The sequence below is a fragment of the Heterodontus francisci genome, chromosome 14 (genome assembly GCF_036365525.1).
Source record: "Heterodontus francisci isolate sHetFra1 chromosome 14, sHetFra1.hap1, whole genome shotgun sequence".
In the NCBI taxonomy this organism is placed as follows: Eukaryota; Metazoa; Chordata; class Chondrichthyes; order Heterodontiformes; family Heterodontidae; genus Heterodontus; species Heterodontus francisci.
Window position 1 is genome coordinate 68,511,950 of NC_090384.1, and position 144,179 is coordinate 68,656,128.

Below are 144,179 nucleotides of genomic sequence, written 5' to 3' on the forward strand. Positions count from 1 at the left end.
GCTGTTCAGGTGGCTGTGCTCCATCCTCCTCATCCTCAGCTGTTTCACCATCCTCATGTGAGGATGCCTCATGCTGACCAATGTCCTCATCATCCAGGGCCTCCCCCCTCTGCAGCGCCAGGTTATGTAAGGCACAGCAGACGACAACAATGCAAGATAACCTTGCTGGCGAGTACTGTAGGGCACCACCTGAGCGATCAAGACACCTAAATATCATTTTCAAAAGACCTATGGTCTGCTCAGTGGTGACTCTGGTGGTCACATGGCTCACATTGCACCGTTCCTTGCTTCATTCCGTGGGTTCCTCACTGGTGTCATCAGCCATGTCTTCAGCGGGTAACCCCTGTCGCCGAGTATCCATCCTTGCAGGCATTCAGGAGGGCTGATTAGTACTGGCACCTGGGAGTTCCTGAGAATGAATGCGTCATGACTGCTTCCTGGATAACAAGCATATACCTGCAATATACCCTTATAGTGGTCACAGACAACTTGCACACTCATTGAGTGAAACCCCTTTCAATTAATGAAGGCCCCTAACAGACCTAAAGGTGCTCTAATGGCCACATGTTTGCAGTCAATTACGCCTTGGACCATGGGGAACCCAGCGATGGCGCTGAATCCTCTGGCTTTCTTGGCCTGACTTGCGGGGTCCATCTGGAACTTGATGAACTGGTTGGCACACCTGAATATGGCATCAGTTACTACCTTGATGCAGTGATGTGCAAATGACATCGAGACTCTGCATATGTCTCCTGATGAAGCCTGGAAGGAGCCTGATGCATAGAAGTTCAGAGAGACTGTTAGCTTCAGAGTGATCAGCATTGGATGGCCACCCACACAGTTGGAGGCGACCTCCGCTGCCAGCATCTCACATAGAGATGTGACAGTCTCACGGGGCAGGCTCAGTCTTCTTCGTCACTGGCGCTCTGACGTTTGCAGAAAGCTCGACCACGGGCAGTAGACCCTGCCTGCTGGGTAGGCTCGTCTCCTCACAGGTCGTTGCTCCCGGCCCACTCTGTGACCTTCTGCCCCTCCCCCATGACCAGGCTGCACTTGGCCAGCAGGTTACTGATTTCCCTGGCCACTTGTCCTCCTGTCTCCCCTTGTGGCGTAGTCTTCCTCAGTAGATGACACCTCCAGAGTGGACAATACCCATGGCTGTAGTGTCCCAAAGATGTTATGAGGACGGCTATTTGCTGCCTGCTGCAAGGACAGGCACTCACAACCCCCTCCCCTAATAAATCACTGCTGCTGTGGCTCTACCAGGAGTTTCAAACACTTGGGTGAACCCTGGTGAACCATCAAAAACAGTCCCAAACTTCAAAACAGTGCATGAATCTAAAAGGGAGTAATGAAAAATCCAGTACCTCCAACTCCTTCCACTAAAGTTAAATAGCAACAATGTCAAGGTAAACACTTTCATTACAGCAAAGAAACTAGGTATTTGTTCTAAAGTTTGCAGTCCCTACTTGCTCCGAAGCAGAGCTTTGTGAATAACAATTAGTCCAGGAGTCCTTTAACTCATAACACTGGTTGCTGCTCTTTTAAAGCTGCTGGGTTCCCGACTCCCCCTTTGACTCATTTGACGGAGGCAAAATGGCTGTCAATGGATTGTAGACTACCTCAACTGGCCTTTAATTGCTGCAAGGTGGAGGGCAAATGGTGCCTGGAACTTGTCCGCCATCTGACCTACGTAAAATGGGGATTGAGTGTCATGACATTGATGACCCGACCCGGCCTGACGTCACGCCTGCTTTTTTTCGCCTCGGCCACCTCGGAGGACATCCATTTTGTGCAGGTAAAATTCCGGCCCATTTAAAAACTTATTGACCCAGATTTTGCACTGAGAATAAAGGTGAGGCTAACAGCACTCACCCTTATTATAAAGTAAATCGAACAGCAACTTCCAGACTACACGCATGAACAGTTAAATGCAGAAATCTGAAAGTTGTGGTCCAATTAACTTGGCTCCTCCAGAGGCTGCACTCACTACCTCACCAATAGACTCAGCATTGAAATCCATGTAAGATGTGAGGTTGCAGTACTTACCCACTAGTTACCCACTAAACACAACAGAAAAATTTAGGACTGGAACTTGAGGTGCAAGTGAATTTTTAGTAGTGTGATATGTCATAATTACTGCCAAACAAACTCTCTGGCACTGAAAATTTTATTTTACAAGTGTGCTGTCTCATTCCTTCAGAATTTAATTAGTGTTGGAGATTTTTTAAAAATATTTTTAATTTTTTGTCTCTTTTATTTCTGTCTCTCTTAATCCCATCTTTCATTCCCTCTCTTTATTCACTTTCTGTACATAAGTTAAATCTAATTTATACCTCCTGGTTTAGACTTTGCATGGCTCAGTGAGGATTCTTTGGAATTTTGGAACAGCTTCACTGTTTTTTGCCCTACTCACACACCCCACAGATGCCCTGTTTAGGACACTGCACTGGAGCTGATGTCTGATGACAGCAAGTCTACACTCAAAAGCCTGCAAAATCTCTATTGGTAGCTGTCAGGATAGTGAATGTCGAGTGCCATTCCTTCACTGCTGACTGCAAAATCAGGCTTAATATAGCAAATTTAATTAAATATTTTACATTATATCTGTACTTACAATGTCCAGAACAATATTGTTGTGTCACAGAACGTTGGCATGTGAGTTTATGCTTCCACTTTTGCACAAGTTCACTCTGCGTGTTATGCCAGCAATAGAAAGCACTGAGCAGAGACTAGGCAGTTCAGAAGTAGGGAGAGAAGTTTGGCGGCAAGTCTTTTTGCACCTTCGAGCGTCTGATAAGAGTCTGATATTACCAACAGTCCACAACCAGGCACCCTGCTCCAGGGAGAACCAGAAGAGAAAGGAAAATGTAGCTGAATAAAAGGTTTTGGTGTTTGGTTTGTTGATTAAATTTATTTGGAACCCTATTAGCCTTAATAACTGTTACCTTTACGACAAGACACAATAAGAAGTGACAATAGGCTCGATAAACAGCTCTTATATGTGGTTGCAGCCAGACCAAAGGCTAAAGTAGAGCAAATTTTAAAAACATTTTTCTTATTGGGGGCTTATATATTTTGCTGCCTACCCACAGCACATTCATCATCAAATTTGCTCCTTCTCTTAAGTAATGTTTCCATCAGGACACCTGGCTGTTCAGCTGCATCTTCTATAATTGTACAGACTTCACCACCACAGCTATCGCAGGAACTGGTTCTTCCATCGCCATCTGCTTGTTGGTACCACTGCTTGGATGGGATGGGTGGCATGGCATTACAATTCTTGGTTGTCCTGTATGTCATGAGGGATTATGCATATACAGTGGAATTCACCTGCACTGCTATTTATGTTCAAGTGAATATAGCACTCAACTTTTAATATCAAAACAACATTCCATTAAAAGCTTTAGGAACATAAGAATATAGGAGCAGGAGTAGGCCATTCAGCCCATCGAGCCTGCCCCACCATTCAATACGATCATGGCTGATCATCCACTTCAATGCCTTTTTTCCACACTATCTTCATATCCTTTTATGTCATTGGTATTTAGAAATCTGTCAATATCTGCTTTAAACATGCTCAATGACTGAGCTTCCACAGCCCTCTGGAGTAGAGAATTCCAAAGATTCACAACCCTCTGAGTAAAGAAATTTCTCCTCATCTCTGTCCTAAGTGGCTTCCCCCTTATTTTGAAATTGTGTCCCCTGGTTCTATACTCCCCAGCCAGGGGACACATCTTAGCTGCATCTACCCTGTCTATCCCTTTAAGTATTTTGTAGGTTTCAATGAGATCACCTCTCATTCTTCGAAACTCTAGAGAATACAGGCCCAGTTTCCCCAATCTCTCTTCATAGGACAGTCGTCCTGGGAACAAGTCTGGTGAACCATTGTTGCACTTCCTCCATGGCAATAATATCCTTCCTAAGGTAAGGGGACCAAAACTGCATACAGTATCCAGGTGCAGTCTAACCAAGGTTCTATACAACTGAAGTAAGACATCACCACTCCTGCACTCAAATCCTCTTACAATAAAGGCTAACATACCATTAGCCTTCTTAATTGCTTGCTGCACCTGCATGTTAGCTTTCAGTGACTTATTGACAAGGACACCCTTACTTGTACACTTGCTTATGGTGCTTTTTACAAGTCAGTTGTAATGCTTAAAACACATTGTACTTTATTCACTTAGTTTTCTTTATAATAGATATTTTGCTTTGCGCTTTCACTGCCTTTTGGGAGCTTACTAACTTCTTCAGTGTTGTTGTCTTTTTGCAGCAGAAAAATTCTTAGAGTTTGATATGATACTGTTTTGCAGCATCTTCCTTTGTTTAATTATCTATGTTTAGTAATCTATAGAGTTGGAGGGCTCATCCCTTTTCCATATACTGAGACAGTCACAGCTTCTGCAGCAACTATCCCCAACAACACTGGACACCTTCCTACCTGCATCGGTGTTCCTTTTGAATGCAGAATGACATTGACTCTATTTCAACCTGAGTACCAACCTCTTCAGCACAGATATGCTTTCAGTTGTAATGGGGTCTGACAGCAAATTCTCCCCAAAACCATCCGCGAACTCCTTTCAGAGACTGCTCTCTCTCTCTCAAATTAGATGCCCAATTGTAGCGCTTAGCCAGATATGGTGCTCACTTTAACTATTTGCTAAATCAAGCACTGTTTCAAGATTGTGCTCCAATTACATTTTGACTTTTATTAGTCTAATTAGGAAGGATTATATCACTTTAAGATGGTGATTCTTAGTAATTCATGATATATATTTTTGCAATTTTCTAATTTTAGCAAAAAGTGGGCACAAATACTCAAAATGTTTACTTTATTGACTTGTATAAGATACATTAAGACAGTTGACTCATCACCAGAAGTGCCTCTATCCATGTGACATCCATGCAGTTGTTTGCTTATCAATTGCATGGCTCACCCCTCTTCCTTACTAGAACATTAGGAACTGAATAGATACTTATTTTTCCAACAAGTATAGGATGTCACATCACCTTTGTAGTGGTGAGTGACTACTAATAGATCCTATATAAACCAATGTAACAGTCATTTTAATTCAGGTTTCTTACTGTAAATTAAATTCTTGTATGAGAATCTTCTCCAGATTATTAAGAATTTTTGTAATTTTGTGTTCCATAATGCATATTACAGTTCAGAGTTTGGATTTTGTTGTTTTGAGACTACCTTTTTTTAATTTTGTAAATCTGTCCTATAAAGGGACACCAATTTTCACACACCCTTTCCCTTCCTTGGTCTCTCCAGGTCTTACACTTTTTTGCACCAAGGGAGCAGACAGGCAGCCTGCTCTACTGCATCTAATAGCGTAGTGTAGCATATTGGTTATGTTATTTGACGAGTAATCCAGAGGCCTGGACTAATAGTCCAGAGAATGTAAGTTTAAATCACACAATGGCAGTTTGCAATTTTTGATGGAAGTAAAAAGCTGTTGTCAGCAAAAGTGGCTGCAAAACTATTGGATTGTTGTAAAACCCAAGTGGTTCCTATGTCCTTTTGGGAAGGAATCCTCCTGTTACCCAGTATGGACTATATGAGACTGCAGTCCCTCACCGACATGATTACTTAACTGCCCTCAGAGCTGGTAGCACAGTGGTATAAAGTCAGGGGAGAGTAGCCCTGAGAGCCCTTAACATCGACTACAGACACCATAAAATCTCATGGTTTCAGGTAAAGACTCCTGCACTGATTATCACCTACTTCCCTCCCTCAGCTGATGAGCAGTACTCCTCCATGTTGAACACCACTTAAAGGAAGGAATGAGGATACCAAGCATGCAGAATGTACTGTGGGTGAGGGACTTAAATGTCCATCGCCAAAACTGGCTCAGTAGTACCAACACTGATTGAGCTGGTCGAGTCCTGATAAAAATTGCTACTGGACTGTGAGAGAACCAACACAAACAAATAACTTGCTCCTCCTCACCAATCTTCCTCTGAATACGTGTCTGTCCATGACAGCAGCAGTAGGACTGATCACCGCATGGTCTTTCTGGAGGCAAGTCTTATGTAGCACTATCACTGTGCTAAGTGGGATAGATTAAGAACAGATCTAGCATCTTAAAACTTGACATTCAAGAAAAGCTGTGGGTCATCATTAGCAGCAGAATTCTATACCACTGCACTCTGTAACCTCATGGCCTGGCAGGTCCCTCATTCCTCCATTAACATCAAGACAGATGACTAACCCTGGTTCAATGAATAGTGTAAAAGATCATGGTGGGAGCAGCACCAGGGGTATGAGAAAATGAGGTGAAGCAATAATATAGGACTACAGACAGACTAAAGAACAAAAGCAGTATACAATAGAGAGAGCTAAGCAATTCCACACACTACAGATCAGGTCAAAGCTCTGCAACCCTGTCATGAATGGTGGTGAACAATTAAGCAATGTGAATATCCTTATCCTCAGTGACGGTGGACCCAACATGTGTGTGCAAAAGACAAGGCTGAAGTGTTTTCAACCATCTTAAGAAGTGCCTAGTGAATGATCCTGCACAACCTCTTCCTGAGGTCCCCACCATCACAGATACAAGTTTTCAGCTAATTCAGTTCACTCCACAGGCCTCGACAACATCTGGTATGCTATGGTTGCAGAGTGTACTGTATACAGAAAGCACTGCAGCAATTGGCAGCAACTCCCAAACTCGTGACCTCAACCATCCCGAGGAACAAGGACAGCAGGGAACACCATCATCTCTAAGCCTCCTTCCAGGTACACACCCTCTGACCTGCACATATATCACTATTTTTTCATTGTTGCTGTGTCAAAATCCTGGAACTTCATATCTAACAGTATTGAGGCAACAGCTTCAAATCACAGAGGTTCAAGAAGGCAGGCCACTGCTACCTTCTCAAGGGTAACTAGAGATGGGCAATAAATGCTGACCAAATCTAAGAATGAATTAAAAAAATGAATCTTAACTCCAAGAAGGCAATCAACCTGCTGGAAACATCCCATCTGACTAACCTTCCTCCTGTGGTGTGGCAACTAGCTCCACTCAACCAAATGCGAATTCCTAATAACATACTGAGATAAATCAGAAAATTAACTTAAGAAAATAGCACTTGCAAGAAAGATACAATTGCTCTGTGATGTGTTACAAAAGTAGTTCCATTTTTTGTTAAGTTTTGAGGACTTGTGCTTTAAAATTGAAAAAAGGATTCCATAGATGCTAGACTTTGTGTTTTTTTAAAAAAAGGTCAGTGTAAGCTCTTTTAGACTTGGTTTGTAAACAAGACGTACTGGAAGTCACCTGTCTTCAGATAATTACCTAACAGGGGCTTTTTGACATGGGGGAGATGTTTACAGAGAAGTGACAGGTCAAGATTTATAGAGGTCAGGAGGCTTAACTCTTGAGATATTATTTTGGTTTTGTTTTGGATTGTCAGCTGGAGTTTTAAAAATCAACCTGAAGGACAAACCCCAGCTCAGCCTATTCCATCTCTTTTAAAAACCTGCCAGTTTTTCTATCTCTTTGAGAAGTTCTTAGAAGCGAATGCAAGAAATAGAGAAATTGATGCTACATGCATCCAGAATGGCCTGCTCGAAACCCCTGTTACTGCATTTCTCCTGAGACGCTTGGAAAACCTGCTGGATATATCGTCGACGCCACCTGAATGAATTGCTCCAGAGAAAGATCCCAGTGACAGCTGTCTATGCGTATTTGGGATGCCAAACCAAAAAAGGGACAACTGACATCTTTCCATATCTTCTCTTTTTCCTTCAAGAATTAGCAAGTATTTGGCCAAAGTATTATTTTTGTCTATTTTTGATACAGAGCTCCAAAAAGAAAATCTCTACTTTTTTGTTGTGTGTGAGGGGCTCAGGTAAAAAGGGAACTTTCATATTTCAATCTGTGCAATAATGCTTTGCTTCATTACTGGTTATGTCTTGTTTTATAATAAACTGATAATTTTGTTGTTTATTAAAGAATCATGGTTGGTGTATTTTATTCTGGGATATAAACAGAGTCTATGATTGACGGCATCGGTAACTGGGTAAACATGTTGTGGCCTGTGCAGAAGTGGAGCTAGAAAAAACAGTGCACTCCTCCAGTCTCGGTCATAACAGATGAAAATATCTCCTCCCTTTGGCTCTCCTCCTATCCTTATCCTTGCTGAGATATGTCCAATCTCCATGTACAGACTTAGACAGTGAGTTCTTGATTATGGAGCATATCAAAGATAAGCCCAAATTTGTCATTACCTGACCTCCATACTGCATTTTTTAGCAGGCCCATCGGATAACGATTAATAGCAGAAACTTTCCCGTTGCATATCAACTGCTACCCTGGTTGGGATCAGCTATGTTAAACCTGGGGTCTTCCTGTTCATTATGACGCATTATTATACAGGATAATGCATTTATCCACAATTGAAGGAATTTTAGGAAACTTCTTCAGTAATAAACCAAAGATAATTGAGACATAAATCCGCTACAAGAATTCATTCAACAAAAATTGAATGTCGCAACTGATCTTGCAGTGCAGCAAGCCTTTTAGAAATTGAGTTTGTAAAGCAGTTCTGATTTTAAGTTAGTCATCAAGAAACAGACCCTGAAGGGATATTTGTGCTAGTGAATGGGTCATTGGGCTCTAATTCTATGACTTGACTATGTTTATATGCCTTTAATGGAGATTCTATTAGTTTTTAAAAGCCAGTTCAACTCATCCCTGTTTATGGAGTTTCCAGCAATATTTGATGGACATTTCAAACTCCTTCTAGATCTTAAACAGAATAAATAGATGAGTACACTCTATATCATGTGAAAATGTCATAACATTGCTGTAGAAATGAAGGTAGAATGGAACTGGTAGATTTGGGAAGGATGATGAACCCAATGGCGCCAACGCATTCATTTCCTTTACGCCTTCTCAGGTTGATCCTTTTTCTAATCTCCACTGTTACCATGTGAAATTATTGAGTTAGCACCAGAATTAGTTTTTGTAACAGACCACACCCTCACTTTTTTTTTTACTTGGGACCAAATCTTTGTAAAATAAAAAAGATGGGATTTGAATAATTTTCTAATATAAAATAAAAAATTGAAGTTTTTATTTTTATTAACGATTAACAAAGAGCCTGTCAGTTCTTTGTCAATTTTATGGGAACAAGCAAATTTTTATTTAAACTAACAGTGAGAGGCAGCATTATCAGTTCTGCCCTAAAAAGAAAATGATAGGTGAAATAGGTGAATTATTGCCAAAAATATGCATTACTGAGGTCAAATCTACAACAAAAAAAATTGTCACAATGATTGCAGGTACTTTGAAAGTAGAAAACTAAGTTTAATGGACTATTATTAGTTCAGGCAGAATGCTCACATGACAGAACTATGGAGACAGAACAGGTGAGTCATTGCCTCAAAGATTTCGAAAAATAGAAGCACACTCATTCTGTGCAGCTAATGAGAAATAATTTTATAGAATGTCTTGAAATAAAAAAGGATAGGGGAGCCGAAAATCCTTGGCCATTCCTGTGCCTTTGTGCCATAACTTTGGCAGGAGTAGAGCAGAATGGACAGAATGACCGGAATTTTACGCCGCCCCAGCGGGTTGGATGGTGGCGTGGGGGCCACATGAAATTGAGCGGCAGGCTCCGGGAGGCCTACCCACCCCGCTTCTGCCTCCGGACAAGTTTAAGGCATCGGGCGGGGGTGGGAAACGGCCCGCCCGGCCGAGGCCAATCAAGGCCTTTAAGTGGCCACTTAACGGCCACTTAAGGGCCTTCGCCCGCCTCCACAGTTATTTTATCCATGGCAAGGGGGCATGCTGGGGATGTGAAAGGCCGCCCAGCAATAGCTGCCAACCTTTCCGCGCCCCGGTGGTGGGGCATGGCAGTTGGGCACAGGGTGCCCGATTGAGGGCTACCCCTGCCTCCCAACCCACCCCTGGGACGCAAGACACCTCCCTCCCCCAAAACGACTACTCCAGACTCACCAGGGAAGGACCGATTCCCCTGGTGAGGCATGCCCCTACTTACCTTCCCTCCTCGATCCATGGCGTCGGCTGGGCTGCAGTCCCAACACTGGCCACCGCTTCCGGTGGCGCTGCTGGGACTAAGAGCTGCCGGCCCGCTGATTGGCCAGCAGCTCACTGAGGCAGGACAACCTCCCTCAAGTAGGTGGAAGTCCCGCCTCGGGACAATTCAAGCCCAGGGACCGATAAAATATGGGACAGATTCCTGGGCTAGGCGGAAGTGGGTTCGCCACCGACTTTCACGTGAGAGTCCGGCTCCCGTCCATCCACCGTAAAATTCTGGCCAATATAGGCCAGAACCCGGATAAGCTAGGTCTCGGCCTCATATTCCTGTGTCCTTTGGCATGAAGCTTCTAACCGACCCAAACAAGGCGACTACTGTGGAAGATGTGGGGCTGGTACCAGAGACAGGGACTCCCAATGCCTCTCAGTACATCTTTGAAGTTAGTACATTGAGAAGAAAGAGTTGTAAAGGCCTGTTCCATGATTATTTTGCAGCTCACCTTGTAGGCCCAGGCCGAGGACTGGAATTGGAAATACTTTTTTTGAAAGTTGTAACATGCAGCCCCCTTACAAAGGGGATTATTGGAGGCACAATTAATTTGGTTTCGAATGGGGCTACATTTTCTGGCCTTTACTGACAGGTTGATGCCTGAGATGTGTCACTAGTGTCACACGTACCAGCTGGTGGTATTTAGCTGAAGTGACATCCTACCGAGCAGATATATTGCAGAGGCAACAACAACAATGGGTTATTAGCGATTCAATCCTAGTGTAATTGCCGAGCCCAAGGAATTTTATGGCCTAAATCTTACAAAACTTCTTCCTCTAGTATAGGGTAATTGTTAGTTCATCAATTACATGAAAACTGGAGGTTTATATGGGTTTTTTATGGATCTGAAGAGTTTGTAATTACCATTTGTCTTGTTATTTTTTGGTATGTTAGAGGAAGAGGTCATGTCCAATATTTCCACTGGAAGGTACCACGCAGGACTTGTTCCGTCTTAAATAGTGTTCCGATGTAACTGCACAGAAAAAAATTTAAAGTACCACACATTGAAGAAACTGGCAATGTACAACAACAAAATTTTACAGGGAGCATTGGTAGTGTCTAAAGCAATAATATGTGTAGTTCCAAAAATAATATTTGATGGAATACAGCAGTTAGAGTCCTATTTTACTTCTCAACATTGATTATAAAATATTGGTAAAATAGTGGCTAATTGCTGAGAGTGTATTTTCCCAGAGGTCATATATCTGTATGAAATGGAATTTATAGGCAACATTTTCAGCACATGTTATTTGCAGCCTATAGGCTCTTTAACTTGATTATAAAATCCCACTGGATACCGAGAGGTCTCTCTGTTAGACTAGGCGGCTATATTTATGGGTACTTGAAGCAGTTTGGTCTTCGAAGAAGCTTTATAGTAGAGTCTACTTTTGTATCATAGACCTGTAGCACTAGTCAATGTGAATGGTTTATTACCTGAAACTCCAAGGGGCAAACGCGGTACTAGACTTGGCTATTCCTAATTATCATTACTTATTTTGTTAATTCTGAAACTTCCTTTAGTAGGCATTCATAGGGAACAAGGTATTCAAGGCAATACTGGAGATAAATGCAAGGGCCTATTTTCACTTATTGAATCTGATTTAGATGTATGAGCATTGTCCGGTTAGAAAGCTGAATGGCATGAATTGGAAGTGCTTCCTTTCTGACAAACACCTCTTGAAATTTTGAGTGTGCGCATGTCTATGGCACAGGCTATGCTGTTCTGATGAAGGGTCACTGACCTGAAACGTTAACTCGGTTTCTCTCTCCACAGATGCTGCCAGACCTTCTGAATATTTCCAGCATTTCTTGTTTTTATTTCAGATTTCCAGCATCTGCAGTATTTTGCTTTTATTATATGCTGTATATCTGCTGTCTTCTATTTTGATTAGCTGACAGGCAAAGAGAAAGCTTACAAAAAAGAATTTGGCTTGCAATACACTTTGCTGATGGAAAACCTGGTGCAGGAGCAACTCTTAAATGGTTGAATCTAGCAATAAAAGTGAAGTTCTGATGGTGACAGGAAAGTTGCCTAATTGTCCACAAAGACATAGAGACCTGTAGCACTAGTACCAGAAACTCCAAGGGGCAAAAGGTACTACTAGATTTGGCTATTCCTAATTTTCATTACTTATTTTGTTAATGGAGACCTATAGGCAACATTGTTCTCTTTGATGCTGAAGATTTGGAAGTACTACTGCAGGAAGTGCCCTAAAGGAGGCTTTGGGCCTAAAGACCACCACCCAATAAAAGTATAGGTGCCAGCTGAAAAGAGAGAGGTCACTGAGGGAGGTCATTACTGACTTAGTGTAGTCATATAGATTCCTCTTGCCTGACTGCAAATGAGGAAGAAACACACTGCTATGAGAAGTAAGTTGAAAGTAATCTGTACTCTTCTATTTTACTCACATTTCTTGTCAAGCCTATCACTATTGCAGAAACCTGAAATGGGAACTACCAGACGTATCATGTCAAGCATTGCACACAACCATTTCTTTTTCAACCATCCTTTTTCGTTGTGCCCAAGTTGCGTAGTATGCTTTCAATGTAGATGAAGGTGGTATTTAAAGATCAGAAAACAGATTCTGAGCTAGACATGCTGAGGTATCCCCAATGCCATTAGGGGCTCTCTCAGTGGGCTTGATAGGCATGGATATAGAGGATAGCTTTAGTCTTCTGAAACAAATCAACCCCAAGTTGCTTCAAATAATACAGATACCATGCACAGCTGCACAAGGAAGGCATCATAGCTGCTTCATGGATAACAAATTATGTTTCTGTGGTCAGATACTACCTGAACGTTACTTCAGTGCAAGCCCTTTCCTTTGATTAAGGCTTTGCAGTTTCCTTGAAGAGCCTTGATGCACATATGAGCTTCACATGTGACTTCTTGCACAAGAAGGAACCCTGCTATCCACTGAAAGTTCTGCATCCTGTCCAGCTAATGCCTCCTTTCCAATTAAGTACTGAAATTGTTGCCCCTTGCAGTCACAGCAATTCTCAGCTACCTGATACATATGCATGCTGCAAACTGCCTGGTGTAGCAGATGTCTCCAATGGTGACTTGGAAGGATGCAGTGGCATGAAAGCTTCATGCTGTGCTAACTGTCACTTCTACAGGAAAAACCAAATCAGATCCAGATGATGTGTGCAGATCATTGAGCAGCAAATGGCACAACTCTGACAGCCTGTCTTGTGAAATGGAGGCAGTGAAAACAAGACTCTGGTGACAGATCCTGTTATAAGTCCTGGAGTACTGATTGCCATGGCCAAAATGCCATTGCGGTTTCCTGCACTGCAAGTGTATAAGTCAAAATGCAGCCAAGTAAACATAAAAATGCAAGAAAAAATACCAGAAAAAGTTAATTTCTGCCTGGAAGATGCCTCCTGGAGCTGGCAAGCTCAAGAAAACCCAGTTTTACGAAAGCGAGGATATTTAAACGATAGTGGCAATCAACCTGATACCTAACTTTGGCATCTGAGTTTAAGGAGAGGTTGAAGAGCCTGGAGAATGCTGAGGTGAGATATTATTCAAGTAGTCAAGATTGTTAAGGAAACCCTGATAATATGGTCAAGATTCCTAAAACCATAGAACCAGGGAACACATGCTCAAGCATAGCAAAGGTGCACAGGCAGTTTAAATGTCCCTAATTTGTGTATAGACATGTGTAATGGATTTCTCAGAAGGTACTGGAGCAGACAGGTTGGAAACATTTAAGGGAAAATTGAGCAGATGTTTGACAGAATGGACGATTGAGAAGTTTTAGCTTTTGGGGCTAGCCAGACAGACCAGAGAGTCTTTTCCGGTCCTGCATTTTCCTACGTTTCTATAGAATACAAGCACATCTAGCAATTTGTCTCTATTTTGGAGTAAATATATCGATATAGTAAATATTGTATATTACCTGGAATTCACTTTTTATGTGTGCCTATTCCCATTCGGGTACTAGGGCTTTTTCAGCAAATTGATAGATTACATACAATTTTCTGACAGGGCAAAACAGTAACCTTATAAGCTTGGTTAAACTATGCTGTAGTAAAGAAATGGGAATGGTTAACTTAACTGACCCCACATCTTTGTAGGATCAGCTATCAGATGACAGATTTATGCAGGCAATTTTACTACCGAAACAACCACTGCAGTCACTGCAGACCATGGAGCATTCTGTTGAATTGTTAGCTAGTCTACCAGGAGGAAAAATATAGATATAGATATTGTCATGAAGATCCCCACCTGCCAAGGATGAGGCTTATTAATTTTATCATATGAACATTAATTTTAAACTAAAATAAAAACAAGAAATGCTGGAAATACTCAGCAGGTCTGGCAGCATCTGTGGAGAAAGAAGCAGAATCAACGTTTCAGGTCAGTGACCCATTATCAGAACACTGAGTTCTGATGAAGAAATGACTTGTTTAAAAAGAAATCACCAGACACTTGGCTGGAGGACATTTTCATACTAAGAGAAAGTGCTTTGAGAGACAAAAGAATTGCTCACTAAGTTCAATTAACAGAGATTGGGCTGGGCAATGGTGATCCACATCTAGTCGAGGTAAGAGACAGCACTGCACCACGCCACCCCCACCACCCCCCCACCACTCCCACCGAGAGCTTTGAAATCCGCAAAAGATGCAGGAGAGTTTGGTGAAAAAACTTAGTCACACGACTAACCTGCTGGTCAACTTGGAGGTTTGAATTGTGCTCACAGGACAGTTTTGAACAGAGACTGCAGATTGCAACTGAACCTGGAACAAGACAGCCTCTCTGTTGGCTGGCTTTGAGTTGCTTTCTCACAGGCCTCCGGACCCACTGAAGACACGTAAACCTCAAGAGAGAAAAGACTCCTACAGGGCGGCACAGTGGCACAGTGGTTAGCACCACAGCTTCACAGCTCCAGCGACCCGAGTTCAATTCTGCCTGTGCGGAGTTTGTAAGTTCTCCCTGTGACTGCATGGGTTTTCGGCGGGTGCTCCGGTTTCCTCCCACAGCCAAAGACTTGCAAGTTGATAAGTAAATTGGCCATTATAAATTGCCCCTAGTATAGGTAGGTGGTAGGGGAATTGAGGGAAGGTGGGGATGTGGTAGGAATATAGGATTAGTATAAATGGGTGGTTGATGGTCGGCACAGAAACAGGCCGAAGGGCCTGTTTCAGTGCTGTATCGCTAAATAAAATAAAATCGAAACAAGTTAAAGTGTGCACTGGGTTCCAACAAACAACAAGACTTACTGGCAACCAAAGACTCCACATTGAACTCAAAGGACCCTAAATAACTGCCAGATATTGCCTCAAACTTTTCCCCTTTATTCTTTCTACTTTTTCTGTCTCTATCTGCATGTGTGCTAATCGTATATGCATGCTAGCGTGATCGCGTCGCATATTCGTCATTGTTAACCAAATTAGAGTTTAAGATTAATAAACTTCCACCTTTCTTGTTTAAATCTAAGAAAACCTGTCTGATTTGATTTCTTTGCCTTGCAATTGGAAAGCAGTGAACATGGATTCACTGAGGCGGAGCTAAAAACACGGTGTTTTAAAAAAATTAAACTCAGTTACGGTTAAACCAGGCAAAGGCTTAGAGGGGACCCCTAGACCCCTTCCACCTGGTTGTAACAATATAAATAAAGATAGGTGCAATAAAGTGACATATATGATTCCTAAAATGTAGCATGTTTTAAGTTTGAAGTGAGAAACACATTGATGACTTATGGAAGCTGCTGCAACTTGAAAAATGTTCATATATTAATCATTGAATGTGAACCAATCTATATAACCTTATTCTGTGCCTCTAGTGACTGTAGAGTCTTTTGAAAAATTCTTCGATATTCATCTTCAACTATCTCATTAATTTACTTCATTGAATCAGTTTCTTTTTTTCTTTCGGATTGATATTTTTACTTTCATTATTCATCAATTGCACTACACAAAATCTTTCTCCTGCACTCAAAAGAATCTGCCCAATCATACTGCAGAAAAAATCTGTGCAATCACAATGCACAAAAAACAAGATACATCTGCTTGACAATACCTCACCCGGTCAGTTATCATGTTCTTAATTTTAAAAACAGAAGGAACAGTAAGAATAACAGAGAGAAAACAAAAAATGGAGTAAAGTAACAATAGAAAAGAGAGAGATAGCATGAAACTGCATGGTAGGTGTCTCCAAGATGGAAACATGAGCTGCAACTGTGAAGTCTTCTCCCAACTCCCAGATGTTTATCATTCAGACAGTATGAAGCACTCCAGAAGTAGCACTATGGGAACCAGTTGGACCGCAGCCTGAAGGCCCTGAGTGTCCACACTGGTGGATACATTTTTTGCCCGAAAAACGGACAGTGCGCAATCTAATTTCTAGGCCGGTATCTTTTCTTACGGAGGCTTCAAATACTCCCAGTCTCATCATCAATATTCCTTACCCAACCAGGTATTGTTTGTTCCTCTAGACTTGATGTGCACAGATTTGGTTCTGTTTTCTTTTGTGGTCTCTAGTTTTGTTAATTCCTCTGCATTCTAATGTTTAATTTGAAATATAATTGCAATTTTATCAGCAATGTACTCACTGTCATGTTTTGTTTGGTACAGTGAGGACTGAAGTGTAACCACATATACAACAGTTGGGGAAAATCGGGGAAAATCCAAGATTTGAAATGGAAGGCAAAGGAAAATATAATCCATTCCTAATTATATTGCAGTCATCCCTTTGCTCGGTGACTGCTTGCATAAACAAGAGTAAGGTTTTATTGCTTTCAACGTAGATTTGGTTATGCCTTGGACAAAAATAAAATTTGTGTCCTATGAAACATGTATTTGTGTATCTATCTATAATATATTAAAAAATCTTACATATGCGCACACTTCTTGTATGCACTACTTGTCAATTTTTTCTTATTATCAACTCCTATTTCCACATTTATAATGGGATTCACCAATAATAACTTGTTATGCTGTAATTACTGTCCCCCACCACTGGTATCTGTGCAGGACAAGTTCTTTCTCAGTACCCAGGTCTAACAGAACTGCTGGAGCCGTAGTCCCTGGTCTTGATTCTTAGCTGCTGAGTCCTCAGCTACCTGGTGTTCTCCACTCAATGACCCAAAAATTGGACCTTATGCAGCAAGCCCTACTCTAAGAAAGCCATTTATTGAAAAGTTGTCCATACTTTTGAGCTCTGTGGACTGTGTTTTGGAATTGTTTACATATACCATCACAATTCTGTGCCATAAGTATTTTTAATGGCATATTTCCTGATACTGCTCCCATTCTGCATGCTGCTGGAGCTCTGTGGTAGTCATTTGTTTTTCAAATCAGTGTCAGTATGAAGTGGGTTATAATCCTAGCCCCTTTTTGGGGCTATCCCAGATCAGGCGTACTTCTCAAATAATCACTCAGAATTGTCACAGTGGTGAAGGAGGCCATTCGGCCCATCGTGTCTGCACTGGCTCTCTGAAAGAGCAATTCCCTCAGTTCCATTCCCCTGCCTTTTCCTCATAACCATGCACATTCTTCCTTTTCATATAACAGTCTAATTCCCTTTTGAATGCTTCAATTGAACTTGCCCCCACCATGTTCTCAGGCAGTGCATTCCAGACCTTAACCACTCACTGCATAAAAACGTTTTTCATCGTGCCACTTTTGCTTCTCTTACCAAATGCTTTAAATCTGTGCCCTCTTGTTCTCGATCTTTTCACGAGTGGGAACAGTTTCTCTCTATCTACTCTGTCCAGGCCCCTCATGATTTTGAATACCTCACAGAATCACAGAATCATTACAGTGTAGAAGGAGGCCATTTGGCCCATCGTGTCCGAACCAGCTCTCTGAAGGAGCAACTTCCTCAGTTCCATTCCCTTGCCTTTTCCCCATAACCCTGCACATTCTTCCTTTTCATATAACAGTCTAATTCCCTTTTGAATACTTCAGTTGAACCTGCCTCCACCACGTTCTCAGGCAGCGCATTCCAGAACTTAACCACTTGCTGCGTGAAAAAGTTTATCCTCATGTCACTTTTGCTTCTCTTACCAAATACTTTAAATCTGTGCCCTCTCATTCTCAATCCTTTCACGAATGGGAACAGTTTCTATCTACTCTGTCCAGACCCCTCATGATTTTGAAAACCTCGTCAAATCACCTCTCAGCCTTCTCTTCTCCAAGAAAAACAATCCTAACTTCTCCAATCTATCTTCATAACTGCAATTCCTCATCCCTGGAACCATTCTCATGAATCTTTTCTGTACTCTTTCCAATGCTCTCACGTCTTTCTTAAAGTGCAGCGCCCAGAATTGGACGCAATACTCCAGCTGAGGCCGAACTAGAACCAGCAGAAAGCTGTGAGCAGAGATACTGGTCAATATCCTTAGAGCCAGCAGGATGCTGGAAGTTGCAAATGGTGGTAAACTTCCTAGTCACCCAATTGTGTTTTAAGATTATAACTCAGTTTCCCAAATTCAGTTGACAGGTGATTTAGGTTCATCCATAGAAAATCATGTTATCCATTGTGAAACTGTGGCAACTTGCAATGATTATTTATGAAACTGGTATTATTAGTGCCTTACTGAGGTGATGATGTTCATGACTTTTATGAGTGAGTTCCTGTTTTTCAGAACCTGCCTTTTTTTTTTCATTTATTCATGGGATGTGGGCATCACTGGCTAGGACAGCATTTATTGCACATCCCTAATTGCCCTTGAGAAGGTGGTGGTGAGCTGCCTTCTTGAACTGCTGCAGTCCACGTGGGGTAGGTACACCCACAGTGCTGTTAGGAAGAGAGCTCCAGGATTTTGACCCAGCGACAGTGAAGGAAGGGCGATATAGTTCCAAGTCAGGATGGTGTGTAGTTTAGCGGAGAACTTGCAGTTGGTGGTGTTCCCATGCAACTGCTGCCCTGGTCCTTCTACATGGTAGAGGTCGTGGGTTTGGAAGGTGCTGTCTAAGGAGCCTTGGTGCGTTGCTGCAGTGCATCTTGTTGATGGTACACACTGCTGCCACTGTGCGTCAGTGGTGGAGGGAGTGAATGTTCTTGGATCGGGTGCCAATCATGTGGGCTGCTTTGTCCTGGATGGTGTCGAGCTTCTTGAGTGTTGTTGAAGCTGCACCCATCCGGGCAAGTGGAGAGTATTCCATCACACCCCTGACTTGTGTTCTAGGAAAAGGCAATTATGCTACATCCTTGATCACAGGGGCATGTTCAGGCATGTTTATGAACTTCTTCTACCCTTTCAGGCAGATGGACACTGTTTTTAACATTTAAATCCCTAATTCATAGGAAAATAACTATTTTGACCTTATAACCCCTTATTATGGCCAGATTCCTTCACAAGTACTTAACTTGCTCACTTGATTGGTTCACTTACGGTATGTGATGACCGTGGTGCTGAGTGGCTTTGTGAATGCACTGAGTTTCTCCAACAAGAACTGGGAGTTCTGCACCAGTGGGAAGAAGATCCCGGTTCTACTGTGAGATATGTTAGGAGATACTTCTCTTTATAGAGTTGCTGACCTTTGGAACATGTCACCGTGGTTTCCGGGAGCTTGTTTGATCATCACCATGCGTCAGAGAGGAATTTCCCAGAGAATTTTCCTAAACTGGCCCAAGGTTTCCTCCTTTGGTTTTTCACCTTTCCCATGTTATTATGTAGCTGTTGTGCTGGTAAAGGGAAGGATTGGGATGTTGTTGTTTAGAACTTATACCATGAAACAATAGAGCAGACTTGATGAAGCTGCTTGTCTTTCTTTGTCATTCATTTTTATATGTTCAGTGAAAATTATAAATCAATGCCCTTGCTTATTCTTATTTTTATAAATGAGTACTTTATTTTATATGTATTTAATTGTTATTCCTTACCTTTATGGAGTAAGATTGTATGTAAGAAGTACCAGAATAGAGATATGTGCCTCAACTCATAGGTCTGTGATCTGGGAGGTGTAATTTGAGTTTCTACCAAGTTACCATCCCTTTCTGACATATTGAAAAATTCTGATGGAGGGGAGCAAACACGTCTTTCACCTGAAATAAAAACAGAAAATGCTGTAAACACTCAGCAGGTCAGGCAGCATCTGTGGAGAGAGAAACAGAGTTAATGTTTTAGGTCGATTACTTTTCATCAGAACTGTAAAAAGTTAGAGAATTAACAAGTTTTAAGCAAGCACAGATGCAGAAAAAGGTTAAGAGCTCTTTTCACCTGCCCCTTTTGTGGCATCACTTTTGGAGAAGTGGCTGGATGTCGGGCTCCCCCATAAATCCCATCTTGTATGACCAATGGTGGGTATAACTGCATGAAGCAGGTACAGAAGGGCTATAATTGGACCTAGAAATGCTACATCCAAAAGACAATCAATGTAAGAGAGATCAATTTTCATTTGGATAACGGCAGACTAGCAAGGATCCAAGGATCAACTACAATTTTGTTTTGTTGGATGTAGGCTAGACCAGCCTGCTCCTCTCTGATGGAGTGGAAGGTTCCACTCTGAAATCACAATGGCTGTGGAGGCTTGGTGCCCCAGTAGTGCTGTTAATGATGTGAGCAACTACCCCAAATATTCAACTGACCCTGTTTCCAGGACTTGGCCTAGGCAAAAGGCAAATGGTTAGGTGGAAGTTCCTCCCCGTCGCACTTTATAAGGCACAGCGGAGCTTCCAGCATTCCAATCCCCTATTATATAGTTTTACTGTTCTCCCCAAAATCCTTCTGGCCCTGGGATACTGCTTTACTGTGAGCTGCCTTGTTGAAATGGGATGGACAGGACAAGTTTCAAGTTGACATTGTGCAAGGTGGAGGAAGGAATTTGTGGGAGAAATCTGTATACTGACATGCATCTGCTCTTTTTATCTGTGATCTCCATTCCCCCACTCTGCCTTTCATAGCTATATAAAAAAAAAATTAGAAAAAGGAAGTGGGAGTCAAGAAAGAAATTTGGAAGCTCTTTGAGACTTGAGCCAGTGTAGTCCAATTGATTGCATTCTTACCTCTAAATCAGAAAGCTTTGGGTTCAAATCCAACTGTAGGGCTTGAATACATAATCTACATTGGCACCTCAGTTCAGTACTGAGGGAGTACTGAACTGTTGCAGCTATTGTCCTTCAGGTGAGATGTTATTGTATATAATAGCTGCCATACTTAGAACAACAGTAATCACACAATATAATTTACTTTATGTTTAGAACTTTGGGACATTTCTGAGAGAAATGATAATATACTATATAAGTGGAAAGTTCTTTCCCTCTTTGAGACTAGCAGAAAGATTGAAGTGTCAGAGATTTGAAGCCAGGTGAAGAAATTTTTGCTGGCATAGATCGGGCCATTGCAGAGGTCGGCAACATGTCCATACATGGATGCCAGTGTCCGTGGTAAAAACTTTGAGATCTGTGTAATTTTAAATGTCTCAGAGTCATAGAGTCAAAGAGTTTTACAGCACAGAAACAGGCCCTTCGGCCCAACGTGACTGCGCCGACCATCAAGCACCCGTCCTAACTAATCCCATTTCCCCGCACTTGGCCCATAGCCTTGAATGTTATGGCGTTTCAAGTGCTCATCTATATACCTCTTGAATGTCGTGAGTGTTCCTGCCTACCACCCCTTCAGGCAGTGCGTTCCAGATTCCAACCACCCTCTGGGTGAAAAAATTCTTCCTCAACTCCCCTCTAAACCTCCTGCCCCTTACCTTAAATCTATGCCCCTTGGTTATTGACCTCTCCACTAAGGGAAAAGGTTTCATCCTATCAATGCCCCTCATAATTTTGTATACCTCAATCAGATCCCCCCTCAGCCTTCTCTGCTCCAAGGAAAACAACCCCAGCCTAACCAGTCTGTCTTCATAACTGAAATGCTCAGCACAGGCAACATCCTGGTGAATCTCCTCTGCACCCTCTCCATTGCAATCACATCCTTCCTATAGTGTGCTGACGCAGAACTGCAGACAGTACTCCAGCTGTGGCCTAACCAGCGTTTTATACAGCTCCATCATAACCTCCCTGCTCTTATATTCTATGCCTCGGCTAAGAAAGGCAAGTATCCCATATGCCTTCCTAACCACCTTATCTACCTGTGCTGCTGCCTTCAGTGATCTATAGATAAGCATCCCAAGGTCCCTCTGTACTCCCTAGGGTCCTACCATCCATTGTATATTCCATTGCCTTGTTAGACCTCCCAAAGTGCATCACCTCACTTCTCAGGATTAAATTCCATTTGCCACTGCTCCGCCCATCTTACCAGCCCATCTATATCATCCTGTAGTCTAAGGCTTTCTTCCTCATTATTTACGACACCACCAATTTTCGTATCGTCAGTTAACGTACTGATCATACTTCCTATATTCACATCTAAATCATTAATGTACACTACAAATAGTAAGGGTCCCAGCACCGATCCCTGCGGTACCCCACTGGTCACAAGTCTCCATTCACAAAATCAACCCTCTACCATCACCCTCTGCCTCCTGCCACTAAGCCAATTTTGAATCCAATTTGCCAAATTACCCTGGATCCCATGGGCTTTTACTTTCTTAACCAATCTCCCATGTGGGACCTTATAAAAAGCCTTACTGAAGTCCATGTAGACTACGTCAACTGCTTTGCCCTCATCTACACGTCTAGACACCACCTTGAAAAATTCAATCAAGTTTGTTAGACACGATCTCCCCATGACAAAGCCATGCTGACTATCCCTGATTAATCCCTGCCTCTCCAAGTGGAGATTAATCCTGTCTCTCAGAATTTTTTCCAATAATTTCTCTACCACTGATGTTAGACTCACCAGCCTGTAATTACCTGGTTTATCCATGCTACCCTTCTTGAACAATGGTACCACATGCGCTGTCCTCCAGTCCTCTGGTACCTCTCCTGTGGTCATAGAGGATCTGAAAATTTGTGTCAGAGCCCCTGCTATCTCCTTCCTTGCCTCACATAGCAGCCTGGGATAGATCTCATCTGGGCCTGGGGATTTATCCACCTTTAAGCCCGCTAATACAGCTAATACTTCCTCCTTTTCAATGTTAATTTGATCAAGTATTCCCTTCCCTGATCACTACACCTACATCGTCCCTCTCCATAGTGAACACAGATGAAAAGTGATTGTTCAAAACCTCAGCTATGTCCTCTGTCTCCACCCACAGATTGCCTGTTTGATCCCTAATGGGCCCCACTTTTCCCTGGTTATCCTCTTGCCCCTAACATACTTATAAAATGCCTTGGGATTTTCCTTTATCTCGTCTGCCAGTGATTTTTCATGCCCCCTCTTCACTCTCCTAATTACTTTTTTAAGTACCCCCCTACATTTTCTATACTCCTCTAGGGCCTCCGCTGTTTTCAGCCCCCTGAATCTGCCATAAGCCTCCTTTTTTTTCCTTATCCAATCCTCTATATCCCTTGACATCCAGGATTCCCTTGACCTGTTGATCCCACTCTTCACCTTTACAGGAACATGCTGCACCTGAACCCTCACAATTTCCCTTCTAAATGACTCCCACTGGTCTGATGTATACTTTCCTATAAGAAGCCACTCCCAGTTCACTTTGACCAGATCCTGTTTTATCATATTGAAATCTGCCTTCACCCAATTCAGTACTCTTATTTCCGGTCCCTCTATGTCCTTTTCCATAACAACCTTAAATCTTACAAAGTAATGGTCACTATCCCCAAAATTATCCCCAACTGCCACTTCTACCACTTGTCCGGCTTCATTCCCTAGGATTAAGTCCTTCTCTTGTAGGACTCTCTACATGCTGGCTCAAAAAGCCGAATGCACTTGAAGACTTCTGCCCACTTTAAGCTTTTTGCACAAATACTATCCCCTCTAATAGAGGGGAAGATGAAATCCCCTACTATTATTACCCTATTATTATTTCACCTCTCTGAGATTTGCCTACGTATCTGCTCCTCTACCACTGCCTGGCTGTTTGGAGGCCTGTAGTACACTCCCAGCTAAGTAATAGCCCGCTTTTAGTTTTTAAGTTCTGCCCATATGGCCTCATTTGAGGAATCTTCTAAGATATCATCCCTCCTTACTGCAGTAATTGTCTCTTTAATCAACAGTGCAATGCCACCTCCTCTTTTACCCCCTCCCATATCATGTCTGAAGATTCTATACCCTGGGATATTAAGCTGCCAGTCCTGCCCTTCCCTCAACCATGTCTCAACCATAGCAATAATATCATATTCCCATGTGTTAATCAACGCCCTCAATTCATCTGCCTTACTAGTAAGACTCCTTGCATTAAAATAGATACAATAAAGCCTTGCATTACTTTCCTGAGCCTTAACAGGTCTACATTTACTCTGTCCTCCAGACTGACTTAGCTTCACATTTATATTTGATTGTACATCATCCCCTACCGTGCTTCCACTCTGTATCCCATCCCCCTACCAAATTAGTTTAACCCCCCCCCAACAGCACTAGCAAACCTCCCAGCTAGGACGCTGGTCCCATTCTGGTTCAGATCCCACCTTTGCCAGAAACAGGCCTGGTGATCCAAGAATCTAAAGCCCTCCCTCCAGCACCATCTCTTCAGCCATGCATTAATTTGCTCTAACCTCCTATTCATATACTCACTAGCCCGTGTCACCGGAAGAAACCCAGAGATTACAACCTTTGAGGTCCTACTTTTTAATCTGCTGCCTAGCTCCCTAAATTCTTTTTGCAGGACCTCATCCCTCTTTCTACCTATGTCATTGGTATCAACGTGGACCACGACCTCCAGCTGTACACCCTCACTCTCCAGAATACTTTGTAGCCGCTCAGTGATATCCAAGACCCTTGTACCAGGGAGGCAACATACCATCCTGGAATCATGTCTGCGACCACAGAAATGCCTATCTGTTCCTCTAACCATAGAATCCCCTACTGCTATTGCCCTCTTGTCCATTTTTCTCCATCCCAGCACAGCTGAGTCAGCCATGACATTCCGGTCATGACTCTCGGTGCATTCTCCAGAGGAATCCTCTCTCTCATTGGTGCTCAGAACTGAATATCGGTTAGAAAGTGGGATGTCCTCTGGGGACTCCTGCACTACTTGCCCTGACTTCTTTGTCCGTCCGGCAGTCACCCAGTCATCCCCCGACTGTGCTCACCTAGGCACCGGCTTGAATACCTCCTGAAACGTTCCATCCACGTAGCCCTCCACCTCGCAGATGCATCACAGTGACTCCAGCCGCCGCTCGAGCTCCAAAACCCGAAGCTCAAGCTTCTGCAACTGGAGACACTTTCTGCAGACATGTTCGCCAAGGTCACATGGCACGCCACGACTTCCCACATTGCAAAGGAGATACATTCCGCTTGGCCAAGCTGTCCCGCCATTACTTACTTGCACCAAGCCTTTAAACTTGTGTTTTAAAATAAACTAGCTAGGCTATTTTGAAACACAAATTTAAAGGCTTGGAGCAAGACATTTAAAATTACCAGAAGCGGAAGTAATTAGAAAGGATCGGGATCATCGGGACATCGTGCTGGGTCCTACAGTCCACAGGCCAGAATCCGGCCTGCCAAAGGTTTGTATCCGGCCCGCCAGTCCACCAATCAAAAGCTTGAATAGTTCGTCTGCACGTGGACCTCCATCCAATAGGAGTGTGGGGGAGGCGGGATTGCTGGGAAGATTGGCGCCATCAATCAGGGGGCACTGGCCAATGGGAGTGGTGCAGGGGTTGGTGCTGACAGAGCCGCAGAAGGAGATGATTGTTAGATTAAGTCTCTGATCAGGCGCACCCAGTGGAGAAGAGTGCTTGCAGGGGGACCTGGTTGAGACATCACCAGCCTGGCATGATTTGCTGTCCATGCAGTTAAGTTGATGGGATGGCTGGCACTGGGGCATGTAACTGCCTGGCAAGCGCTACCTGCCCATGTCCAACCTATGGAATCAGCCCTGGAAAACGTTAGTATGAGTAGAGCAGATAGGATGACACACAGGTTAGCAAACTAGAAAGGGAAGACTTCTTTGAGCCAGAGCAAACTGGTTGTTTTTTTGTCAGACTGTCCACATTCTCAGCTCTCCAAAGACCCTGGTTTCTCTCAGAGTACGGGGCCAGTGCCAAGCGGCAATGTGTTTCCACTCCTGGTGCATGGTGGGTGAAGGGAGAGAGAAGCAGGGGACACAGAGGAGGAGGGGGAGAGAGAGACGGGGAGAGAGAGGGACAAAGAGAGGGGAGAGAGAGGGAAGAGAGAGGGGAGAGAAGGGAGAGAGAGGGACACATTGAGGGGAGAGAGGGGGGGAGATAGAGGGACTCAGTGGCAAGAGAGAGGGGGAGAGAGAGATGGGGAGAACGAGGGACTCGGGGAAGAGACAGAGAGGGGAGAGAGATGGACACAGAGAGGTGAGAGGGATGGACACAGAGAGGGGAGAGGGATGGACACAGAGAGGGGAGGGGGCTGGACACAGAGAGGGGAGAGGGCTGGACACAGAGAGGGAGAGACAGGGAAGAGACAGAAAGAGATCAAGATCATTCTTGACAGATGGACATCTATCCGGATTCTCCACATTGTTACAAAAGGTGTGATTGCAGACATTGACTACTTGTGCAAGAAAAAACAATGCCAGGTATCTCACTAAATAGGGAGAAATGTGTTTTAAATAGGATTGTGTTTTGATGGCATTAGGTTGGCTTATGCACTTTTATATACAGATTAATTGCCCCTATGTCTGTAGCCGAGTCAATAATTTTGTCAGATTTCCCTGCTGCAACATGTTGGTACCTATCCCAGGCCATGCATCGAGAATGAGATGTCTGCAGCAAATAGCAGAAGGGAGGAGAATTTTGAAGGTGGACAGTAGGGGTGGGGAATGGCTTGTCTTGTCTTGTTGAGCTCCAATCATTTTAAAACTAGGAAAGCTCATCAGCTATCTCTCAGAATCAGCTGATATTTTCTCAAGCCTTTAACTTGTAAAATAGACAAAACATGCCATACAAAATCTACATGATATGATATATTCTAATGGTCTTCTTTACTCCTTTCCTATAGCATATACATTGAGAATTCTGAGGAAAGTTTATAAGTTACACAGATTTCATGGAATAAGGGAGAGAAAGAGAAGTATACATGGAAACATAGATGTACACTTAAACAGTAGAGCTGTCGAGAACAATACTTAGGTCTGGACAAATTAGCTTCACTTGCATTCTAGTATTACACAAACTGGAAAATTCATATAGAATGAATAGATATGTTATACTGGTTGTATGTATGTTTATGTAAAGATACACAATTTATGCATAATTGTTTACATTCATGTTGGATGTACATTGTTTCAGTTTAGTGGCTGATCTTCTGAACAGGATAGAGACAATTTTTTGATACTTTTATTCAGTTATTTAAACATCTAATAAACTGAACAATTGAATTTTAATTTATTAACATTCTTGGTTTGGGTGTTGCTTGCATGTCAGAAAAAGAGGTAAGATTTGCAAGATGTCCCTTTTGAAATAAAACCAAACATGAAAGTTAGACAAATCCTTAAAACAGGTGGATGCAACAACTTGATTGTGATCGAAACAAAGAACACAGTGGTATCTGTCCGTCTCGTTTGCTATTGATTTTGTGAGGAAAAATACAACTCCCTGTTTTACCTCTCTGTGGGGAAAATACATAGTGACCTTGTATTTTTCCTCAAGATATTTGTCATCATATAATGTAGTAATACTGAGCTGACTTTTTTATTGGTAAGTATGACAGAAGACAAGTCATTTTATACCACAAAACTCATAATATTTTCTGACCTTAGTACCTTAAAGAAGTTGCACAAACCTTTTATTTTTGAGCATTTTAACCCTTTTACACCTAGCAACTTCCTACAGTCTCTTGATCCTTAAATTTATCTCTCCGTGTTATAATTCTAAAGTTTCCAATTTTCGATGTTTATTTGTCCTCATTTTCTATTTCCATTATTGTCTCTGGTAGCTATCAGTACCTTTTTTGTGCAATGGGATAGGATAATCTGCGGTTAATTGGCTACCATTTTTGTAATGTTGAACTGGTTCTAACAGACGTTTGTCTCCCTCAGTTAGATAATCTGCTGCAGTACTCCATCTGGCAGCCTAATTAAGGATAGTTGAGTTCGTATAAGATTGAAGAATAGGGGCGAGATTTTATGCAGGCAGCGGGCATCCCAACACTGGGCCAGAAGGGCGAAGGGAACTCCAACTTGGCCGATCTGGGGACCCCCAGCTATATTTCACGGCGCTCAGACAGTTACCTGCCCGGCACCAGTGTCCCCGTCCCTTTAAGGACGAGTGTCCTACCTCCAAAAACTGCCGGGCAATCAGAGGGTCGACAGCTCAGTAGTCCCAGCAGCATTACCAGGAATGGTGGCCACTGCTGGTACTGCAGTGTGTCCAGGACCAGGAGCAGCACAGGAGCCCTGGAGTGCAGTTACGTTGCTGGGGTGGGGGGCTCACCCGGAACAGTCAGGCGGGCCCTGGCGAGGAGTGGTGGGGGGGGGGGGGTGGTTGTTCAGGGTGGGGGGGGTGGGAGTGTTAGCATAGGAGTGGTCTTTGCCACTGGGGGCACTCCTTGGGCCCTCCATGGGCCATAGAATGCCCAAGCAGGAGGGCAAGAGGACCCCTCACTGAACCCACAGGGAGGAGGCCGCATGGTTCTACTGGGCAGCCTCCCCATGTGGCGGGACTCCCACCAGCCACTGATAAACTACCAGTAGCAGCAGAAAGAGGCCCTTAAGTGGACATTAATTGGCCACTTAAAAGCCTCAATTGACCTTTGGGCAGGAAGGCTAACCTCGACCTTCCCCACTCCTGACAAAATTGAATGGCTTTAGGAAGGTGACGGGCACTCCACCACAACCACAACCCCCTCCCCCCCACCCCAGTTCCCTTGCTATTTTATGGGTCGCTCCGCCAGCCTGCCTATCCTTAGATAAAATTCAGCTTTAGGGTTCCAACTTCACTCCTTTGAATAAGAGCTCCGTCTTCTACTGTTACTGTAGCATTATAACCAGAGCTGCAGTTTATAATGAGGCAAAACTATTGTTTTCAGTAATTCGTCCAAAACAGTCAAATATGCACCACTTTCATTTACATTTCAGCAGGATTCCTGGATCAGTTGAAGATTGAGGAACTGAAGCCTATTATTTTGGTTTCTGTTGAACTAGAAATTGCTGTCGTCATAAACCTTTATGTTGGTAAAAAATGTGCTTACATGCCTACCTTCAAATCTCTGAAAAGCTGATGAACTGTTTTACAAAATCTGATACAGCCCCAAAAAAGCTGACAATGTACAATTGAAACACAGTCCCAAATAAAAGCCTATGACCAAGGCCACTGCTTCAAGGCAACTGAGTAAATTAAATTCCCTTTTATTACATTGAATTTTGATCTTTTATTAATCATTCTATATTTAAATTTGAAGAAAACACAGCTCTGTCTTAGTTTAGCAGCACTGCCTCTGAATGCCTTCTAAATATCAATATGTAAGGTCTGTAAAAAAAAGCCAGTAACAAATATGCTTTTCGAAAAAGTCACCATTTTAAAATTGATTACCCCTTTTAGGTATCTTGTCTGAAGCCTTGGGTCCAATTACACTGCTGGTACATGGTTTTATAAATATTACAATATCAGAATCTGATGTTAAATGATTGAAATAATCTTCTGTCTATAGGCTTCACTGATTTATGCTGCATGGATGAGGAGGATTGGATTTAGGATGGGGAAATAGCGGAGACATTTCGTCCCAGATTCAACATCGAGGCAGGGGTAAGGGGGAGAAGTTTGTCAATTTTCCAAGTCTAGTAATAGCAGTCTAGTGATCCCACAATGGACAGCACTATGGAAAACAGTCAATAAATGGAGTATGGTGGTCTATACCATGGGGAAAAACCCCATCATCTATAAATGCACTGCTTCAGGGTTGTCATATGGATAAGCAGGCATGATTGAATACATACTATGCAAGCTGCAAGGATCAAGTGCACGGTGAACGGACTCTGACAGCCAAGGTAGGAAGCAGTATTTTGCAGAATGAGGAAATCTGAAGCGGATACAGGGGGTGGAATTTTATGCTGGCAGCGGGGGTCTTGAAATCGGGGGAAACCGATGCTAAGATCCCTGCATTGCCTCATGTACAGAAGACCTGCCAAATTTAGTGCCCATCAGTCAGTTAACTTGACAGCGGCGGGCCTTCTGTAGGATTTAGGACCCCATTGCCGGAGGTCCCGGCCTTGCAGAGCTGCCGGACAATCAGAGGCCGGCAGCTGCAGCATCACCACAGAGGTAGTGGCTGCTGCTGTAGCTGCAGTGAGCAGACACCAAGAATTGATGCTGGAACCAGGCTTAAGGTAGGTCAGGGCAGGAGGGGCCTCACGGTGTGTGGGTCATGGGGAGGGGGGTGGGGTAGAGGATCAGCATTAAGGGCAGGGGGGTGGCCCTCAGTGGGGCCCCCCCCCTTCCTGATGCCAGGTCTCTTATTCAGGCACTAAGTGCCTTTGACCGAGGCACCGTCCCCCGCAGCCGGGAAGCAGCTCCTAAGGTTTCTCATCCCGTGCTTTCTGTGCGGCAAAAGGGTCACCCGCCACACGGGTAATTGCAGCTGTGGCAGGAAGAAACCCTTAATTAGGGATTAATTACCCAGTTAATGGCCTCAGTTGGTGGCGGGGAGGGAAGGCCGTTCACAGGCCTTACCGCCTTGGACTAAATTTCAGTGGAGGCGAGATAGTGGCGGGGTCCCCCCACCACCCCGCCCCGTCCACAACCATTCCACCTATCTCTAAACCGCCATCCCCCCCTTGCTGGGGAGAGCATAAAATTTTCCCAGGAATATATGTAAATAACAAATATGATCTATATGACAGGATTGGCAAGTACAGCAAGTGGCTCTGAGGGCACTAAGAAGACCTCAGCACTAGTTTATGGGGGAGGAGAGGGGAAGAATGAAGGTTTAAAGTCATATTATAAACTTAATTTTCCATGCTGATAATTAGGTTTGGGTTTTAACCTAGGAATGTTCTGCTTGGTTCTGGATGCTGAGTGAATTCATTCGAACACAATGGCTGCAGACATGTCTGGAATGATCTCAAGTTAATTTGTCCATTCAGAGAGATTCTAACATCACCCATTGTTGCATCTAATTGTTTCTTAAATACGTTCAGGATTTTTGCCTCCACCATTCTATCTTGAAGCTTATTTTACACATTGATCATGCTTTGTGTGGAGAAGAATTTTCTGCTCCATGTCCTGAAAGTAACCTTATCTGGACCTGTAACCTCTTGTTCTACTCCTGCAGTAATATTTTGGATTAATTTTTTCTCCACCCTTAACAATCTTCTATATCCCTCAGATGCTTACTTGCAGGTTTGAAATCCCATTTCTCTAGTATTTCAGACACTGACACTAGGAATTAACATCATGGACCCTGCACTGGCTCCAGGAATTGAATATCTATCTTGTTTTTGGCAATCAGAACTGGCTGCAGTAGTCAAGGTGCAGTCTCATCAGAGCACTATAAAGAACAAAGAACAAAGATAATTACAGCACAGGAACAGGCCCTTCGGCCCTCCAAGCCTGCGCCGATCCAGATCCTCTCTCTAAACATGTCGCCTATTTTCTAAGGTTCTGTATCTCTTTTCTTCCTGCCCATTCATGTATCTGTCTAGATACATCTTAAAAGACTCCATCGTGCCCGCATCTACCACCTCCGCTGGCAATGCGTTCCAGGTGCCCACCACCCTCTGCGTAAAGAACTTTCCACGCATATCCCCCCTAAACATTTCCCCTTTCACTTTGAACTCGTGTCCTCTAGTAATTGAAACCCCCACTCTGGGAAAAAGCCTCTTGCTATCCACCCTGTCTATACCTCTCATGATTTTGTACACCTCAATCAGGTCCCCCCTCAACCTCCGTCTTTCTAATGAAAATAATCCTAATCTGCTCAACCTCTCTTCATAGCTAGCGCCCTCCATACCAGGCAACATCCTGGTGAACCTCTTCTGCACCCTCTCCAAAGCCTCCACATCCTTTTGATAATGTGGCAACCAGAACTGTACGCAGTATTCCAAATGTGGCCGAACCAAAGTCCTATACAACTGTAACATGACCTGCCAACTCTTGTACTCAATGCCCCGTCCGATGAAGGAAAGCATGCCGTATGCCTTCTTGACCACTCTATAAAGTTTGATCATTACCTTCTCTGACGTATTGTACTGTTTTGGCTGTGTAGTTCAACATCCTATTGGTTTTGTTAATTTAGTTTAGTGTGGTATCATTGGCAAATGTGACAACTCTGCATTGAATTTCTGAATCCAAGTTAATTATGTCAATTAGAAACAGCAATACTCCCAGCACAGAGCCATGAAACTCCCCATTCAGTACTTCCCTTTATGCTGACATAACTCCTCTAATGAATACTCATTGTTTTCTACACTTCAGCTAGCTTCTTATCCATTCGCAGGCCTTACACTAAATCCCCACAGCTATGAGTTTAATTAATAGCCTTTCATCCACAACTTTGTCAAAAGCCTTTTGAAAGTCAAGGTACACCATAGTCCACTTGGCTTTTCGTTTCCTCAAAGAAGTTGAGGATATTTGGCAGACACGATCTTCCCCCTCTGAATACACGCTGACTGCTATTATTAGCCACAGACAGAACCGAAGTACCAATGGAACAAAGCCTATACAACCACCAGAAAACCCATAACATCTTAAAGATGTTCATCAGATGTCTGAATAGATTAGAAGATACAATACAACATAGTCCACACAAGGTCTCCAGGACCTTCAACATCTGCTGCACACTCCACCACTTTGCGGTACTAAGTGCCTGAATCATGGAGGAGGGAGGGGCTATCTGGAATCAGGGACCATGTAGACAGTGACCATGGGTTTTAAGCCCCTGAAACACCAGTGCAACCAAGGTACATTTAACTATATGCCTGAGCTGCACTTTTAAGGATCGCTCCTGTCCACATGTACAAATGCCTCAAAGCATTATCCGCAACATTGTCCTCTGCACTCCTTCAATTACCATTAATGCCTATCCTTTGCTGAGCTGCTACGTTATTCTTCACAATCACAAATAAAATCTCAGCATGAGGTCCAAATTAAGTGCAACCGATTTATTTCAATTTCCTTTTTTGTATGAGGGTTGTTGCTGTGTTTTGCCACAGTGCTTCTTAGTGTTGGTAGATTGTGTGTTACATTTAACCCCCAGCATAATACTTTTAAGTAATTCCCCTGTGAAATAAATAAAGTGTGCCAGCTGGCTGCTGGGTTTCAGTAACAGCTGGTTGGGATGTGGATAGCCTTTTACATCCTTGGGCTGTTTCATGTGATGGCCTTGCAACTGATTTAGCAATCTCCACTGCTGCTGGTTTGTTCTACCAGCTTGTTGGCATGTCTATTGTCACTGTTCCTGAATGGGGTGGATGTAATTTCGCCCCAGAGACAGAAATGTCATCGAATGCCTAGTTCAAGTATGCCACTGCTGGTGGACAGCCCCTCAGACTGATCTGCATGAAAGCAGACCTCCTGGCAGCCCTTTTCAGCTTTCTTTGCAACCGATTGCCAACAAAGAAAATTTGTTAAATTAGTACGAGTTTACATTAAGAAATTTGAGGAATTGTGGGCAATGCATGTCCATGTTTCCAATATGTGTTATAGTGGGCTAAGTTTCCAGGTGGGTGCACGGACTTGTTAAAATTACAACTTACTATAAGCAATTGCTCATTCTCTAGGAACTCTGCAAAGACAAAGTATGCAAAAGATACAACTTCCAAATTGCCAGGGACAAGGTCCATTTATCAGAACTGCTGTTAGAATGTTAAGAGAAAAGAATATGCTGAAAGTTCAAAGCATAACATATACAATGACATAAAAATATACAATGAAAAGAAAAGAGTACTGAATGAGATATGGTACCACAAAATCCACCAGAACAGCCAAAAATGAGGAAGCAGGATGAGAAAATAGGAAAGGGTCTGAGTATTACTAGCTGCATCACAACAACAAAAGGAGAAGGATTTGGAGAGAAAAGCCAAAATAAATATCCATAGCGTATTTACTCATTTTAAGAAGGATTTGCCATGAGCACAGTAAAAGACCATCCCAACATACTACAGAAAATTAACAATACAACAGAACAGAAGGGGCTACAAGAATGTGTTGTGAACTAAGATTGATTTCAGTTGTCTGTAGGATCATTGTTTGTCACCACAAGATCTCTTCATACATCCTTTTGGAATTCTTATAAAAGAAGTAATTAAAATTCACAAAACAGGAATCGCCAACTTGCATTTTACAAATCAATGTGACATGAGTGGAAATGAAAATTGAGAGAGATGTATAATGGGCGGCTGATTGGCTGTTGCCTGCTTTACACAATATACCCCAGTCCCGGCCTAATTTGCTGTTTTTCTGCTACATTCTCACTGAACTGATGTGATAGATAATGTTTACTAAGCAGAGTGATTCAGTGTAACAAGAGTATTGGCTAGAAAACAGCATGGGAACAAATAAAATCACTGCTTATCAAACACAAATATCTCGGGATAGATGAACTGAAATAGGTTAACAACCTCCAATGTCTTGGAGCAGAAATCATCAGTAACAATAACATCTGAGAACAGATCACAATCAGGAAAGCTACAGTTATGAAGCTGCTTAATCAGTTCTGGAGGACTTGGTACGATGTTCGTGTCAGTCAATGCACAAGCTCCGCTTGATGAAGGTGCTCATCATACTAATCAATGCCAGTGGATGAGACCCAGAGAAAGCTATGTGCATTTGAAATATTTATGTGGCAGATACTGAACAATAAGCAGTGAAACAGAACGACTAATGAGTTGCCAAAAACATCCCTCCATCTCCAAAGTGATGTTTGACAAGTTGTCTTACCACAAGTAACATATGGATAGTTACTGAATACCACAGATGTAAAGTAACAAAATGTACATAACTGAAGGAAAATGGCTCAAAGACGTATGGCTTACAGACTGTGAGTTAGTAAAATTTAGAAGACCTGTAAGAGTTTAGAAAATATTTTGATAGTGGAGTGCACCTTATATTCAATGGGATATGATACCACCCTGCCCCTCATTTTAAAATTGTTATCATTGCTCATAAATCCCTCCATAGCCTCAGCACACAACCCCTACCCCACCACCACCACCCCTCCCCCCCACACCCACTCCATCTCTGTAAGCTCTTCCAGCCCCACAACCCTCCGAGATCTCTGTGCTCCTCCAATTCTGGCCTTTGCACATCCCCAATTTTAATCATTGCATCATTGACAGCTGTTCCTTCAGCTGCCTAGGACCTAAGCTCTGGAATTTCCTCTCTAAACCTCATCCCTTCACTACCTCTCTTTCCTCTTTTAAGACACTCCGTAAAACCTACCTCTTTGATCAAGCTTTTGGTCATCTACCCTAATCGCTCCTTATGTGGCTCAAATTGTCAAATTGTGTTTGATAACATTAATGTGAAGCGCTGTGGGACACTTGAGTATGTTAAAGGTGATAGATAAATGCAGGCTGTTGTTGTTGCTTCTGTGTATTTTTTGTTGCTGGTCTGTTCTTTTTTCATAATGCCATTTGAAAACCAAAACACTTCGGAATTCCAGGGCACTGTGGCTTCCAAAAAAAGGAAATACCTTTGATTAATTTTCATGTCTGTTACATCCTGATTTTAAAATGGCTCATAAGGGACTATAAAATTGGGCAGAAATTGGTTCCCCCTGCTTTCTGCTCAGTTTGCACCCTGCTTGATTTTCTGGTCATTCCTGAGGTGGGAGCTACAAGCTCCTATCTCAAACAAGCAGGAGCTTCATTCATTTTTGTAAATGCAGTCAAAGTGGCATCATTAGGATGTTTGCATGATTTCACATCATTAAGGCATCCTCTACTCCTGCCCAGTGGCTGAAGTCAAGTGCTTCTTCTAAATGGGAAACACTGCCAGGCAGTTAAACAGGCCCCTGCCACCTGCAGGAACCTGGAGACTGTCTATAAAATCCCAGTAGGCCACTTGCAATTGGCCTTAAGTAGCCCTTAATTAGTTGCATCGGCTACTCACCAGGTGTGGGCACGTAGTCTTGCTGCCTCCACAAACCCCCACCTGCCCCACCCACCACCACATCCTGTCTCCGGGAAAATGACCTGGGGTCAGGATGGAGCCAGGCAACTGGCAAGCAGATTGACACTGCTATTTTTAGTGTCTGCCCGCCACTGTTTCTGGCTCCAGCGGGGCCTTTGATATCTGAGGAAAGAAAGTATCCATGCCAAAGGAAAATTGGGTTCCAGTCTTACTGTGTAACCAATAGAGGATTAAATATAAGTGCTACACTCTCTTCTCTCCTCAAGAAAGATTTTCTCATGTAAAATACATGCCTAGGTGTTGTTTGTGGAAAATTACATTGTTACACAATCAATTCTAATGAATATAATATGCTGCATGTTCATTTTTTTAATTCATTCGTGGGAGGTGGGGTGTCGCTGGCTAGGCCAGCATTTATTGCCCATCCCTAATTGAGCTTGAGAAGGTGGTGGTGAGCTGCCTTCTTGAACAGCTGCAGTCTATGAGGGGTAGGTACACCCACAGTGCTGTTAGGAAGGGTGTTCCAGGATTTTGACCCAGCGACAGTGAAGGAATGGCGATACAGTTCCAGGTCAGGATGGGGTATGGAACTTGCAGGTGGTGGTGTTCCCATGCATCTGCTGCCCTTGTTCTTCTAGGTGGTAGAGGTCATGGGTTTGGAAGGTGCTGTCTAAGGACCCTTGGTGTGTTGCTGCAGTGCAGCTTGTAGAAGATACCCACAGCTGCATGAGTTAGTTGTTTAATTGTCCACCATCATTCACAACTAGATGTGGCAGGATTGCAGAGCTTTGATCTGATCCATTCGTTGTGGAATTGCTTAGCTCTGTCTATAGCATGCTGCTTATGCTGTTTGGCATGCGAGTAGTCCTGGGTTGTAGCTTCACCAGGTTGACACGTCATTTTGAGGTATGCCTGATGCTGCTCCTGGCATGCCCTTCTGCACTTTTTACTGACCCACGGTTGATCCCCTGGCTTGATGGTAATGGTAGAGTGGGAGATATGCCGGGCCATGAGGTTACAGATTGTGGTTGAGTACAATTCTGCTGCTGTTGATGGCCCACAGTGCCTCATAGATGCCCAGTTTTGCATTGCTATATCTGTTCAAAATCTATCCCATTTAGCACAGTAGTAGTGCCACACAACACGATGGTGGGTATCCTCAATGTGAAGACTGGACTTTATCTCCACAAGAACTGTGCGGTGATCACTCCTACCATTCCTGTTAATGAGAACTTTGCTTCAACATGTAGGCCAGAATTTAACACCCACCCCGCCCCCCCCCCCCCAGGGGGCCATTTTACCAGCAACGGGGACGGTTGAAAATGGCCCACCTGCCCCAGACCAATTGAGGCCCTGAAGTGGCCAATTAATTGCCACTTAAGGGCCTCCACCTGCCACCGCTGGTATTTTACCAACTGCAGCCAGGCAATTCAGCACCTGAGGAAGCTGTCCGGTAAAACCTGGCTGCCTCCTTATGAGCTCGGCGGTCGTGGGGGGGCCCGCCCTCCTGATCGGGCACCCATGTGCCCCACAGAGGGGCCCCCCGTGGCAAAAGCCATCCCCACTGGAGAACCTCCCCCACCCTCCTAATTGACCCTCATCCCTCTCGCTGCGGCCCAGCAATTTACTCCAGCGTGAACTAAAACCCTACTTACCTGCCGGTGCCAGTGTCCCCCTTTCTCCTCTTGCTGGGTCAGTCCCAGCAGTGGCCACCGCTCCCAGTGGCACTGCTAGGACTGAGGAGCTGCTGGCCCTTTGATTGGCTGGCAGCTCTGGAAGGCGGGATTTCGTGCCTCATAGCGGCGGAGCCCGAACAAGACCAAGTAAGAGCCTGGACCATGCAAAATTGCTGTATGGCTTCCAGGCCCGGTGGAGGCTCATTCCTGACTTTTCAGCCAAACAATGTAAAATTCTGGCCATAAATCCTCTTAAGCTGATTCAATTCATTATAATGTGAGTAATTCAGCTAAATTTCTTGATATATTCCTGCCTAGATTCAGAATATTTTACTCATCATAATTTTTGTATTTGTTGAGGAAAGGTTCTAAGTTCATAATGGCCCAGATTTTGCGGCAATAGTAACGGCGAGTTGATTACCAGGTAAATTGTACAGCAACTTCTTGCATCCGCAGTTGTGCAGTTAACTGCGGAAATCCAGATGTTGCTGTCAAAGGTACCCCACTCCACCACAGAATGCACTGTTGCAGTCCTTGCTAATAGACTTGGCATTGAAATGACTGCAGCAGTGTGAACTTGCTGTACTTTCCTCACTAAGAACGGACGAAAAACGTTTGAGCTGGTGCATTCAGGTGTAAGTGAGTTTTTAATGGCGTGATAAGCAATTGTTAATGCTGAACAACTCTCTGTCCCTGACAAAATAATCCTATTTCTTCAGAAGAAAAGTAGTTTTGGAGATTTAAGAAAAGAAAAGTAATGTTTATCTTGCATTTTCTGTTTATTGCCTTTCTTTCTCTCCCTTAATCCCATCTATATTTCCTAAGCTTTATTTACATCATTTAAATCTAATTTACATTTCCTGCTTTATATTTCTTGGTTTGGACTCTGCGTGACTCAGTAAAGATTATTCAATTTGATTGGTTGAAGGATTTTCCTGTTTCTTCCTCTGCTCACCAATGCCACTATACATAGGGCCACCCTGGAACAGACACCTGATGACAGGAAGTTTGTGGTCTAAAGCCCATCAATACTTTATGGGTAGCTATCAGCAAGGTGAACGGCAAGTGCTGTTCCTTCATTAATCCTAGCAAAATCCAGGCCAATGTGTAGAAACATTATGCCAATTGATTTTTATGTTTAACCAAAGAAAGCTGCAGTATTTTAAATAATTAAGAACACATTTCATGATCAGAATTAAACTTAATCCACGTACCAATTTTTCTTTTACAAACATCGAGATATTATGTATGCTATCTACTAACCAAAGTGCTTCTTACGAACCTATGTATGAAGCTAATATATTTGGTCCAAATTTAAGTTTCAAACATATCCCAAATAGTGAAATACTCAACATTGACTCTGGATCCCATGAAATCTCATGGCATCAGGTCAAACATGGGCAAGGAAACCCCCTGCTGATTACCATCTACTGCCCGCCTCAGCTGATGAATCAGTTCTCCTCCATGTTGAACACTACGAGAATGAAGCTCTGAGAGTACTAAGGGCACAGAATGTACTCTGGGTGAGAAACTTCAATGTCCATCATCAAGACTGGCTCGGTAGCACCACTACTGACCGAGCTGGCCGAGTTGTGAAGGACATAGCTGCTAGACTGGGCCTGCAGCAGGTGGTGAGAGAACCAACACGAGGGAAAAACCTAATTGACCTTGTCCCCATCACCCTACCTGTTCCAGATGTATCTATCCATGACAGTATTGGCAGGAGTGAGCACTGCACAGCCCATGTGGAGACGAAGACCCATCTTCACACTGAGGCCACCCTCCATCGTGTTGTGTGGCACTACCACCGTGCTAAATGGGTTAGATTCAGAACAGATCTAGCAGCTCAAAACTGGACATCCATGAGGCACTTTGGGTCATGAGCAGCAGCAGAATTGTATTCAACTACAATCTGTAACTTCATGGCCCGGCATATCCTTCACCCTACCATTGCTATCAAGCCAGGGGACCAATACTATTGCCATGAGCAGTGTTGGAGAGTATGCCAGGAGCAGCATCAAGCATACCTAAAAATGAGGTGCTAACCTGGTGAAGCAACACCACAGGACTACAGTGGAAAAAGTACGCTATAGACAGAGATAAATGATCCCACAACCAACAGATCATGTCAAAGTGCTACAGTCCTGCCTCACCCAGTTGTGAATGGTGGTGGACAAGTAAACAACTAACAGGAGGAAGAGGCTCCATGAGCCTCCCATCCTCAATGATGGTGGAGCCCAGCACTTCAGTGCAAAAGACAAGGCTGAAGTACGTGCAACCAACATCAACCAGAAGTGCCGAATGGATGATCCATCTCGGCCTCCTCCTGGGGTACTCAGCATCACAGATACCAAACTTCAGTCAGTTAGATTCACTCCACGTAATAACGAGAAAAGGCTGAGTGCACTGGATACAGCAAAGGATATGGGTCCAATTGTGGTGCTGAAGATTTCTGCTCCAGAACTAGCTGTCCCCCTAGCCAAGCTGTTCTAGTACAGCTACAACATTGGCATCAACCCGACAATGTAGAAATTGCCCAGGTGTGTCCTGCCCACAAATAGCAGCATAAATCCAATCTGGCCAATTGCCACCCCATCGGTTTTCTCTCATTCATCAGAAAAGTGATGGAAAATGTTGTTGACAGTGCTATCAAGTGACACTTACTCACCAATAACAATGCTCAGGTTGGGTTCCAACAGGACTATTTGGCTCCAGACCTTATTACAGCCTTGGTCCAAACATGGACAAAAGAGTGGAATTCCAAAGGTGAGGCAAGAGTGACTGCCTTGATATCAGGGCAACATTTGACTGCATGTGGCATCAAGAAGCCCTAGTAAAGTTGGGGTCACGGGAATCAGAGAAAAACTCTACACTAGTTGGAGTCATACCTAGCATAAAGGAAGATAGTTGTGGTTGTTGGAGGCCAATCATCTCAGCCATAGAACATCGCTCGCTGCAGAAGTTCCTCAGGGCAGTGTCCTAGGCCAACCATCATCAGCTGCTTCATCATGACCTCCCCTCCATCATAAGGTCAGAGGTACTGATGCTTGCTGATGATTCCAGAGTGTTCAGTACCATTTGCAACTCATCAGATAATGAAGCAGTCCGTGCCACATGCAGCAAGACCTGGAAAACATTCTGGCTTGGGCTGATAAGTGGCAAGTAACACTCGCGCCACACAAGTGCTATCCAATGACCATTCCAGCAAGAGAGAATCTAACCATCTCTCCTTGACATTCAATGGAATTACCAGCACTGAATCCCCCACCATTAACATCCTGGGGCTTACCATGGACCAGAAACTTAACTGGAGCAGCCACATAAATGTTTTGGCTGCAAGAGCAGGTCAGAGGCTGGGAATTCTGTGGCGAGTAACACACCTCCTGCCTCCTCAAAGCCTTTCAACCATCTACAAGGCACAAGTCAGGAGTGTGTTAGAGTACTCTACACTTGCCTGGAGGGGTGCAGCTCCAACAACACTCAAGAAGTTTGATACCATCCAGGACAAAGCAGCCCGCCTGATTGGCACCCCAAACACAACCTTAAATAGTCACTCCCTCCACCACCAGTGCACAGTGGCAGCAGTGTGTACCATAAACAAGATGCACTGCAACAACTCACCAAGGCTCCTTCGAATGCACCTTCCAAAGTCGCACCTATACCACCTAGGTAAGGACAGCAAATGCATGGGAACACCATCACCTGCAAGTTCCCCTCCAAGTCAAAGACCATCAATATATCACTGATGCTGGGACGAAATCCTGGAACTCCCTTCCTAACAGCACTGTGGGTGTACCTGAACCAGATAAACTCATCACCACCTTGAGGGCAATTAGGAATGTACAATAAATGTTGGCCTTGCCAGCAATGCCTACATCCCCTGAAGGAATAAAAAAACTGTTGCGTGGAGTTAATCAATGTGGTTCAATTTTATTATTTTATCAAAAGTCTTGGCCTAGTGGTAGTACTCTTTCCTCTGAATCAGATGGTTGTAAGCTCAAGCCGTACTCCAGCACATAATCTTAGACGACACTCCAGCAGAGTACTGAGTCTGTGCTGCACTCTCTAACAAAGATTTTCTTCTGAGATGTTAAACCAAGGTCTTGTTTGGTTTCTCGATGGATGTGAATGATCCAATAATTCTACTTGAAGAGGAGCTGTGGAGATGTCCTGACTATCATTTAGACCTCAAGTGACACCACTAAAACAGTTTAATTGTTCATTAATCTCATTGCTATTTGTGGGACCTTGCCATGTGCAAATTAGCTGCCACATTTTCATAAATTACAACAGTGACTACACTTCAAGAGTAATTCATTGGCTATGAAGCGCATTGGGACATTGTGACAGATGCTATATAAATGAAAGTTCCTAATGAAGGAAATCATACACAAACGACTAACCACCATGGGACTATTTAACTCATTTTCCCTTATTTTAATAGCCTGGTAACACGCTTTTCATTAAACAATACATTTAATTATGGCTGCATATTACATCAGATTAAAGTGAAAACTTGGGTAGCATTTTTATATTTAAAAAAAAACAGGCAGTAAATACAAGAACTTATTCCAATAGGTGTCCATTTAACAGTTCATAATTCTACAGCTTCCAAAATTATTTTTCTGAAGAGTACAGGTCGTACTGTTCCATTTATGAGAGCTCGTCAAAAATCCAAACTAACTAATCTTTTAAACCAAATGTTTTTCATTTTGTTATTTTGAATAAACATAAGCCTCACAAAATACATGAAAAAAATAAATCTTTACAGATATGTTGATGTAGAGTTACCTTGATTCACTTGCAACCTGAAAATCGTGGCATAGAAATTTGATCACACTCAACAACAGTCGTCGTGCAGGGCTGGAAGAGAAGTCATTGCTGGAGGTTCTGTGGCTATGATCGGATAAATAAAAGTGGAACCAAGTGAGGACAGACCCACTGAGCTGGACAAACAAAGGAAAGGCATTGGAGGAGGCTGGTGTGAGTAACCATGTCAAAGGCTGCAGTAAGTTTGAAGAACACGAGGCGAGATAATGTACTACAGTGTGATTTATAACTTTGGATAGAAATATTTCAGTGCTGTGGCAGAAGTGGAAACCTGATTGAAGAGATTAAAAACAGGGACTTATATGTGAGATGGGATCAGATTTGGGAGGCAACCAGAGGTTGTCTCTCTGCAGTTGTTGTCAGAAATGGAGGTGGCAGGAGGTAGGGGTTTAAGGAGACAGTTGGTAGCGGAGAAAAGAAACAGGTTATGTTAGCTCTCCCAGAAGATTCTGGAATAGCAGGAAGCTTTAACAGAGAGAGTTAGACCCAATAGAACTTGATGTGGTCCAACCAGATCTGATAATGAATGGCAGGTAGTTGTGTATCAGCTACACTCAGTTCTGCACCCCTTGAACTTGAGGATGGGGATTATACAGGAGGAATGACTGTCTTAACAAAAGAGGGGCCTAATGCAGACATTGTAGTTAAGGAGGAGGAGTGTGAAGTATTGGATGTGATAAACAAAGGGAGAGAGGAAGTATTAAGGGGATTAGCATCTTTGAAAGTGGAAATACCACCAGGGCCAGTTGAAATGTGCCCAAAAGGTTAAAAGAAGCCAGGGAGGAAATAGCGGAAGGTCTGATCATCATTTTCCAATCCTTACTGGTGTGGTGCTGGAGAATTGGAGGTCTGCTAACATTGAACCTTTGTTTAAAAAGGGAGCAAGGATTAGACCGAATAATTACAGGCCAGTCAGTCTAACCTCGCTAGTGGACAAATTACTGGAAATCAGTTCTGAGAGATGGGATAAACTGTCACTTAGAAAGGCACGGACTAATCAAGAATAGTCAGCATGGATTTGTTAAGGAAAGGTCGTGCCTGACTAACTTGATTGAATTTTTTGAGAAAGTAGCAAGGAGGATTGATGAGGGTAGTACAGTTGATGTGGTCTACATGGATTTTAGCAAGGCTTTTGACAAGGTCCCACATGGCAGACTGGTTAAGAAAATAAAAGCCCATGGGATCCAGGGGAATGTAGCAAGTTGGATACAAAATTGCCGAGAGGATATAAGAGCAGGGAGGTTAAACTGGAACTGTATAAAACATTAGTTCGGCCACAACTTGAGTACTGTGTGCAGTTCTGATCACCTCATTACAGAAAAGATGTAATTGCACTAGAGAAAGTACTGAGGAGATTTATGAAGATGTTGCCAGGACTGGAAAATTACAGCTATAAGGAAAGATTGGATAGGAAGGAGTTGTTCTCCTTGGAACAGAGAATGCTGAAGGGAGATATGATTGAGATGTACAAAATTGTGAGGGGCCTGGATAGAGTGGATTCTTTAAGGTAAAGCTTCTTTACCTTAGCAGAGAGGTCAGTGACTAGGGGGCATAGATTTAAAGTGATTGGTAGACGGATTAAAGGGGTGATGAAGAACAATCTTTTCACCTAGAGGGTGGTGGGGGTCTGGAACTCACTGCCTGAAAGGATGGTAGAGGCAGAAAATCTCATCTCATTTAAAAGGTGCCTGGATGTGCACCTGAAGTGCTGTAACCCGCAGGGCTATGGACCAAATGCTGGGAAGTGGGATTAGGCTGGGTGGCTCTTTTTTTTCAGCTCGTACGGACACGATGGACCAAGTGGCCTCTTTCTGTGCTATAATCTTTCTATGATTCTTAGGAGACATTGAAGGCTTTGCTGGAGATAAGGATATCAAAGGTAGAGATGAGGGAATAGTTGAACAAAACTGATAGCTGCAGAAAGCTGGATAGTTAGAAGCTTGAAATGCAGTTGTAAATTACTCAGGGGTAGTTTTTCCCAGAGCAGACACAAAGGAAGTAGAGTTGAAAGTGGGTATGGAGTGCAAGGTGGTAAGTGATACAATGACATAGCCAGGGATGATTTTGTCGATGATCGAGACCATGGGGGTGGAGAAGACATATGAAATGAGGGAGTGGCTGTGAAATGGGGAGAAGAGTTTATATGGAGGGAAAAGTTTCGAGAGAAAAGGATGGTGCTGACATCAGAAGAGAGAAGGCATAGGCAGCTGAGGTGAAGATTGAAATCACCAAAGATGAGAAATAACAAAGGACAGGCAAGAAGGGTGATAGAGGGTGAGATGCTCAAAGCAGGGGAAGGTGCCAGCCACATTCCAACCACCGTGGTTCAAGCAGGGCAAGTGGTGGAAGTATAGCCAATTGGGAGGCTTTGGTAAGGGGCAAGATGTTGCCACACTTGATCCAAACTTCATTCAAAGGCAGGATGCCAAAGTAATCATCCACAATAAGATCCATTTAAGACAGAGATGGGAAGGAATTTCTTCTCTTAGGAGGTCATGAATCTTTGGAATTCTCTACCCCAGACAGCAGTGGCGGCTGACTCATTGAATATAATCAAGGCTGAGATAGATAGATTCTTGAATTATAAGGGAGTCAAGGGTTATGGGGAACAGGAAGAAAAGTGGAGTTGAGGCCAAGATCAGATCAGCCATGATCTTATTGAATGGCTCAAGGGGGCCATATGACCTACTGCTGCTCCTATTTCTTACGTTCTTATGTTCTTAGATTGTGGATGGCATGGACCTTGTTTGCATTGGACTGGACATTCTGGAGGAAATGTCGAGAAATGGTGAATGTTAATCCAAGAGTCCAAGAGATCAGTAGTGGGTGTGATGAGGAGGATTTTGGTATGGTTAGCCTCAAATGGGTGTTCTGGGTGGGAAGGTTGGCAAAAGAGGGGGATGGCCTTTTGGATTGACCTCATAAGAAGACATCAATACTTCCTTGATGGACACTTTGGAGAATGCCAAGAAAGACACAAGGGGTAACCAGGTTTATTCATGGTGGATTCAAGCCTGTGGTTGCTTAGAATTCACCTCATATAAGCCCACAACTTAAATATTGGGCTGGGAGTTGGCCAGAGAAATATACAGAGTAGACTAAATGAAACCTAATGTTTGGGATTAAAATTTCTGTTCAAGCTACACAACTTGAACTTTTGTTATCTGTTTCAAATACTAACTCAGGCCCTGAAGGAGCCAAAATTCCTTTTGCAATAAATGTGAGGCAGGCTTGGTTTTCAGCTTTATCAACAAACCTTTACAAAAACATGGGGATCCACAATTTTGGAATGTGCAATTGCTATGAGAAAGCTTTCATTTGCAGAAAACTCAAATATTCGTCTGTGACAAGGATTCTTTAACACTTCCTAAGCAGCTAATGAGCCACTTGACCAGTGTAAATGTCACTAACTTCATTAATCCAGCTGTGCACTGCAGAATTTTTCTGTTAATTGGCACAACAAGTAAGCATAGGTACTGATTTGAGCACACGTGGCACTAATAGACCTAACTATAATTTATATTTCCCTACTGGCACAATTCTAAAGAGGATTAAAAACTGTATTTAGACTGAGATAAATCATTTCATGGGTAGAATCGGCACTATTCCCTCACTGTTTGTTTAATGTGCCCTAAGATGAATGTTGAATGAAATTTCAGTATGCCCCTTCGTTAGGAAAAAGATTCACAGAATGACATATCTATGAAAACCGCAGTTATTAATTCTGACAAATTGAAGGCTGTCCAACTCATTTGTCTTTATCCCAATAATAATCATCTTGTGGGTAATTTTAACCTAACATGCCCGGTGATAACAGGTCATTTTACATCAATCTGACTTTACTCTCCATTGAAGTCAATGTTTTAAATACCTTCAGCAGGCACTAAAAAGTAGATTATGAAGATGGTAATGTCTTAAAAATGTCAGTTAATAATGTGTGTTTTCACCACTCAAACAATTTTACATTCCTTTGAAGTCAACGGAGAGTTTCCTGCCTAGCAGATTAGGTTGTGAATGCTGAAAAAGTACATAGTTAGGTGACATTTTTAAGACAATACTAGTCCTTGTAATCTATTTTTAATGCCCGGCAAATTTATTTACAACATGGCCAATATGTAGATCTAATCCTTTAGCCAAATGGTTACATATGAGCCCCAAAAGTCCATGGGGCTATTAAAACCAATGCTGTGCCCCTGAGCTGGGACTCCAGCACTGACCCTGTTGTAAAGATTGCAGCAGTTAGGCTGAGGTAGCATCAGGTAAGAGGTCGTAATTGACACACAGTTGGCAGGAATTACCTTGGGACTTCTGCTCCACTGCTGTAACTTTGGTGCAAGTTTGGCAGAAACCTCATCTATGTACACATTATATCTATATTGAGGCTTCATCACACCCTCAAAATAATCAATGCTCCATACCCTCCCTAAGAGGGGACCTGCGCTGTATAATGTTTGCAAATTTCCATAGGGAAAGACTGAGTTTGTTTTTGATCTGACAACCGCTCTACATTTCTCTCCACTCTCTCACTTCTTTTGTATGTGCCTGTAACAGATTCCATTCCCATCTTCTCCAATGTGACAGTCCAAAGTTTACCCCTCTTTGTTAAGCACATTAATATCAGGTCTTATCTGGAGTTAAATGATTTTTAAAGAGTTTCTATTGTCAATTAATGTTGTACAAGTTTCCCATAATTGACATTTAACAAGCCCTTAATAAGCATGTAATGGCTTTGTCCCAATTTTTTTTGTTAAAGTTTGTGGTAGGAATCATCAGAGAAGCAAATAGTCTATTTATACTTTCCCCCACTTCCCAACTCCAACACATTTTACAACCTTCTACATTTTTGATAAGTTTAATTGAATGAGGAATTTCAGCCTAGGTGCTCAATATACTGTCAGAACCATCCGTCTGCTGTGTCAGATCCCTCACTGATCAGCTGCTTTGTTAATAGTGTCCTCTGCTAGACTGTTCAAATCCAATCAATCCGGGGATTTAGATTTTTGCTCTTTGCATGTTGGTATTACTGGGAATTGAGATAAGGCTGACTGCAGGCTGGTCTTATTCCTGCTGTTGCAGATAATGTCAGTTCCCTGGACACTTGTTCATATGATTATGGTCTAATACCTTATCTTATCAAAGTTCAGCTGTACAGTTGTCAGGAAGAAGAGCAAGCCAACAACAGCAAAAAAGTTTTTAAGTACTTTACAGAATCACATACACTGCACACACATGTCTCCAGTAAAGCTGGACTGATTGTCTGCTGTCCATTGGTAGTAGGTGGAGAAAATTGTGACCTGAACGTGTAAAGCCCTGTTGACAGGTATTTAGATTGGGAGGTTGGAAGGATTTTACCTTTGGCCATTAGCTAATTTTACAGCATAGCTGTTCACAGGTATTTGATTACTTATTTTGAAAGAGTCATCATGTATTAAAATTTAGCTGTTTACTTTGCTTGATGATCTTGAATATACACAGGGTTCTTGTTCTTGTGTAAGGTAGCTAGATAAAATGACAGAATTATATGATGGTTCCTAGCTAACCAAAAAGAAAATAGTTTACAGTATATTGCTATGGCAGAATTTTAATTGGCTTGTAAGACAAAAATCAATTGGAAATTTGGATGATATAAAATATCAAAATGCCAAAATATTTATTTTTACAAGCAAACTGACACACTTTTAATAAAATGAATAATTACTCACATGCTGTACATCAACAACTGATGTGTATTTGTATTTATTTGTGTCCTCTGATATTCTCTTTAACTTTTCTTTATGAATTCCGTGACCCACGCCAGGGTACAGTTGCAAGGGCACCATCAGCCTTGTAGATCACCCAAGTGGCCATTTGTCTTCTGTGAGTCTCTAGACAGTAAAGCAGATTTACCATAGCAGCATTATGTTAACATCAGTGGGAGCCACTGCAACTTAAATAACACTAATTAGATAAAGTAGGCTTAATTGTTGGCAATATATACAATCATAGAAACCGTTATAATCAATCTCAATCACCTTTATTTGGTATTCCTGCAAAGGCATTAACAGCAGACATTGGGCCGAAAATTGGTGTGCGTCAATTTTCAGTTGTAGGAGTCGCACTTTGCGACCTGCCTGCAATGGCTCCGGTGGAGGTAGGCAGCACATAAATTTGATGCTGCCACCTCATTTACCTGACAGCAGTGTAGGGCCGGGTGTCTGCCACACTGCTGGCTGCCTCTGTGCTCAGCAGGGAGCCACTCAGTGTTTGCTCATCTCATGTAGTGCAGCCAGCCCTCTGTTCTTAAAGGTAGTCTGTCCCTCTTAAAGAGAAGCTGCACTGAATTACAGGATGCTGTTGCTGAATACTATTGCTGTGATACTAAACAAGAAAAATGGAGTAACAGGGCAGGGAGAGAGGGCTTGAGAGTCACAGATGCAGTGCTGAAGGCCTTAGAGAAGGACAGGAGGAGAGATGCCAGGTTCCGTAGGGGTCCAGGAGACCTTCAAGGATGCCCTCAGAAAGGATTGGGCGTAGGTTCTTGAGCAAAAAAATCAAGGCTGACACTTCAATGCAGTACTGGGGTAATACTGCACTTTGGAGGCACCATCTTTCAGATGAGACTTAAACTGAGGCCCCCTCTGCTTGCTCGGGTGGATGTAAAAGACCCATGGCACTATTTCAAAGAAGAGCAGTGGAATTATCCCCGGTGTCCTGACCAATAGTTATCCCTCAGTCAACATCATAAAAGCAGATTATCTGGTCATTATCATGATGCTGTCTGTGGGAGTTTGTTGTGTGCAAGTTGGTTGCATTGTTTCCTATATTACAACAATGAGTACACTTTAAAGTACTTCATTGGCTGTAAAGCACTTTGAGACATGTGGTGGTCATGAAAAGTGCCATATAAATGCAATTATTTCTTTCTTTTCTTCCAGATGGTCAGGGAAGTCAATTTCTGGTGCCTGGACCCAAGGACCTGGCAGGAGTGCCACAAGAAGTCTAATGACCTCATACAAGTGACCAAAGTCAGTGAATGCATCTTCGCATGACATCCCTTGCCCACTGCACCACCAAGCTCTCATGCTACTCAATGCACCACACCCCCATCATTCACCCAGCACCCTGGCACTCAGGATTCATGGATAATATTCAGAAAGTGCACTGCACCCTCACACACATACCAATGCTGTCAGCCTCACACCCTACTCTTGCTGCTTTCACATACCTCCAGCTATTTAGCTATGTCAGGTACATCACCCAAACACAATGCAACACAATCATTGGCCAAGGTGGCACACAATAGAAGGGAGTAGAACAAAGATGGTGGGGAACAAAAACACTTGCATCTCCTGAGTCCTGTGGAGAGATGGTTCTTCGCATCTGTGGCTGACTGCAACAAAGCCCGTGGTATCTGGCATTGCTGAGAACATTGAGGATGACGATAAGTTCCTTCCATATGCCCCTTCTCAACTCCCAGCTCACCCTCCTCCTGCTATCTAGCATGATGAGCAAGCTGCTGATGGTGTGACCATGAACCTCTTGCTGTCCATCCCAATCCAACCTTCCCCTTCTGATTTCCTGCTGTCAGACACCCAAGAACTGCCACAGCAGCTCCAGAAGGAGGAGAGAGAAAGCAGCAGCACAGCACCAACGAAAAGGCCCTGTCGCTTGACCTGACATTCACAGCTACCAGCTCAAATACTGGCACTGCATGTGCCTTAGAGAGTGATGTAGAGTTGGAATCAGTATGTGGTGAGTCACTGAGCATGAGTGGGCTGTAGCCACCCCAGGGGGAAATGATGGTTTTTATGCCAGCTTAGCAGAGGACAAAGTCACAGATGAGTTCTGCCGCAGAGAACTCAGATGGGAACCTTGATGGGGCGGCCTATAGGAGAACGCTGACGAGGATGCTCATCGAGATCCTGGGTGCATTGACTAGCTTCCCAGACATCCTCCTATCACTATCAAGGAGCATGAAGGAGTCTATCTCCAACTTGGAAGAGGGCATCGTGCACACTTTTCCCTCTCCGCAGCCTCTGCTCCATCTCCCTGTGATGCTGCTGACCCAGAGGCACTGTTACTGCTGTCCAAATAACTGTTGCAGCCATTGTGCAGTCATATCAACTTCCCCTCTGCCCTCCCTGTGAGGATGCAGCAACACTCCCTGTTAAATCCAAGAACTCACTACAACACTCCAAAACACTCCAGAGTACTTTCAGACACTTTGCAATAGCAGAGGTTCTTCAAAGTTACCTTACTTGCAAGTTGGGTGCCTGCCCCTATAAATAATGCTACTGCTGGCCCCCATCTTGCAGCTGAACGCTTGATATTTTGTGAGTGACATGCAAATTTGTTGTGTGGTCCAAACTTGGAAAATGGGCATCACATCAGCCAGACGTGCTGTGTGAGTCCCACTATCACTTGCTTCCGGTGCTTGCAGTGAGGGCTCATGCAAGCACCCTTCTCAAGATGGTCTGTTGTGCACACCGTGCCAGAAGTGGCTGGTGGTGCAGCATATAGCCCAGGAGGGTGATCAGCTTCTGTAGCGTCATCTCCAGCAGCACAACGAATTCAAATTTCCCACTCACCTTGTCCTTTCAACAATAGTTCATGGGAATGAGAAACCTCCCCTTAAATATGGGATCTTCCTGATCCATAGGGGTCAATTACAATTGAAAAATTCTGAAGAGCATTTGATAATGAGCTGGAATAGTCCATCTGGTGCTCAATATAACAATGCACTAATTCCGATCCTTGACATGAAATGCTTGGAAGTAGTAAAATACTGATCACCAGCGTGAAAATTCTGTCAATCTGTAGAATAAACAAAGTGTATTTTATGGTTTATCCTTTCAAAAATTGTTGTTGATGTAACAAAATGGCACAGGATCAGTATAGTCAACCAAGTTTAGGTCAGTCTTAATTACGGCTTTACTTTTGGTTTACGACAAACCATAGTAACATTACAAGAAATACAAATTAATGTCTTTGTATATAATACAACAAAACAATACAGATTACCCTTTAAATATTGGGAAAAGTATTTGGTGTAAACAATATTATAGGGACAGAATTATATATTTTCTTTGAAAATGCAGAAACACAGGATGCACTCAACTGTTGTGCATTGGACTACTATATGCTCTATTACATAGTGCAAGTTTAAGGGTGTATATTATGGCTGGTGGAGAGGCATAGTCTGTCGAAATCAGAAAATAAGACAACAGTCACCCAGCCACTCTTGTCAACATGCTCAGGAAATATGCTACAGGATGGTCTTGGCAGATGCCGCCTCGGAGCAGTTCTGCAGCTTTTCTTGTTGGGAAAGTAAGCTCTAAAGCCAAGTGGGAATGTAAGCTGTGAGGAGGATGCAAAGAGGCTGCAAAGAGATACATACAGTTTAAGTGAGTGGGCAAGGAGGTCGCAGACGGAACATAATGTGGGGAAATGTGAAATGATCCACTTTGGTAGGAAGAATAGAAAGCAGAATATTTTTTATATGGTGAGAGACTAGTAAATGTTGATATTGAGAGAGATTTGGATGTCCTTGTATACAAATCACAGAAAGTTAACATGCAGGTACAGTATGCAATTAGGAAAGCAAATGGTATGTTAGCCTTTATTGCGAGGGCGTTGGAGTCAACGTTCCCGCTCAACTGTGCGGGTGGCCATGCAGCAATCAGGAATATGCCCAGCAGGGGATTAACAGGACATGCAAAAGCCATGGTCCCTTTAAGATGCACGCACGTACAGCTGCACAGCAATCTTAAAGGGACCGCGCAGTCTAACAAACTGGGCCATGCACAGCAAAAGGACATTAGAGGGAACATTGGCTGGAGTATAACAGTAAGGAAGTCTTGCTGTAATTAATAGGGTTTTTGTGAGGCTACACCGAGAGCACTGTGTACAGTTTTGGTCTCCTTTCCTACAGAAGGATACACTTGCCTTATAGTGGATTCCAGGGATGAAAGATTTGTCCTATGAGGAGAGATTGAGTAGAATATGTCAATATTCTCTGGGGTTCAGACGAATGAGAGGTGATTTAATTGAAACATATAAAATTCATGTGTTCGACAGAATAAAAATTGAGATGCTGTTTCTCCTGGTTGCAGAGTCTACAACAAGGAGTCATTGTCTCAGGATAAGACCTGAGATGAGGAGAAGTTTCTTCACTCAGTGAGTTGTGAATCTTTGGAATTCTCTACCCCAGAGGGCTATGAATGATCAGTCATTGAGTATTTTCAAAACTGAGACCGATAGATTTTTTGTACTCTAAGGTAGAAGATCAGTCATGATCTTATTGAAAGATAACACAAGCTCAAAGGGCTGTACAGCTTATTCCTGCTCCTATTTCTTATGTTTTTATGTTCTCTAAGTTAGGTCAGATATAGAAATCAAACAGATGTTAGGTTGAAAAGAGTGAATTGCAAGGAAAAGGAGAAAGCTAAAAATGTTCTGCTGAAAGGGCATCAACCTAAAATGTTAACTCTGGGCTGAATTTTTTTTCCGGAGGCTGCAGGTCCCGATGTCGGGACTGGAAGCGGTTGCAGCTTCTGTTGGGGCAATGAGTGGCCGGCCACACCCAATCTAACAGCGGCCAGCCAATTCAGAGTTGGGCTTCGCAGGGGCTGTCCAGTGAGAGGACGGAGGTGGGAGCAGAGGTGGTGTCAGGTGACGCTGCAGCAGCTGCCAGCCCTCCATTCACTGCTGCATTTATCTTTGGAAGGCTCTGGTGAAGGAAGATAATCAGAACTACCATGACCGAAGGAAGACCCCGGGTGGCCCCATGGTTCAGCGATGCCTCCCTCCAGGCTCTGCCCCAGGCTGCAAGGGAAAGGCAGGAGGTCCTGTCCACTAGGGACGGGAGGAGCAGACCAGCCCACCTGACCAAGCAAGCCTGGACGGAGATAAAGGAGGTGGACAGCAACCATGGGGCCACCCCAAGGACATGGATGCAGTGCCAGAAGCGAGTCGATGACTGATCCGATGTGCTAAGATGAGTAATTCATACACTTTTTACCCTTTGGACTTTGCATGTGGCAGAGCGAGAGTGTGCACTTGGTGGAGAGGGAGTGACCACCCAGTCGTGGGTAATGGGGTAAGGCAGCATGAGGCATAGCTGCATCTCAGTGAGAGGTTCCGTCTGTCAATGCATTTCCCCCCAAAGTCCCTTGAGAGTGGCTGCATGCAGGAGGCTTTCATTTGCCCCCAACATGGGCCCCTGGATCACCACCAGCATAGCTGTTGTGTTTGTCTCTGCAGATAGAATAACATTGCGCCTCTTTACGTTTGCAGGAGAGGACAGCACACAACCAAAAAAGTCCTATGTTCCAATGTTCCTAAAAAGAGAGTGCCAAGACACAAGTGGTATGTCTCATTTGATATCCTGAGCTCAATGGAAGAGGAGGCGATGGAATTGGCAGGGCCGCAAGGCAGCCACTCCATAGCAGATGGGGAGACAGGGGTGCCACCCAAGAGAGTGAGTGTGGATGTCCTGGGGCACAAGGGTGCATGTGGCACAAACAAGCCAGGGTGTCATGTGTCTACCACTGGATCCATGGAGCTCCATAAAAGGGTTGGTTGGAATGTCACGATTGGAAACCTATAACTTATAACTAGTGAGTTCAAGGGAGGGAACAGCGATATCCTGGAGCATATCAACATTACAAAGGAGGAGGTGTTGGAGGTTTTGAAGCGCAGTAAGGTGGATAAATCCCCAAGGCCTGACCAGATGTATCCTAGGATGCTACGGGAAGCAAGGGAGGAGATTTCTGGGGCCCTGGCAGAGATTTTTGTATCATCGTTAGCCACAGGTGAGGTACTGGAAGACTGGAGGATAGCTAATGTTGTGCCTTTATTTAAGAAGGGCAGCAGGGGTAAGCCAGGGAACTACAGGTCGGTGAGCCTTACATCAGTGGTGGGAAAGTTATTGGAAGGGATTCTGAGAGACAGGATTTATATGCATTTGGAAAGGCAAGGTCTGATTAGGGATAGTCAGCATGGCTTTGTGCATGGGAAATCATGTCTCACAAATTTGATAGAGTTTTTTGAGGAGGTGACCAAGAGGATTGACAAGGGCAGGCCGATGGACGTTGTCTACATGGACTTTAGCAATGCCTTTGACAAGGAACCGCATGGTAGGCTGGTCCAGAAGGTTCGAACACATGGGATCCAGGGTGAGCTAGCCAATTGGATATAAAATTGGCTTGGTGATAGGAGGCAGAGGGTGGTAGTGGAGAGTTGTTTTTCAGATTGGAGGCGGTGACCAGTGGTGTGCCGCAGGGATTGGTGCTGGGCCCTCTGTTGTTTGTCATATATATTAATGACTTGGATGTGAATGTAGGGGGCATGATTAGTAAGTTTGCAGGTGACACCAAAATTGGTGGTATAGTGGACAGTGAAGAAGGTTGTCTAAGGTTACAAAAGGATATAGATAAACTGGGAAAGTGGGCAAGGGATTGGCAAATGGAATTTAACGCAGACAAGTGCGAAGTGATGCATTTTGGGAAGTTAAACCGGGGCAGGACATATACAGTGAATGGCAGGGCCCTGGGGAGTGTTGTTGAGCAGAGAGACCTTGGGGTGCAAGTACATAGTTCCCTGAAAGTGGCAACACAGGTAGACAGGGTGGTGAAGAAGGCGTATGGCATGCTTGCCTTCATCGGCCGAGGCATTGAGTACAAGAGTTGGGACGTCATGTTACAGTTGTACATAACGTTGGTTAGGCTGTGTGCAGTACTGTGTGCAGTTCTGGTTGCCACACTACAGGAAAGATGTGGTTAAGCTAGAGAGGGTGCAGAAAAGATTCACAAGGATGTTGCCTGGTCTGGAGGGCTTGAGTTATAAAGAGAGATTGGATAGGCTGGGTCTGTTTTCCCTGGAGCGAAGGAGGCTGAGAGGAGACATGATAGAGGTATATAAAATTATGAGAGGCATAGATAGAGTAGATAGCCAGAGGCTGTTTCCCATGGTAGGGGTGACTAAAACTAGAGGGCATAGACTTAAGGTGAGAGGGAGGAGGTTTATAGGGGATCAAAGGGGTAAATTTTTCACACAAAGAATAGTGGGTATCCGGAATGAGCTGCCAGAGGAGGTGGTGGAGGCAGGAACAGTAGCAACATTTAAGAGGCATGTGGACAGGTACTTGAATGAGCAAGGCATAGAGGGATATGGAGTTAATGCAGGCAGGTGGAATTAGTATAGATAGGCATTATGGTCAGCATGGACGTGGTAGGCCGAAGGGCCTGTTTCTATGCTGTACGACTCTATGACTCTCTAACCCTTCAATCTATTTGGTCTCTCCTACAGGTCATGCTCATCAACAAGAACAAAGAGCTGGAGAGACTTGGGGACAGCTGGCAGCCTCTGAGGAGGAGGGAGTCTCAGAGGGTGCACCGTCACATAGTTCCCCCGCACCCTTCACCAGCACAGATACTCTCACATCAGTGGGTATCAGTTCACATTTAAATTCAGGCACACAACCTGGTTAGCACAGCACATATGTGAGCAGCTGACGGAGGCTGTGACAGCCGAGGCCATTGTCAGTCACAGGACTGTTGGAGGCCAGGCCCATGCTGAGCCCCAGGCTGATGACATGCCTCTGGACTCACTGGCAACAGGAGAAATGCTGCAGCTGCAATGGGAGGTGCAGCAACATCTGGCAGAGATGCCAGAGGCTATGTGTGCCCAAGCACAGATGATAAAGGAGTCCATCCAGACCTTGGATGCTGCCATATCTCGAACTGGTGCATGAGTTGCTTCCTCCATTGAGTGATTAGCTACTGTCATAGAAAGCCTGCTCCAGCAGACCACTCAGTGGCTGCCGGAGATGCGTGCTGACCTGCACACCTTGTCCATTAGATTGATGCAGAAGTGACAGGGCGAGAGGTGGCGAGGCACCTGAAGCATCCACCAAATCTACATCCCTCTCAGGTCAGCAGGGAGGTCCAACTGTGCCTTATAAGGGAGCCTCCCGCATCTGGGGGCTCCTCTCAGGGTGCTCCTGGTGCGGGCAGAAGCTCTTCAGCCCCTCTGCCAGTGATGCCAGCAGCTGCATTATCCCCGACAACAATGGAGCTGGGGTGGGGGGGGCCTCCCTGTACCTGTGTAGGAGGCCCTCAGCATGCCGGGGCCCTCCAAGCCTCAGGCAGCCAGAGGACTGCTGCCAAGGTCATCCCAAGCCAGGAGGCAGCAAGGTCAGCAACCTGCCTCCACTTCAGCTGAGAACATAGGGGCAGCACCAATAAAAGATTTAAGAAGAGTACTGAGATGTACTTAGGGGTTCATGTGTGAATGTACATTCCACATGGATAAAGTTGCATTTGGTGTCACGCGGAATAAAGAAATGATGTTATCTCACTTAACCTCCTTCCTATTATTAATGCTAGTTGGGACTTCATTTAAACCCAGCCTTTCCCAAGGAGCTGGAAGCGAGGGATCAAGCTACAAGTGCTCAATGCCAGAGCTTTGCCACTGTGCGATATGTGCCTGGGTGCTGGAGTGCAAAAGGAAGGAGGCAACAACAGGGCTGCTTGAAGGAAAGGCTTTATTGGTGCAGTTCCAGAAGATGTTAAGGGTCATAAGAAACGTAAATGGATCAGGGTGTCTCGAGCCTCCGTTGTGCGTATCTCATATTGGGTTTCCTGCTATATCTGAGGTCTTTCATCTGGCACTGCCTGGGCAGCATCCTCCTCTGCATCCTCATCATGCGAGGAGACATCACGCTGTACAACATCTCACTGGGCAATGCCTCTCCCCTCTGTAACACCAGATTGTGCAGCACACAGCAGACCAGCACAATATGCAAGACCCTCGCTGGGGCATACTGAAGGGATCCACCGTATCGATGCAGGCAACAGAAGCTCATCTTCAGAAAACCAATGGCCTACTTGATGGTCGCTCAGGTTATCTCAAGGCAGGTGTTGTACCTCTCCTCTGCATCCGTGCGTGGGTTTCTCACAGGCTTCAGTAGCAATGTCGGAAGTGGGTTGCCCTTGTCTCCTAGTATCCATCCCTGAAGGTGCGCGGGAGGAAGAAAAACTCTGAAACCTGGGACTACCTTCCCAGGAACCTTGCACACACCTGCAGGATCCGTTTTCAGTAGTTGCTGACCAGTTGTACATTGAGCAAGTGGAAACCATTGCTGTTGGTGAAGGCTGCTGCCTGGTCTCTGGGAACCTTGATGGCCATTTTAAAAAATTCTTTCATGGATTGTGAGCCTCACTGGCAAGGCCAGCATTTGTTGCCCATCCCTAATTGCCCTTGGGACGGGGTAATAGTGAGCTGCCTTCTTGAACCGCTGCAATCCATCTGGTGTAGATACATTCGCAGTGCTGTTAGGAAGGGAGTTCCAGGTTTTTGACCCAGCGACAGTGAGGGAATGGCAATATAGTTCCAAGTCTGGATGACATGTGACTTGGAGGGGATCTTGCATCTGCTGCCTTTGTTCTTCTAGGTGGTAGAGGTTGCGGGTTTGGAAGGTGCTGTGGAAGGAGGTTTGGAAAGTTGCTGCAGTGTATCTTGTATATGGTACACATTGCTGCCACTGTGTGCTGATGGTGGAGGGAGTGAACATTTAAGATGGTGGATGGGGTGCCGATTAATCGTGCCGCTTTGTCCTGGATGATGTCGAGCTTCTTGAGTGTTGTTGGAGCGTCACACTCTTGACTTGTGCCTCGTAGATGATGAACAGGCTTTGGGCAGTCAGGAAGTGAGCACAGAAATATGAGGATAGAGCACTGAACGTGTGGCTGGAGAGATGGTGCAGCAGGTAGGGCTTTAGATTTCTGAGGCACTGGGACCGGTTTTAAGGCAGGTGGGACCTGTACAAGGAGGACAGGTTACACCTTAACAGGACCAGGACCAATATCCTCACAGGGACCTTTGCTAGTGCTGTTGGGAAGGGTTTAAAGTAGCTTGTCAGGGTAATGGGAACCTGAGAGGGGTTTCAGATCAGAGAGAAACAAAGCTGGTAATGGTAGGAAGAAAAGTAGGAAGCAAAATTGGAAGGCAGTGGAAACAAAGCCCAGCATCAAATAGGGTCAAAATACAGAAAAATGTTAAAAAGACAAAAATGCATTCTATCTGAATACCTGCAGCATTCACAACAAGGTAAATGAACTAATGGCACAAATAGAAGTAAACGGGATGGTCTTCACCTGAACCAGAGGGTACCAATATCCTGGGGGGGGAGATTTGCTAGTGCTCTTCGGGGGGGTTTAAACTAATTCAGCAGGGGGATGGTAACCTAAATTGTAGTTCCAGTGTACAGGATGTTGAGAGTAGTGAGGTCAGGGATAAGGTTACAAGGACGCAAGAGGGCACTGGCAAGCACGAACTTGGTTTAAAGTGTGTCTACTTCAACGCCAGGAGCATCCGAAATAAGGTGGGTGAGCTTGCAGCATGGGTTGGTACCTGGGATCTCGATGTTGTGGCCATTTCGGAGACATGGGTAGAGCAGGGACAGGAATGGATGTTGCAGGTTCCAGGATTTAAATCTTTCAGTAAGAACAGAGAAGATTGTAAAAGAGGCGGGGGGGTGGGTGGCATTGTTAATCAAGGAGAGTATTACGGCGGCAGAAAGGACGTTTGAGGACTCGTCTACTGAGGTAGTATGGGCCGAGGTTAGAAACAGGAGAGGAGAGGTCACCCTGTTGGGAGTTTTCTATAGACCTCCGAATAGTTCCAGAGATGTAGAGGAAAGGATAGCGAAGATGATTCTCGACAGGGGCGAAGGTAACAGGGTAGTTGTTATGGGGGACTTTAACTTTCCAAATATTGACTGGAAATACTATATTTCGAGTACTTTAGATGGGTCAGTTTTTGTCCAGTGTGTGCAGGAGGGTTTTCTGACACAGTATGTAGACAGGCCAACCAGGGGCGATGCCACATTGGATTTGGTACTGGGTAATGAACCCGGCCAGGTGTTAGATTTAGATGTAGGTGAGCACTTTGGTGATAGTGATCACAATTCGGTTAGGTTTACCTTAGCGATGGGCAGGGACAGGTATATACAGCAGGGCAAGAATTATAGCTGGGGGAAAGGAAATTATGATGCGATTAGGCAAGATTTAGGATGCGTAGGATGGGGAAGGAAACTGCAGGGGATGGGCACAATCGAAATGTGGAGCTTATTCAAGGAGCAGCTACTGCGTGTCCTTGATAAGTATGTAACTGTCAGGCAGGGAGGAAGTTGTCGAGCGAGGGAGCCGTGGTTTACTAAAGAAGTTGAAGCGCTTGTCAAGAGGAAGAAAAAGGCTTATGTTAGGATGAGACGTGAAGGCTCAGTTAGGGCGCTTGAGAGTTACAAGCTAGCCAGGAAGGATCTAAAGGGAGAGCTTAGAAGAGCGAGGAGAGGACACGAGAAGTCATTGGTGGATAGGATCAAGGAAAACCCTAAGGCTTTCTATCGGTATATCAGGAATAAAAGAATGAATAGAGTTAGATTAGGGCTAATCAAGGATAGTAGTGGGAAGTTGTGTGTGGAATCAGAGGAGATAGGGGAAGCGTTAAATGAATATTTTTCGTCAGTATTTACAGTAGGGAAAGAAAATGTTGTCGAGGAGAATATTGAGATACAGACTACTAGGCTAGATGGGATTGAGGTTCACAAGGAGGAGGTGTTAGCAATTTTGGAAAGTGTGAAAATAGATAAGTCCCCTGGGCCAGATGGGATTTATCCTAGGATTCTCTGGGAAGCCAGGGAGGAGATTGCAGAGCCTTTGTCCTTGATCTTTATGTCGTCATTGTCGACAGGAATAGTGCCGGAAGACTGGAGGATAGCAAATGTTGTCCCCTTGTTCAAGAAGGGGAGTAGAGACAGCCCTGGTAATTATAGACCTGTGAGCCTTACTTCGGTTGTGGGTAAAATGTTGGAAAAGGTTATAAGAGATAGGATTTCTAATCATCTTGAAAAGAATAAGTTCATTAGCGATAGTCAGCACGGTTTTGTGAAGGGTAGGTCGTGCCTCACAAACCTTATTGAGTTTTTTGAGAAGGTGACCAAACAGGTGGATGAGGGTAAAGCCGTGGATGTGGTGTATATGGATTTCAGTAAGGCGTTTGATAAGGTTCCCCATGGTAGGCTATTGCAGAAAATACGGAAGTATGGGATTGAAGGTGATTTAGTGCTTTGGATCAGAAATTGGCTAGCTGAAAGAAGACAGAGGGTGGTGGTTGATGGCAAATGTTCATCCTGGAGTTTAGTTACTAGTGGTGTACCGCAAGGATCTGTTTTGGGGCCACTGCTGTTTGTCATTTTTATAAATGACCTGGATGAGGGTGTAGAAGGGTGGGTTAGTAAATTGCCACCCATGTTAATAGGGCTGTTAAGAAGGCATATGGTGTGTTAGCTTTTATTAGTAGGGGGATCGAGTTTCAGAGCCACGAGGTCATGCTGCAGCTGTACAAAACTCTGGTGCGGCCGCACCTGGAGTATTGCGTGCAGTTCTGGTCACTACATTATAGGAAAGATGTGGAAGCTATGGAAAGGGTGCAGAGGAGATTTACTAGGATGTTGCCTGGTATGGAGGGAAGATCTTACGAGGAAAGGCTGAGGGACTTGTGGTTATTTTCGTTAGAGAGAAGGAGGAGGAGAGGTGACTTAATAGAGACATATAAGATAATCAGAGGGTTAGATAGGGTGGATAGTGAGAGTCTTTTTCCTCGGATGGTGATGGCAAACACGAGGGGACATAGCTTTAAGTTGAGGGGTGATAGATATAGGACAGATGTCAGAGGTAGTTTCTTTACTCAGAGAGTAGTAGGGGCGTGGAACGCCCTGCCTGCAACAGTAATAGACTCGCCAACTTTAAGGGCATTTAAGTGGTCATTGGATAGACATATGGATGAAAATGGAATAGTTTAGGTCAGATGGTTTCACAGGTCGGTACAACATCGAGGGCCGAAGGGCCTGTACTGCGCTGTAATGTTCTATTTTATTCTATTCTATTCTATTCTAATTGCCATTATGGAGACGTGGCTGCAGGGTGACCAAAGCTGGGAACTGAATATTCAAGGCTATTCGATATTTAGGAAGGAGATGCGAAAAGGAATAGCTGGGGTATCGCTGTTAATAAAGGATGAGATCAGTACATTAGTAAGAGAGGATCCTAAATTGGAAGTTCAAGATGTAGAATCTGTTTGGACTGGGTAAACCTAATTAGCACTAATGCTGTGGAAGATGAATTCCTGGAATGTATACAAAATGGTTTTCTAGAACAATATGTTGAGGAGCCAACTAGAGAACGGGCTATTTTAGATCTAGTATTATGCAATGAGAAAGGGGTAACTTAATAATCTCATTGTAAAGGAGCCTTTAGGAAAGAGTAACCAGAATATGATAGAATTTTACATTAAGTTTGAAAGTGATGTAGTTCAATCTGAAACTAGGGTCTTAAATCTGAACAAAGGAAACTATGAAGGTATGAGGGGCAAGTTAGTTGTGTTAGATTGGGAAACTACATTAAAAGGTATTAGAATTAGAATTAGAATTAGAATGACAGTGGACAGCCAATGGCTAACATTTAAAGAATTAATACGTGGTTTACAACAAATATACATTCCTTTGAGGCACAAACACCCAACAGGCAAAGTGATCCAACTGTGGCTAACAAGAGAAGTTAAAGATTGTACTAGATCAAAGGAAGAGGCTTATAAAGTTGCCAAAAAAGTAGTAAGCCTGAGGATTGGAAGCATTTTAGAATTCAGCAAAGGAGGACCAAGAAACTGATAAAGAAAGGGAAAATAGAATATGAAAGAAAACTAATGAGAAACATAAAAACGGTCTGTAAAAGTGTCTATAGATATATATATCTATAAAAAAGAAACGATTAGCAAAGACAAATGTGGGCCCATTTCAGGCTGAGACAGGAGAATTTATAATGAGGAATAAGGAAATGGCAGAGAAACTAAACAAATACTTTGTGTCTGTCTTCATGGAGGAAGATAGAAAAAACTCCCAGAAATACTAGAGAACCAAGGAACTAGTGAGAATGGGGAACTGAAAGAAATTAGTATTAGTAAAAAAGTAGTACTGGTGAAATTAATGAGACTGAAAGTTGGTAAATCACCCAGACCTAATGAACTACATGCCAGAGCTTTGAAGGAGGTGACTGTGGAAATAGTGGTGGGAAGGCAATTGGTGGTCATCTTCCAAAATTCTATAGATTCTGGAAGGGTTCCTGCAGATTTGAAGGTAGCAAATGTAACCCCACTATTTAAGAAAGGAGGGAGAGAGAAAACAGGGAACTACAGACCTGTTAGCCTGACATCTTCTTCTTCGTCTTCTTTGGCCTCCTTGTCTCGGGAGACAATGGGTAAGCGCCTGGAGGTGGTCAGTGGTTTGTGGAGCAGCGCCTGGAGTGGCTATAAAGGCCAATACTAGAGTGACAGACTCTTCCACAGGTGCTGCAGAAAAAATTGGTTGTCGGGGCTGTTACACAGTTGGCTCTCCCCTTGCGCTTCTGTCTTTTTTCCTGCCAAATGCTAAGTCTCTTCGACTCGCCACACTTTAGCCCCGCCTTTATGGCTGCCCGCCAGCTCTGGCGATCACTGGCAACTGACTCCCACGACTTGTGATCAATGTCACAGGACTTCATGTCGCATTTGCAGACGTCTTTAAAGCGGAGACATGGACGGCCGGTGGGTCTGATACCAGTGGCGAGCTCGCTGTACAATGTGTCCTTGGGGATCCTGCCATCTTCCATGCGGCTCACATGGCCAAGCCATCTCAAGCGCTGCTGGCTCAGTAGGGTGCATAAGCTGGGGATGTTGGCTGCCTCAAGGACTTCTGTGTTGGAGATGTGGTCCTGCCACCTGATGCCAAGTATTCTCCGGAGGCAACGAAGATGGAATAAACTGAGACGTCGCTCTTGGCTGACATACGTTGTCCAGGCCTCGCTGCCGTAGAGCAAGGTACTCAGGACACAGGCTTGATACACTTTTGTGTTCTGTGTCAGTGTGCCATTTTCCCACACTCTCTTGGCCAGTCTGGACATAGCAGTGGAAGCCTTTCCCATGCGCTTGTTGATTTCTGCATCGAGAGACAGGTTACTGGTGATAGTTGAGCCTAGGTAGGTGAACTTTTGAACCACTTCCAGAGCGTGGTCGCTGATATTGATGGATGGAGCATTTCTGATGTCCTGTCCCATGATGTTTGTTTTCTTGAGGCTGATGGTTAGGCCAAATTCATTGAAGGCAGCCGCAAACCTGTCAATGAGACTCTGCAGACACTCTTCAGTGTGAGATGTTAATGCAGCATCGTCAGCAAAGAGGAGTTCCCTGATGAGGACTTTCCGTACTTTGGTCTTCACTCATAGACGGGCAAGGTTGAACAACCTGCCACCTGATCTTGTGTGGAGGAAAATTCCTTCTTCTGAAGACTTGAACGCATGTGAAATCAGCAGGGAGAAGAAAATCCCAAACAGCGTGGGTGCGAGAACACAACCCTGTTTCACGCCACTCAGGATAGGAAAGGGGTCTGATGAGGCACCACTATGCTGAATTGTGCCTTTCATATTGTCATGGAATGAGGTGATGATACTTAGTAGCTTTGATGGACATCCAATCTTTTCTAGTAGTCTGAAGAGACCACGTCTGCTGACATCAGTCGTAGGGAAAATGCTAGAATCTATTATAACAGGACACTTCGAAAATAATGGTACAATTGGGCAGAGTCAACATAGATTTATGAAAGGGAAATCATGTTTGACAAACCTGTTCGAGTTTTTTGAGGATGTAACTAGCAGAATAGATAAGGGGGAAACAGTGAATGTGGTGTAATTGGATTTTCAGAAGGCTTTTGATAAGGTCCCACACAAGAGGTTAGTAAATAAAATTAGAGCACATGGGATTGGGGATAATATGCTGGCATGGATTGAGAATTGGTTAACAGACAGAAAGCAGAGAGTAAGAATAAACGGGTCATTCTCAGGTTGGCTGGCTGTGACTAGTGGGGTACCGCAAGGATCAGTGCTTGGGCCCCAGCTATTCACAATCTATAACAATAACTTCTGCAGGTAGTTAAATCTCAGCCAGTAGACCCTCTCTGAAGGATAGCTTCTTCTGCGCACAGGAGGCTGTTGGTGTGCCTCTCTGCATCCTTCTCCAGCATCCCAACCTCGAGGCTGGCTTTCCTGTGGGCCCTCAAGTTGCTGATGTGCCCCTGAAAGTGCCTGGATCTCCCTCTCTCTATGCCTTTCCTCCTCCTCAACGCGGGCCCCGAAGCCAGGGTGAATGAGGCCCATGACAGGTTGCCTTTTCCTGAGCACAAGGCCTTCACAGCAAATGCACCCCCTCCCCTTTCCTTCACTTGTCACCTTTGATAAGGTGGCATTGCCCTGATGGCCTTATGGTATGGCTCCCCCACAGTGCTGGCACCTTTGCCCCCACTCTTGACATCAATTCCCGAGGCCTTTCCTCCTCCACACACCCTGCCAAGTGACGTTGCCTCACCCAACGGCTTCCAGCACTGAGATCCTGCCTCCTTGTCAATTCATTTAACCAGGCGAGGCTCTGAAGCCCCGTGATTCCCATGTGACATTAGTTACATTGGATTCAAAGAATAAAATTGCTGTCTATTGGGCTCCTAATTGCCTTCCCACCACAAGGATATGCGAAGTCTACCCTCTTTGTCAGCTGCCAACGGTAGAATGCAGAGGGGACATCAAGATGTCAGACTTCCAGTCCGACTTCTTCCATCCTGATTTTATGCCCCCCGCCTCTGTTCCTGTCTCCAACAGCCCATTAAAATTCAGCCCTCTGTTTCTCTCTCCACAGATGGTACCAGGCCTGCTGAGCATTTCCAACATTTTCTGTTTTTATAAACTGAAAAAGAAATGTATTAAGAAGATAAAAAAATTAACACAAGAAATAGGAGCAGGAGTGGGCCATACAGCTCCTCGAGCCTGCTCCGCCATTCAATAAGATCATGGCTGATCTGATCTTGGCATCGACTCTACTTTCTTGCTTTTTCCCCATAACCCTTGACTCCCCTATTGTTCAGAACTCTGCCTCTCTCAGCCTTGAATATATTCAGTGACTCAGCCTCCACTGCTCTCTGGGGCAGATAATCCCAAAGATTCTGCTGATTACAATGATAACCTCTTAAAAATGCCATGATTAAGTTATTATTAACTTTCAAAATCATATTTGCAGATGTTAAGCACAGTAATTAAAACAAAGGTGGTATATTTCATCATATATCCTATTAACTATAAGGAACTATATCTCTGGTATGTGCTTCAAAATACCTCACAAATACAATTTACACTTAGGAAAATATATAGCGTATGCATATGGCCATGGAAGATTTTCAGAGTATTTTTTTATCACAACTTTAGCTTAATTCACTCAATGCTGCAGAGAGTAGAATCTGTCTAAATATGTAACTGATTCAGTCCTAATCCTGATTCAAATGTAAATTGTAATACACCATTCTCAATTACTTCTATTATATAGAAGACTACCTCAAGCAAAATCCTGGCTGAAGTGTAAAGCTCAGTTTCAAGTTTATTTGGAGATGTTCATTTTTAATGTGCCGTATACTATTAGTTTCCAGTATTTCGTTGCAGGTCAAAAGTTTTAGCCGTCATTGTCACAAACTTAGTGGCTAAGTATTTTGCAGTCAGCAGCGAACCAATGATGCTCATTGCTGACCTTGAAAAAAGTTGCCAACAAAGATCTAGAGAGCTTAGTGGTGTGGATTTCTCCTTTCCTGACATCAGTTTGAATCTGGTGCAAAAGGGATCACCAAAAATCAAGCAGCAGTGATGTTATCCAGCAGGGTAAGCAACCAATCACATTGAAGCATTCTCACAGACGGCAAATGAGGAAGTAAAATGCACTGATCATCCTTCACTTTTAATTAAATGTTACAGAGACCAAAATAAATGATTGAGGCATACACATGGGATTAAGATAGAAGCTAAAATATCATAAACATTTTTTTTAAATTTAAAAATATGTGGAACTTTTTAAATCATAAATGGAGAAATTTGACATTCCACAATAGAAAATGTGTTTTCCAGGGCCAGAAAGATTTTTCAGCAGTAATTATGAACTTAGTAAGCCGTTAAAACCTCAGTTACACCTCATTCAACAAGATGTAACTTTTGAAGGTTTTTACAGTGGGACTAATAGTCTAAAAGGGCATGTCTTCATCAGTTCAATGCTTTCTAATTGATTGCAGTCTTGGGGGACTTCAGCACACCCTATGGAGAAGCTTAGAAGCATTGACAGCAACTTTTGGATTTTCTTGTTTAACTGCATATGTGCAGACTCCAGGGGCTTGATCTTTAAGTCAGAGTTGGGAACCTGATGCCTGAATGAATTCTGGGTCCCAACTTCATGCCTCAGCTTTGTCTCTGTCATGACGCCATTTTTAAATGTCCTAATGCCCTAAGTGGGCAGGAAGCGAGCTCAGTGCCCAATTAGTGGGGCGGGGCACCTGCAGGAAGTGGGAGCTGCCTGTCTGGTCCCAGCGGCAATGGCAGGCAGCAACCTTGTTGGGGGTTGCCACTGCCTTGCCAAAGAGAGGAGGCAGCTCTTTACCAGGCCAGTAGCATCCCCAGGGACGCGCTAGCACTGGCACAAGAAGGTACATTAGAAAACATTCTAAAGAAAAAGACTAATAAACTTTATTTGGCTCCACAGCGAACCCAACAGCTGTGAATTGATACGCACTAAACTGTTTGGGTTCGCCAAAATAAAGATTGGCAGGAAGAACATAAGAGGCAATATAAATTAAAGGGTATAATTCTAAAGGGGGTGCAGGAGCAGAGGAACTTGGGGGTATATGTGCACAAATCATTGAAGGTTGCAGGGCAGATTGAGAAAGCAGTTAATAAAGATATGAGATCCTGGGCTTTATAAATAGGGCATAGAGTACAGAAATAAGGAAGTTATGATAAACCTGTATAAAACACTAGTTTGGCCTCAACTGGAGCATTGTGTCCAGTTCTGGGCAGAACACTTTCAGAAGGATGTTATGGCATTAGAGAGGGTGCAGAAAAGATTTACGAGAATGGTTCCAGGGATGAGAAACTTCAGTTACATGGGTAGGTTGGAGAAGCTGAGTCTGTTCTCCTTGAAAAAGAGAAGATTAAAAGAAGATTTGTCAGAGATGTTCAAAATCCTGAGGGGTCTGGACAGAGCAGATAGGGAGAAACTGTTCCCTTTGACTGAAGGATCCAGAACGAGAGGATACCAATTTAAAGTGATTGGCAAAAGAAGCAACAGCGACATAAGGAAAAGCCTTTTTACGCTGCGAGTGGTTAGGATCTGGAAAGCACAGATTGAGAGTGCGGTGGAGTCAGATTCAAACAATGCCTTCGAAAGCAAACTAGATATCTGAAGAGAAAATTATTTGCAGGGCTATAGGGAAAAGGCAGTGGGTGGTGGGGGGGTGGGGGTGGGGGGTGGGCGGGGGGTGTGGGTAGCATTGGGACTAGGTGAGTTGCTCTTGCAGAGAGCCAGCACGGACACGACGGGCCGAATGGGCTCCTTCTGTGCTGAAACCATTTTATGATTCTTAGATGTCACAAAGTACCTTCTAATGAGATAGCATTGTCTCCTTGGAAAACCCACCGACAAAAAACTTCAGGAGTCACCTCTCAGAGTGCCAACACTGCTAGTTGTCACTTTTTTTTAAATCATGGGCAGGCTGAGTTCTCAGCTCTGCCATATAGGCTGGCAAATTAGTTTTCACAGAACATTGGTGAAGGTTGGCATTCATAAACTTAAGGTCATTGCTTCTGTGCTGCCATTTGTTCTTTGAATCCACCCATAAACAGGACAAATTCGGAGCACGTTGTAGTCTCACTATCTAGTAGAACTGGTTGCACTTCCCAAATTCAAATATCCTTTGCAGCAAAGTAGTTAATGAGAGTCTAATAGGGTCTCCTATTCTTTCAGAGGAATCTGTATTCTTCGGGAAATTGAATTAATCATCATTATTCCAGTCACCTATATTCATTACATGCAATGGTTTTGCTTCATTCAGCAGAGCACTGGTTTTTCCTTGATAATTTAGCTAATCCTGTCTGTTGCTGGTGCAATCAGCTAGAAGATGCATACAAATCAATAACTACATGTTGGAACTGGAAATAATTTCATGTCCAAGTGGAGCTGAATCCTCCACGTCATACATATCCTTTTATCTTCTAGTTTCCCAATTAGCAGGCCATTGGCAACAAACTGAAAAAACAAATTTGCACATAAATCAGCATCCAATCAGTATCATTTTAAAAGGATTGTTACTCCAACCTAAGGTAGAGCTCATAGAGAACTTCATTCTTTATGTTGGATGACTGATGACATCTCTGCTGTGATTTGCTTTACTGGTACACACTTTGAATTACTGGCTCATTTACTGTTAGGATGTGCTTTGCCCTTTCACAAAAACAAAGGTCTCTTCAAAGTAAACGGGAAATGGTACAAAGGTTCAATGCTGTCACCTTTACATTCAACTACAGTTCTTACTGGATAGTTATACAAAATTAGTATCTCAGAATTCATGATTTAAATTTCAGACATTGGTACTTTAGTAGCATCTGATCATTAACCATTAATAATAGGAATTGTGATACCAAAATTGTAATTGGCAATAGCAGTCTGCTTGAACCCATGCAATGCTAATTCCCCAGGCATTATCTCAGGAAGAAGGGGTGGAGACCTATGATGCTGGGTCAATGCTTTCTTTACAATTCACTAGGATTTCTGGGGTTCCCTTAGAGTTGGAGTGGATTGCACCTACAAGTGCAGGCTGCTGGTGATTACATTAATGAGGCAGGAGAAGGCGTTCCCAGCCTCATTTTCCTCTTAAATCACCAGTACATCTAATTTAAGTGGTTTCCAGAAGTGATGCAGAGGACCAGCACACATCCTGTCTTCAATCAGAGGGTTGGAGAGGAGGAGGCATCAAATATACGGTAAACCCTTTACAAACTCCTAAAAACAGGGATCTATGTTGGGGGTCTGCTGGTTGATGTTTTGAGAGCAGACAGAATCACAAAATCATAAAATCATTACAGTGGTGAAGGGGGCCATTCAGCCCATCGTGTCTGCATTGGCTCTCTGAAAGAGCAATTCCCTCAGTTCCATTCCCCTGCCTTTTCCCCATAACCCTGCACATTATTCCTTTTCATATAACTGTCTAACTCCCTTTTGAATGCTTCAATTGAACCTGTCTCCACCACGTTCTCAGGCAGCGCATTCCAAACCTCAACCACTCGCTGCGTGAAAAAGTTTTTCCTCATGTCACTTTTGCTTCTGTTACCAAATACTTTAAATCTGTGCCCCCTCGTTCTTGATCCTTTTACGAGTGGGAACAGTTTCTCTCCATCTACTCTGTCCAGACCCCTCATAATTTTAAATACCTCTATCAAATCATGTCTCAGCCTTCTCTTCTCCAAGGAAAAGAGTCCTAACTTCTCCAATCTATCTTCATAACTAAAAATCTTCATCCCTGGAACCATTCTCGTGAATCTTTCCTGTACTCTTTCGAATGCCCTCCCGTCTTTCCGAAAGTGCAGCGCCCAGAACTGGATGCAATACTCCAGCTGAGGCTGAACTAGTGTCTCATACAAGTACAACATAACTTCCTTGCTCTTGTACTCTATGCCCCTATTAATCTTCTTCTTTGGCATCCTTATCTCGAGAGACAATGGATAAGCACCTGGAGGTGGTCAGTGGTTTGTGAAGCAGCGCCTGGAGTGGCTATAAAGGCCAATTCTAGAGTGACAGGCTCTTCCACAGGTGCTGCAGAGAAATTTGTTTGTCGGGGCTGTTGCACAGTTGGCTCTCCCCTTGCGCCTCTGTCTTTTTTCCTGCCAACTACTAAGTCTCTTCGACTCGCCACACTTTAGCCCCGTCTTTATGGCTGCCCACCAGCTCTGGCGAATGCTGGCAACTAACTCCCACGACTTGTGATCAATGTCGCAGGATTTCATGTCGCGTTTGCAGACGTCTTTATAGCGGAGACATGGACGGCCGGTGGGTCTGATACCAGTGGTGAGCTCGCTGTACAATGTGTCTTTGGGGATCCTGCCATCTTCCATGCGGCTCACATGGCCAAGCCATCTCAAGCACCGCTGACTCAGTAGTGTGTATAAGCTGGGGATGTTGGCTGCCTCGAGGTCTTCTGTGTTGGAGATATGGTCCTGCCACCTGATGCCAAGTATTCTCCAGAGGCAGCGAAGATGGAATGAATTGAGACGTCGCTCTTGGCTGACATACGTTGTCCAGGCCTCGCTGCCATAGAGCAAGGTACTGAGGACACAGGCCTGATACACTCGGACTTTTGTGTTCCGTGTCAGTGCGCCATTTTCCCACACTCTCTTGGCCAGTCTGGACATAGCAGTGGAAGCCTTTCCCATGCGCTTGTTGATTTCTGCATCTAGAGACAGGTTACTGGTGATAGTTGAGCCTAGGTAGGTGAACTCTTGAACCACTTCCAGAGTGTGGTCACCAATATTGATGGATGGAGCATTTCTGATGTCCTGCCCCATTATGTTCATTTTCTTGAGGCTGATAGTTAGGCCAAATTCATTGCAGGCAGCCGCAAAACTGTCGATGAGACTCTGCAGGCACTCTTCAGTGTAAGATGTTAAAGCAGCATCGTCAGCAAAGAGGAGTTCCCTGATGAGGACTTTCCGTACTTTGGACTTCGCTCTTAGACGGGCAAGGTTGAACAACCTGCCCCCTGATCTTGTGTGGAGGAAAATTCCTTCTTCAGAGGACTTGAATGCATGTGAAAGCAGCAGGGAGATGAAAATCCCAAAAAGTGTGGGTGCGAGAACACAGCCCTGTTTCACGTCACTCAGGATAGGAAAGGGCTCTGATGAGGAGCCACCATGTTGAATTGTGCCTTTCATATTGTCATGGAATGAGGTGATGATACTTAGTAGCTTTGGTGGGCATCCAATCTTTTCTAGTAGTCTGAAGAGACCACGTCTGCTGACGAGGTCAAAGGCTTTGGTGAGATCAATGAAAGCAATGTAGAGGGGCATCTGTTGTTCGCGGAATTTCTCCTGTATCTGATGAAGGGAGAACAGCATGTCAATGGTCGATCTCTCTGCTCGAAAGCCACACTGTGCCTCAGGGTAGACGCGCTCGGCCAGCTTCTGGAGCCTGTTTAAAGCGACTCGAGCAAAGACTTTACCCACTATACTGAGCAGGGAGATTCCACGGTAGTTGTTGCAGTCACCGCGGTCACCTTTGTTTTTATAGAGGGTGATGATATTGGCATCGCGCATGTCCTGGGGTACTGCTCCCTCATCCCAGCACAGGCATAGCAGTTCATGTAGTGCTGAGAGTATAGCAGGCTTGGCACTCTTGATTATTTCAGGGGTGATGCTGTCCTTCACAGGGGCTTTTCCGCTGGCTAGAGAATCAATGGCATCACTGAGTTCCGATTTTGTTGGCTGTATGTCCAGCTCATCCATGACTGGTAGAGGCTTGGCTGCATTGAGGGCAGTCTCAGTGACAACATTCTCCCTGGAGTACAGTTCTAGGTAGTGCTCAACCCAGCGGTCCATTTGTTTGCGTTGGTCAGTGATTATGTCCCCTGATTTAGATTTGAGGGGGGCGATCTTCTTGATGGTTGGCCCAAGGGCTCTCTTAATGCCATCATACATTCCTCTGATGTTTCCGGTGTCTGAGGCCAGCTGAATATGACTGCATAGGTGTTGCCAGTAGTCGTTTGCGCAGCGCCTGGCTGTTCTTTGTGCAGTGCTTCTGGCTGCTTTAAGTGCTGCAGATGTTAAATCGCTGGGGGCTTTCTTGTAGTTCAACAGTGCAATGCGCTTAGCGGCTATGACAGGTTCCAGCTCTTCATTATGAGATTGAAACCAGTCTGCATTTCTCTTCGCACTTTTGCCATAGATGGTCAAAGCTGACTCATAGATGGTGTCTCTGATGTGGGCCCACTTGGTCTCAGCATCCCCTGTGGGAGTGTTTTGAAGGGCTGTTACAAGTGAATTTAGAAATTTTTGTAACAGCTGTGGATGAGAAATTCTGCTCGTGTTGATGCGCGGGTGGCCCTTCTGCTTGAAATGATGCAACTTCTTTGGTCTGAGTCTAACCTTGCTGCACACCAGGGAGTGGTCGGTGTCGCAGTCCACACTGTGGAAGCTGCGTGTGATTTGAACACTGTTTAAGGCGGCTCGCCTTGTGACAATGAGGTCTAGCTGGTGCCAACGACGCGATCTTGGGTGCCTCCATGAAACCTGATGACAGGGTTTAGTGTGAAAGAACGAGTTGGTGATGCAGAGGTTATGATAGAATTATAGAATGACCTGCCCAGGATACTGTATGCTTTATTAACAGCTCTCTCAACCTGTCCTGCCACCTTCAATGGCTTATGCACATATATACCTAGCTCTGCTCCTGCACCCTCTTTAGAATTGTACCCTTTATTCTATATTGTCTCCATGCTCTTCTTACCAAAATGAATCACTTCACATTTCTCTGCATTGAACGTCATCTGCCACCTGTCTGCCCATTCCACCAACTTGTCTATGTCCTTTTGAATTCTACACTATCCTCCTCACAGTTCACAATGCTTCCAAGTTTCGTATCATCTGCAAACTTTGAAATTGTGCCCTGTACACCAAGGTTTAGGTCATTAATATATATCAGGAAAAGCAAGGGTTCCAGCACTGATCCCTGGGGAACTCCAGTACAAACCTTCCTCCAGCCCGCAAAACATCCATTAACCACTACTCTTTGTTTCCTGTCACTCAGCCAATTTTGTATCCATGTTGCTACCATCCTTTTTATTCCATGAGCTACAAGTTTGCTCTGTTTTTTTTCATTCGTGTGGGCGTCACTGGCCAGGCCAGCATTTATTGCACAGCCCTAATTGCCCATGAGAAGGTGGTGGTGAGCTGCTTCTTGAACTGTTGCAGTCCATGTGGAGTAGGTACACTCACACGCTATTAGGAAGGGAGTTCCAGGATATTGACCCAGTGACAGTGAAGGAACGGCGATATAGTTCCATGTCAGGATGGTGTATGGCTTGGAGGGGAACTTGCAGGCGCTGGTGTTCCCACATATCTGATGACCTTGTCCTTCTAGTTGATAGAGGTCACAGATTTGGAAGGTACTGGCTGAGCAGACGATGCGTTGCTGCAGTGCATCCTGTAGATGGTACACATTGCTGCCACTGTGCATCGGTGGTGGAGGGAATGATGGTGTCGAGCTTCTTGAGTGTTGTTGGAGCTGCACCCATCCAGGCAAGTGGAGGGTATTCCCTCACACTCCTGACTTGTGCCTTGTAGATGGTGGACAGGCTTTGGGGAGTCAGGAGGTGAGTTACTCGCTGCAGGATTCCTAGCCTCTGACCTGCTCTTGTAGCCACAGTATTTACATGGCTACTCCAGTTCAGTTTCTGGTCAATGGTAACTCCCAAGATGTTGATAGTGGGGGCTTCAGCGATCCTAACGCCATTGATTGTCAAGGGGAGATGGTTAGATTCTCTATTGTTGGAGATGGTCAATGCCTGGTACTTGTGTGGCACGAATGTTACTTGTTGTGTGGCACTGTATCAAATGCCTTTTGAAAGTCCATGTACACCACATTAACAGCATTGCCCTCATCAATCCTCTCTGATACCTCCTCACAAAACTCCAGCAAGTTAGCTAAACATGATTTTCCCTTAAGAAATCCATGCTGGCTTTCCTTAATTAACTCACATTTGTCCATGTGACTATTGAGTCAGTCCCGAATTATTTTCTGTAGAGGTTTTCCCACCATCAAAATTAAACTGACTGGGCTGTAGTTGCTGGGCTTATCTTTACACCCTTTTTTGAACAAGTGTGTAACGTTTGCAATTCTCCGGTCCTCTGGCACCACCCCGGAGTCTAAGGAAGACCGAAAAATTATGGCCAGTACTTCTGCGATTTCCACCGTCACTTCCCTTAGTATCCTTGGATGCATCTCATTTGGTCCTGGTGCTTTAGCCACTTTAAGTACTGACAGCCTATCTAATACTTCCTCCCTATCAATTTTAAACCCCTCTAGTGTCTGACTTACTTCCTCTTTCAACATTGCCTGGGTTGCATCTTCTTCCATGGTAAAGACAGATGCAAAGTATTCATTTAATACCTCAGCTATGCCCTCTTTCTGCCCTTCTTTCAGTTATAGCCACAACATCATATTTCCACATGGCAATCTGCGCCCGTACCTCACCAGTCTTATTAACCACACTCCATGCATTCACATACATGCACATTAACCCTGATTCAGACTTTATTACTTTCTCTCTTACTCTGGCCCCACCTAGTCACTTACTATTCCCTACTCTCGTGCTATCTATCTCCTCCAGTTTTCTGTGCACCTGGGTTTTCCTCTCTGATACTTGCTCCTGGTTCCCTCACCCCTGACAAGTTACCAGTTTCGCTTCCCTCCAATCTGAGTTCTCTCCCAGGTTCCCCCCTCCCCCCCCCCCCCCAGCAATTTAGTTTAAGCCTTCCCACAAGACAGAGCTTAAGGCAGCCATTCTCACTGGTATCGGCCTCCCAGACCTACTGCAGCGCAGCTGACAAATGGTGGAAATCAGAAATATGAACAGAAAATAAAAATGGAAAGTTCAGGAAATACTCAGCAAGTCTGGTAGCATCTATGGAGAGAGAAACAGAGTTAATGTTTCGAGTTGGATACAACTTTTTAGAGCACAGAGAAACAGCAGGTTATGACATTGCGGGTGAACAGTTCTAATGAAAGCATGCCTCTCATTATGAAATTATCTACTAGATGTTTAAGAGTTTATTTTTTATAGTGTTTTAAAAAAACATATTAGGTAATTTTAATAAAGGTACCTTTTGGACTCAGCGGATTTGTAGCTGAACAAATTTAGTTTGGATATAGTGAATGTTGAGGCTAAAATGTTAATTCGGAAAATGAGATCTGGCAGCCTCTGTGGAGAGAGAAACAGAGTTAATGTTTTTTTGTCATTCTATTTATTACTATTAAAATCTGCTTGGCTTTGCCACCCTAGTATTTCAGAATTAAAGATGAAAAATATTATGCAATAACAAGTAGCAATAGCCACATGTAGTTTCCTGAAGTCTATGTAATTTTCCCCAGTTTTCTTACAGTTGTCTTGAGCTAGAGCAAGATATTAGCTTAAGCTGCTCTCTGATTTTTCTTGTGTGAGCCTAAACGATCAGATAGTGAAATGCCAGTAAGTTACTTAACTGTGGGGAAAATAATAACAAATAATATTCATATTTATATCATCAAAATGCTTGAAGAACTATATGCAATGGGTTTGTTTTCAAGTGATTTGACTGTTATGTCAGCAAACACAAGAGCTCATCTGCACCAGCAGCATCCCACTGACATCTGTAGGATGAATCAATATGTTCTTAGACACTGTAGGTTATCTTGGCCAGGTAACTGGGATAATTCACTGCTTTCGTCAAAATGTGTTATGGATCTTTGTGTTATGTGTTATGAACCCCCAGAATAGGCAGAAATAATCTCTGTATCATATATCATCTGAAGCATTTTACTGCCAACCAGGCAGCAATCCCTCATAACTGCATGAGGCGATCAACCTAAATTATGTTTACATGCTCTAACCAGTCAAGCCCAATTCTGTCTAATATAACATGAACAAACACACACAATCAGGAGTGAAAATTCTATATGATTTTATTTCTTTCCCCTCTCTAGCCCAGGATAACTGAGGCAAATAAAAGAATCCTACTTCCATGCCAACGGGATGTAGCTAACTCAACATCTTCCAGAATTGACACCAGAGCCTTGACTTACCTTGGCCATCCTTATGAGATCATTAAACTCTTCCTTCACTTTGTGGAGTGGCAGAAGTTGCACTGGCTGCCTGTGCCACCTTTCTCCATGCCGCTTGCACCGCAGTGGCAAGGAGACACCTACCTTCAGTGTTCATCGGATGATCCCTCTTGGTTCTCAGTTCTGATCAACACCCCGCAGATGCATCAGAAATTCTGTGGTTCATCCAGCTGCAGACACCCCAAGGCTGCTGCTTTTTTTAAAACTTTGTTTTTGCTGCTGACTACAGGATAAATATTGGACAGGACACCAGGGATACCACTCCTCTCCCCTGGCTCTTCTTTGAAATAGTACCATAGAACTCTGGTGAAAGGTCACCAACCTGAAACGTTCACTCTGTTTCTCTCTCCAGAGATGCTGCCCGACCTGCTGTGTATTTCCAGTATTTTCTGTTTTTATTTCAGATTTCCAGCATCCACAGTATTTTGCTTTTGTTGCAGAAATTTGTAATGCTGGCTTAATGGCAGATAAATGCAGACTGTCTTTGGGCTCTCTGGTCTCCCCGCTATCGCCTCCTGATGAAATCTGTGATTGGGTGGTCTGGGGGTGGGTACTGGGGGAATGTCCATAGACTGAATACAAGTGCTGTGATGTCTCAAGGAATTACCAGAATGGTCACTGATATCAGAAAATTCTTTTGTCATTTTCAGTCTTAGCCTCACAATGCATTGCATTATTATCCGCCTCTGCTCTCAACTACTCCAAAGAAGCTTCAGTTACTGATTTGGGATGCCCTTCACATTTATCGAACAGTTTTTTTGAAAGGGGAAGAACAGTTTATCCCGAGAAACAAAATATCATTTCTCTATCCACATGAATTTTATAAGTTAGCTTTCCTGTAGGATTTAAAATTGTCTTTCCAGATTTTCTTTCATACACCCATTTTAAATGCTATGCACGTGTAGATGGTGAACTCTTTTGTCGATCCATTTTGCCTGATGTGCACCAATTTATAGGCCATAATGGAAACATAAATTGGATGTATAGTTTAGTTGTCCATATCCTGGCATTCTCAGTTGCTCTCCATTGGCTCAGCAACAACCAGTCTTATAGGCAACAGCTAACAGAGCAAAACAACTCACACTAATTAAATATTATAATTTATTCTGTCACCCTTTTCCCTTTAAACCACAAATGTGTATTCAATACAGATGATTGGCTACAATTAAAACAATAAAAAGCATAAAACCTCTAAGTTCCTGCTGATGTTATATGTTATGTGCTGATATGCCCACTTCACAAAAATGTTTTAAATGAATTTTTTTCCTTATTTCCCTCCACTTCCTACTCTTCATTGTGTTCTACAAGAAGAGACAAATGAGGTATTTTGATTCTGACACTACTTTATACACTAGCTGAGCTATTGGAAAGTACCAATACCTCAAGGAATATAATTTGTCTCCTGAGGAGAGTCATCCTACCCAGTGACTCAGGCAAAACCCACACATGATAGATGGTTCTCATCATCCAATATGGCCCATGACCTGACCATTGTGTCACTAGACTTCACTAATGAAGTTAAATACAACATATGAAATGCTGTATGTTGTGAAGTTGACTATTTCATACTGGATGTATATATTCAGTCAAACAAAAGAACATATGGCATTAATACATTAAAGTAATATTGAAAATGGTATTTTAGTTATCATTGATTACATTAAATTAAAAGGAAAATAAATTTGTGTCTTTTACCATGCTAGAAAATGCACGAATATATCACAGATTAACATGATGTATTGCTGGTTATTCTTAAATAAAGCTAAGGTATATTTCACTGAGTAATTATGTGACAATTTCACATAAGATGCTGCTTAATGATTATCTTCAGCCTGATGCACGTAATTAGCAATTTATAAAATTAAGATCAATTGAAAACTGAATATTCACTTCTAGTTACAACACATTGATGCTGCTTGTTTAAATTGAACATAACAAAGAAAAATATCTTTAGATAGAATATTCTGCCTTGAATTTGCACAATGTGCTTCATATCTAATTTAATGTTAAGCTTGTTTAGATGGCCACTGATTCAGGTACAAAAACACTTAAGAATACTAAAATAATAGGTAGAAAGTATTTAGTGGACAACAACTAACCACATTTGGATGCTGTATAGATTAACAAGTCATGTCATTTTGATAAATGGAAGCCCTTCTTGTGCACAAAGTAGTGCTGTGGCCATTTGGGACACAGTAGGATAAGAGTTGAACCACTTTCCTTTCCAAGAAAATGTATGGTCAGTATAATTAATTCGGCCAAATTTTTTCTGATGCACCATTCAGTGTATGTGTTACAAACTATAGTCTAGAAACTCCTGATGCCATTATATCAGACTAACACTTAATTTATTCCTGTGAGATTCTTCTCTTTTCTGCTATTTTAATGCTGATATTAACCAGGTTATTTTAAATGGGATAGTATCCCTGCTGATAACGAATTGCATATCACGGAAAATAATTCATAAACCTAAATATCTACAAAACCCCAGGGCCAGATGGAATGCATCCAGGAAATTTTAATGAAAGGAAACATTCAAAATGCTAATATAAATGATTAACATTTTTTGAAGCTATCTAGGCAGAAAAATGACACCTGTAAATTGTAGGATAGCACATGTTCTCTAAATATTCAAAATAGGAGTGAGACCTGATACTGGTCCAGTTAACTTAACATCTGCAATGGGGAAAATGCTTGAGAGGGGCGATTTTGACCTAATCTGTCGGGGGGAGGTGATCAGATCAACAGACCATTTTACACCCTGCGCAATTTGATTTTCCATATCCAATGGGTTGGTTAATAATAATCCCAGGCTCACCGGAACAGTACAGAGGGCATTGGAGGAACGCCAAATTAATTTAGAAATAAAGACCAAGATTTTCACCAGTTTTTGAGCAGATTGAGTTGGAAAAGCCTAGTGCCAAAATCTCACTTATAAGAAACCTAAAATTACAGCAGGAAATCAGGAGAATCCCTGGGAAAATTCTACCCTGAGCCATTAAACCAATGCTCTGTCTGTCTGCTCAGACAAATGTAAACCACTATTTCAAGAAATACAAAGAGACCTTCTGGTCAACACTCCTCCCTCAACTAATATCGCCAAAACAAATTATTTGGTCATTCATGCATTTGCTGCTCTTTGCATCTTCTTGCTATGCATAAATTGGCTACTATGTTTGCCTACATAACAACTGTAACTACACTTCAAAAGTAATTATTTGGCTGTAAAGTTTTTTGGGATGCCGTGAGGATGTGATGCAATATAAGTGCAAGCTTATCCTTTCTTACTGGTATGTAATCCTATAAAAGGAGACGCCAAGTTGAGGTTGGATTGAATATCTTTTCAAAATCTCAGTGGTGTTCCCCCAAGTCTTAGTTTATAAAAATGCTACATGATGTGCAAACCAACAAGATCTTGGGTTTGATGCCCAACCTATGCCATGTTAGTTGATCTTCATTAAGGGAGTAGTGGCAGTACTCAGTGGCCCTGGAATAGGGAAGGGATAACTCATCCAAGGTTCTTGCTCCTGATTGTTAGTCAGTGACGCTAATTTCAAAAAATGAGTACATGATCGCTACGGTGTCCTAATTCAATAATCTACTTGTCAATTTCACATCAATTTCAGAAATTAAAAGCAGCTATGATCTCTGTATATTCCATTTGACAGAAGCTAGATCACAGCTGTCACTACATAGATTACTGTAATATAATGTAAATGACTTTTAGAAAAACATGATCTGATGCAATAACTGTAGTAATTCAGACATGCAATAGTAGATGTGTTTATTTTTCCTTCTGCTTTGTGTCTTTTTCAAATAACATTGTTTCAGCATGAATGGAGTGAGTTATGAATGGTAAAACGTGAAACAATTAAATTGGGCTTTCAACAGAAGGTCCAGTAGCAGGACAGTTATCTGCTCCTGTGGAACGACAATATCCAGATGCTATTTACCTACTGGCATGCAGATCTGCCAAACATATCTGTGATTTGGTTGCCATTCAGTTTGGCCTCTGGGTGAAATGATTGAGCTCAGGTAACAATTGGCATTCTATTAAACTTTCATGCTCGTAAGTATACTTATCAGCAAAGCTATGGTTTGGCACTCGTTTCATAACTCAGAGGAATGGGCAGCCTTTTGAACTGCTGTCCCAACTGATTGCAAAGTATTGATTCACCATGTGTATAGAGAAAACCACCTTCAATGAATCGATACTGAAATAAAGCAAATATAAAATCACCTGGTTCTTAAGAAATTGAATATGAAGGAAAGTGATCCTGTCCCTGTTTCTGGTTTTTCAGATTTTTATTACAGAAAGAATGCACTAAACGTACTCAGCTTATTATTAGTTTGCATAATATGGCTATTGTAGTTTAACAGGAGGAGGGTGAAAACTGCAACTTCCATGATACACTTCTGTTTGCCATAGAAGCTCACCATGGGAGTTAGAACTTCCTGCTCTTTATCTATTTGGTTGTCCTATGTCATATCTTGCCACTTCTAATAGACAATGAATTGTAACTGACATCTACACAGGTAATGTGCAGCAGAACCATTTTTATATTGTATGCCTATCTCCCATGGCATTGCTGATAGTAAGTCAGTCACTGTTTTATTTAGGCAGGTATGTCACATAATGCACAAGTTTTATTCTTCCACCAAGATGAAGCAGTGTCCCTTTAACACTACCATTAAGTAAATCGTCAATGAAGTCATGAGTTTTGTTGCTCTTCAGGCTGCAGGTCAGAATCCTGGCTTTCTTTTTCTTTTTTCAACAAATGTGAATGATAAAGTCAACTAAGAAGTTGCAGATTTTCTGACCCAGTATTTTCTGTTCCTTGAAAGTTAATCTGCACATTAGCAATGACAGTCATTGTTTCTTTGAACTTTTTTTGAATTGTGACACAGATGTTTGAGTCTGTCACTTGAAGTGTAATGGAGAAGTACAGAAACTGGAGGCATGATACATTATATGTAAAATTTTCATTATGTTACTAGACGATCTCCCTAAGTGTTGTTCGTGGTGAGTAGGAGGATGTACTGTTTGGTAATAACAATAGAGGTTGCCGTGTAATGCACCATATATTGTTTGGGCCGCTGAATAAGTGGAGTAGAGTTACATTATTAATGCATATCATTCTGAGATAACATATCTCTGGCATTAAATTCCATTACTCTCCATTTTACTGTAAAAAGAATTTAAATTCAGTGGCCTTAATTATTATTATATGTTCCTCTATCAGACAAGGATATTCAGCAACATATCAGGTTGAAGGTATGTACAGGTGTACAGCAGCACCTGGAAAGTAGATGGTTTTAGGGTTCAGCAGTAGCTTGGGAGGGTGATCCTGCAACTTGACAGCACTGAGAAGGATAGCCTTGGGATTGGGCAGAACCAGCTAAAAGTTCTATATTTTGGCAGCACTGTGGCAAGGGGCCTGGGATCTATGGTTGACTGAGAGGGTGTTCCTGGAGTTTGCCAGCCCTGTGGTGAGGCAGTTTGAACATCCTGGGGGGTCCTAGCATTTTGCAGTATTGTGGAACAGGGATAGCATGTGGGATTTGGTTCTGTGGGGGATTCTTAGGGTATAGGAACAGTGAGAGGGAGGTGGCAAATGTAAAGATTCCACTATGTTCCTAGGAACAATTTTAACCCTGCATGCTCTGGTTGGAACAGGCTGAGTGGGTGGTTAAGTTTGCAGTAGAGTATTTACCACTGTATTCCCAATGCACACATGTGTGACGTCATCTTAACTGTACCAGTATCACCAGTTTAATTTGTAAGGAGGAACTGTTGGAGGAAGAGGAGCAGCAGCCACAGCAACCAGCATAAACAGAAACTGGGCCTATTAGAAGACAAGCAAGGCTGCCTGTAAGAGGCCATACTCAAAGTATACAAGCCAAGAGTCACTATCTTGGATCTATCCAGAGCAGTGAATCAGAAGGGTGCACTTCTGCAGTCAGGCTGTTTTAGACATCTGCAGCCTCCTGCAACAGGTCCTGCTGGGCCAGGGAGCAACGCTTTACCAGTGACTCTCAAAGTCACCATAGCCCTTAATGTCTTTGCCAGTGGTTAACCAGTACATCACCTTCCCCATTGACCTCAACAGTGGAACATGAGCAAACTCAGGATTTCCTTTGCATCCAGAGTAGCATTTACTGCATGCAAGTTGCCATCAGAGCTACCTGATCACCAACCAGCAGCATTCATTAATAGAAAAGGCTATCACTCAAACATCAAATGTCCAGCTAATCTCTGATCAGCAAAACAGGATCATGCAAGCTTGTACAATGTACCCAGAAAGCTGTAAGTGTGCATTTATCATGTGGCAGCCAACAAGCTCCCCAATATTTGACCCTTCCATCAATGTGATAGGATGGCTGCTGGGGGACAAGGAATACCCTCTACACACTTGGCTCATGACTCCCCTCACAATCTCAGCATATCTGAATTACACAGTTATTGTCAAAGCCAGGCAACCACCAGAATGATTATTGAGCACACCACAGAACTGTTGCAGCAGAGATTCAGGTGTCTGGACCAGTCTGGACAATGTGTCCCACAAAGAGTCTCCCATGTCATTGTGGTGTGTAGAACATAGCCATACAGAGAGAAGTACAGCAGCAACAGTGATCCTCATTGGATGAGGAAGACCAAGCTGAAGGCAAGGAAACAAAAGGAGAGATACCTGAATACCTTGTGGCAAGAGACGCGAGGGATAATTTAATTGCTCAGTGATCTGCTCATCCCCCTGCCCTCTCTGCATTAACATTCCTTGTTACATTCTTCATCACTCCCTAATTCAGTATTGAAGAATATGGAAACCATTTAGCCAGCTTCTATATGAATGACATGCCTGTTTCTCAGATGAGGCTTTAAACCAAGGCCCTGTCTGGTCTTTCAGGTGGACGTAAAAGAACCCACAACACTATTCTGAAGCAGAGCAGGCGAATTCGCTCCAGCGTCCTGGCCCATATTTATCCCTCAATCAAGATCACAAAAGCAGTTTATCTGGTCTATAGCACATTGTAGTTTGTGGGCACAAATTGGCTATCGTTTTTACTACATTACAACAATGACTACACTTCAAAAGTGCTTAACTGACTGTAAAGTGCTTTGGGACATTCTGAAGTCATGTAAGGTGCTATATAAATGCAAGTGTTTATTGGGCACAGGAACAATGGGCTGAATCGCCTCCTTCTGTGCTGTATAATTCTATGACATATTAAGAATACAGTCTCCAGAAGAAGGCTTTGGCTTAGTGGTAGCAGTCCCTCCCCGAGTCAGAAGATGCAGAGTTTGAACTCTGCTTCTGACAGTGCTGATATGGAGACCAGAGCTTTGGCTCTGATTTCTGGGTTGATATCCAGCAGGATACTTTGGCCCCTCCATTCATCATCTGAGGTTTGGGAGCCTATAAAATCCTCCTGCTGTATAGGACTAACAAGACTATTGGCTGGTTTTACTAAAGGGAAATGGTTTTAATGAAGGGAAATCCTGATGGACAAATTTATGAGAGTTTTTTTGAGGATGTAACTAGTAGGGTAGATAAATGGGAACCAGTAGATGTAGTATACCTGTATTTCCAAAAGGTATTTGATAAGGTGCCACATAAAAGGTTAATAGGCGAGATACCGGGTCATGGAGTTGGGGCTAATATATTAGCATGGATAGATGATTGGTTAACTGACAGGAAGCAACAAGTGGGCATTAGCGGGGCATTTTGAAGTTGGCAGGAAATAAATAGTGAAATGCCACAAGGATCAGTGCTGCAGCCTCAGCTATTTACAATCTATATTAATTTCTTAGATGAAGAGACAGAGAATAATGTATCTAAGCTTGCTGATGATACAAAGGTACGTAGAAAGGTTATCTGTGGGGAGGACACAGAAAGGCTGTAAAGAGATATAGACAGGTTAAGTGAGTGGGCAACAAATTGGCAGATGGAATTTAATGTAGAGAAGTGTGAAATTGTTCACTTTGGTTGTAAGAATGGAAAAGCAGAATATTTTTTAAAAGGTGTGAAACTTGTAAGTGTCGATGTTCAAAGAGACTTCGGTGTACAAGGAACGTAGAAAGTTAACATGCAGGTACAGCAAGCAATTAGGAAGGCAAATGGAATGTTGGCCTTAATTGCAAGGGGATTGGAGTACAGGAATACGTAAGTATTGCTACAATTGTACAGGGTTTTGGTGAGATCACATCTGGAATACTGTGTGCAGTTCTGGTCTCCACATTTAAGAAAGGATATACTTGCATTGAAGGTGGTGCAGCAAAGGTTCACTAAATTGGCCCCTGGAATGAGGGGATTGTCCTATGATGAGAGGCTAAGTAAATTGGGCCTGTATTCTCTGGAGTTTAGAAGAATGAGAGGTGATCTCATTGAAACATATAAGATTCTAAAGGGACTGAATAGGGTAGGCACTGAGAGATTATTTCCGCTGGTCAAGGAATCGAAAACACGGGGGCACAGTTTTAGGATAAGGGGCCGATCATTTAGATCTGAGATGAGGAGAAATAACTTCATTCAAAGGGTTGTGAATCTTTGGAATTTTCTACCCCAGAGGGTTGTGGATGCTCCATCGTTGAATACGTTTAAGGCTGGGATAGACAGATTTGTGGTCTCTCAGGGAATCAAGAGATAGGGCAAGCAGGCGAGAAAGTGGACTTGAATCCTAAGATCAGCCATGGTCATCTTGAATGGCGTAGCAGACTCGATGGGCCATATGGTCTACTCCTGTTCCTGCACCTGTTCTTGTATTCTTATGGTATAAATATGGTTATGACGATGGAAGAAGTGTTCACATCACAACATGTCAGACTGTTAGTCAACCTATTAATTCTTCCACTACTTCACACTATTCTCTAAGGGAAGAGATGGAAAAACAACAATACAGACTCAGAGGCTGCTACAAAAACCACACTGCTGACCAAAGTGCCAAAGAGTGTCATAGAGTCGTGTAAGTTCATAGAGTCATTATGGCACAGAAGGAGGCCATTTGGCCCATTTAGTCCATGCTGCTCTCTACAGAGCAATCCTATCAGTCCCATTCCCCCACTCTATCCCCGTAGCCCTGCAAGTTTATTTCCCTCAAGTGCCCATCCAATTTCCTTTTGAAATCATTGAACATCTTCACTTCCACCACCTTCGTAGGCAGTAAGTTCCAGGTTATTACGACTCGCTACATAAAAAGGTTTTTCCTCACACCCCGCACCCCCTTCCCATGTCTCTCGCCCAAAACCTTAAATTTATGTCCCCTGGACCTTGTACCATCAGTTAATGAGAACAGCTTTTCTTTGTCTACCTTATCTAATATCCAAGTCAATTATATATGTCAAAAAACAGTTGTCCTTGCACTGAACCTTGGGGAACACCACTGTCTACCATCCTCCAGTCTGAAAAACAACCATTTACCACAAGTGGTCGTTTTCTGTCCTGAAGCCAATTTTTTTATCCAGGCTGACACTGACCCTACTCCATGAGTCTCAGTTTTGTTAACCAACCTTTTATGTGACAAAGACAATAACTTTAATTCCCAACACAATAAATTGCCTTCCATTCATTTCTCACTCAAGTTTCTTTCTTATTAACAACTGATCGTATGAGGTGCTCCCCTAGTGGCATCAGCAAAGCTGTTGGAAGGATGTTGTTTTTCATGTTGTTTCCCTTGAGATGCTTGTGGCAGCTGACTTCAGGGTGCTTGAGCCTGTGAGAAACCATCTGTAAACTGCTGCGCCTTGGCTGCTGCAAGGCCAGTCTGGTCCAGCTGAATTACTGGCACCATGATGGATATTGATTAAGGGGGTGGTGAAGGAGAAGACATGCTGACATGCAGAGAAAGGACAACAAATACTCTTTCGTTTGTGCCATGGCCACATTGTGGTTCTGAGGCTTATCAATTCCACAGATCTTTAGGAGAACCTGAAACTGGATATCTGTATCTCTGAGGTGGAGCAAAGGTTTCAACCCAGAGTCTGCATGACAGTGATCTGCATCTTCACCAAAGCTGCAAAGGTTGGTGACACTGATTCCTGCCGAGATGGTTTGGCTGCTGCGTCCCTGGAGGTGGCCATTCTCTCCAAGGTAGACTGCAGATTGCTGATGTCATGCAAAGTGATACCACCTAGACTGGAAACAGAGTCCTCCTTACTTTTAGCAAATAGTGCTGAAACTCCTTGACAGGCCTCCCATTACATAAAACACAGTATAAATGCTGTGCCTTGCATTATAAGCTGTTTTGTCCTGCAAAAGCAGAGGGTGAGAATTAGTGACTCTTGGAAAGGTAAGTGGAGATATGTACATATTGGACATTTCATTTATGTGCTAAGAGTTAGAAAAGAAGCAACATGGAATGAGTGTGGGGAGGTGTTGAACGTAAAGCAAAATGTGTGGAATGTGAAGACAGGAAGGAATGCAAGGAGGAACTGATGGGTGTATATATGCTAGGATGTGAGAGGAATGTTGTTAATAAATGGTGATAGCAGGGAGGGAGATGTTGAGAGTGGTGGGGATGGGGTGAAGCGAGTGTTGTCAGGAGCTGTTGAGAGAAATGAAGAGCAGTACTCAATTTCACTACTCTTCCTACACTGAAGCCAGATCCTGGAGGCAATGCTGCTGGCTAAAATAAAAGGACGTTTGAGGAACATCAGACCAATGTGCAGGCAGTGAGGTCAGTCTTCAACTATGTTTCACAATTGATAGCTACAATCCTAAAGTCTATAGCCGTCATTTGCAGGAACATCATGAAAACCTTTTCTACATTACAGTTATGAACGAATCATGTGGCAGCCTCACTGGAATCTATTCCACTTCCCCTACCTCAGAAGTTAGTGACAGCTTTCCTGGAAGCACCAACAGCTGTCCTGGGGGACAGTTTAGATGATGTCCTTCATACTGGCTTTCAGACAGTTGCAACTGGGTTGAAAACTGCAGTTTCTCAGAGACCTGAGGATTTGATAGTTGTTATTAGACCAGCTAGCCCGCTGATCAGTATACACACAGATCCAGGGCCCAATCCTTTGGAGTGGTCCTGTATAAGGCTGCCATTTCTATGGACAGCAGCAGATGTCAATCATCCTTATCAGAGCAGCTCATAAGTAGCACAGAATGTAACACCAGGCAGCCCACAAACTAACTCCAGAGATGCAGCCAGAGCTTCTCTCCCTGGAACAAGCTGCCACCTTACGAGGGCCATCTTAGTCCCAAGAGCCTATTATACTATAGTAGCAGGCAATGGCCTCTCATGATGCAGAGCCTTAAGTTATAGATAAAAAGAAACACTAGAACAAGAAGTAGAAAGACTATTGAGCCATTTGTGAGGTCATCCATTCTGGTTCAAAACAGAATAGATCTGTGTACGTTGAAAATGGTGAAAAACTAGTAACAATGTGAGGCCAAAGATATTTATTGGTCCATGTACGCAGATCACTAAAATGTAGTGATCAAGTACAAAATAATAAAGAAATTTAATGGAATGTTAGCCTTTATATCTAGAGGGCTAGAACATAAAGGGGAGGAAGTTTTTCTACAGTTACACAAAGCCCTGATTGGAGTACATCTGGAGTTCTGTATGCAGTTTCATGCACCACACCTTGCCATTCTTCCATCTACAAAAGATGATGGACACACAGCAAACAATCCATTTAGGTGGGGTGTCTTCTCTTGGTGCACCTTTGCTGATGGCTGTGAAGGCCAATCCTTGAGAGGCAGGTTCTGCCATAAGTGCTGCACGTGAAGCTGCCAAGTGACACTGTGAGTTGTTGTTTTTGACGTTGGCACCTGTTGCCATGCTGCTGTTGGAACTGGTCGGCGTGGTGGTGCACACCAGTCCACAGGATGTGTCACCATTTCCCTCTTTCGCCAGCTAGTGACTCCCAGGTGCAATAGGCAACATTTAGGGCCTTCATGTCACGCTTCTAAGCATCCTTGAAGCGGCTTTGGGCGCCCCATTGGTCATTTGACCCCGGCTACCTCGCCATACAGAAGGTCCTTGGGTATGCGACCGTCTTCCATCCTGCAGATGTGTCCGATCCACCAAAGCCGCCTCTGTTTGATTAGTGCCGACACACTTGGAAGCTCTGTCTTTGAATGGACTGCTGCATTTGTGATTTTGTCCTGCCAGGATATACCTTAGAAAGGATATATTAGCCTTGGAAGGAGCGTAGCACAGATTCACCAGAATGCTACCAGTGTTCCAAGGGTTAAAATAGCAGGAGAGATTATATAAACTAGTCTTGTATTTCCTAGAATATAGAAGGTGAGTTGATTGACATTTTTAGGATTTGAAAGGACTTGATAGGGTAGATAGAGAGAAACGTTTGCTGCTTGTGGATAATGTTACAACCTCAGTGAGATTATTAATATTAAAATATGAGCTATGAACTCCTAGACAAATTTAAAGAATTACATGACAAGATTTCACGTTGTAAGACTTTCATTATAACAACTTGTTCTGGCCACATGGTGAGATGTGGGTGGTTCCCATTCTTCCATCCCCCACCTGACCTCAGCAAGTGTGTTTTGTTATTAGGGTTTAACCCCCCGGTGTTTTATTTTTCAAATAAACAGACAGCTACAGGTTTTCTTGTAGGTTTAAAAGCAAAAATCAATTGTTTATTGCAATATGCCTTATCCTGAAATTGTCGCAACCACATCCACTCAAGCATTCGCACACACACACAGGCACACACATAAGAAGAGAGATAGAGATGGAAAAAGGGCAAAGTGATTTTTAAGTGTGGGGGAGGGGGGAGGTCACAATAAACCTGTTGAATTCTCTTGAGTTCTCGTAGGTTGCAGGCCTGAGGTGATTGTACGTTTCTCTCTTGGTTGAAAGTTCAGTTGAAGTTGGTGGATCATTTTGTTAGATGTAGGATTCTACAGCAGGGTGCGTGCCTTCTAGTTTGTTGGAAACAAGCTCCTGGATGCATCTTGTCTTTCTAATTACACCAGTGTCTCTCTCTAGGCTGCTTTTTAAGGTAAAGCTGTGTTACTTCTCACCTCCTTGTGGGGGATGCTTTGGTCTCTTCCCCATGGTGATCGCACAGTGGCCCAAGATATGGCTACTTCACATCTTTGTTTCAGAAGAAGACATTCAATTCCGGAATGTTTCAGGATAGGTTTCTGGATTGGTGCAATTGACACCTCTTAGCTTTGACGATTTTCCTTTGTCCCTGTCAGACAGTTTGAATATGCAAACGTCAAGCTCCTTTTTTTCCCTTCGGTCGCCATTTTGGAGTATTGTTCACTTTTTAAAAGAAAGGCTCATTTTTAAAAGACAAAGTCAGTTTTTTATAACTCTTCAGATTTAGTTCATAATTTTTGTATCATTGCACTTCTTACGTGCGTGACAAACTAAACTAAAAGAAATCCCCATTTGCTAAATCGTACTTTGTAAGTAGCTGATACCCCAAATTACAGAAAAAGATATTTTCTTCACTTATTTAAACACTTGAAAACCTCACACCACACTTATACATTATGCAGTCCTCCTTGATGGCAAAATCGTTGCAGCTAAAAATCCCAAACTCCTTCCAGTAGCAATGGGTTGGATCCCCAAGACCTTTCTCAAAGTCAATGTGCTCTTTGCTCACTTCTTCCGAGCACGTTTGACCTGGACATCTGTGAATAAGGCAATCTCTGGTGATCCTGTTGGCCTTTTACTTCTCCACAAACCTCCACTTCCAAAGCAGGTTCAAGACTTCACAGCCTTTCGCTGTCTCAGTCTTCTCTCTGAGGCTGCCACCACAGGTTTTCTTCCTGACAGAAGGCCTGCCTTCTGAAAATCTCTTGAATTTATCCAGAATCAAAAGTCAAGAGCCAATTGTTTTTCCCTTTATGCAAAGTCCACAAGTCTGGCTACAGCAGAGCCACCCATGCTTTCCATTGTTTCCAGGTGTTAGCAACTGTCATTTGTATTTACATCCTCAGAATCACTGACTTTGTTTGCAATCTGAAAATCTGGGAGGGTCAAACCCATTGTTCTACAGGTGTTATACCCCTGCAGTCTCTACTATTCAAAAAGGTCTTTGATCTGGGTTCTTTGTTGTCCTGGTAACCAAGATCCCTTTCTTGTCTTTAAGCAGAGTTGATGTGAGGTCACCTGGCTTCTCTAACTCCATCTTAAACCACATTAAAAATCACAGTTTTTGAAACATAATCATGCTACAAAGTCCAGTGTTTATAACAGGTAGTCTAGCATAAGGAGCCAGGCCATTTAGGAGAGAAGTTAGGAAATACTTCTTCACACAAGGGGTGGTATAAGTGTGGACAAAGCAGTAGATGCTAGCTCAATTAGTAATTTTAAATCTGAGATCAATAGGTTTTTGTTAGCCAGGGCAGGTTGATGAAGTTAGGAAATGGATCAGCCATGAGTTCATTGAATGGTGAAACAGGCTCAAGGGGCTGCTCCTGTTCCATGGGAAGCATGGTGTGACAGAAGAGTCTTATGCCCACTTCTGAATTACTTGCAATAAAGGAGAAAGCACACTTAGTTTGTGCTATGTTATCTTTGGGCATTATTGTCATAAGGAAAGGGAGCACTTACATTGTGCTCAATTATTTATCGATTTTTTTATTACAGATACAGCACAGGTCTGTGCCGACCAACAACCACCCATTTATACTGACCCTACAGTAATCCCATATTCCCTACCACCTCCCTACACTATGGGCAATTTACAATGGCCAATTTACCTGTCACCTGCAAGTCTTTGGCTGTGGGAGGAAACCGGAGCACCCGGCAAAAATCCATGCGGTCACAGGGAGAACTTGCAAACTCCGCACAGGCAGTACCCAGAATCGAACCCGGGTCCCTGGAGCTGTGAGGCTAACCACTGCGCCACTGTGCCACCCAATTATGCAGGCTTGCATTCCGTGGATATGGATCCAGGACTCAGTGAAATGGGGACAGCTTGAGGTGATCTACTGAAGGCTGCTGTCTCTCAGGACAGTTGCACATTTATTCCTTTCAGAGTACTATGCCAGTGGCATGTAGGTAGTGCACCAGGCTGCAAGTTTCCACAGGAGGAGGGCTATCTTAATCCCATGAGCCTTTCATACCACAAGAACAGCTTTCGAGTTGCGCCTAGGCGAAGCACTAGAACAGGAGAACACCCAGCATAAGCACGGTTATGAGAATGAGAAAGATGGCATCTTTTCGTTTTGGAATATTTTGCATTAAAGGGGAGTGTTCACTTTCTTGCTATGTTATTCATGGACATTATGAACATACAGGAAAGGGTGCACTTTTATACTATGACATGGTCTTAAAAGGAAAAGAGGTCTGATGTTTTACATCATGTTCCAGGAGGGGTACTGAATTGAAGGATGAGTCTTTTATTTGAAGGTGGGGAAGAAGAAGTTATGGCAATGATGAAATAAGTAGACCATGTTAAATAGAAGAGAAAATAGATAAGTGATTAGGTGTGTTCTGAAGCATCTTGCAGCAGCCACTGAGGATGCTCTTCACCTTGGACTTCTTCCCCCAAAGTAACTCGGGAATGTCCATGAATAGGTCTTTTTGAATCATGAAGTTGTGCAGAACACAGCAGGCTACAGCTATGCAGCTCACACAAACTGCAGAGCTATCAAGGCAGCAAAAGCATCCCCTTAAGATTCAAATGTTCTCTCAATGACCACTCTAGAAAGGCAAGTGTCTCATTATAATGCTGTTCTGCTGCTGTTCTGACAACTTTCAATTGGGTCATTATCCATGAGTTTAGGGGATACACTGTGTCACTCACAAGCCAACTGTTAGCAAACTTTATTCCTTGAAGTATGCAAGGAGGGCTGAATTCTGATGGATTATACATTGTGACAACTTCCAGCATTGATGTGCAGGATCTTTTGTATGTCATCATACAAAATCGCTGCAAACGAGCAGGTTGGCAGGCGGAGCTTACAAAGTTGCATGGCTGTCACCTATTGCACCCTAAACCTTGGCAAAACCAACAACCCTATAAAGCTGGAGAGCGCTGTCTCACTGCTACCTTGCTGTATTGTGCTTCAATTGCCTGATGGATACATGCCCATAACGTTTTCTAGCTGATATTACAGTGGTCTCCCATGGCAGTGCATCACCCAGTGATTTCCCCAGTAATTTTGCAACCTCATAGACATTCAGAAGCAAGCCCAGCACTGTATAGGCTAAATGCAAAAATAATGACAAATTTATTTGCAATCCATATTTATTGCAAATTTATTACAACAGAAAGGCAAACTGATCAACTTGAGAACATTACAGTCACCATTTTTCTTCAGCTATCAAGCTACACAATTAATAAACAATATAACTTTTAATTTAAAAATGCCAAAGTATTTCCAGGTTCTAATTATTACCCTAGATCTGATATTCATCTGGTGAAGGCCTGCCCTTGGAAGGGCCTTGTACCTGGAAGCAGGGAAAGAAAGCCAAACGCTGCTGCAGGTTTGAGAATCCTACCGCAGTGGTGATGACCGATGATTTCAGGGTCTTCTGGTTGTTGTCCAAAACCATTAGGTCTCTGCTTTCAATGCCCATGCTGGTAGTCTGAAAGAAAAAAGGGACTTAAGTTTTTCCTACCTCCAGGACTTCGTTGCCCACTCCGCTCATAACCTGAATTCTGAAGATGTCTGAACACAGACTCTGAGGACTGAATTCGGCCATGTAATGCCCTTTTTTGGTACTATGCAGCCAACTAAGACTCGAAAATGGGGTCTGAAAAGCACATGCACACTTTCGACGGGAAGAGTACAGAACATCATCTTGGTAAAGGGGTTGCCCGTGCCTAATGACGGGAAGCAGCATGCAGAGCAGTGAGATAACGACACAATGAGTGTGCAACACTGATGTGAAGCTACCACTGCCATTTTGCAATGCTAAACTCCAGCCAACACCCTCTCTTACTCTCGCGCAGCTGAACATGACATTACACGGAATGAAAGATCCCCACCAGCACTATTTAAAGAGATCAAGAACTACTTACCCGTTTCAAATAAAACAGAAAGTGCTGGAAATACTCAGCAGGTCAGGCAGCATCTGTGGAGAGATAAGCAGAGTTAACGTTTCAGATCTGTGACCTTTTATCAGAACTGGCAAAGGTTAGAAAAGTATTAGGTTTTCAGCAAGTGAAGCGGTGGGGAGGGGTGATGAGGAAAAGAACAAAAGGGAAGGTCTGTGATAGGGCAGAGGGCAGGAGTGATTAAATGACAAAGATGTCATGGGACAAAAGCAAAGAGTGTGTTAATTGTTGTGGTGAACGACAAAGCATTAGTCCAGAGAGTGTTAATGGCAGAATAATGAGCAGCCCTGTCCAAAAGCACAACATAAGAAACAGACACATGTTTAAAAATAAAAGAAAATGAAATAATTAAAAATAAAAAAAATAAATAAATAAAAAGGCCAGTCATGCTCTAAAATTGTTGAACTCAAGATTGAGTCCGCAAAGATGAGGTGCTGCTCCTTGAGCTTGCATTGACGTTCACTGGAACATTGCAGCAGGCCGAGGACAGAAATGTGGGCATGAGAGTAGGGTGGTGGGTTGAAATGGCAAGAAACCGGAAGCTCGGGGTCATGCTTTCGAACTGAGCGGAGGTGTTCCGCAAAGCGGTCACCCAGTCTGCGTTTGGTCTCCCCAGTGTAGAGGCGACCGCATTTTGAGCAGCGAATACAGTGTACTAAATTGAAGGAAGTACAAGTGAATCGCTGCTTCACCTGGAAGGAGTGTTTGGGGCCTTGGATAGTTAGGAGAGAGGAGGTAAAATGGTAGGTATTGCACCTCCTGCGGTTGCATGGGAAGACGCCGTGGGAAGGAGACAAGGTGTTGGGGTGATGGAGGAGTCGGCCAAGGTGTCATGGAAGGAACGATCCCTTCAGAATGCTGACGGGAAGGGGAGGGGAAGATGTGTTGGTGGTGGCATCATGCTTTAGTGGCAGAAATGGCGGACGATGATCCATTGGATGTGGAGGCTGGTAAGGTGAAAAGTGAGGACAAGGGGACCCCTGTCACGGTTCTGGGAGGGAGAGGTTGGGGTGAGGGCAGAAGTGCAGGAAATGGGTCAGACACGGTTGAGGGCCCTGTCTACCATAGTGGGGGTGAATCCTCCATTGAGGAAAAGGGAAGATATGTCAGAAGCGCTGTTGTGGAAGGTTGCATCATCAGAACAGCGAGAAGAAAATGGAGTCCTTACAGGAAACAAGGTGTGAGGAAGTGTAGTCAAGGTAGGAGTCGGTGGGCTTATAATGAATATTAGTGGCCAGCCTATCCCCAGAGATGGAGACAGAGAAGTCGAGGAAGGGAAGGGATGTGTTGGAGGTAGACCATGTAAAGTTCGAACCCACGTCCCGCACGTCTGCCCTTACCCCTTCCCCTCCCTCCCAGATCCATGACAGGGTTCCCCTAGTATACTGTATTCGCTGCTCACAATGCAATTGTCTCTACATTGGGGTGACCAAACGTAGATTGGGTAACTGCTTTGCAGACCACCTCCGCTCAGTCGGAAAGCATGATCCCAAGCTTCCAGATGCTTGCCGTTTCAACACACCACCCTGCTCTCATTCCCACATTTCTGTCCTTGGTCCGCTACAGTGTTCCAGTGAACATCAACACAAGCTCAAGGAGCAGCACCTCATCTTTCAATTAGGTACTCTACAGCCTTGCGGACTCAACATTGAGTTCAACAATTTCAGAGCTTCTGAACATGACTGGCCTTATTTTTTAGTTTATTTTTTAATTATTTCATTTTATTTTATTTTTTAACCATGTGCCTGCTTTTTATGTTGTGCTTTTGGACAGAGCTGCTCATTATGCTGCCATAACACTCTCTCTGCACTAATGCTTTATTGTTTACCACAACCATTAACACACTCTTTGCCTTTGTCCCATGATATCTTTGTTATTTAATCTCTCCTACCCTCTGCCCTATCACAGACCTGAAACATTAACCCTGCTTCTCTCTCCACAGATGCTGCCTGACCTGCTGAGTATTTCCAGTACTTTCAGTTTTTATCCCTGCAGGAGTTTTTGTGCATATCCATGACAACGGTTGGATGGATGAGGATGGAGTGAAGTTAGGGATCGATAATGCGTGGAATAGGCCTACATAAATAATGCAGCTTATTAGTGTGGGACATGTTCTGATCCCATATAACAGATAAGATCAAGATTTGCCTGCAAAGAAATAACACCCACATTGAAGTTATACCAGGGGCCTATCGTCCATAGTTCAACCTTTGGATGTGTGCCTCAACAAGCCATTCAAGGATCATGTTCACGCTGAATGGAATAGCAGGATGGTTGATGGAAAAAAATTCTTTACAAAGAGTAGAAATACGCGTGCTGCCCCACTTGATGTTTTGTGTGGTTTCATCATCAAATCATGGGATGCTATTAGTGCACAAATAGTCATCAGATCGTTCAAAAATGCAGACTATCCAATTCAAGGAATGGAGAGGAAGATGATTTGTTGTGGTGGGATGATTGTGAAACTGAAAGCGCCACAGCTGATCTAGAGTGGAATCTTATGATGATGCCATAGCCAAAGTGATTCAGAATGAATTCGATGAACTCTTTGCGTCAGATGCCGAAGACAATGAATTTGGTGGGTTTTAAAACACTTCGATTGTGATGAAGGGTATCTTTGTAGAATTAATTTATTCAATAATATGAATTACCAGTGTTCTGTTACACATTTCAAAATGGCGACCACCCACACGGCAGATCACATTTTATACTCGGTGTATAAGTCGACCCCCATTTTTGGAACAATATTTGGAGGCTTCAAAGGTCGACTTCTACATCGTGATCTACAGTATGTATTAATGTAGTGAAGGTCAGTTCCAGTGAAGGTTGCTAATACCCTGAATTTTTATTCCTCAGAAATCTCACCAGGCCCCGTGGGACTCATGGGAAAAAAAACAGTTTGTTATGCGCCACTGCAGTCTTGTTTTGCCTTGAACTTACCTGCAGCACTTCAGCAGTGTAAATTCCGAGCTGACACTCCGGTCTCTATTTTCTGAGTTCTCTCGAGTGGTCTTGAACAAGACCTTTCTGACTCAGAGGCAGGAATAGTACCAATGAGTTCTCCAGATACCAATCCAGTATTTACAAATGATTTTCTAGTCTCCGAGGCTGTCTGGAGTTGAGTTTGAAAACTTCACCTTCTGCCTTTGAAGCAGGAATGCTGTCAATAATATAGGCTCAGTGCTGGCAGCTATGTACTGTATCTAACTTGCAGCAGTTATTATTTCAATCAATGTGTAATATTCTGATGCTTGAGCCAGTTACGGGCCTTACAATATACCCCAGAGAAAATTAGCAAAATGATATTGTTATGCTGCACAATACTACCATGGATTTGGATAAGAAGTAGCCACCAGTCATGCATGACCAAGGGTTTTGTGGTGCACATCAGCCACTAGCAGTGGATCCATCCATTGTAGCAAGGGAGACAGAAATGCAGTTCTTCTGCTGAGTTCTACTTAATACTGAACAGATTTACAATCACAAAACTGATGTTTGTTTTCTTATACTGGGAACTATATATGTTTTATTAGTTTTACTTTTTGAGAGCTAGCATTTTTCTGCACAATAAAATAAGTTTATACAGCAAGATAAAATCCAGATTAATTTTATTGTGTTTTAGTGCATATATTGTATGCATGTTTTTAATATTCAGTGTTTCGAGAGCCCGAAGATTAGAGCAGACGAAATACTGCTGATAAATTTCCTCTGAACTTTATATATAACAAAATCATAAGCACATTTATAAAGAATGGGTTTGCACATAATATAGAGAGGTAATCTTCTGTCAATATATGTTACACATTTTACCATATCGCTACAGCTTTGTTATTGTACACAATCACTACATGTAGACACATTGAGGCAAGATAAAGTGAAAATGCTCACATGAGCTTCTTTCCATGTTATTTTGAAAGAAGGGTATTGCAGTGCTGGGGAAGGTATTTAATTTATCCTTTTGGTCATGTACAACAACTTACAATCTGGCTACTTGATTTTCCACAGGTTGAAGATCATATACAAGCTATCCATGTAAAAAGCAGACGCGATGAGAAAGCAAAGAAATTTCTGAGCACTGCCAGGTCTGAGCCCAAAAGAATTTTGAGGTAGAGGAACTTTACAGTTACAAAGAACATTTGTTTTTAATAGCTATTTTAGCTATTTAAGGGATTGTGTCTCCCACAAGTCTTGCATTGAGACATGTATGAAAGCTACTGTTTGGAATCCCTCTGTACATATGCTGTCTGGAAAAGGAGGAAGAGTAGCAGAAAGCTTTTCTGGATTCATGAGCACTAAGGCAACATCAAAGGAAGATAGCACCAACTCAGACGTACCCGGCTTGCAGACCTGACAGACATTCATGAACCTTAGTGAAGAGCAATGCCTCCGTTGGCTCTGGTTTATTAGGGAGGTCATAAGAGTTGTATCACCTGCTGAGAAATAACTTGAAACCCTGGTCTGGAGCCTTCATTGCACTGTCTATCCAGTGAAAATAACCAACACACTCAATTTCTACACTGTAGGGATCCAGGGACCATGCAGGGATATAACTTGCATAAGCCGATCAACAGTTCATCTGTGCATCCACCAGATAATCGATTGATCATCTTCCCTATGGATGTTTGGGAGCAGAAAGCACATGCCTTTGGTATCTACTGACTTGCTGGTTTGTCCGGGGTATAGGCTTGATTGGCAGAACCATTTTGGTTTGCATGCTCCCACAGTGAGGAATCCTCCAGACATGAGTCAAAAGAGATATTATGTCATCACAGCCAAACTAAAAGTATACAGGAGTATGCCATTCCCTGGAAGCTCACAAAATGCCTTCATAATTAGACAATTCTCCAGTCTGCCCTTTTTGAGGAAGGACATGGATTGAAGGACTGGCGGCAAAGGGACCTTGATTATACATTGTTGCTATGGTTAATGATATCCCTATAACTCCACCTAATGAAGCAGAGCAGAGGTATAATTAAGATGATGCTCTCACTTGTGTCACCATTCAGAATGTCACTGGCATTCTGAAGCAGAGATTCCAATTTCTTGAGCAATCATAGAGTAACATGCCATATAATCAGTGGAAGGTATCCAGGATCATGGGTACTCTATAACTTCACATTTAGCAGGGTCATTCACCGGAATAAGCAAGAAGTGGAGTGGGCAAAGGGTGAGCAGGCCAAGATGTGCAATCAGCTTGAACCTGAACTTTGAATTCAGTGTAATACCTAGATTCCATCCTTCCCTTTTTACATTCCTGAAAAACCAGCATGGAATTCTTCCACAATTCCTTTCAGCACCAATTCACCGACTGCAATAACCTCAATTCCAGATAACATCAAAAAATTTTTACACAAACCATAATCTCTCGCCTACGTTATCACATAGGTAGGTGGGGAAGGTAAGAAAACAATGGAACCTCAGTAGGGATCTACCTTTTTTATATTCTTTCACGGGATGTGGACGTCGCTGGCCAGGCCAGCATTTATTGCCCATCCCTAATTGCCCTTGAGAAGGTGGTGGTGAGCTGCCTTCTTGAACCGCTGCAGTCCATGCGGGGTAGGTACACCCATAGTGCTGTTAGGAAGGGAGTTCCAGGATTTTGACCCAGTGACAGTGAAGGAACGGCGATATAGTTCCAAGTCAGGATGGTGTGTGACTTGGAGGGGAACTTGCAGATGGTGATGTTCCCATGTATTTGCTGCCCTTGTCCTTCTAGTTGGTAGAGGTTGCGGGTTTGGAAGGTGCTGTCTAAGGAGCCTTGGTGCATTGCTGGTGCTGCTCCTGGCATGCCCTCCTGCACTCTTCATTGAACCAGGGTTGGTCTCCTGGCTTGATGATAATGGTAGAGTGGGGGATATGCCAGGCCATGAGGTTACAGATTGTGGTTGAGTACAATTCTGCTGCTGCTGATGGCCCACAGCGCCTCATGGATGCCCAGTTTTGCATTGCTAGATCCGTTCGAAATCTATCCCATTCAGCACGGTGATAGTGCCACACAACACGATGGACGGTATCCTCAATGTGAAGGCGGGACCTCGTCTCCACAAGGACTGTGCGGTGGTCACTCCGACCAATACTGTCATGGACAGATGCATCTGCGGCAGGCAGATTGGTGAGGATGAGGTCGAGTATGTTGTTCCCTCGTGTTGGTTCCCCCACCACCTGCCGCAGACCCAGTCTAGCAGCCATGTCCTTTAGGACTCGGCCAGCTCGGTCAGTAGTGGTGCTACCGAGCCACTCATGGTGATGGACATTGAAGTCCCCCACCCAGAGTACATTTTGTGCCCTTGCCACCCTCAGTGCTTCCTCCACGTGCTGTTCAACATGGAGGAGTACTGAGTCATCAGCTGAGGGAGGGCGGTAGGTGGTAATCAGTAGGAGGTTACCTTGCCCATATTTGACCTGATGCCATGAGACTTCATGAGGTCTGGAGTCGATGTTGAGGACTCCCAGGGCAACTCCCTCCCTACTGTATACCACTGTGCCATCACCTCTGCTGGGTCTGTCCTGCCGGTGGGACAGGACATACCCGGGGATGGTGATGGCAGTGTCTGGGACATTGTCTGTTAGGTATGATTCCGTGAGTGCGACTATGTCAGGCTGTTGCTTGACTAGTCTGTGGGACAGCTCTCCCAACTTTGGCACAAGCCCCCAGATGTTAGTTAGGAGGACATTGCAGGATCGACAGGGCTGGGTTTGCCGTAGTCGTTTACGGTGCCTAGGTCGATGCCGGGGGGTCCGTCCGTTTTCATTCCTTTTTATAGACTTTGTAGTGGTTAGTTACAACTGAGTGGCTTGCTAGGCCATTTCAAAGGGCATGTAAGAGTTAACCACATTGCTGTGGATCTGGAGTCACATGTAGGCCAGACCAGGTAGGGACAGCAGATTTCCTTCCCTAAAGGACATTAGTGAACCAGATGGGTTTTTACAACAATCAACAATGGTTTCATAGCCATCATTAGACCAGTTTTAATTCCAGATTTTTATTACGTTCAAATTCCACCTTCTGCTGTGGTGGGATTCGAACCCATGTCCCCAGAGGAATACCCTGGGTCTCTGGGTTACTAGTCCAGTGATAATACCATTACGCCGCCGCCTACCCCTATCTACTGCTATCACCATCTCCTGCCACCTCTGTTGAGTTCCATTCTTACAATGCTATAGCTCTTTCCTCAAATTATATCACTTCTTGCATTATAGCAGGGCCTCCTCTGTCTTCTATTAAAAGCTGCCTTTTCCTGCAGCAACATATAACACTTTTGTTACAGCCAGGTGAGGAGGGGGGTCACAGTCACCCCTCTTGCTCTTCCTCTTATTTGACCACAACAGGGTTTATTCCTTTTTAACAGTGGTTGTGCTTACCACCTCAATGAGTGTTTTAACTTTTACCTTTAATGCAAAGTGGACAGTAAGTTTTTTGGTTGGATTGAAGTCCAGAATAAATAAAAGTTAAATACACAGGCTGAGTTAGATGATTTGCTGGTCTTCCAGATGGAGTTGTATTCTTGAAGTCTTTGGCTAGTCAAAGTGCACTTTGTGGCTGGCCTGCTTTGCTCAGGGTTTTCTTGAAGGCAGACCTGTAGGTAACTCTCTTCCCCAATCTCCAGCTGTAGCAGACTGTAGGCTTGGAGGTTCCACAGTCACAGATGGTTTTCGAACTTGATGTTTACTGGAGAGAAAGAAAGGGAGGCACACAGCCTTCTCTGCTGCTGCAGTGTCAGTTACTGCTTCTCTCTTTGTGTATAACAAACTCTCAGTTTTGCACAGCCTGGGGATACAGTCATATGGTTCTCTCAATCCCCTTGTTTTTTAATGAGGTTCAAAGTCCAAAACCCAAAACTTCTCTCAAGTGGTATTGTCAGTGTTTGCCCACTGGAGGGACGTCTCCACTTATGAATGCCTTGAGATGGCTTTGAATGTCCTGCTAATGAGGGTGATCTGGATAATCTACTCAGTTTGCCAAAGCATTGGCCTGTCTGGGCTTCTTGTTAGACTTCTGTCTCCAATTCGATCTCCTGGTATTTCCGATACAAATTGCGCTGGCCATCTTGGTTGTCAGTTTTTTTTAAAAGTTAACTGAAGGATTTTTTCCATTAAAAGTTTAATATAAGTTTCCAACTAACGAATTAATATTTCTCATCTGGCATATTGTGTTTTCTTGACACTTTCATTATTAACTGTAATGTCAGGACGCCCTAGAACAGTAGCTTAAACATCACCCTATGCATTAAGAGAAGTTCTAGTGAGGTTACCGTTCTTGCTGTTTCCGTGCATTTGAGCCTTCCAAACACTTGTGAGGGGTGCATGTAAATTATGACCAGAGAGATGTGTCTAAGTAGGCATAACACTGCTGGCTTACATTATGTAACTTAATGAGCACATACTCTTGTGTGATAGGGAATGCTATGTTGTTGTGAAGGGGTCCACAAGCTCTTTGATATGTGTGTAATGGATCACATTTACTTTCACACTCCTAGTGAGGTCTTTTGGCATTGCATTAAATTCCTCTGGACAGTGCTGCTGCAGTTGATGGCTGCAGCCACCTCTTGCCAAGCTCTGCATGCTGCAGCCTTCAGTGTCTTCCTTTCATGGTGGGCAACCCTTCTTTGATGCACTTCCTGCAGCAGCAGCTCAATCACTTTATTATCAAAGCAGGGTGCAATCATCCCTTGTGATTGACTTGGTACTGAATTGCAATACAGCCATCAACTCTTCCATTCTTGCCACTTTCACTTTTAAAATGATCTGCTGGTAGCAATAACCTCCCAGCAGCACTCCAAGATACCTGGCTATAAGCTGCAGGCTTTCTAAATGTTCAACTTTGCTCAGGCTACAGTGTTTCTTCACTCCCAAAGACTGAAAATGTAGCAGCTCTATTAAGCAGCCATGGGCCTTTAAGGTCTAAAAAAGTGTTATAATGTCCTGTACCCTCATGAATGCACCCAACAAGAGGACCCCACACCATCACCAAGAACACCCACTATATTATAATTTGCCCTTACAGGAAATTAGGGTGCAGAGAAGTGGCTTTGGGCACAGCATGATTCCCGAGCACTGCCCATGGCCCACTCACCACCATGGTCCCCAGGAAAATCAGCCCTCCTGTGTCTTCCTAACTCTTCCAAAAAGATTAAGTGTTACCTCATTATAGGGTGTCAGAAATTTCTGGCCTGGACCTTCAATATCTGTCTCTTAAAGCATTTGAGGACTTTGCCTCTAAACAGAAGAAGAATCCTTTCACCCATCATGGCATCTGTAATATGTAATAACCTGTTGGTATAATACTTACTTTCTACATCCTGGTTAACATTCCTGTATATAGATTTTGCATTCATTTACAACTGCAGCTTTCTGTCATATTCCTTTATGTCATTGCTGATACTCTACAGGAATATTTAGGCTTTACCTTGATGCTGTCCCTAAATTCCCAGGTTGTTTTTTTTAATCCCAGGGACAGTGTTGATCATCTGTATGGCATTGTCCCATGCATGCCTCCTTCTAGCATGTTTGGAGCTCATCTTCACTCACCATAAATTCCCTCAATTACACTCCATTACAACATTTGTGAGCAAGGCCACTCACTAACATTAATGGTTTTAATATAAAATTATGGAATTGTGGCATTCAATCTCCAAAACACTAAGAAAGATCACAAGACTCCCATGTAATAAAAACAGAATTTGTATTATTCATCCATTCTAACCAAAGGCTTTAATCGTTAACATTATGCAAGCGATTTCCAAAACACCAGCAAAAATCCAAAAATCTCATAGAGTAAAAACAGAATTTAACTTGTTCACTCACCATCAATCAGTAGCCCTGCTATGAGAGCTTGCAGTGTATTGTTCCTGAAACATAATTTTTTTCCTTGCCTGCAAGCCATTCTCTAACACAATTGCACACTCCACATCTGGATTAATGAAGTCTGGGAGATTTCTACTGCTAAAGTGGCTCATTAGCTGCTTGAGAAGTGTCAAGGCATCATTATTGCAGGTGCACAATAATTGTTTGATATTTGTTTGTTACCACTAGCAAAATCTTTCTTGCAGAAACTAAACATTTCAATTTTGTGCATCTCCTCATTTCATTAGTCGGTCATGATTATCTTGAAAAAGAAAGACTCTCCCAAGCAGTTCATCAAAAGAGGAATTTCGGCTCCTACACAATTGAAACTCATAAACAACAGACTTACAGTACAGCATGCCCAAAATAGCAGCACAATTCTCACTGGATTTTCTTCCCTTTTTATAACAACCACACAGGTCATTATACATTAAATTTAAAAAGCAGGGCTAAAAAAAGAAATTAAAAAATGGAAAAAGAATTCAATCATGAGAGGGTCCTTGAAAGGCTATTTCATTTTATATTCTTGTTTCTTTTGGGTTTGGTTCGTCTTAATGATAATGGCAATGAAAATTCCTGACTGATTGTGTTTTATCTTAAAGTTACAATGCAATATAATGGCTTCCTTCACAGTTTATTTCCATTACTGGAAGAGCTTCTAACAAGAAACTCCACTCTGCAAGTAGTTGCTATGTTAGTACGTCAGGGTTTCTCATGAGGGTTGAGCTCCCCTTTAAATTATTTATCAGTAATTGTCTTTTTTCCCTTCAACTTATTTAATTTTTCGTCTCTCACAGACAGCATCCTTGTCTGGCCAGGAGAGCTTGTTGCCCTTGGTCCCCACATAGTCCCACTCTTACATCATGATGAGCTAAGAGGAAAAACATTTTATAGAATTTTTCTCTCCTGGCTGTCTTACAAACAAAAATGAAAAAAAGAGATGAATCTCCTCACTTACTAGGTACTATGAATGTCCTTGAATGAAAATCTGTACGTTATTTCATTTAACAACATATATCCAAATACATGAATAATTCACAAATCTATCCTCTGAATCTTTTCACACATAAATTAAACTGCAAGTAAAATGGGACAGAGTCCAATAATGTTGCTTACAGATGGCTTGACCTAGCAAGCATACAATGGAACTGTGTAATTTCAGAAAAATATACAAAAATTTTTCATATTGTTACGACCGAGATGGGAGGAGTGCACTGTTTATTCTAGTTCCATTTCTCCACCGGTCACGACATATATATTTAAATTTTCCCACTTACCGATATGGTCAATTATAAAATCTATTTTTCCCAGAATAAAATAGACTAACCAGGTCTCTTTAATGAACAACAAAATTATCAGCTTATTATAAAACAACTTCTTCACCCACAATAGAAGTAAAGAAATAAACACACAGATTGAAATTTTAAAGTTCACTTTTTACCTTAGCCCCTCACACACACACATGTGAGGTTCTTTCAGCTTGTTTGGATGAGGGTGGGGGCTGCAGGGTGGAAGAGCAACCTGATCATGCACTATGGTACAGGAAGCCATTTAAGTGGAGGGAGAAAAAAGGAATGCCGTCATTCTATGAGACAGTATAGTTAGGGGGATTGACACTGTTCTCTGCAGCAAAGAGCGAGAGTCCAGACGGCTGTGTTGTCTGCCTGGTGCCAGGGTTCAGGACATCTGTTCAGGGCTGGAGAGGAACTTACAGTGGGAAGGGGAGGTTCCAGTCGTCATGGTCCATGTAGGTACCAACGACATAAGCAGGACAAGGAAAGGGGTTCTGCATAGTCAGTATGAGGAATTAGGCACTAAATTAAGAAGCACAACCTCAAAGGTAATAATCTCGGGATCATTATCTGAGCCACATGCAAATTGGCATAGGGCAAATAAGATTAGAGAAATTAATGCATGGCTCAAAGACTGGTATGATAGAAGTGGGTTCCGGTTCATGGGGCACTGGCACCATTACTGGGGAAAGTGGTGGCTGTACCGTTGGGACGGTCTACACCCGAACCGTGCTGGAGTTGGTGTTCCAGCGAGTCGCATAACTAGGGAAGTAAAGAAGGTTTTAAACTGAATAGTGGGGGCAAGGGATCAAATTTGGAAAGATATGGTAAATCAAAGAGTAGAGACAAGGCAAAAGAGAAAGGTATTAATATGGGAAATGATAAACAGACTGTGACAGGAAGGGACAGAGTGCACAAATCTAAGAGTAAATCAACAGATAAGGCTAGAGGTTACAAAAATAATAAAAGGACAAAACTAAAGGCTCTGTATCTGAATACATATAGCATTCGAAACAAAACAGATGAACTGAGAATGCAAATAGAAATAAATAAGTATGATCTGATAGCCATTACAGAGGATTGGCTGCAGGATGACATAGACTAGGACCTGAATATTAAAGGGTACATGGCATTTAGGAAAGATAAGAAGCTAGGAAAAGGTGGAGGGGTGGCTCTGTTAATTAATGATGGCAATAGTGCAATAAAGAGGGATGACCTAAATTCAGGAAACCATGATGTAGAAGCAGTTTGGGTAGAGATGAGAAATAATAAAGGCATGAAGTCACTGTGAGAGTGGTGTAAAGGCCACCTAGCCTTAACCACATTTTAGGACGGGGTATAAAGGAAGAAATAATGACAGCTTGTCAGACAGGTACGGCGCTAATCATGGGGGATTTTAACCTACAGATAGACTGGAAAAATCAAATGGACAGAGGTAGCCTAGATGAGGAGTACATAGAATGTTTTCGGGATAATTTCTTGGAACAGTATGTTCTGGAACCAACCAGAGAGGAGCTATACTAGACCTGGTATTGTGCAACAAGATAGGATTAATTAATGACCTCATAGTTAAGGTGCCCCTAGGTAGCAGCGATCATAATATGATTGAATTTTACATTCAGTTTGAGGGAGAGAAGAGTGGATCCAAGACCAGTATTTTAAACGTAAATAAAGGCAATTACGAGGGCATGAAAGCACAGCTAGCTAAAGTAAACTGGCAAATTAGGTTAAGGGATAGGTCAATAGAGATGCAGTGGCAGACATTTAAGGGGATATTTCAGAATACATAGAATAGATACATTTCAATGAAAAAGAAAAACTCCAAGGAGGGGGCGGTGGGGGGCGCTATCCGTGGTTAACTAAAGCAGTTAAAGATAGTATCAAACTTAAAGAAAAGGCATATAATTGTGTAAAGGTGGATGGCAGGTCAGAAGATTGAACAGAATATAAAAAACAGCAAAGAATGACTAAAAAATTGATAAAGAAGGTAAAATTAGGGTATGAGAGAAAGCAAACTCGAAATATAAAGACAGTTAGTCAGAGTTTCTTAAGACAATTAAAAAAGAAAAGTTAACAAAGTAAGCATTGGTCTATAGAAAGCAAGTCTCGGGAATTAATAACGGATAATAAGGAGATGGCAGATGAATTGAACAGGTATTTTGCATCAGTGTTCACTATAGAGGATCCAAGTAACATCCCAGGATTAGCTATAAGTCAGGAAATGGAAGGGAGGGAGGAACTCAAGAAAATTACAATCACCACGGAAGTGGTACTGAACAAATTGTTGGAGCTGCAGGCTGACAAGTCCTCGGGTCCTGATGGACTGATTCCTAGGGTCTGAAAAGAAGTGCCTAGTGAGATAGTTGATGCATTAATTTTAATTTTCCCAAATTCCCTAGATTCAGGGAAGGTTCTGTTAGATTGGAAAATAGTGAATGTAACTCCTTTATTCAAAAAGGAAGGGAGACAGAAAGCAGGAAACTACAGGCCAATTGGCTTAACATCTGTTTTAAGCAAAATGTTAGAAACTATTATTAAAGATGTTATAGCAGGGCACTTTGAAAAATTCAAGGTAATCAGGCAGAGTCAACATGGTTTTGTGAAAGGGAAATCATGTTTAACCAATTTATTGGGGTTGTTTGAGGGAGTTGCGTGTGCTGTGAATGAAGGACAACCGGTGGATGTGTTGTACTTAGATTTCCAGAAGGCATTTGATAAGGTGCCACTTCAAAGGTTGTTGCAAAAAATAAAAGCTCATGGCATGGATAGAAGATTGGCATGGATAGAAGATTGTCTAGCTAACAAGGAACAGAGAGGAAGCATAAATGGGTCACTTTCAGGTTGGCAAGGTGTAATCAGTGGTGCGCCACAGGGATCTGTGCTGGGGTCTCAACTTTTTATAATTTATATAAATGACTTTGATGAAGGGACCAAAGATATGGCTGCTAAATTTGCCGATGACACAAAGAGAGATGACACAATGGCACAGTGGTGCAGTGGTTAGCACCACAGCCTCACAGCTCCAGCGACCCAGGTTCAATTCTGGGTACTGTCTGTGCGGAGTTTGCAAGTTCTCTCTGTGACCGCTTGGGTTTTCGCCGGGTGCTCCGGTTTCCTCCCACAGCCAAAGATTTGCAGGTTGATAGGTAAATTGGCTAATATAAATTTCCCCTAGTATAGGTAGGGGAATTGAGGGAAGGTGGGGATGTGGTAGGAATATGGGATTAATGTAGGATTAGTATAAATGGGTGGTTGATGGTTGGCACAGACTTGGTGGGCCAAAGGGCCTGTTTTAGTGCTGTATCTCTAAATAAAAAATAAATAAATAAATGTAAGTTGTGAAGAGGACATAAGGAGGCTACAATGGGATATAGATAGGTTAAGTGAGTGGGCAAAAGGTTAGTATGCAAGTAAAGCACATAATTAGGAAAGCTAATAGAATGTTATTGTTTATCGCGAGGGGAATTGTAAAGTAGGGAAGTTATACTTTAGGTATACAGGGCATTGGTGAGACCACATCTGGAGTACTGTGTACAGTATTGGTCTCCTTATTTAGGAAGGATGTAAATGCATTGGAAGCAGGTCAGAGAAGGTTTACTAGACTGATACCTGGAATGGGCGGGCTATCTTATGAGGAAAGATTAGACAGGCTAGGCTTGTATCTGCTGGAATTTAGAAGAGGTAGAGGCAACTTCATTGAAACCTCCTGAGAGGTCTTGACAGGGTGGATGTAGAAAGGATGTTTTTCCCCTTGTGGGAGAATCTAGAACTAGGGGTCACTGTTTAAAAATAAGGGGTCGCCCATTTAAGACAGAGATGAGGAGAAATTTTTTCTCTCAGAGGGTCGTGAGTCTTTGGAACTCTCTTCCTCAAAAGGTGGTGGAAGCAGAGTCTTTGAATATGTTTAAGGCAGAGGTAGACAGATTCTTGATAAGCAAGGGGGTGAAAGGCTATCGGGGTAGGTGGAAATGTGGAGTAATCAGTTCAGCCATGAACTTATTGAATGGTGGTGCAGGCTCAATGGGCCGAGTGGCTCCTAATTCGTAGCTTCGTAGAAACCGGGTAACCGGAAAAATAAAAGGGATTTTTTGTTCAGAGCTCTATTACAGACAAAAAAGCACTTAGGCTGAATATTTGCTCATTCTTGAAGAAAACAGCAGATGAGATATGTTTTGTTCCAAAACTGGCATACAGTCTAGGCTCTGAGTACATGTAGATGAGTCACTGGGATCTTATAGAACAATTCTTTTCAGGCGGCATTAAGAATTAATTTAGCAGGCTTTTCTTCAAAGACAGGAGATGAGATGAGTTGACATAGTGCACTTCTCAGGGCCTTTTAGTGAGGTGCTGGAAAGCTGAGCTTGGTTGTGTTCTACTCTCCTTCCTTGGGAATTCTGCAGGCTTTTTAGAGATGGAACAGGCTAGGCTGAACTGAGGCTCTGTCCTATCAAAAGGCACGCGACTGTCACTTCTCTGCACACATCTTCCCAAGTTACCAGGGTTTCTGTTCTATTTTTAATTTGAGTCATGTGCCAACCAGTAAACGTTGTTGCCAAACTAGTTCTTTCAGTAAAAGCAAAATACTGCAGATGCTGGAAATCTGAAATAAAAACAGAAAGTACTGGAAATACTCTGCAGGTCAGGCAGCATCTGTGGAGCGAGAAGCAGAGTTAATGTCACAGACCTGAAGCGTTAACTCTGCTTCTCTCTCCACAGATGCTGCCTGACCTGCTGAGTATTTCCAGCACTTTCTGTTTTTATTTCATAGTTCTTTCAGCATCCTCTTAATGACCCTCTTGAAAAGAAAACTGGTCAAACATTTCTTCAGTTTGATTATGAATTTCTCAAAAAAAATTCAAAAACAGAATCACTTTCACAACAATATGTACACACTTTCTGTAATTGTAAAATTTAGTTCCTGTAGCACTTTCTTGTCAGTTAATTTCTAACATGATGTTTCTATCACAAATGTTTGTCATAGTTTTCTCACCTATTCATTTTACTGACTTCTGATTTGGTCCTTCTTGCTCCAAGGTATGTAGTGCTGTTCATCACTTAGCTCTAAGACCTCCCCACTGTTCTCCAAAGTGCAATCTGTTTCAGTGGTCAACCTGGATCTTGGCCTGAATTGATTTTTTTTTGCGCAAATATATTTGCACACTCATGCTTAATAGCTGTGATGTGAAGTGGGGGAAGGGAACCAGTAGAGGGCCTGGAACATAGAACATATAGAACATAGAACATTACAGCGCAGTACAGGCCCTTCGGCCCTCGATGTTGCGCCGACCTGTGAAACCATCTGACCTAAACTATTCCATTTTCATCCATATGTCTATCCAATGACCACTTAAATGCCCTTAAAGTTGGCGAGTCTACTACTGTTGCAGGCAGGGCGTTCCACACCACTACTACTCTCTGAGTAAAGAAACTACCTCTGACATCTGTCCTATATCTATCACCCCTCAACTTAAAGCTATGTCCCCTCGTGTTTGCCATCACCATCCGAGGAAAAAGACTCTCACTATCCACCCTATCTAACCCTCTGATTATCTTACATGTCTCTATTAAGTCACCTCTCCTCCTCCTTCTCTCTAACGAAAACAACCTCAAGTCCCTCAGCCTTTCCTCGTAAGATCTTCCCTCCATACCAGGCAACATCCTAGTAAATCTCCTCTGCACCCTTTCCAAAGCTTCCACATCCTTCCTATAATGCGGTGACCAGAACTGCACGCAATACTCCAGGTGCGGCCGCACCAGAGTTTTGTACAGCTGCATCATGACCTCGTGGCTCCGAAACTCGATCCCCCTACTAATGAAAGCTAACACACCATATGCCTTCTTAACAGCCCTATTAACCTGGGTGGCAACTTTCAGGGATTTATGTACCTGGACACCAAGATCTCTCTGCTCATCTACACTACCAAGAATCGTCCCATTAGCCCAGTACTCTGCATTCCTGTTACTCCTTCCAAAGTGAATCACCTCACACTTTTCCGCATTAAACTCCATTTGCCATCTCTCAGCCCAGCTCTGCAGCCTATCTATGTCCCTCTGTAACCTACAACATCCTTCGGCACTATCCACAACTCCACCGACCTTCGTGTCATCCACAACATCCTTCTACACTCTCATCCAGGTCATTTATAAAAATGACAAACAGCAGTGGCCCCAAAACAGAACCTTGCGGTAAGCCACTAGTAACTAAACTCCAGGATGAACGTTTGCCATCAACCACCACCCTCTGTCTTCTTTCAGCTAGCCAATTTCTGATCCAAAGCACTAAATCACCTTCAATCCCATACTTCCATATTTTCTGCAATAGCCTACCGTGGGGAACCTTATCAAACGCCTTACTGAAATCCATATACACCACATCCACGGCTTTACCCTCATCCACCTGTTTGGTCACCTTCTCAAAATACTCAATAAGGTTTGTGAGGCACGACCTACCCTTCACAAAACCGTGCTGACTATCGCTAATGAACTTATTCTTTTCAAGATGATTATAAATCCTATCTCTTATAACCTTTTCCAACATTTTACCCACAACCGAAGTAAGGCTTACAGGTCTATAATTACCAGGGCTGTCCCTACTCCCCTTCTTGAACAAGGGGACAACATTTGCTATCCTCCAGTCTTCCAGCACTATTCCTGTCGACAATGACGACATAAAGATCAAGGACAAAGGCTCTGCAATCTCCTCCCTGGCTTCCCAGAGAATCCTAGGACAAATCCCATCTGGCCCAGGGGACTTATCTATTTTCACACTTTCCAAAATTGCTAACACCTCCTCCTTGTGAACCTCAATCCCATCTAGCCTAGTAGTCTGTATCTCAGTATTCTCCTCGACAACATTTTCTTTCTCTACTGTAAATACTGACGAAAAATATTCATTTAACGCTTCCCCTATCTCCTCTGATTCCACACACAACTTCCCACTACTATCCTTGATTGGCCCTAATCTAACTCTAGTCATTCTTTTATTCCTGATATACCTATAGAAAGCCTTAGGGTTTTCCTTGATCCTATCCGCCAATGACTTCTCGTGTCCTCTCCTCGCTCTTCTAAGCTCTCCCTTTAGATCCTTCCTGGCTAGCTTGTAACTCTCAAGCGCCCTAACTGAGCCTTCACGTCTCATCCTAACATAAGCCTTTTTCTTCCTCTTGACAAGCGCTTCAACTTCTTTAGTAAACCACGGCTCCCTCGCTCGACAACTTCCTCCCTGCCTGACAGGTACATACTTATCAAGGACACACAGTAGCTGCTCCTTGAATAAGCTCCACATTTCGATTGTGCCCATCCCCTGCAGTCTCCTTCCCCATCCTACGCATCCTAAATCTTGCCTAATCGCATCATAATTTCCTTTCCCCCAGCTATAATTCTTGCCCTGCGGTATATACCTGTCCCTGCCCATCGCTAAGGTAAACCTAACCGAATTGTGATCACTATCACCAAAGTGCTCACCTACATCTAAATCTAACACCTGGCCGGGTTCATTACCCAGTACCAAATCCAATGTGGCATCGCCCCTGGTTGGCCTGTCTACATACTGTGTCAGAAAACCCTCCTGCACACACTGGACAAAAACTGACCCATCTAAAGTACTCGAAATATAGTATTTCCAGTCAATATTTGGAAAGTTAAAGTCCCCCATAACAACTACCCTGTTACTCTCGCTCCTGTCGAGAATCATCTTCGCTATCCTTTCCTCTACATCTCTGGAACTATTCGGAGGTCTATAGAAAACTCCCAACAGGGTGACCTCTCCTCTCCTGTTTCTAACCTCGGCCCATACTACCTCAGTAGACGAGTCCTCAAACGTCCTTTCTGCCGCCGTAATACTCTCCTTGATTAACAATGCCACACCCCCCCCTCTTTTACCATCTTCTCTGTTCTAAATCCCGGAACCTGCAACATCCATTCCTGTCCCTGCTCTACCCATGTCTCCGAAATGGCCACAACATCGAGATCCCAGGTACCAACCCATGCTGCAAGCTCACCCACCTTATTCCGGATGCTCCTGGCGTTGAAGTAGACACACTTTAAACCAAGTTCTTGCTTGCCAGTGCCCTCTTGCGTCCTTGTAACCTTATCCCTGACCTCACTACTCTCAATATCCTGTACACTGGAACTACAATTTAGGTTCCCATCTCCCTGCTGAATTAGTTTAAACCCCCCCGAAGAGCACTAGCAAATCTCCCCCCCAGGATATTGGTACCCCTCTGGTTCAGGTGAAGACCATCCTGTTTGTAGAGGTCCCACCTACCCCAGAAAGAGCCCCAATTATCCAGGAAACCAAAACCCTCCCTCCTACACCATCCCTGCAGCCACGTGTTCAACTCCTCTCTCTCCCTATTCCTTGCTTCGCTAGCACGTGGCACGGGCAACAACCCAGAGATAACAACTCTGTTTGTTCTCGCTCTAAGCTTCCACCCTAGCTCCCTGAATTTCTGCCTTAAATCCCCATCTCTCTTCCTACCTATGTCGTTGGTGCCTATGTGGACCACGACTTGGGGCTGCTCCCCCTCCCCCTTAAGGATCCCAAAAACACTATCCGAGACATCATGAACCCTGGCACCTGGGAGGCAACACACCAACCATGAGTCTCTCAACATGGTAGCATACATAACATGGGAGATGAGCAGATGAGAGCCGACTCAGGAATTGCTTGGGAAGTGGGAGGTAATGGCAGGTGGAGCTTTTGAGAGGGGATAGCCAGTGGCAGGTGCAGGAAAAAATAGAGCTTGAGGCCTGGTTCCTACAGCAACTTCAGAGCCATGGAGAGAAAGTGAGTTAATTGGAGGAAAAAAGGAGCTGAGAAAGTTAACTACGTGGTGAAAAATATTGAAGAACAACTTTCTTCTGCTTGCGGAATGCTTATTTCCTGGGAGTAAAGCAAAGGAAAAAGACCCGAGACCTGTTATACTGGGTCTCCAAAAATTTCGCATTTTCTCACAAAGTTGGGTTCTTGCTCCAAATATTCAAAGGCCATGTAAACAGGGTAGGAGTAATGTGATCACATGTCCTGCCTCAGCTTCCTGATCTCGACTTGGTGTATACCCAAGTGGGGTGGCACAACAATAATTGGCACTTAGTCTTTGGAGGTTTAATTGGATTACCTCCAAAAACAAGTGTGGAGTTCATGGTATGTGATTAACCTGCGTCCGTTCATTGAATTGTAGGCAGCACGTTAGATTCGTGCTGCCTGCTGTTTTACATGATTGCTGTGTGCAGCTTGTGCGATCTGCACTCTTAATTGGCTGCACAGCAGGCTGTCCAATATCGCAACTGGCCAGGGCTACTTAAAAGCTGCCTGCACCTCTCAAAGGGGAGTGCATTGTGGTTGCAAGAAGTGGTGGGAATCCTTTGTGAACTGAATCTTCATGGATTATATTGTAGAATGGCTGAATATGCGAGAAAGCAAATTATAGATAACCTCCAAAAATGTGGACAGTCCAGCAACAAACTTGTAAGGAGCGATAAAAGAAAACTACTGCAGATGCTGGAAATAAGAAATAAAAACAGAAAGTGCTGGAAATACTTAGGCAGCTTCTGTGGAGGGAGAAGCAGAGTTAACGTTTCAGGTCTGTGACCTTTTATCAGAACTGGCAAAGGTTAGAAAAGGCAAAGAGAGTATTCATGGTTGTGGTGAAAGACAAAGCATTAGTGCAGAGATAGTGTTAATGGCAGAATAATGAGCAGCTCTGTCCAAAAGCACAACATAAAAAACAGGCACAAAAACAAGAAATGCTGGAACCACTCAGCAGGTCTGGCAGCATCTGTGAAAAGAGAAGCAGAGTTAACGTTTCGGGTCAGTGACCCTTCTTCAGAACTGACAAATATTAGAAAAGTCACAGGTTATAAGCAAGTGAGGTGGGGGTGGGGCAAGAGATAACAAAGGAGAAGGTGTAGATTGGACCAGGCCACATAGCTGACCAAAAGGTCATGGAGCAAAGGCAAACAATATGTTAATAGCGTGTTGAAAGACAAAGCATTAATACAGATTAGGTGTTAATGCACTGAATATTGAACAGCAGCAAGTGCAAACCTGAAAATAAAAACAGTGGGTAAGCAAACTGAACAAACTAAGATGAAATGAAATAAATGCAAAAAAAAGATTGTAAAAAATGTAAAAAAGAAAAAAAGAAAAAATAACTAAAAATGAAAGTAAAATGGGGGGCTGTCATGCTCTGAAATTATTGAACTCAATGTTCAGTCCGGCAGGCTGTAGTGTGCCTAATCGGTAGATGAGATGCTGTTCCTCGAGCTTGCGTTGATGTTCACTGGAACACTGCAGCAATCCCAGGACAGAGATGTGAGCATGAGAGCAGGGGGAAGTGTTGAAATGGCAAGCAACCGGAAGCTCAGGGTCCTGAGATGGTCCTGAGTGTCAGAGATGGACCATGTAAAGGTGAGAGGTGGTCCATCTCTGACACTTCCCTTCCCTTCCTCGACTTCTCTGTCTCCATCTCTGGGGATAGGTTGTCTACTAATATCCATTATAAGCCCACCGATTCCCACAGCTACCTCGACTACACTTCTTCACACCCTACCTCCTGTAAGGACTCCATTCCATTCTCCAAGTTTCTCCGTCTCCGACGCATCTGCTCTGATGATGCTACCTTCCATGACGGTGCTTCTGATATGACCTCCTTTTTCCTCAACCGAGGATTTCCCCCCACTGTGGTCGACAGGGCCCTCAACCGTGTCCGGCCCATTCCCCGCACCTCTACCCTCACTCCTTCCCCTCCCTCCCAGAACCGTGACAGGGTTCCCCTTGTCCTCACTTTCCACCCCATCAGCCTCCATATCCAAAGGATCATCCTCCACCATTTCCGCCACCTCCAGCGTGATGCCACTACCAGTCGCATCTTCCCCTCCCTTCCCCTGTCAGCATTCCGAAGGGATCATTCCCTCCGCGACACCCTGGTCCACTCCTCCATTACCCCCACCACCTCGTCCCCGTCCCATGGCACCTTCCCCTGCAATCGCAGGAGGTGTAATACGTGCCCATTTACCTCCTCTCTCCTCACTATCCCAGGCCCCAAACACTCCTTTCAGGTGAAGCAGTGATTTACTTGTAATTGAGGGTAATTGAGAAATAAAATAACTTGTACAGTTGTGTGATTGTTATTGATATATAATGGTTGGACTGTGTAAAGCTGATTGGTCTGAGGTTGAAAATGTGTTTAAAAGAAGAAAGTTTCAGTGCCTTTCATGTGCTCAGATTATGCCAAAACACCTCACAGTGAATTAAGTACTTTTAAAGTGTAAGCGTTGTTGTAATGCAGTCAAATGTGGCAACCAATATGTACACAGCAAGATTCCACTAACAACAATGACATAAATTACCAGATAATTTATTTTAGTGGCGTTGGTTGAGGGCTAAATCTTGGCTGGGATATCTCCCCTGCAATTTTACAGATAATGCTGTGAGATCTTTTAGATCCAGCTGAGATGGTAGGTGAAGCCTTGAATTAATATTGTCAAAAAGATGGTACCTCCAACAATGAAGCACTTTCTCAGTACAGTATTGAAGTGTCAGTCTAGATTAAGTACTTAATCTCCAGGGTGGGGCTTGAACGCACAACCTTCTGACTCAGGCAGAAGTGCTACCACTGAGCCAAGACTGACACCATCATTAAAATAAATTCTATGGCTGGAATTCTACTTTGGGCGGGACCCCCGCCCACTGGTTAAAAAGTCAGGGGCGAGCCCGCTTCTGCCAGGCCTGGGGAGCCACGCCAGGATTTTACGCTCCTCAGGCCCTGACTTGACCTTGAGCAGGACTTCTGCCCCTCTGAGGCAGGAGGTCCCGCCTCCAAGAGCTACTGGCCAATCAGCAGGCCGGCAGCTCTCAGTGCCAGAAGCACCACTGGAAGCATTGGCCACTGCTGGGACTGCATGCAGGGAAAGGAGCAAAAGGGACGCCGTCACCGGAAAAAAGGTCCGGAGCGTCACCGGGGACAATTGGCCAGGCCCCAGCGACACAGGGGAGATCGGTTGGGAGGCAGCAGGTAGGCGGTGTTGTGATCAGGATGGCCACCCCCCCGGCTCACAAGGAGGCCGCCAGGTTTTACTTGGCAGCCTTCTGGAGGGCCTGAGCCGCCCGTCTGCTACTGGTAAAATTCCAGTGGTGGTGGGAGGAGGCCCTTAAGTGGCAGTTAATAGGCCACTTAAGGGCTTTGATTGGCCTGGGGCAGGCGGGCCGTTTTTTGGCACCGCCCCTCATAAAATTGCTGCAGGGGCGGGACGGCATTTGGAACAGCAACCCCACCGCATCTCAACTGGGCCTGGAGATTTATCCACTTTTAAGCCCACTAAAACAGCTCATACCTCCTCCCTTTCAATACTAATTTGTTCTAGTATATCACTCTCCCCCTCCCTCATCTCTACACCTATATCGTCCTTCTCCATAGGGAACAAAGATGAAATGGGAGGTGGTGCTCCACAGATCTCGCAGAGGAAGAGGTGCTGAAGATTAGTGGCATCTCAGTGTACCAGGTCATTGGAGATGGGGAGATGGGGACCTCCCAGCTACCTGCTGACAGGAGTAAATATCATTTACCCACATGTCATATAACAGTCAGTCACATGGACTTAATTTCAGCAGTGAGTGAAATATGAATACCTTCATAATAATAAGTTGCAACATCCTTACATGCCATATAAATCATATGTTTTCTCTCCACCAGGACCTTTATGCATACTGCAACAGTTGCTAGATGTCATGGATGAAGAATCCTCAGAGGTGCTGGTTCCTTCCATCACAGGCTTCATGCTTACCACGCACCAGTTCAGATACTTGTACTTTGGTGGGTCCAATTAGACAAATAGTTGGGTTTTCACCGATATAAAAACAGAAAATGCCGGAAATACTCAGCAGGTGGAGAGAGGAACAGAGTTACTATTTCAGGTCAATGATCTTTCATCACTTGGTGACTCACACTTCACAGGGACAGCTGCAGAGAGAGGCTACGTTGGAGGGTGCAGCCCTCTCCAAGCTCAGCTCAGTTGGACAGATGCTGTAGCCCAGGGGCCGTTGATGAAAAGGATGATTATTGAGGGAACCATAAAACGTTTGACTTACTCTCAGGCCTTCACACATACTGTCCATGATTCCCATTGAGAATCGAGGAGTCCGCCTCAAGCATGAATGGATTGATTTTGCAGGGCATTGTGAGGAAGTCTGCTTCCATGGATAGAGTGGTCAACTACATGAAACATCAATCATGGCAATCAAATGAGTCATTCAGGTCTTGACCATGGCAGTGTGGACTTTGGATGCCAACATGTCTGGTGCCTTAAATAGGATGACAAAGACCTTAGCCTTGGTTTGAGTGTTCCCCACTGATCTACACCAAGCTGCTTTCCAGCATGGTGGTAACAGTGAAGTGTGGCTGGCCCATGAGAGGAATAATGATGAAAAGGATACAGCAGTCTTTAGTAGGGCCCTCATGGTCTCCAAAACCCAGAGACCTGCGGCCAACAAATCACAGCAATCAGAGCAGGGATATGCGTAGTCTACCTCTACCTCTGCTGAAGCCACAGGGTTTGCACTATGTAGGACCAGTAGTAAAAGGCAAAATAAAGCTTTGTGGTTGCACAGGGGTGTTTGAGAAAATGTTATGCTGTTAGGTTTCCATTCTTTAGCACAATCACATAAAATATATTACTTTGCACCACTTTCCTGTGTTGACTATTCCTGTTTTCTGGTGGCAATGGGCCTTTTCTGTTATTTGTTGATGAATGGGAAGATATGAATTGACGGGACCAATGGGGTGATATACAATGGGTGTTTGGTTGGTAGCAGAACTGCTTTGTGTCAGTGGGATTTGGAGGTTTGGGGGAAGGGGGGAGATGAGATTTGCCTTTGTATGTGGTTGTAACATGGGCCCATTATTGATACCTAACTGAGCCATACAGCTATAAGCGAATTCCTGGTGTCCCAGTCAGCAATGTGAGTGGCTGGTGTGGCTGGTGCCACCGTGGAGATCCTTAGATTTGAATGTCGATGATGGGTGCTCAGTGACTTGTGTTAGTTGCTTAATAGTCAGATGGTGAAGGATAGAACCTGAGCCCAATCTTTGCACACTCTATGAGCTTTTATTCACAGAGATATATTACAAACGTGCAGATCCAAACCCCAACAACCGCAGTTTCAGTCTGTTCCTATTTATAGGATGTGATGGAGTCCTTCGTGTGTAAACTGAGTTCTGTACAACTTCAGTTTGTATTTTTGCGATGGTCCGGGTTTTGGGGGAATCAAATCCAGGTTAGACAACAAACAGTCCTGTGACTGAGAAAATCCAGAGACCTAGGGTAATATGCTGGGGATACAGTTTCAAATCCCACCATGGCAGCTGGTGAAATTTATATGGGCGGCGCAGTGGTTAGCACTGCAGCCTCACAGCTCCAATGATCCGGGTTCGGTTCTGGGTACTGCCTGTGCGGAGTTTGCAAGTTCTCCCTGTGACTGTGTGGGTTTCTGCCGGATGCTCCGGTTTCCTCCCACAGCCAAAGACTTGCAGGTTGATAGGTAAATTGGCCATTGTAAATTGCCCTTAGTGTAGGTAGGTGGTAGGGAATATGGGATTAATGTGGAATTAGTATAAATGGGTGGTTGATGATTGGCGCAGACTCGGTGGGTGGAAGGGGCTGTTTCAATGCTGCATCTCTCTATGACTCTAAAAAAACAAACAGTTGTTTTCTTTTACCAGGATATGTGACTGGGGGATTAAGTTTCAGTTTCAAGAAAGCCTTACAGAAGGCTTTTGGACAGTTGAGATGGACACTGCAGTGGATGGAAAATCAGCCAGATTGTTAAAGAGACAGGCTGAGAGCTGCAAGTTTTTAGGCTTCTAGAGAAACTGCTTGGAATAGAGTCAGACTACAAGGCAGCTGGTTGAAGCAGTTTGACTGCAGGCAAAGGAGCCTGGACTGAGGGCTGACCATACGGCAGTTGTCTTCAGCAGCTGAAAAGTGATTAATGGAACCACACCATCAGGACTGTAGTAGGCTCACCATCACCTTCTCAAGGGCAATTAGGGATGGGCAATAAATGCTGGCATAGCCAGTGATGCCCACTTCCCATGAATGAATAAAAAAAGGCAAGGCTGAGATTGTTTCAGAGGCAACAAAACTGAACCATTAAAGGGAAGATTGCATCGCTTGCTATCGATGGGACCTCATTACTTCCATATCTGCATCCTGGAGGACAGAACTTGAAAAACTACCTGAGGAATATCCTGATTTTGTTGTACTGTTTGATGCTATCTTGCTGATAAGCCTGTTCAGAGGAGTAGTAAGGACTACCTTTGTTGCATCTGCTAATTAACATGTAACCTTTTAGATATATTAATTGTGATTTAACTGTTAGTTCTTGTTTAATTTATGTTGGTTTTGGTTTGGGTGTTGAAGTAAAATTTATAAAAGAGAAATCTTGCCCGTTTGGTTTTTGGTTTCCTAAATTGGGGTCAGTCGGTGGTTTCGATTCTACTGGTTTGTTGGTGGTCTCCATGGGGATCATAACAAGAAGGGCAAGTGAATCCTAAGTTAGTGCTCACCACCTGCAAAACAATTGATATACAATTAACACCTTGTTCCTTCTGCAGCTCCAAACCCACTGCTATGCAATGTTGTGCAGTGCACAGTACACCACCAGAGCCCTGGAAGGATCTGGAGGCAAAAACATTGAAGGTGGTGGTCACTTTTACAACCACTGGTAATGCATGACCATCGGGTCCAGCAGGGAGCAGGTCTTCTTCTGATGTCTGCCACCACCTGACATGACAACTTAAGACTCTGGAAGTACTGCTCTTCGGAGAGGTCTAGGAATCTGATCCTCTGCCTATACACCCTGTTGTGTAGGTAGTGCCTCCTGTGAGTTCAATCCCTCTGCTGCTCTCCTCCCTGCTTACCACCCAAGGTCTCTCAACAGCAGGTTATTGCTGCAGGTGCTCCCATCTCTGCTCACCACATGCAGGTTTCTCAGCAGCAGGCTCCTGCTGCTCTTCTTGATCCTCATCTAAGGTCCAATCTAAGGTAGCCAAGGAGCCACCCATTGTGATCCGAGTCTCAAAATGCCCAAACTGTAGAAACTAACCTCTCACCACAAGTACTGTGAACAAACCCCTTCCAAATGGTTTGTAACAAAGAAGTTGCGAGCATTGAGTATTTATTGCACTATTTATCTGATTTTTAATCAGTCTGAAAATCTTACTTTGTGTTTTCACATTGGTTACAATGGCAAGTTTCAGCAAGCCATGGCCGTGTCATTAAATCTGAAGTATCGCTCCCACACAGTGATTTGCAAACTTAAATTGTTAAATCGCCTCTCGCGGGGATTACACATAATCACCCAAACATGCCAGAGTTAAACACAGAAGTCGGTGGGTTGGATCTGATTTCCAGACACACTCACGCTTTCCACAAATTTATTCTCCAATCTGTTTCTCAGCCCACGTGCTGCTCCATGTTAAAGTTCTTCCCAATGGGCCTGTGAAAATTGATGAAAAGTAGTCACAGAGAGGGAGGAATCTCCCTCTCCCTTGGTTAAAGCTGACCAGTTTCAGAGATTTAATCGACAAATGGCTTTGTTATTTTCGATGTTACAAAGAGCATGATGCAATAAATTGAAAACTGTATTCCTTGGATGCCTAAAAAATGGCCCTATGAATTTAGCAGTGGGACTCAATGTTGTGCAGATTGGTTGCTAAATTGATATGCTTTGCATTCCTTTTACACCTTAAAAATGGGTGCAATGCATACCAATTTCTAGCCCTCAAGTCTTAAAGAAACTTAGGAGTGATAGCTAGGCCATCAGATAACAAAAGTATAGAAGGAGATCCTCATACCTAACATTCGCAGAAAAATATATATGGGCTAAATCGTAATGTCACATCAAGTTTACCATGCAAATTTCACCCTCTCTGGAGAGTTGGATGCTGGCTAGGTTATGGCCAGTGGGCTGCAGTGCAACACATATTCTGGTTCTGTCCCTTCCTCAGCCTTTCTAGGCAGCTATCCTGAAGGTCAGTGTTATGACCTCAGTGAGACCATTAACGTTAAGACATGAGATATGAACTCCTCAGACCAATTTAAAGAATTACATGACAAGATTTCACATTTTCAGACTTTTACTATAACAAACTAAATATCTACATTAACTAAACAGTTCTTTATAAGTAGCTAACACACTAAATTACAGAGAAAGGTATTTCCCTTTAACTTGTTAAAACACTTGAAACCCCACACCACATTTATCCACATTTATATATCACACAGTCCTCATTGAAGTGATATCCTTGCAGTTAGAAGTCCTAAACTCCTCCCAATGGCAATGGGTTAAATCTCCCAGTCCTTCTCAAAGTCAATGTGCTCTTCGCTCACTTCTTCCGAGCACTTTCGACCTGGAATTCCATGAATAAGGCAATCTCTGGTGACCCCATTGGTCTTTTTTTCCTTCACAAAACTCCGCTTTCCAATAGGATTGAAGTCTTAGCAGCTTTTCACTGCATCAGTGTTCTGAGAGCAGATGTTTTCTCTCTCTCTCTTCTGAGGCTGCCCCTGCTGCTCTCTGTGTCTTTCAATCTTCCCTACAGTCTCCAGACTGCAAAATCTGTTGAATTTATCCAGAATCAAAAGTCAATCGCCATTTGTCTTTTCCAATATGCAGTGTTCACTAATCTGGCCACAGCAGAACCATCCGGGCCTTCCTTTGTTTTCAGGTGTTAAAAATTTCAACTCGAATTTGCACCTTCAGAGTCCCTGGCTCCCTGTTTATGATCAGAGAATTTGAGAGAGCGAAACCCATTGTTCTTCAGGTGTTACATCCTTGCATTGTGCTTTCAAAAGGGTCTTGAACTGGGTTTCTTGTTCGCATGGTAACCAGGATCCCTGACTTATTTCTAGGAAGAGTTGGTGTGAGGTCACATGGCTCCTCCAAATCCTTCTTACACTACATTAAAAATCAATTTTGAAAAACATCATCATACTACAAAGTCCAGCATTCATAACAGTCAGGAAATACTGAGCATTCTGGAACCCACTCCTAGAAGCTACAAAACCAAAGCCCCTTTGACAGAGATCCACACCATCCTCTAGGAAAGGCAAAATAAAGTCATAAACTAATAAACCCCCCCACCCAGCTCTCCACATAAGATAATGTCTGAATGCTACAAAACTCATCACCACATTTGAGTGTGCCCCAGCCGAATCCAGGGGCCATTGCCAAATTATCTTTATTCTCAAGCATCGTTGTCATGTTTTGAATTTTGTTTAACCATTTTTCCACAGAAAGGGTCTGGAGCCGTATGCTACCTTTGCTGAGACAAAGAGGAGTTTATCTGTCAATGAGGCAGGCAATGAAGATATATTCACACAATCACTAGGGACAATAGTTAATTTGTTATCTTGTTTCAGGCTTCCTATGAGCATCCACACCTATTAATGTTGACCTGCACAGGGGAAACTGGTCTGCACTAAAAAACATTAAGTTATTGCAAAAATGTGGGATAGTGTGACAGGTTTTATTACTTTGTCTTACTTATGAGGAAGAGTTTCATGTTAAGTAGAGCAAATAAATTTTGATTATAACTGTCACTTGCTACTGTAAGGTTTAATATTGTGCAGTGTGGGTACAAATATGAATAATAAACATGGGGACCACTAACAGGAGTGCTCAACGTTGCTGAACCTGAGAAAATATCAAAGGTAAATCCAAAATTTCTAAAAAGCTGCCTTGTTCCCACCATGTACACGATGTGCTGACTGTAGCAATATATTTCTCTGTAAGTATCATGTGACAAGCTGCATGAAAATGTATGCATATGTAAAAAAGATAAATTTCAGAGATTTTGTTTACTTATTTTGCTTGGACAAGATTTTGGTTTAATTTATATCATGTTGTTGCTATGAAGTTAGATTCAGATCACAAAAGGTTAACTCCCTGAGAAGCTGTCAGGTATGTTGGAATGTCAGGAATCTAAGAGTCGTATATTCCCAAATACTAGATCAGGGTGAGACAATAGGGATAATCTGACACTTCCTACCTTTAAAACAAAAGCAGAAAACACTGGAGACGCTGAGCAAGTCGGGCAGCATTTGTCGAGAGAACACAAATCAGTCAATGTCAGACAGGTCTTGAACCCTAACTCAGAACTGGACTGGAGGTATGTAAGGTTAGTACCTCTAATTTTGGAATGGTTTCCATTCAAAGGCGACCAGAAAGGGTTCTTAACTAAACAGGCAATGTGGTTGACATGACTCCCATCCTAAACAACAAGGATTCTCATGCAGTTTGGTAAATTTGATTGGCAGCTCAGTGAGCAAGTCCTTGACAGAAAGAGCTGAGGGAAATGTCAGAGGTTAACCTTTATCTAGCTTTCTATCTCTGGAAGAGGCAGTATTCAGCAGATTTCAGTATGGAACATTAGAAAGATCTCACTCTCTAAAGTTAGCGCCAGTCAACTCAAACGTTTCTGACTTGTAAAATGAGTTAGGAGTTAGGCCTATATTAAAGGACAAGTTACATATTTTGTTATGTTTCATGAGGATGACAGGTTAACAGTTGCTGTGAAAACTGTATTCTGTTCATTTTTACATTACAGGTAAAATAAACCAGTTTTTTCGTTTACAATTGGCCTTGGTCTCATTACTTGCGTGCAGTACTGACGGAGTGCTGCATTGTCAGGGGTGCCATCTTTCATGTGAGATGTTAAACTGAGGCCCAATCTACCCTCTCATGCGGGCATAAATGATCCCATGGCACTTATTTCGATGAATACGCGGGGAGTGACCTGGTCAATATTTATCCCTCAATCAACATCACAAAAACAGATTATCTGGTCATTATCATATTGTTGTTTGTGGGAGCTTGCAGTGAGCAACTTGTCTGTAAAGTGCTTTGTTACACCCTGAGGTTGTGAAAGGCACTAAATGCCAGTCTTTCTTTTGGTCTAATTAGAACGCTTTTCAGTCCATCCTTCAAAAGATCGAACAAGCATGTGTCGTGGCACATGTGATATCATAATATCCAGTAAATCCATGAGGTCTTATTGTTATGGGTCATGTAATCATGACTGGTGACAAGGTACCTGAGAGAATATCTAGCACTGACCCAAAATTTCTACTAAGATACTTGAGCCGTTTTCCAAAGGTTCTGACACAATGAGCCGTGATGCCAAGAGGGTCAAGTTCTACGGATATGAAGCAGAAACAGTGGGTTTCATTCATCTGCAAGGATATGCAGTTACACAAAACCTACCCTAAACTGTTTTACTATTGGCTTAAGTCTCTTGTCAACTGTAGTCAAAGGGTTCTGCTAGACAATTGTAACCGACTGGTATTACTGGTGTCTTCCAGTGATCTCAGGGTCTGGAGAGAACATTATACTGATTTGCCATCTCACAAAACAGGCCATGGTGAGGACCTATGTACACAAATGTTAGACAGGCCAGTGGTATGTGGTGCACAGATCAAAGGTCTTAATGAGCCAATTCACTGGGAGAAACTGGACTTCACATGCTGTTGTGTAGCTAATAATTGAGTAGTGGGTGGGGATGGTATTCATACCAAATTCCTAAAAGTTGCTCTGGGTGAGAGAGTGGAAATGACAAATGACTTGAACATTATTTTCAGGGCCTACTGACTTCTCTCGGAGCTGGGAAATGCAATTCTGTTTGAGGCATGAATACCCTTGGTTTTTATCCAGAAGACGATATCCTGTTAAGTCCAGAATCTACTAAGGAAACTTGCTGATGTCAGTGGCTGTTAATTTGATATTTCATATTTTCAGCGCACATATATGAAGCACTTTAAAGCTAGTTTTTGCCTGATTCCTCTGCTGTGAAGCGCCTTGCGACTTTTTACTACATTTGCCTTGCATTTTACTACAGGTGCCATATAAATGTAGGTTGTTGTCGATGATTTTTTAAAAATGTTTTTCATTTTTACTTTTACCATCAAAAATGGAGACAATCAGGGAAAAATAGAACCTAAAGAAGAGGGTAAATTCAGAAAAAAAATCAAGTTTTATTTTGAATGTCACTAAGTCTCAAGAAAACAAGCAATAGGTGCTATTAAGTTAAATGATAGCCCACAATTATTTACAGTCACAGACACTACGTTTATGGGCCTCAATGGCAGTTTCAAACATCCTGTATTATGGTATTTTCTCCTCCTTATGTTCTTTGTCAAAGAACAAAGAACAGTACAGCACAGGAACAGGCCATTCGGCCCTCCAAGCCTGCGCCGATCTTGATGCCTGCCTAAACTAACACCTTCTGCACTTCCGGGGCCCATATCCCTCTATTCCCTTCCTATTCATGTATTTGTCAAAATGTCTCTTAAACGTCGCTATCGTATCTGCTTCCACCACCTCCCCTGGCAGCAAGTTCCAGGCACTCACCACCCTCTGTGAAAAAAACTTGCCTCGCACATCCCCTCTAAACTTTGCCCCTCTCACCTTAAACCTATGTCCCCTAGTAACTGACTCTTCCACCCTGTGAAAAAGCTTCTGACTATCCACTCTGTCCATGCCGCTCATAACTTTGTAAACCTCTATCATGTCGCCCCTCCACCTCCATCGTTCCAGTGAAAACAATCCGAGTTTTTCCAACCTCTCCTCATAGCTAATGCCCTCCAGACCAGGCAACATCCTGGTAAACCTCCTTTGTACCCTCTCCAAAGCCTCTATGTCCTTCTGGTAGTGTGGCGACCAGAATTGCACGCAATATTCTAAGTGTGGCCTAAGTAAGGTTCTGTACAGCTACAACAGGACTTGCCAATTTTTATACTCTATGCTCCGACCGATGAAGGCAAGCATGCCGTATGCCTTCTTGACTACCTTATCCACCTGCGTTGCCACTTTCAGTGACCTGTGGACCTGTACGCCCAGATCTCTCTGCCTGTCAATACTCCTAAGGATTCTGCCATTTACTGTATACCTCCCACCTGCATTAGACCTTCCAAAATGCATTCCCTCATATTTGTCCGTATTAAACTCCATCTGCCATTTCTCCGCCCAAGTCTCCAACCGATCTATATCCTGCTGTATCCTCTGACAATCCTCATCACTATCCGCAACTTCACCAACCTTTGTGTCGTCCGCAAACTTACTAATCAGACCAGCTACATTTTCCTCCAAATCATTTATATATACTACAAAGAGCAAAGGTCTCAGCACTGATCCCTGCGGAACACCACTAGTCACATTCCTCCATTCAGAAAAACACCCATCCACTGATACCCTCTGTCTTCTATGACCGAGCCAGTTCTGTATCCATCTTGCCAGCTCACCTCTGATCCTGTGTGACTTCACCTTTTGTACCAGTCTGCCATGCGGGACCATGCATCATTCCATACACCTCATCATTGATCAATTTTTTGATGGTAACCTCAAAAGCATATGTTGTTTCCGCTTCAGCTATACAACAAGAGAAAAGCTGTTAAACGGGTTTTAAGAAAAATAGCCAGCAACATTAACAAGTGAACTTACATAAAATGGCTTTACCTCAAAAATGTAGCACTGAAAATTCATCCCCAGATGCACTCACATGATGTGCATTACATGCATATGTCATTGTCCTACTCCCAATACTTGAGTACAAAATCTAGGCTGACACTCCAGTGCAGTAACGTGGGAGTCCTGCACTGTTGTGGTGTCATCTTTCAGATAAGATGTTAAACCCAGGCCCCAACCACTCTCTCAGATGGATGCAAAAGATCACATGGTACTATTCAAAGAGGAGGGCCATTCTTCCAAGTGTCCTGGCCAATATATATCCCTTGACAAATATCACAAAAAAAAATCTTGTCATTATCACATTGCATTTGTGGGATCATGCTGTGTTAAATTGGGCTACTACTTTTCTCACATTACAGCTGTGACTATACTTCAAAAAGTACTTAATTGTCTGTAACATGCTTTGGGGTATCCTGAGGTTGTGAAAATCATTTATATATGCAAATCGTTCTTTTTTGAAGCCAGCTATTTCTGGCACAAATTTTGCTGGTCTGTTTAAATGGAGGTCACTGTGTATTTTCAGAACGATATGTTTTTATTTGAAAAATGTAAGGAAAAAGTTGTAACAAGACAATGAAGGCATCAGTGCACTACAAATCTGAATTTATGTCCTGATATTTCCTTTTCCTGTCCCAGGAGGGACAGGGTGGGACTTCCATCTAACCATGCCATGATCCCAGCCCAGTTTCCTACATCAGGGATTATTATGTGCATGGCAAGCTTCCAGTGGCATCTCTGCCAGTAAGTAGAAGGCCACCAGTGGCCTCAAGAAAATCCTGGCAGTGTGGGAGCAGGACGACCGTTGCAGCACCTAAAGAGGCAAAAAAAGATTAAGAGGGCAATCCAGCCCCAAAGAGGGATAGGCATTTTCTAGACCACCATCTAAGAAGGCAAGAAAATGCGGCTTAATTGGAGGGAAAAATGCCCAGTAGGCGCCTATTACCCTCCCAAAAGGGGCATCGAGCAAGGCCTTCCACCTCTTCACAGGGATTACTTCCATTCCTCTCATGGTGGTCCCTAGAAATGGCAGAAACAGTGACAGGAATAAGGTGACTAGCCAGGCTTGCCCCTCTGTCATAGCTTATATCTGGTGGGTGGGGTTGGGGCAGCTAGTGGCTATTATGACAGGAATGGGAAAATCCAGGTCAGAGCAAGGAGAAACCAACCCATCTTTCCTGCTGTTTCTGCCAATATCCAATCTAGGATAACAACAACAACAACATATATTTATATAGTGCCTTTAACATAATAAAGTGTCCCAAGACGCTTCACAGAAGCATTATAAAACAAAGTATGACACCGAACCATAAAAGGAGATATCAGGTCAGATGACCAAAAGCTTGGTCAAAGAGGTAGATTTTAAAGGAGCATCTTAAAGGAGGAAAGCCAGGTGGAGAGGCAGAGAGGTTTAGGGAGGGTACTCCAGAGCTTGGGGCCTAGACAACTGAAAGCGCAGCCACCAATGATGGAGTAATTAAAATCAAGGATGAACAAGAGGCCAGAATTAGATGAGTGCAGATATCTTGGAAGGTGTGGGGCTGGAGGAGGTTACAGAGCTAGGAAGGGGTGAGGCCATGGAGGGATTTGAAAACAAGGATGTGAATTTTAAAATCAAGACGTTGCTTGAATGGGAGCCAATATAGGTCAGCAAGCACAGGGATGATAGGGGAACAGGACTTGGTGCAAGTTAAGACAGGGGCAGCAGAGTTTTGGATGACCTCAAATTTACAGAGAGTAGAACTACACTCCAAGATGGCTCCTGGGTTGTAAGCTCCCTAGGAAGCTCCCTTGCTGCTCAACTCTATCCATAGCCATCTGCTCCCATTCTTAGTGTTTTCTCCCCCAATCTACCCTCTTAAACTGTTTAAACTCCCCTGGCTCTTTAATCAGTTCATTTTAGCCCTAACTACAAGCTAACAGCTAGTTTAGGTTACCTGGGCCCACTGCCCTCCCCCAGCCATACCTGCTCTTTGTTTTCTCGATGAAATTGAACGAAATCAGGATGAAACTGCCAAGTACAGCTGGCGATACTTTGATCTCCGATCCTGCTGTCTACACCGTCCGGAATGCCCGCGGCCATGGCGTGCAGTAATTCCATTTCAGAGAAGAAGGAGCAGCGGGACCCTAGGGAAATAAGTATCACAGAGAGGAAGCTCCGAACCTGCAAATAGCCACGAACGGCTCCTCGGCCGCAACTTCAAAGCGCCCGTGGGAGATGGCTCGGAGAGCATCTGCAACGCACTGTCGGCAATGCTGGTACCGGCGCCCAAGGATGTCGCTCACCTCCCGAAGGACGCGGATGAGCTTTCCAGGCGTCGATGGTGGGAACTGAGGAAATGGCTTATTACCTGCATCCCCTTCCCCCCCTTCCCCTTCCACCCCCCCTCCCCCTTCCCAGCTCCACTCTCTCAGCTCATCCCCCCCCCCGCACCCCCCTCCCCCCTCAGACCATCTTCCCCCGCACCCCCTTCCCCTGCACCCCCCCTGCACCCCCCACACCCTAACAGCCCCCTTCCCAGCTCCCCCCTCGCACCCCCTTCCCTCCACCCCTCCCCCTCCCCTCCACCCCTCCCCTTCGCACCCCCTCCTCCCACCGGCATCCTCCTACACCTGTGTAGGGGCCCTAACAACCCCACTGCCTTGTGGGCGTCTCAGGAGAGACCAAGGCTAAGGGAGTAAACCCTAACAGAAAATCTGGAACGGAACCCCGTAGGCGGTCATGTGTCACCTTTGGCATGTTTCCGGCAGTTCCTGCAGCCATACCGGTGCCAAACGTCATGCTCTGCACTACTTTGGACCCCACCAGAAAGGCCGAGAGGGGGGTTTTGATGCTTGAGCAACTCTCAACCTCCATACATTCGCCCAGGCATGCGCCAAAGAGAGGTCACTCCATAGTCGCCTCACAGCGACTGAAACAACACGGAAGGCAGCAGTTACGGGTTATAAGTCCAGCTAAATTGGCGTAGAGATTGGGCGCAACGGATTGCCTTTGTCAGTGGGAGAGGTCATCGCACCTCACTGGACAGCTACCGCCCGCCTTAAACCGGGCAGCCCCCGGTCAATAAGGTTCTGTCCCGCCACACTCCACCTGCTTCAATGGGTGCTTGGAGCTCAGGGTCACTGCCCAAAAAGTGGACTGCAACACCGCACCAAACAACATGAAAAAAGGAAAGAAGGTACCAGCCCTTCGCTTTGCAAGCTGGAACGTCAGAACTATGTGTCCTGGCCTGTCGGAAGACCTTACACAAATCAACGATTCTCGGAAGACCGCCATCATTAACAACGAGCTCAGCAGACTCAATGTAGATATTGCAGCACTTCAGGAGACTCGCCTCCCCGCGAGTGGATCTCTAGCAAAGCAAGACTACACCTTCTTCTGGCAGGGCAGGGATCCTGAAGAACCAAGACAGCATGGAGTGGCCTCCGCCATCAGAAACTCCTTGCTCAACCTGGTAGAGCCTCCCTCAAATGGCTCGGAACACATACTGTCCATTCGACTGCTCACCATCTCTGGTCCAGTACACCTACTCAGCATCTATGCTCCAACACTCTGCTCCCCACATGAAGCTAAAGACCAGTCCTACGAGGAACTCCATAATCTCATTAGTAGCATCCCCAACACCGAACATCTGTTCCTGCTGGGGGACTTTAATGCCAGGGTTGGGGCCGACCATGTCTCATGGCCCTCCTGCCTTGGCCGCTATGGCGTTGGAAGGATGAATGAGAATGGGCAAAGACGGCTTGCGTTGTGTACCTATCATAACCTCTGCATCACCAACTCATTCTTTCACACTAAACCCTGTCACCAGGTTTCATGGAGGCACCCAAGATCGCGTTGTTGGCACCAGCTAGACCTCATCGTCACAAGGCGAGCCTCCTTAAACAGTGTTCAAATCACACGCAGCTTCCACAACGTGGACTGCGATACTGACCACTCCATGGTGTGCAGCAAGGTTAGACTCAGACCAAAGAAGTTGCATCATTCCAAGCAGAAGGGCCACCCGCGCATCAAAACGAGCAGAATTTCTCATCCACAGCTGTTACAAAAATTTCTAAACTCACTTGTAACAGCCCTTCAAAACACTCCCACAGGGGATGCTGAGACCAAGTGGGCCCACATCAGAGACGCCATCTATGAGTCAGCTTTGACCACCTACGGCAAACGTGCGAAGAGGAATGCAGACTGGTTTCAATCTCATACTGAAGAGCTGGAACCTGTCATAGCCGCTAAGCGCATTGCACTGTTGAACTACAAGAAAGCCCCCAGCAAGTTAACATCCGTAGCACTTAAAGCAGCCAGAAGCACTGCACAAAGAACAGCCAGGCGCTGCGCAAATGACTACTGGCAACACCTATGCAGTCATATTCAGCTGGCCTCAGACACCGGAAACATCAGAGGAATGTATGATGGCATTAAGAGAGCTTTTGGGCCAACCATCAAGAAGATCGCCCCCCTCAAATCTAAATCAGGGGACATAATCACTGACCATTGCAAGCAAATGGACCGCTGGGTTGAGCGCTACCTAGAACTGTACTCCAGGGAGAATGTTGTCACTGAGACTGCCCTCAATGCAGCCCAGCTTCTACCAGTCATGGATGAGCTGGACATACAGCCAACAAAATCGGAACTCAGTGATGTCATTGATTCTCTAGCCAGCGGAAAAGCCTCTGGGAAGGACAGCATTACCCCTGAAATAATCAAGAGTGCCAAACCTGCTATACTCTCAGCACTACATGAACTGCTTTGCCTGTGCTGGGACGAGGGAGCAGTACCTCAGGACATGCGCGATGCCAATATCATCACCCTCTATAAAAACAAAGGTGACCGCGGTGACTGCAACAACTACCGTGGAATCTCCCTGCTCAGCATAGTGGGTAAAGTCTTTGCTCGAGTCGCTTTAAACAGGCTCCAGAAGCTGGCCGAGCGCGTCTACCCTGAGGCACAGTGTGGCTTTCGAGCAGAGAGATCGACCATTGACATGCTGTTCTCCCTTCGTCAGATACAGGAGAAATTCCGCGAACAACAGATGCCCCTCTACATTGCTTTCATTGATCTCACCAAAGCCTTTGACCTCGTCAGCAGACATGGTCTCTTCAGACTACTAGAAAAGATTGGATGTCCACCAAAGCTACTAAGTATCATCACCTCATTCCATGACAATATGAAAGGCACAATTCAACATAGCGGCACCTCATCAGACCCCTTTCCTATCCTGAGTGACGTGAAGCAGGGATGTGTTCTCGCACCCACACTTTTTGGGATTTTTTTCTCCCTGCTGTGTTCAAGTCCTCAGAAGAAGGAATTTTCCTCCACACAAGATCGGGGGGCAGGTTATTCAACCTTGCCCGTGTAAGAGCGAAGTCCAAAGTACGGAAAGTCCTCATCAGGGAACTCCTCTTTCCTGACGATGCTGCTTTAACATCTCACACTGAAGAGTGTCTGCAGAGTCTCATCGACAGGTTTGCGGCTGCCTGCAATGAATTTGGCCTAACCATCAGTCTCAAGAAAACGAACATCATGGGGCAGGATGTCAGAAATGCTCCATCCATCAATATTGGCGACCACGCTCTGGAAGTGGTTCAAGAGTTCACCTACCTAGGCTCAACTATCACCAGTAACCTGTCCCTAGATGCAGAAATCAACAAGCGCATGGGAAAGGCTTCCACTGCTATGTCCAGACTGGCCAAGAGAGTGTGGGAAAATGGCGCACTGACACGGAACACAAAATTCCGAGTGTATCAAGCCTGTGTCCTCAGTACCTTGCTCTCTGGCAGCAAGGCCTGGACAACTTATGTCAGCCAAGAGCGACGTCTCATTTCATTCCATCTTCGCTGCCTCCGGAGAATACTTGGCATCAGGTGGCAGGACCGTATCTCCAACACAGAAGTCCTCAAGACGGCCAACATCCCCAGCTTATACACACTACTGAGTCAGCGGCGCTTGAGATGGCTTGGCCATGTGAGCCGCATGGAAGATGGCAGGATCCCCAAAGACACATTGTACAGCGAGCTCGTCACTGGTATCAGACCCACCTGCCGTCCATGTCTCCGCTTTAAAGACGTCTGCAAACGCGACATGAAGTCCTGTGACATTGATGACAAGTTGTGGGAGTCAGTTGCCAGCATTCGCCAGAGCTGGCGGGCAGCCATAAAGGCGGGGCTAAAGTGTGGCGAGTTGAAAAGACTTAGCAGTTGGCAGGAAAAAAGACAGAAGCGCAAGGGGAGAGCCAACTGTGTAACAGCCCCGACAAACAAATTTTTCTGCAGCACCTGTGGAAGAGCCTGTCACTCTAGAATTGGCCTTTATAGTCACTCTAGGCGCTGCTCCACAAACCACTGACCACCTTCAGGCGCTTACCCATTGTCTCTCGAGATAAGGAGGCCAAAGAAGAAAGAAGAGAATGTGAGAGACCAGTCAGGAGTTCATTGGAATAGTCAAGTCTCGAGGTAACGAAGGCATGAATGAGGGTTTCAGCAGCAGATGAGCTGAGATGGGGCGAAGTCGGGCAATGTTAAAGAGGTGGAAATAGGCAGTCTTAGTGATGGCATGAATATGAAGTCAGAAGCTCATCTCGGGGTCAAATGTGACACCAAGATGGCGAACAGACTGGCTTAATCTCAGACTGTTGCCAGGGAGAGAAATGGAGTCAGTTGCTAGGGAATGGAGTATGGAGTGGGGACCTAAAACAATGGCTTCAGTCTTCCCAATATTTAATTGGAGGAAATTTCTGCTCACCCAGTACAGGATGCCAGATAAGCAGTCTCATAATTTTGCAACAGTGGAGGAGTCGAGAGAGGTGGTGGTGAGGTCGAGCTGAATGTTAGCAGCGTACATGTGAATACTAACGTGGTGCTTTCGGATGATGTCACCAAGGGGCAGCGTGTGGATGACACATAGGAGGTGGCCAATGATAAATTCTTGGGGGACATCAGAGGCAATGATGCAGGAGCAGGAAGCAAAGCCATTGCAAGTAATAGCTACGATTAGATAGATAAGAATGGAACAGAGGAAATTCTAGGCGAATATGTCTGTTCATTGACTTGTGTCACATAAAGATCATTTGGGACAGTATTTTATGATCACCAAAAAGTGAATGCTACAAACATAATTGCATGACACCCATGATGTATATAATCATTGTTCAATGGATTCTGTAGTGTACTTGTGAAATTTATCACAAAGGGTAACTTTAGGGACTGCAAAATGTAGTAACAGATAACTCTAGAGTGTTCAAAGGTAACACTGAAACTAAAATCAGTCACATAAAGTTGATACTTTTCATACTTATTTTTACAAACTATGTGTATTTCGAATATTTATAGGGTATTTACGAAATAAGCAAACAAAAATTTATATCAGTAAAAAACTCCAAAAATGAGATGGTCAGTAAAAGTGTAATTGAAATGGATGTGACAAAAGCTGTTCCCCAGGGATCTATCCTGGGGCTGAGTCAATACCTCTTTAAATAGTAGGCAGAGCCACGATTTGTTATAAAGAGTATCAGTGTTCTATTTACGTATATAAAATAACAAGTAAACTTACAGTAATTTTCAAAGAGGTACAAGTGTTTGCTACTTACTGAATCACGCTAGAGGAGAGAGAGAGAACAAAAGAATAATCTGATGAGTCACATGAGAAATTCCATGACTCAGACACCATGCACTTACAACCAACATGCATCTTGTGTCGCAACTTTCCCCTCAAAGAGAAAAGAATATACTAGTTCCGAGTTTTAAAAAAAGGTTGAAATTTAACCAAAATAAAACCCTCAATCACAAGCAGGCACGAAAACAACAAATAGTCATTCAGTCAACATGGAGGCTGACATTGCCTTCCAGATATGTGCTCAGTGTCCGCTGTTTGCCCACCAGGCATTTCAGGTGTTGCAGTTGTTGTTTCTTTCTTTGGAGACTGTGGACAGTTCAGAGGGTTACTGGGGACCTGCGAATCAGAAAGGTCCTCGAGTTCAGGTCATACATTTCACTAGCATCCTGCATTCTGGTAAATTTATATCTCTCAAAAGAAGCATTCTTAGGCAGATGGCAGTACTGAGCAAATTTCCCCAACAACAGCTCTATTTTCTTTTTCACTCATGGGATGTGGGCGTCGCTGGCTAGGCCAGCATTTATTGCCCATCCCTAATTGCCTTTGAGAAGGTGGTGATGTGCTGCCTTCTTGAACCGCTGCAGGCCATTTGGGGTAGGTACACCCACAGTGCAGTTAGGAAGGGAATTCCAGGATTTTGACCCATCAACAGTGAAGGAACACCCATATAGTTCCAAGTCAGGATGGTGTGTGGCTTGGAGGGAAACTTGGTGTTCCCATGCATCTGCTACCATTGTCCTTCTAGGTAGTAGAGGTCGTGGGTTTGGAAGGTGCTGTCTAAGGAGGCTTGGTGAGTTGCTGCAGTGCATTTTTTAGATGGTCCACACTGCTGCCACTATGCGTCGGTAGTGGAGGGAGCAAATGTTGTAGGTGGTGGATGGGGTGCCAATCAAGGGGACTGTTTTGTCCTGGATGGTGTCGAGCTTCTTGAGTGTTGTTGGAACTGTACCTATCCAGGAAAGTGAAGCGTATTCCATCACACTCCTGACTTGTGTTTTGTAGATTGTGGACTGGCTTTGGGAAGTCAAGAGGTGAGTTACTCACTGCAGGATTCCCTGCCTCTGACCTGCTCTTGTAGCCACAGTATTTATATGGCTACTCTCAGTTTCTGGTCAATGGTAACCCCCAGGATGTTGATCATGGGGGAATCAGCGATTGTAATGCCATTAAATGTCAAGGGGAGATGGTTAGATTCTCTCTTGTTGGAGATGGTCATTGCCTGGCACCTGTGTGGCGCGAATGTTACTTTCCACTTGTCAGCCCAAGCCTGGTCTTGCTGCGTTTCTACACGCACTGCTTCAGTATCTGAGGAGTCACGAATGGTGCTGAACATTGTGCAAGATTTGGGTGAATAAATAGAGTTGTTTATCCAATTTGCAGATAACTACTTGACCGCGTCCTCACCAATCTATTTGTTGCAGATGCATCTGTCCATGACAGTATTGGTGGGAGTGACCACCGCACAGTCCTTATGGAGACGAAATCCCCTCTTCACATTGAAGATATGCTCCATCGTTTTGTGTGGCACGACAACTGTGCTAAAGGGGATGGATTCAGAACAGATGGAGCAGCTCAAAACTGAGTATCCATAAGACCATAAGAAATAGAAGCAAGAGTAGGCCATTCAGCCCCTCGAGCCTTCTCCATCATTTAATAAGATCATGGTTGATCTGATTGTGGCCTTAACTCCAATTTCCTGCCTGCCCCCTCATAACCTTTGACTCTCTTGTAGATCAAAGATCTAACTTAGTCTCGAATATATTCAATGACCCAGACTCTACTGCTCTCTGGGGAAGAGAATTCCGAAGATTAACGACCCTCTGAGAGAAGAAATTCCTCCTCATCTCTGTCTTATTTTGAAACTGCCTCCAGTTCTAGATTTCCCCACGAGGGGAAACATCCTCTCAGTATCTCCCTGTCAGGCCCCCTCAGAAGCTTGTGTTTCAATAAATTCACCTCTAATTCTTCTGAACTCCAGCAGCTCAAAACTGGGTATCCATAAGTATAGGTCCAATCTGCTCAATCTTTCCTCCTAAGACAACCCCTTCATCTGAGGAATCAGCCTAGTGAACCTTCTCTGAACTGCTTTCAATGCAAGTATATCCCTTGTTACAAAGTGCTTCCATTTTTAAATTTTTTTTGAGGACTTGTGTTAAAACTGTTGATCAAGGAGTCAATTACTGCAGTAAGGAGGGATGCTATCTTAGATGGTTCCTCAAATAAGGCCATATGGGTAGAACTTAAAAACAAAAAGGGGGCAATCACTTGGCTAGGAGGTTACTACAGACCGCCAAATAGACAGGGAGAGATAGAGGAGCAGATACCTAGGCAAATCTCAGAGAGGTGTAAAAATAATAGCATAATAATAGTAGGGGAATTCAACTTCTCTAATATTAACTGGGATAGTCTAAGTGCAAAAGGCTTAAAGAGAACGGAATTCTTAAAGTGCATACCGGAGAGCTTTTTGAGCCAGCATGTAAAATCTCCTACAAGAGAAGGGGCAGTACTGGACCTAATCCTAGGGAATGAAGCCGGACAAGTGGTAGAAGTGTCAGTGGGAGAGCATTTCAGGGACAGTGACCATAACTCTGTAAGATTTAGATAGTTATGGTAAAGGACAAAGATGGGCCGGAAATAAAGGTACTGAATTGGGGGAAGGCTGATTTCAATATGATCAAACAGGATCTGGCCAAAGTGGACTGGGAACAGCTACTTGTAGGAAAGTCCACATCAGACCAGTGGGAGTCATTCAAACAGGAAATAGTGAGGGTTCAGAGCCAACATGTACCCGTTAAGGTGAAAGTAGGACCAACAAGTCCAGGGAACCCTGGATGTCAAAGGATATAGAGGATTGGATCAGGGGAAAAAAGGAGGCTTATGGCAGATTCAGAGCGCTGAAAACAGCGGATGCACTAGAGGAGTATAGAAAATGTAGGGGGGTACTAAAAAAAGTAATTAGGAGAGTGAAGAGGGGGCATGAAAAAACATTGGTGGGCAAGATAAAGGAAAATCCCAAGGAGTTTATAAGTATATTAAGGGCAAGAGGATAACTAGGGAAAGAGTGGGGCCCATTAGAGACCAAAATGGCAATCTGTGTGTGGAGCCGCAGGACGTAGGTGAGGTTTTAAATGATTACTTTTCATCTGTGTTCACTATGGAGAAGGACCATGTAAATGTAGAGATCAGGGAGGGGGATTGTGATATGCTCGAACAAATTAACATTGAAAGGGAGGAGGTAATAGCGGTTTTAGCGGGTTTAAAAGTGGCTAAATCCTCAGGCCCAGATGAGATGTATCCCAGGCTAAGTGAGGCAAGGGAGGAGATAGCAGGGGCTATGACATAAATTTTCAAATCCTCTCTGGCCACAGGAGAGGTGCCAGAGGACTGGAGGACAGCGAATGTGGTCCCATTATTCAAGAAGGGTAGCAGAGATAAACCAGGCAGTTACAGGCCGGTGAGTCTAACATCAGTGGTAGAGAAACTATTAGAAACCATTCTGAGGGACAGAACTACTCTCCACTTGGAGAGGCAGGGATTAATCAAGAATAGTCAGCATGGCTTTGTCAGGGGGAGATCATGTCTCACAAACTTGATTGAATTTTTCGAGGAGGTGACTAGATATGTAGATGAGGGTAAGGCAGTTGATGTAGTCCACATGGATTTCAGTCAGGCTTTTGAATTAGCTAGAATTCACTTGCAATTGGAAAGACTTAAGCTTGAACGGGAAAGAGAATTGACAATGAAAACATTTGAACTAGAATTTCAAAGAGAAAGTGAAAGAAAAGGAAGGGAATTCGAATTTAAAAAGATAGAACTAAGACAAAGGGGTGGTCTTGACTCCAGGGAAAATACAGGTGAGGAAAGATCTGACTCCAGCCCAGGACCCAGTGGAGAGCTGTTAAAATTTGTGCAAGTCTTCCCGAGGTTTGAGGAAAGGGACGTAGAGGCATTTTTCATTTCTTTTGAAAAGATAGCCAGACAGATGAAGTGGCCAAAGGAAAGCTGGACATTGCTTAGGCAAAGCAGGTTGATGGGCAGAGCTCATGAAGTTTATGCCATGCTGTCTGAATAGAATATTTCTTGACATCTCCAGAACGGACTGCTTCTGAAATGACCCCAGTGACCCACTGGCTTATACCCGGATGCCAGACCAAAAAAAGGGACAACTAACATCCTTCCATATCTTCTCTGTTTTTCATCAAGAATTGGCAAGTATTTGGCCAAAGTAGTCTTTCTTGTCTTTTTTTTTGTAACAGACCTCTGCAGAGAGAATTTCTATATTTTTTCCAGTGTGTGTGTGTGTATGTGTAATTGGGGAATTTAAAAAGGAAACTTTCACATTTCAATCCATGTGTTAATGCTTTGCTTCATTACTGGTTAAGTCTTGTTTCCGAATAATCTGATAATTTTGTTGTTTATTAAAGAAACCTGGTTGGTGTATTTTATTCTGGGATTAAAAATAGAGCATTTGATTGGCTGCATTGGTAACCGGGTAAACATTTAAATATATGTTGTGACCTGGAGAGAAGTCGAACTAGAAAAGACGCATTCCTTTTGCCTCAGTCGTAACATCCTCCTTAAGTAAGGAGACCCAAGCTGTACGCAGTATTTTAGGTACAGTCTCACCAATGCCCTGTACAGTTGTAGCAAAATCTCTCTACTTTTATACTCCATCCCCTTTGCAATAAATGCCAACATTCCATTTGCTTTCCTAGTTACTTGCTGTACCTGCATGCCAACTTTTTGTGATTCACATACAAGGAGACCTAGATCCCTCTGTACTACAGCATTCTGTAGTCTTTCTGTTAATGGCAGGTTAATTATGTTGCTCAAGATACCAGGTGAAGAGCATTGTTTTATTAAGGAGTTAGAGCAGACATAAAGAGAGCCTGCTGGGACATCAGAATGAAAGCAGGAGGCAGAGACACGTACTGCTGCTTTCTGTGAATAAACTGACTATCAAGAAAAGGATCTCTGTCTAGCTTCTTTCTTCACCATTTGCCTTGAATCCATTTAACACTCTCTCCATGTCAATGTCATTCTACTGTTCTATTCTTCCTGGCAAAGTGGATGATCTCACATTTTCCCACATTATACTCCATCTGCCAAATTTTTGCCCACTCACTAACCTATCTATTTCTCCTTGCAGACACTTTGGTCTGAATTTTACGCCGCCCCAGCAGGTCAGATGGTGGCATGGGGGTGGTGTAAAATTGAGTGGGAGGCTCCGGGAGGTCTTCCCGCTCCGCTCCTGCCAGCTTTACGGCGGTCGGGCGGTGGGGACGGGGGACGGGGTAAACGGCCTGCCCGCCCGAAGCCAATCAAGGCCCTTCGGTGGCCACTTAACAGCCACTTAAGGGCCCTCACCCACCTCTACGGGTATTTTACCCATGGCAAGTGGGCGTGAAGAGGATGTGAAAGGCCACCCAGCAATAGCTGCCGGCCTTTCCGCATGCCGGGGGCGTGCCATGGTAGTCGGGCACAGGGTGCCCAATTGAGAGCTGCCCCCGTCTCCCAACCCACCCCCAGGACCCAAGATTCGCCCCTCCCCCCAAACAACTACCCTTGCATCGCCGCCATGACCGATCACCCCCAACGTCAAGGCAAGCCCAACTTACCTGTAGTCCTGGCTCCGTGGCGTCAGCTGGGATGCACCACCGTTCCCAGTGGTGCTGCTGGGACTATGAGCTGCTGGCCCGCTGATTGGCTGGCAGTTCACTGAGGCAGGACCTCCTCCCTCAAATGGGTGGAAGTCCCACCTCGGGACAATTAAAGCCCGGGGACCCGTAAAATGCGGCTCGGATTCCCGGGCTAGGAGGAAGCGGCTTCACCACCGACTTTTACGTCGGTGGCGAAGTCCCATCTGCCTGCAGTAAAATCCAGCCCTTTGTGACCTCCTCACCACTTTCTTTCCTACCTATCTTTGTACTGTCCACAAATTTGGCTACAATACACTCGGCCCCTTCATCCAAGCTATTAATATAAATTATAAATAGTTGAGGCCCCAGCACTGATCCCTGTAGCATTCCACTAGTTACAGTTTGCCAACCTAAAGATGCCCCATTTATCTTGACGCTCTGTTTCCTATTAGTTAGCCAATCCTCTATAGTTGCTATTATATTACCCCCAACATCATGAGCTTTCATCTTGTGTAGTAACCTTTTATGTGACACCTTATCGAATGCCTTTTGGAAATCCAAATACACTGAATCTACTGGTTCCCCTTTATCCACCTTGCTTGTTACATCCTCAAAGAATTCTAATAAATTTGTCAAAAACAATTTCCTTTTCATAAAACCATGCTGACTCTGTTTGATTGCATTATGGTTTTCTAATGTCCTACTACGACTTCTTTAATAATGGATTCTCGCATTTTACCAACTGGCCTATAGTTTCCTGCTTTCTGTCACCCACACCACTTCCCACCCCCCCTACCTTTCTTCAACAGGGGTGTTACATTTGCAATTTTCCAATCTGCTGAGACCTTTGCAGAATCTAAGGAATTTTGGAAGATTACAGCCAATGCATCCACTATCTCTGCAGTCACTTCTTTTAAGACCGTGGGATGCAGGCCATCAGGTCCAGAGGACTTGTCAGCCTTTAGGTCCATTAGTTTTCCTAGTACTAGAAAAAAGGGGGAGGGGTGGTGGTACTGACTAAGGAAAGCATTGCAGTGCTGGAGAAAAAGGATGCCCCAGAGGGGTGGAGGGCAGAATCAATTTGGCTAGAGCTAAGGAACAAAAAAGGTGCGGTTACATTGCTTGGTGTTGTCTACAGGCCACCAGCTAGTGGGAAGGATGTGGAGGAACAAATTTGCAAGGAAATTACAGAGAGGTGCAAAAATTATATGGTAGTTATAATGGGGGAATTAATTATCCAAACATAGACTGGGATAATAGTAGTATAAAGGAGCAGTGAGGGGCATGAGTTCCTAGAGTGCGTTCAGGAAAATTTTCTACAACAGCATGTTGCTAGTCCAATGAGAAAGGAAGCACACCTAAACCTGGTTCTTGTGAATGAGGTGGGCCAAGTGGATCAAGTATCAGTAGGAGAGCATTTAGAGGATAGTGATGATTGTATCATAAGGGTTAGGCTGACTATGGAAAAGGACAAAGAGCATTCCAGGGTAAGAATAATTAACTGGGGGAAGGCCAACTTCAATGGGATAAGAATGGAGCTGGGGCAAATAAATTGGAGTCAAAACCTAGCAGGAAAACCAGTAGATGAACAATGGGCTACCTTCAAAAGAGAGATAGTTCGGGTACAGTCAAGATATGTTCCCTCGAAGGGGAAAAGTAGGGCAAACAAATCCAGAGTTCCCTGGATGACAAAAGAGGTAGAGATTAAAATAAAGAAGTAAAAGTGTACATATGGCAGATGCCAGAAAGGGCATCGAGAATGAGAGGGCACAGATTTAAAGTATTTGGTAAGAGAAGCAAAAGTGACATGAGGAGAAACCTTTTCATGCAGCGAGTGTTTAAGGTCTGGAATGCGCTGCCTGAGAACATGGTGGAGGCAGGTTCAATTGAAGCATTCAAAGGGGAAATAGACAGTTATCCAAAAAGAATGTGCAGGGTTATGGGAAGAAGGCAGAGGAATGGAACTGAGGGAATTGCTCTTTCAGAGAGCTGGTGTGGACACAATGGGCCAAATGGTCGCCTTCTGCACTGTAACAATTCTGTGATTCTGTGATACTTTTTCTCTAGTGACTGGGATTGTTTTAAATTTCTCCCTTCCTTTTGCCTGTTGATTTTCTGCTATTATTGTCATGGATGAGCTGGACGAACAACCAACAAAATTGGAACTCAGTGATGCCATTGATTCTCGAGCCAGGGGAAAAGCCCCTGGGAAGGACAGCATTACCCCTGAAATAATCAAGAGTGCCAGCACTCGATGAACTGCTTTGCCTGTGCTGGGATGAGGGAGCAGTATCACAGAACATGCACGATGCCAATATCATCACCCTCTATAAGAACAAGGGTGACCGCGGTGACTGCAACAACTACTGTGGAATCCCCCTGCTCAGCATAGTGGGGAAAGTCTTCGCTTGAGTCACTTTAAACAGGCTCCAGAAGCTGGCTGAGCGTGTCTACCCTGAGGCACAGTGTGGCTTTCGAGCAGAGAGATCCACCATTGACATGCTGTTCTCCCTTCACCAGCTACAGGAGAAATGCCGAGAACAACAGATGCCCCTCTACATTGCTTTCATTGATCTCACCAAAGCCTTTGACCTTGTCAGCAGACGTGGTCTCTTCAGTCTACTAGCAAAGATCGGATGTCCACCAAAGCTACTAAGTATCATCACCCCATTCCATGAGAATATGAAAGGTACAATTCAACATAGCGGTGCCTCATCAGACCCCTTTCCTATCCTGAGTGGTGTGAAACAGGGCTGTGTTCTCGCACCCACACTGTTTGGGATCTTCTTCTCGCTGCTGCGTTCAAGTTTTCAGAAGAAGGAATTTTCCTTCACACAAGATCAGATGGCAGCTTGTTCAACCTTGCCCGTCTAAGAGCAAAGACCAAAGTAGGGAAAGTCCTCATCAGGGAACTCCTCTTTGCTGACGATGCTTCATTAACATCCCACACTGAAGAGTGTCTACAAAGACTCATCGACAGGATTGCGGCTGCCTGCAATGAATTTGGCCTTACCATCAGCCTCAAGAAAACGAACATTATGGGACAGGACGTCGGAAATGCTCCATCCATCAATATCAGCGACCACGCTCTGGAAGTGGTTCAAGAGTTCACCTACCTAGGCTCAACTATCACCAGTAACTTGTCTCTCGATGCAGAAATCAACAAGCGCATGGGAAAGGCTTGCACTGCTATGTCCAGACTGGCCAAGAGAGTGTGGGAAAATGGCGCACTGACACAGAACACAAAAGTCCGAGTGTATCAAGACTGTGTCCTCAGTACCTTGCTCTATGGCAGCAAGGCCTGGACAACGTATGTCAGCCAAGAACGGTGTCTCAATTCATTCCATCTTCGCTGCCTCCGGAGAATCCTTGGCATCAGGTGGCAGGACCATATCTCCAACACAGAAGTCCTCGAGGCGGCCAACATCCCCAGCATATACACCCTACTGAGCGGCGCTTGAGATGGCTTGGCCATGTGAGCCGCATGGAAGATGGCAGGATCCCCAAGGACACATTGTACAGCAAGCTCGTCACTGGTATCAGACCCACTGGCCGTCCATGTCTCTGCTTTAAAGATGTCTGCAAACGCGACATGAAGTCCTGTGACATTGATCACAAGTCGTGGGAGCCAGTTGCCAGTGATCACCAGAGCTGGTGGACAGCTTTAAAGGCGGGGCTAAAGTGTGGCGAGTCGAAGAGACTTAGCATTTGGCAGGAAAAAAGACAGAAGTGCAAGGGGAGAGCCAACTGTGTAACAGCCCCGGCAACCAATTTTATCTGTAGCACCTGTGGGACAGTCTGTCACTCTAGAATTGGACTTTATAGCCACTCCAGGTGCTGCTTCACAAACCACTGACCACCTCCAGGCGCTTACCCATTGTCTCTCAAGACAAGGAGGCCA